We start from the raw sequence: 143,314 nt of genomic DNA, 5'->3' as shown, positions 1-143,314 counted from the left end.
ATACACTCACACTGTTTCAAGCAAGAAATATGAAATATTCATTTTATTGAACAGAACAGACTACTTTTTTTTTTTTCCAGACAAGATCTCATTCTCTCTCCTAGGCTCACTGAAATCTCAAACTCCTGGGTTCATGCAATCCTCCCGCCTCAGCTGCCCAAGTAGCTGCTGGGACTACAGGTGCATACTACTATGCCCTGCTAATTTAAAAAAAAAAAAAAAATTTTTTTTTTTTTTTAGAGATGAAGTCTCACTATATTGCCCAGGCTGGTCTGGAACTCCTGGACTCAAGTGGTCCTCCCACCTCAGCCTTCCAAAGTGCTTGGGGTTACAGGTGTGAGCCACCATGCCCAGCTGAGACTAAGATTTTTCAGCTCACATGTGAACCAGTTTCTCAAGGTCATTTAGGAACTCACTAGAAAATCCAACTGGAACTTGGATTTCTCCAATCCAAGGTTGCTTACACCCTATGAATGAGAACCGCTTCCTCCCTGAGGAGTACCACACATAACATCGCCTCAATCACCAGATAATGTGAATTTAAATGTCCGACAGTGCTAAGTGCCGAGCATATTGTCACCTGAACGATCTAGAGGCTTATCAGAACAGCCGGCATTCAGCAGAGAATTGCCAGCCCTGAAATCACTGCACCCAGCGGACCTTTAGAATTATGTATATTTTAGGTGATGAATGTTATCTTCAGCTCTATTTTTAGCTTTCCCAGCCTACAAAAGCATTTACAAGAACAGAGAAAATCTCTGTGACGAAATCTATTAAGTGTGAATTGCTCACCTGGTATCTCAGAGACAGAAACAGCACAAGTTCTCAGGTTGCACTTTGAAAAACATTTCTGGAAAGTAGCACAAATAGATTTTAAAATTTTTACCTCTTCATAGTAGAATACTTAACACCCTTTGTAACTGGAACATTCCTCAAGGTCTGCAAATTAAATCATTAGCACTGCGTCTTTTCAGGCAGGAAGCTGCTGAGAAGCTGAAAAAATAAGACTTGGTTTTCTTTGACATCCAGATTTTAAAACTACCACAGGAATTGTTTCCACAAAAAAGTATGGGGTTGGTACCTGGAATTTCTATAAGGAATGCAAAGCGTTCATATTTCCATGCAACGTGACAGCATCCATCTCACAGCCGGACACTTCACGTGGGAGTCTCCTTAAACGCAACATTACCTTCCACTCCAGCAACATTGACAGAGATAATCCATCCACAGAAGTCAACCACGAGAGGTCAGAATTCAGGGAAATAAACTGCAATTAGAAGGTTCCCTGAGGGTCAGGCATGGTGGCTCACACCTGTAATCCCAGCACTTTGGGAGGCCAAGGCGGGTGGATTACCTGAGGTCAGGAGTTTGAGACCAGCCTGGCCAACATGGTGAAACCCCATCTCTACTAAAAATACAAAAAATTAACTGGGACTGAGGGTGGGGGCCTGTAATCCCAGCTACTAGGAGGCTGAGGCAGGAGAATCACTTGAACCCAGGAGGCAGAGATTGCAGTGAGCCAAGAACGTGCCACTGCACTCCAGCCTGGGCAACAAGAAGGAGAAACTCCTAAGATGCAGGCTGGACACGGTGGCTCACACCTGAAATCCCAGCACTTTGGGAGGTAAGGTGGGCCAATCACTTCAGTCAGGAGTTTGAGACCAGCCTGGCCAACAAGGTGAAACCTCATCTCTACTAAAAATACAAAATTAGCCGGGCGTGGTGGCGCCTGTAATCCCAGCTACTCAGGAGGATGAGGCAGGAGAATCGCTTAAACCCGGGAGGCGGAGGTTGCAGTGAGCCGAGATCACACCACTGCACTCCAGCCTGGGTAACAAGAGTGAAACTCAGTCTCAAAAAAAAAAAAAAAAGAAGAAGAAGAAGAAGAAGATAACCTGAGAAGGAACTGGGGGGTCCTATAGGATGTTTGCCCCTGACTGCTATAGGGCCTGAGAAATGTGGCCCTTCCCCCATGGTGCACCTTCCAGAGGCCCGGGCTGCCGCCCCAGACCCTCAGGTGCCACGTGCGCTGCTGTGGGATAGGGGCTTCCCAGTGCGTCTTGAGGGTTTCTCTCCACGTAGCGTGTGAAGAGAGCCAGTCTCCGGAGCATCGGTGAGGACACGCTCCACGAGCTGTTCCAAGCTGCCAGATGTCGATTGTTACCGTCACGTCTGACCCTGGTCTCATGGGGCTAACTAGGGAAGCGAGGGCCCTGGTGAGGTCACAAGCCAGGCCCATCCAACCAGCCTCCACGGCAGGGCATGCCACGGGTCACAGCGGGCATCCGGCAGAGAAACTGGTTCCAGCGGTGGCTCGGGGGGCGTCCCCACGCCCACAGAAGCAGCCGCGGAGGACTCGTTTTCACACCCAGGCTCTGACACTTGCTAGGGGAATGTTTCTTCCCTTACTGAATCTCAGCGTCTTCATTTGTAAAACAAAGATTGTTACGATATCAACTTCAAGGGGTGAGAATTAAATGGGAGGTATGAAAGTACTTTGGGAAGTGCAGTGAGAAGTGAGGTATTATTATGAGTTCATGAGGAAACTGAGGCTCATCGTAATATACTAGCACCCAGCACATAGCCCTATATAAAGGGAGGACTTAATAAATATTGGGGGGAAGGGAGAATTATTATGATTATTTCTTCTTTTTTTTTTTTTTTTTTGAGATGGAGTTTAGCTCTTGATGCCCAGGCTGGAGTGCAGTGATGCCATCTCGGCTCACTGCAACCTCCCCCCCAATGAGTTCAAGTGATACTCCTGCCTCAGCCTCCCGAGTAGCTGGGACTACAGGTGCCCGCCACCATGCCCAGCTAATTTTTTTTTTTTTAAGTAGAGATGGGGTTTTGCCACGTTGGACAGGCTGGTCTCGAACTCCTGACCTCAGGTGATCCACCTGCCTCAGCCTCCCAGAGTGCCAGGATTACAGGGGTGAGCCACTACACCTGGCCATATTATGATTATTTCTAAGTGTGCTGATCCCCCGTCCCGCCACCCCCCAGCCGTCCCGCCACCCCCCAGCGGCAGACCACAATGTGCAGGGGAGGAAAGAGGGCGCTCCCTGCTGGGAGCTGGAAATTCCTGGGGGTGGTCTTTTGAGGTATGTAGGAGCCAGGAGACCATGGTCAGCCTTCTACAGGCATCAGATGCTTTCTTTCCTTTAAAAAAAAAAACAAAAAGGAACAACCTGATCGGGCTTTAGTTTCCAGGCAACCGTGTTCCATTGAGTCCCATGTTTTGGCAGGTCTTTGATGCATGAGTCATATTTATGGTGAACGGCAGCAACTTCATGCTGAGGAGCACAGCTTAGACCCACACTGATGAGACCTTAGCAGGTTTCTTAACCTGCTCTGTGCCACGGACCCCTTTGCCAGTCTGGTGAAGTTTATGAACCTCTTCTAAGAATAATGTTTCTAGATACATTAAAAGTAAAATGTATAGAATTATAAAGGAAACAAATCATATCAAATATTTTATTTTTATTATTTTGTTTTTATTTTTTGAGACAAGGTCTTGCTCTGTCACCCAGGCTGGCACAAGCCTAGCTTACCATAACCTCAAATTCTTGAGCTCAAAGAATCCTCCTGCATAGGCCAGGCGTGGTGGCTCACGCCTGTAATCCCAGCAGTTTGGGAGGCCAAGGCGGGCAGATCACGAGGTCAGGAGATCGAGACCATCTGGCTAACACTGTGAAACCCCGTCTCTACTAAAAACTACAAAAAATTAACTGGGCGTGGTGGCGGGCGCCTGTAGTCCTAGCTACTCGGGAGACCGAGGCAGGAGAATGGCATCAACCCAGGAGGCAGAGTTTGCAGTGAACCAAGATCGCACCACTGCACTCCAGCCTGGGCAACAGAGCAAGACTCTGTCTCAAAAAAAAAAAAAAAAAAAATCCTCCTGGCTCAGCCTCTTGAGTAGGTAACACTGCAAGTGTCCAACACCATGGCTAGCTAATTTTTTATTTTCATTTTTAATTAAAAATATTTTTTGTGTGGGCACATAGTATGTGTATATATTTATGGAATGCATGAGATATTTTGGGACAGGCATGCAATGCATAATAATCACATCGGGGTAAATGGGGTATCCCTTTGTGTTAAAAACAATCTAATTATACCCTCCCTCCCTTCCTTTCTTCCTCTCCCTCTTTTCTTTCTTTCTTTTTTTGAGACAGAGTCTCACTCTGTCACCTAGGCTGGAGTGCAGTGGCATGATCTCAGCTCACTGCAACCTCCACCTCCCGGGTTCAAGTAATTCTCATGCCTCAGCCTCCCAAATAGCTGGGATTACAGGCACGTGCCACCACAACTGGCTAATTTTTATATTTTTAGTAGAGATGGGGTTTCACCATGTTGGCCAGGCTGATCTCAAACTCTTGGCCTCAAGTGATCCAACTGCCTCAGCCTCCCAAAGTGCTGGGATTAGATACCCTTTTAGTTATTTTAAAATGCGAAATACCCTCTTAGTATTTTTAAATTATTGTTGACCACAGTCACCCTGTTGTGCTATCATATACTAGATCTTATTCCTTCTTTCTATTATTTTTGTACCCATTAACCATCCCCACCTTTCCACCAGCCCCCCAGTACCTTTCCCAGCCTCTGGTAACCATCCTTCTACTCTATCTCCATGAATTCAATGGTTTTAATTTTTCTCTCTCACAAATGACTGAGAATATGTGAACTTTGTCTTTCGGTCCCTGTCTTATTTCACTGAACATAATTACCTCCAGCTCCATCCATGTTGTTGAAATGACAGGATCTCATTCTTTTTCATGGCTGAATAATACCCCACTGAGTATATGTACCACATTTTCTTTATCCATTCATCTGTTGGTGGATGGTTGCTTCTGAATCTTGGTTTGCTTCTGAATCTTGGCAATTGTGAATAACTGCTGCAATAAACATGGGAGTGGATATTTCTTTGATACACTGAATTCCTTTCTTTTGTGTGTATACCTAGCATTGAGTTTGCTGAATTGTGTGGCAGCTCTATTTTGTTTTTTTGAGGAACCTCCACACAGTTCTCCATAGTGGTTGTACTACTTTACATTTCCACCAATAGTGTTTGAGGGTTCCCTTTCCTCCACATCCTTGCCAGCATGTGTTATTGTCTATCTTTTGGATAAAAGCTTCTTTAACTGGGATGAGATATCTCATTGTAGTGCTAATTTGGGTATCTCTGATGAACAATGATGTTGGGCACCTTTTCATATGCCTGTTTGCCATTTGTATGTCTTCTTTTGAGAAATGTCTATTCAGATCTTTTACCCATTTTCAAAATTGGATTACTGGATATTTTCCTATGAGGTTTTTTGTTTGTTTGTTTGTTTTGGGGGGGGTGTTTTATTTTGTTTGGTTTGGTTTCAAGGCAAGGTCTCTATCTGTCACCCAGACTGGAGTGCAGTGGTGCGATCTCTGCTCACTGCAACCTCTGCCTCCCAGGCTCAAGCAATCCTCCCACATCAGCCTCCTGAGTAGCTGGGACTACAGGCACATGCCACCATGCCTTGCTAATTTTTGTATTATTTTGTCGAGATGGGATTTTGTCATGTTGTCCAGACTGGTCTCAACCTCCTGGACTCAAGCCATCCACCCACCTCAGCCTCCCAAAGTGCTGAGATTACAGGTATGAGCCACCACACCTGGCCTTTCCTACAGGATTGTTTGAGCTCCTTATATATTCTGATTATTATTATTATTATTATTATTATTTAGATGGAGTCTTGCTCTGTTGCCCAGGCTGGAGTGCAGTGGTGTGATCTCGGCTCACTGCAACCTCTGCCTCCCAGGTTCAAGCGATTCTCCTGCCTCAGCCTCCTGAATAGCTGGGATTACAGTCATGCACTACCACACCTGGCTAATTTTTGTATTTTTAGTAGAGACAGGGTTTCACCATTTTGAGCAGGTTAGTCTTGAATCCTGACCTCAGGTAATCTGCCCACCTCAGCCTTTCAAAGTGCTGGGATTACAGGCATGAGTCACTGCACCCAGTCTTGCTAGTACTTTGATGAGGATTTTTGCATCAGTTTTCATAAGGGATACTGGCCTGTAGTTTCCTTTTTTCTTTTTCTTTTTCTTTTTTTTTTTAAATGTGTCTTTGTTTTTGGCAGCAAGATAATACTAGCCTCATAGAATGAGTTTGGAAGTATTCTCTACTTTTCAGAATAGTTTGAGTAGGATTGGTAATATTTTTCCTTAAATGTTTGGTAGAATTCAGCAGTGAAGCATTCAGGCCCAGGCTTTTGTTTGCTGGAAGACATTTTATTGTAGCTTTAGTCTCATCACTGGTTTTTGTTCTGTTCAGGTTTTGAATTTCTTCATGGTTCAATCTTGGTGTGTCTGGAATGTATCCATTGCTTCTAGATTTTCCAATTCATTGACATACATTTGCTCATAGTAGCCTCTAATGATCCTTTGAATTCCTGTGGTATCAGTTGTAATGTCTTCTTTTTAATTTCTAATTTCATTTATTTGTATCTTCTCTCTTTTTTCTTAGTCTGGCTAAAGGTTGGTTATTTTTGTTTATCTTGTCAAAAAAAAAAAAAGCTTTTCATTTCATGGATGTTTTGTATTGTTTTCTTCATTTCAATTTTATTTCTGTTTTCTGTTTTGTTTTGTTTTTGTTTTGTTTTGTTTTTTGATACAGTCTTACTTTGTTGCCCAAGATGGAGTGTATTGACACACTCATGGCTCACTGCAGCCTCAACCTCCCAGGCTCAAGCAATACTCCCACCTCAGCCCCTCAATTATCTGGGACTACAGACATGTGCCATCATGCTCGGCTTAGTGTTTTTGACTTTTGTGTGTGTGTGTGTGTGTGTGTAAACAGGGTCTCAGTACGTTGCCCTGACTGGTCTTGAGTTCCTGGGCTCAAGCCATCCTTCTGCCTCTGCCTCCCAAAGTGCAGGGATTATAGGCATGAGCCCCTGTACCTTGCCTACTGTGATCTTTATTACATTTTTTCTTGTAATTTTGAGTTTGGTTTGCTTTTGCTTTTTTAATTTTTTAAGATGCATCGTTAGGTTGTTCAAGTTTTTCCTCTATTTTATATAGGCACTTATAGCTATAAACTTCCCTGTTAGTACTGTTTTTGCTGTATCCATGGGTTTTGGTATGTTGTGTTTCCATTATCACTTGTTTCAATAAATTTTTTGATTCCTTTCTTAATTTCTTCCTTGGGCCACTGGTCATTCAGGATCATACTGTTTAATTTCCATATATTTGTATAGTTTCTAAAATTTATCTTGTCATTGACTTCTAGTTTTACTTCATTGTGGACAGAGAAAATACGTGATATTCTTTCAATTCTTTCATTTTTTTTTTTTTCTTTTTTTTGGCATGGATTCTCACTCTGTCACCAGGCTGGAGTGCAGTGGTGCGATCTCAGCTCACTGCCACCTCTGCCCCCCTGGTTCAAGTGATTCTCCTGCCTCAGCCTCCCGAGTAGCTGAGACTACGTGCACCACCATGCCCGGCTAATTTTTGTATTTTTTAGTAGAGACAGGGTTTCACCATGTTTTCCAGGATGGTCTCCATCTCTTGACCTCGTGATCTGCCCACCTCGGCTTCCCGAAGTACTGGGATTACAGGTGTGAGCCACTGCACCTGGCCTATTATTTCAATTCTTAAAAAATGTTTTTAAGACTTGTTTTGTGAGCTAACACATGGTCTACCCTTGAGAATAATCCATGTGCAGAGGAGAAGAATGTGTAGTCTTCAGTTGTTGGATAAAATGTTCTTTAAATAACAATTAGGTCTGTTCAGTCTACAGTGCAGATAAGGCCAATGTTTCTTTGTTGATTTTATGTCTGGATGATTGGTCCAAGGCTGAATGTGTGGTCTTGAAGTCTCCATCTATTATTAGGACGTATCTCTCTCCTTAGTTGTAATAATATTTGGTTTATATATATCTGGGTGCTCTAGTGTTAGATGCATATATATTTATAATTGTTATATTTTCTTGCTAAATTGATCCCTTTATCATTATATAATGATTCTTTGCCTCTTTCTATAGTTTTGTCTTGCAATCTACTTTGTGTCATATAAGTATAGCTACTCTTATTCTTTTTTAGTTTACGTTTGCATGGAATATCTTTTCTATACTTTTATTTTCAGTCTCCGATTATCTTTATTGGTGAAGTATGTTTCTTGTAGGCAACAGATCACTGGGTCTTATTTTTAATCCATTTAGACACTCTGTCTTTTCATTGCAGAATTGAGTCATTTACAATCAATGTATTGATAAGTAAGATTTTCTTCTGCCATTTTGTTATTTGTTTTCTGGTTGTTTTGTGCTTTTTATCTTCCTTCTTTCCTTCCTTTTAATGAAAGTGATTTTCTCTGGTAGTATGATTTAATTTTTGCTTTTGTTTTTTGTGTATCTATTTTTTTTTTGTTTTGAGTTTTTTGTTGTTGTTTGTTTTGCTTTGTTTTTGAGACTGGGTCTCATTCTGTCACTCCGGCTGGAGTACAGTGGTGCAACCAGAGCTCACAGCAACCTCATCCTCCTAGGCTCAAGTGGTCCACTCACCTCATTTTCCCAAGGAGCTGGGACTGCAGGTGCAGGCCACCATTCCCAGCTAATTTTTGTATTTTTTGTAGAGATGGGGTTTTGCCATGTTGCCCAAGCTGGCGTCAAACTCCTGGGCTCAAGAAATCTGCCCACATTGGTCTCTCAAAGTGCTGAGATTACAGGCTTGAACCACCATGCCCAGCTGGTTTTTGATTTGAGATTACCATGAGGCTTGCATATACTATCTTATAACCCATTATTTTAAACTGATAACAACATTGGTTGCATAAACAAACAAGCAAAAAGAAAACTAATAAAAAACATTACCTTTTAACTCTGTCTCCTTGCTTTTCAACTTTTTATTGTTTCTATTTATATCTTATTGTGCAGTCTACATCTTGAAAAGTAGTTATTTTTGTTCATCTTTTAGTATTTCTATTTAAGATATGAGTACTTTACACACCACAGTTTCAGTGTTGTACTATTCCATTTTTCAGTGAGTTTTGTACCTTCAGATTATTGCTTATTGCTCATTAACATCCTTTTCTTTCAGATTAAAGGACTCCCTTTAGCATTCCTTGTAGGATAGGTTTGATGTTCACAAAAATCACTCAGCCTTTGCTTGTCTGGGAATATCTTTATTTCTCCTTCATGTTTGAAGGATATTTTCATCAGATATACTATTCTAGGATAAAAGTCTTTTATCCTTCAGCACTTTATTTTTATTTTTATTTTTTGAGATGGAGTTTCACTCTTGTTGCCCAGGCTGGAGTGCAATGGCTTGATCTCGACTCACTGCAACCTCCGCCTCCCAGGTTCAAGCGATTCTCCTGCCTCAGCCTTCCAAGTAGCTGGGATTACAGGCATGTGTCACCACGCCCAGCTAGTTTTGTATTTTTAGTAGAGATGGGTTTTCTCCATGTTGGTCAGGCTGGTCTCTAACTCCTGACCTCAGGTGATCTGCCCGCCTCAGCCTCCCAAGTGCTGGGATTACAGGCGTGAGCCACTGCATCCAGCCTATTCAGCACTTTAAATATATCATGCCACTCTCTCCTGGCCTGTAAGGTTTCCACTAAAAAGTCTGCTGCCAGATGTACTGGAGCTCCATTGTACGTTGTTTCTTTTCTCTTACTGCCTTTAGGATCCTTTCTTTATTCTTGACCCTTTGGGAGTTTGATGATTAAATGCCTTGAGGTCAACTTCTTTGGTGTTCTATAACCTTCTTGTACTTGGATATCGATAGCTTTCTCTAGGTTTAGGAAGTTCTCTGTTTTTATCCTTTGAATTAACTTTCTACCCCATCCCTCTCTCTGCCTCCTCTTTAAGGCCAATAAATCTTAGACTTGCCCTTTCAAAGGTATTTTCTAGGTCCTTTTAAGTGTGCTTCATTGTTTTTTAGTCTTTTTTTATTTTGTTTCCTCTGCCTGTATATTTTCAAATAGCCTGTGTTCGAGCTCACTAATCCTTTCTTCTGTTTCATTAATTCTGCTATTAAAGGACTCTAATGCATTCTTTAGTATGCCAATTGCATTTTTCCGGTCCAGAATCTCTGCTTGATTCTTTTTAATTATTTCAATTATTTGTTAAATTTATCTGATAGAATCTGAATCCCTTCTCTGTGTTCTCTTGAATTTCTTTGAGTTTCCTCAAAATAGCCGTTTTGAATTCTGTGTCCAAAAAGTCAAATATCTCTGCTTCTTCAGGATCGGTCTCTGGTTCCTCATTTAGTTCATTTGTTGGGCGCATGTTTTCATGCAGGGTTGTGATACCTGTGGATGTTCATTGGTATCTGGGCATTGAAGAGTTAGTATTTATTATCATCTTCACAGTCTGGGCTTCTTTGTACCTGCCCTTCTTAGGAAGGCTTTGTGCATATTAGATGGGACTTGAGTGTTGTGATCTAAGCTTTTGGTCACTCCAGCCATATCTGCCTTAGGGTCTCCCTAAGCCCAGTAACACTGTGGTTATTCTTAGAGGTACTGCCTTGGTGGTACTGGATAAGATCTGGAAGAATTGGCCGGGCGCGGTGGCTCAAGCCTGTAATCCCAGCACTTTGGGAGGCCGAGACGGGCGGATCACGAGGTCAGGAGTTCGAGACCATCCTGGCTAACACGGTGAAACCCCGTCTCTACTAAAAAATACAAAAAACTAGCCGGGCGAGGTGGCGGGCGCCTGTAGTCCCGGCTACTCGGGAGGCTGAGGCAGGAGAATGGCGTAAAAACCCGGGAGGCAGAGCTTGCAGTGAGCTGAGATCCGGCCACTGCACTCCAGCCTGGGCGACAGAGCGAGACTCCGTCTCAAAAAAAAAAAAAAAAAAAAGAAAAGATCTGGAAGAATTATCTAGAGTACCATGCAGAGACTCTTGTTCTCATTCCTTACTTTTATGTTAAACAAACAGAGTCTCTCTCTCTCTCTCTCTGTGCTGAGCTGCCTGGAGCTGGGGAAGTGGTGACACAACACCCCTGTGGCCACCACCACTGTGACTGCACTGCATCTCACCCGTGGCCTGCTATAACCACTGCCTGGCTACTAACTGTGTTTGTTCAAGGCCCTAAGGCTCTACAATCAGTAGGCAGTGAAGCCAGGCTTATGTCCTTCCCTTCAGAGTGGCAAGTTCCCCCAGGCCCTAGGTGGGTCCAGAGATGCTATCTGGGAACCAGGACCTGCAGCCAGAAACCTTAGGAATCTTCCTGGTGTTCTATCCTATTGTAGCTGTGCTGGCACTCAAACTACAAGACAAAGTCCTTCCCACTCTTCTCTCCCCTCTCCACCAGGAGAGGATTGTCTCCCCTTGGCCACCACCACCGTGGACCCAGGGTGGTACAGCCAGGCTACCACCGATGTTCACTTACAGCCTAGGGCTCTTCAGAACGCTGCCAGGCCTAGGACTCATCCTTCATGGAAGTGGGCTCCCCTCTGGCCGAGGGTAGGTCCAGCAATGCCATCCAAGTGCCAAGGCCTAGAATTAGGGGCCCCAAGAGCCCACTAGGTGCTATACCCCACTGTGGCTGAGCTGGTACCTAGGCTGAGTTCTGCCTGGTTTTGACAAAGTCCCCTTTACCCTTCCTTCTCCTTTTCTCAAGCAAAGATAGTCCCTCTTTGTAGCCACCACAGCTAGAAATGTGCGGGGTCATGCCTGAAGCCAGCACATCTCAGAGTCTCACCCAAGGCCCATGACGTACTCCCTGGGTATTGCTGCTGATTATACAGGGCCTAAGGGCCCTGTCGTCAGCAGGTGATGCAGTCTGCCGGGACAGGGTCCTTCCCATCAAGGCAGCAGGTTCCCTTCTGGCCCAGGGTACGTCTAGAAACGTAGTCCAGGAGCTAGGGCCTGGAATGGAGGCCTCATGACTGCCTGGTGCCCTGTGCCACTGTGCCTGAGCTGGTTTCTAAGTTCCCTCTCCACAAGCAGGAGGAAGGCGTCTCTCAGAGCTGTGAACTGTGCTGCCTGAGGTTGGGGGATAAGTGGCACAAGCTCTCCCTTAGCTGCCCAGGCTTGTGTCTCAGGAGGCCATGTGCCCCCAAGTCCACTGGTTCCAAGCCCAGTGTGGCACTAGGACTTGCCTAGGAGTTGTAGTCCTTGTGGCCTAGACTGCCTTTCAAATTTGTTTAGGATCCCAGAGCACTTCAGCGCATGGTGGCGAGGTTTGCCGAAAGTCGGCTTGCCACCACTGGGATGGGCAGGTTCCCTCGGGTAGGGCTGATCCAAATGCTCCCTCCATTGCTGGCTGAGTTCTGCCTGGTTTTACTTTCTGCTCTGAGGGGGCAGCACTGAGTTCCAGTGCAAAGTCCCCCAGTCACTGCGCTCTCCCTCCCCCAAACACACCGGCTCTCTCTGTGCCACACGGCCACTGTTGGGAGACGGGAGAGGGGTGGAGTCAGCAGTTCAAGACTTCTTTCCTACCCTCTTCAGTATCTCCTTCAGCAACAGGAAGTTAAAACCAGGTACTGTGATTGCTCACCTGATTTTTCATTCTTATGAAGGGGTGTGTGTGTGCGGATACTTGATGTTCCTGCAGGGAGGACAATTGTTAGGCTTCTATTCAGCCATCTTGCTCTGCCTCCCTCCCATTTTCTTTCTTTCCTTCTCTTTCTTTATTTCTCTTTCTTTCTCTCTCTCTTTTCTTTCTTTTCTTCTTTCTTTTGTTTTCTTTCTTTTTTTGAGACAGGGTCTCACTCTGTTGTCCAGGCTGGAGTGCAGTGGTGCAATCATCGCTTCAGCAATCTTTCCACCTCAGCCTCCCAAGTAGCTAGGATTATAGGCATGTGCCATCACACCCAGCTAATCTTTTCAGTTCTTGCAGAAATGGGATCTCACTGTGTTGTTCAGTCTGGTCTCAAACTCCTGGCCTCAAGTGATCCTCCCACCTTGCCCTCCCAATGTGCTGGGATTACAGATGTGAGCCACCTCACTTGGCCAAAGTATTTTTAAAATTCCTGATCAATCATATATTTGTGAGAAATTAACACACTCAATAACAAGATAAAGCAGGAGGTCTAGTTTCACTATTAATACTGCAAAGTAGGCCGGGCGCGGTGGCTCAAGCCTGTAATCCCAGCACTTTGGGAGGCCGAGATGGGTGGATCACGAGGTCAGGAGATCGAGACCATGCTGGCGAACACAGTGACACTCCGTCTCTACTAAAAAAATACAAAAAACTAGCCGGGCGAGGTGGCGGGCGCCTGTAGTCCCAGCTACTCAGGAGGCTGAGGCAGGAGAATGGCGTAAACCCAGGAGGCGGAGCTTGCAGTGAGCTGAGATCCAGCCGTAGCACTCCAGCCTGGGCGACAGAGCGAGACTCCGTCTCAACAACAACAACAACAACAACAACAACAAAACTGCAAAGTTGTAAGTGCAGAAGATAGTTCATGCTCTCTGAAACAATTATAACAAGATATAAAAATGTCTGTGATTTCCATTGATGGTAACCAAGTCACTGGGACTGATAATGCTACATGATTTATTGCCTGGATTTATAATAATGCTAAATTTCAGTTCAAGGTTAGTGAATTTCCTATCTAACTCCATGGATCTCTTGCAATCTATCCATAGTCCTCAGGTTAAGAAGCCCTTCCTTAGAGTAAACAATTCAAGGTTCTAAATAACTTAGGAAAGATTCCCCTGCAGGCATGATGCAAGACAAATTCACTTACCATTTATTGCTGGGTCATTGGTAACCCTTCATCCCTTGCCTAAGCAGAGCCTCAGGAGGCTATACCAGTGGTGGCATGTATAGATGTGCTGGTAGGAATTAACGCAGAAGATGAGAGAATGACAATGGGAGAGGAAGGGAGGGATGCAGAGGGACACACAAGCATCCAGACTAAAAAGCACCTTTAGCCTTCACCTCTCACCATTGCCCTCTGATTCCGAGCAGGGCTTGGAATCCAGACAGGGGCTGCCTCCCTCAAGTCGTTCTCCCTTTCCTCCATTCCTGTGACCAATTAGAGATCAGTGATGCTTAAGTTTTTTGCAGATTCATCTTTTTTTTTTTTTTTTTTTTAATGAAGTTTCACTCTTGTTGCCCAGGCTGGAGGGCAATAAGTGCAATATTGGCTCACTGCAACCTCCACCTCCCAGATTCAAGTGATTCTCCTGCCTCAGCCTCCCAAGCAGCTGGGATTACAGGCATGCACCACCACGCTCGGCTAAATTTTGTATTTTTAGTAGAGACAGGGTTTCTCCATGTTGGTCAGGATGATCTTGAACTCCTGACCTCAGGTGATCCGCCCACCTCGGCCTCCCAAAGTGCTGGGATCATAGGCATGAACCACCATGCCCAGCCAGCAGATTCACCTTTCAATCTCCCGTCCCATTGCCCCTCCTAATCCCAACCATCCACACGTCGGCCTGAGGGCTTGGTTGTAGCAGATGGTCTCCGTGTCCCCCTCCAGTGCATCCTGTACGCGGCTGTCAGGCAAGGCCTCTTGGTGTGGTTTTCTGTGTGTCACTTTCTACTCAAGGAACCACTGGGGAATCTCCATTATCACTGGTCCCACAGTCCACGTCTCTGGCTTTCAGCACCCTAATTTCACTCCATTCTCCCAACCAGGTTTATTTATCGTCAGTACTCACACTCCCTCTTGCCACGCTCCTGACTTTGTTAATGCTGTGCCCTTACCCTGAACTGTGCTCCTCCCACCAGGCAGCCAAACCAAATTCAACCCACCCCACACACCCACCTGGAGATCGTTTTCCCCTGGCTCAGCTGAGCTGACCTGGCACTGTTCTTAACCCCCAGTGCATGGACATTACCACATAGCCTGGCACTGAAGTATTCTCCAACTATTTCATGCTTAGTAATTATCTCTCCATGGACTCTAAATGCGTTGAGGGTAGGAATCATCTTCTGTTCTCCTATATATCTCCCTGGGCCTAGACTAATGCTGAGCAATAGAAATCATGTTATCACTCAAGTTATAATGAGAAGAGGAAAGTTTTTATTTTATTAGATCTCTTTGGGAAAGTGCTGTATGTGCTTGGAAGAAACACACTGACAAGCTTACTGAGGATAAGGAGGAGGCCTCCCAGGGCATTCTCAAGCAACGAAAGATGTTTGCTGAATTATTTGCCAGAAGATCAGGAGAGTACTTTAAGGAGCTTCTGAGAAAAAGGAAAAGCAAAAAGAGAATGAGAAATGAGACAGGGATGCTGTATATTGTATTAAAATGAGATGCCCCTACCCCCAAACCCTCAGTTGTTTTTTTGTTGTTGTTGTTTTTGAGATGGAGTCTTGCTCTGTCGCCCAGGCTGGAGTGCAGTGGCGTGATCTCGGCTCACTGCAAGCTCCGCCTCCCAGGTTCACATCATTCTCCTGCCTCAGTCTCCCGAGTAGCTGGGACTACAGGCGCCCGCCATGACGCCCAGTTAATTTTTTTGTATTTTTAGTACAGACAGGGTTTCACCGTGCTAGCAGGATGGTCTCAATCTCCTGACCTCGTGATCTGCCCTCTTCGGCCTCTCAAAGTGCTGGGATTATAGGCGGGAGCCACCGCGCCTGGCAACCCTCAGTAAAATTCTATTAAAACTCAAAAACCAGCTGTCTAGGTAGATTTCTGTTGGGAACCAGTGAAGGGGCCAAGATTTCTATGGAGGGTAATGTGAGGTTTTGAGATAGATGCAAACAGGAGCCAGGTAGACAGAGGCCTTGACTAGCATTTGGATTATATTCCAATATATATTCCAATATATGATTGATCAATTGGCCAGTGTGGAGAATTATCATGGAAATGCTTGTGGTGACTCACTGACCCCAGATGTATATTTCTCCTGTCTCTCCCATCTCACTACTATCTATTTGAGGAAGTATTAAAGTGAAGGCCACATCGGACTCCATAGGATAACAGGTAGCCACAAAGTCTTTATTCATAAAATCCACTTCAGGCTTGGCATGGTGGCTCATGCCTGTAATCCCAGCACTCTGGGAGGCCGAAGCAGGCAGATCATGAGGTCAGGGGTTCGAGACCAGCTTGGCCAACATAGTAAAACCTTGTCTCTACTGAAAATACAAAAATTAGCCGGGCATGGTGGCATGCGCCTGTAGTCCCAGCTACTCAGGAGACTGAGGCAGGAGAATCACTTGAACTCAGGAGGCGCAGGTTGCAGTGAGCCAAGACCATGCCATTGAGCTCCAGCCTGGGTGACAGAGTGAGACTCCATCTTAAAAAAATAAATAAATAAAAATAAAATAATAAAATCCACTTCAAAAACATTTTTTTAAAACTGTCAGTGTGTTTGATTCTTAACTCACCTCAAGGTTAGGTAAGTTATCCATTCAGTGAGCATACATCTGGCTATTAGCTTGGGTTTAAGTGGTTGCTTCAGGTATACTCAGGGTATAGGTGCAATTTGGCACCTGCTGGTTGAGTCATTTATAATTGTCCAAATTTGAGGAGGTATGAATTATGCCATCTCAACTAGATTTAAAATGGAATGCATGGTCTTCTAGATGCTTTGATTCCACCAATATTATCATCCTGGAGAAAATAAACATTTCATTTTTAAGACATGACAGATGGCTTGGTAAGCACTCCAGATACTGTAGGTGCTCAGTTCAAGTCTGTTAATGAAGGCAGACTTTGTTGATTACATTAAGTAAAAATGCAAAAGCAAGCAGGGTATGTATGAGTGTTCTCCAGAGAAACAGAACTAATAGGGAAGGGATGTAGATATAGATGTCTTAGTCCATTTTTTGTTGTTTATAACAGAATACCTAAAACTGGGTAATTTTTTTTATTTGTATTTATTTATTTTTTAGATGAAGTTTTGCTCTTGTCGCCCAGACTGGGGTGCAGTGGTGCGATCTCGGCTCATAGCAACCTCCGCCTCCTAGGTTCAAGCAATTCTCCTGCCTCAGCCTCCCAAGTAGCTGGGACTACAGGTGCCCGCCACCACATCCAGCTAATCCATTCATGAAGGCAGAGTTCTCACGACCCAATCACCTCTTAAAGTCCCCACTTCTCAATACTGCCACACTGGGGGGTTAAATTTCAATGTAAGTTTCAGAAGGGACAAATATTCAAGCCATAGCAATAGATATATGAAGAGATGTATCATAAGGAATTGGCTCACACAGTCATGGAGGTCAAGGAGTCCCAAGATCTGCAGCTGGCAAGCTAGAGACTCAGGAGAGTTGATAGTGAAGTTTTTTGTTTTTGTTTTTTTGGGGGTTTTTTTTGATACGGAGCCTCACTCTGTTGCCCAGGCTGGAGTGCAATGGCATGATCTCAGCTCATTGCAACCTCCACCTCCTGGGTTCAAGCGATTCTCCTGCCTCAGCCTCCCAAGTAGCTGGCATTACAGGCACGTGCCACCACACCTGGCTAATTTTTGTATTTTTAGTAGAGACGGGGTTTCACCATGTTGGCCACACTGGTCTTTTTTTTTGTTTTTGTTTTTTGTTTTTTGTTTTTTGTTTTTTTTTTGTTTTTTGAGACAGAGTCTCGCTCTGTTGCCCAGGCTGGAGTGCAGTGGCGTGATCTCGGCTCACTGCAAGCTCTGCCTCCTGGGTTTACGCCATTCTCCTGCCTCAGCCTCCTGAGTAGCTGGGACTACAGGCGCCCGCCACCGCGCCCGGCTAATTTTTTTTTGTATTTTTAGTAGAGACGAGGTTTCACCGTGGTCTCGATCTCCTGACCTTGTGATCCGCCCGCCTCGGCCTCCCAAAGTGCTGGGATTACAGGCGTGAGCCACCACGCCCGGCCGGCCACACTGGTCTTGAACTCATGAACTCAAGTGATCCACCAGCCTCAGCCTCCCAAAGTGCTGGGATTACAGGCGTCAGCCACCACGCCCGGCCGATGATGAAGATTTAATCCAATGTTTGGTAGGCTCAAGACCCAGGAAGAGCCGAGGTTTTAGTCTGAGTCCAAAGGCAGGAAAAACAGTCAATCAGGCAGAAGGAATTTTTTGACTCTTGGGAGGAGCAGCCTTTTGTTATATTTAGGCCTTCAGTTGATGGGTGAGGCCCACAATCTGCTTCACTCAGTCCACCAGTTCAACTCTTAATCGCATCCACACACACTCTTACAGACACACAGAATACCGTTGAACCAAACGTCTAGGTACCCTGTGGCCCAGTCAAATTGGCAAATAAAATTAACCAGCACAAGGTACAACATTGAATTCTAATTATATAAAATATAAACTCAGGCAAAATTAATATATTCCGTAACAATGAAAATCAGGAGAGTGTCTGCTCTAGAGAGAAAGAGAAGGGGCTTGAAGGGGCTTCTGGTTATTGGTAATGTCTTATTTCCTGATTTGATGTTGGTTATACAGGTATGTTCACCTTGTAAAAATTTATTGAATTTATTGAACTATCCACTAGGGATTGATGCCCTTTTCTGAATGTATGCTAAGCTTCAATTCATCATTATTTGTTTATTGAGACAGAGTCTTGCTCTGTCACCCGGGCTGGAGTTCAGTGGTGCAATCTCGGCTCACTGCAAACTCCACCTCCTGAGTTCAAGTGATTCTGCTGCCTCAACCTCCCGAGTAGCTGGGATTACAGGTGTGTACTACAATGCCCAGCTAATTTTTATAATTTTAGTAGAGATGGGTGTTGGGAACAGGACCCCAAATCTGGCCATAAACTGGCCCCAAAACTGAGCATAAACAAAATCTCTGCAGCACTGTGACATGTTTGTGATGGCCATGACGCCCAGCTGAAGGGTGTGGATTTACCGGAATGAGGGCAAGGAACACCTGGCCCGCCCAGGGTGGAAAACCCCTTAAAGGCGTTCTTAAACCACAAACAATAGCATGAGTGATCTGTGCCTTAAGGACATGCTCCTGCTGCAGATAACTAGCCAGACCCATCCCTTTGTTTCAGCCCATCCCTTTGTTTCCCATAAGGAATACTTTTAGTAAATCTATAATCAATAGAAACAATGCTTATCACTGGCTTGCTGTCAATAAATATGTAGGTAAATCTCTGTTCAGGGATCTCAGCTCTGGAGGCTGTGAGACCCCTGATTTCCCACTCCACACCCTATATTTCTACGTGTGTTTAATTCCTCTAGTGCTGCTGCTAGGGTCTCCACAACTGAGCTGGTCTCAGCAGACGGGTTTCACCGTGTTGCCCAGGCTGGTCTCAAACTCCTGGCCTCAACCAATCCGCCCACCTTAGTCTCCCAAAGTGCTGGGATTACGTTTTACTGGGGATGATGGGAGTGGGCATGTGGAATGTTTTAGGAGATAACATTGCTTTAAATTCCTTCCAACAAGCTTATGTATTCTTGGCTAGAATTCTTCAGCCTCTCAGAATCTCTGGATAGGAAGCTGGATCATGGATCCTGTCCAGGTTCCATTACGTTAAAGCCCAGTTAGTTCGAGGGGCATCTCTTTCGCCTCAAGAGAAGTTCCTGACAGAAAGGACAACAGTGAGCTCTGGCTATGGGACCTGCACTGCCAAAAGTACAGGAGCCCATTCCAATCACAGCAGGTGCCACAGCTATCAATCTAGGAAAAGATGACCTAGGGGAAGTCACATCACACAAGAAACTTGCAGCCAATTAGTTCCTTCCATTTTTGTTGCTGTCGTGCTTTCTCAGTCTCCTTCTGAACATTGTTGCTTTGAAATTTCCGGGCAGCAAGAAACTGATGTAAGACCTGATTCCTATCTGTTTCGTGGGAAAATCACAGTCCCAAAGGGAGTTTTGGTTGATTTTTTTTAAAGACATATTGTCCAAAGGATTTTTTTTCCTCCTAATTTTTTCAAATGCATGTTCTTTGAGACCCAAATCCACTGGCACCCAGTGAAGCAGACATCCACTGGTTAGGTTAACCAAGGCAGAGAACTGATCTAAATGATTTGGGCTCCAAATTAAAATTTTGGTTTGAATCCAGTGCCTTGTTAAAATTCTTCAGATTCAGCTTAGCCTTGCATTTGGTAGAACATTTATTTAGGCATTGTGTCATATGATGGAAAAAGGTTGACATGGTTTAGGATTCTGGCTCACCCGCCTACTTGCTGAGTAACCATTGGTAGATGATTTAACCTCTTTAAGGCTGTTTTCTCAAACTCAGTATTGTGGGATGAATTAAAATGTGTATATGAGGCTGGGCATGGTGGTTCATGACTGTAATCTTGCACTTTGGAAGGCTAAGGCAAAAGGATTTCTTGAGCCCAAGATTTCAAAACCAGCCTAGGCAACATAGCAAGACACCATCTCTACAAAAAAGTATTAATAAAAAATTAGCCGGGGCCAGGCGTGGTGGCTCACACCTGTAATCCCAACACTGTGGGAGGCTGAGGTGGGTGGATCAAGAAGTCAGGAGTTCAAGACCAGCCTGGCCAATATGGTGAAACCCCATCTCTACTAAAAAATACAAAAATTAGCAGGCGTGGTGGCACACACCTGTAATCCCAGCTACTTGGGAGGCTGAGGCAGGAGAATCGCTGGAACCCAGGAAGTGAAGGTTGCAGTGAGCCAAGATTGTGCCACTGCACTCCAGCCTGAGCAACAGAGCGAGACTCCGTCTCAAAAAAAAAAAAAAAAAAAAAAAAATTAGCCAGGCATGGTGGTGCACGCCTGTAGTCTCAGCTAATTGGGAGCATGAGGTGGGAAGACTGCTTTAGCCCAGGAGGTTGAGGTGGCAGTCAGCCAGGTTTGCACCATGGCACTCTAGCCTGGGCAACAGAGCGAGACTCTGTCTCAAAAAATACATAAATAAATAACATACATGCAAAGTGCCTAAACCACTGTAGTTACTCAGGTAAATAATATACATTCATCATTATCATCATTTCAATAGCCTATGAAGTCAGTGTAGACCCGGCCTAATGCAGTCAAAGTGGTTGAACTCAAAAAGCACATAAACGCCTTTATTCTGTGGGAAGTGTGTAGCTTTACAGCCTGCAGGAAATACTTAAATAGAATCTAGACAACATTCAAATCATCAACAGGTTTTGAATCTCCCAGATTAGAATATTTGTGATTATGTGAGCTTGACATCAATGAAATGGAATAAATAAATGTTCATTTCTTTTTTTTTGAGACATGGTCTCACCTGTTGCCCAAGCTGGAGTGCAATGGCACAATTACTGCAGCCTCGACCTCCAGGCTCAAGTGATCCTCCCACCTCAGCCTCCTGAGTATCTGGGACCACAGGCACACACCGCTATGCCCAGCTAATTTTTGTGTATTTTGTAGAGATGGGATCTTGCTCTGTTGCCCAGGCTGGTCTCAAACTCCTGGACTCAAGTGATCCTCCCACCTCAGCCTCCCAAAGCACAGGCATAAGCCCCCACACCCAGCCATTCTAATAACTTCAGTGTGTCTGGCTTGATGTTTATACTATATTTGATTGATCTTTTTGATGACATGAGTGGGTGGTAGAAAAGACTATTTACTTGTGTTTTGATGAACTGGTGGATTTTTTTAATTTTGAAAAATATAATTCACAGTAACATAATTCAAAAATATCTAATGAATGTGTTTTAGAATGGCTATTGATAGTGAAGAAATCTTATGGGTTGGGGTGTTTCACACTGATTTATTTTTATGCTGACTTTAGAAAAATTTCTGGACCAGGAGTGGTGGCTCACGCCTGTAATCCCAGCACTTTGGGAGGCCCAGGCGGGTGGATCACTTGAGGCCAGGAGTTTGAGACCAGCCTGGCCAACATGGTGAAACCCCATCTCTACTAAAAATACAAAAATTAGCTGGGTATGGTGGCACATGCCTGTAATTTCAGCTACTCAGGAGGCTGAGGCAGGAGAATCGCTTGAACCTGGGAGGTAGAGGTTGCAGTGAGCCAAGATCGCACCATTGCACTCTAGCCTGGGCAACAGAGCAAAACTCCATCTCAAAAAAAAAAAATCATAATTTCTGGCAAGGTGCAGTGACTTAACCCTGTAATCCCAGCACTTTTAGAGGCTGAGGCAAGAGGATTGCTTGAAGGGAAGACCAGCCTAGGCAACAAAGCAACACCTCTGTCTCCACAAAAGTATAAATAAATAAATAAATCAGCCAGGTGGGGTGGTGTGTGCCTGTAGTCCTAGCTACTCAGGAGGCTGAGGCAGGAGGATTGCTTGAGCCTGGGAGTTTGAGGTTACAGTGAGCTATGATCACACCACCTCACTCCAGCCTGGGTGACAGAGTGAGACCCAGTTTCTTAAAAAAAAAAAAAATAACAGTTGGGCACGGTGGCTCATGCCTGTAATCCCAGCACTTTGGGAGGTCAAGGCAGGTGGGCCACGAGGTCAGGAGTTCAAGACCAGCCTGGCCTACATAGTGAAATCCCGTCTCTCCTAAAAACACAAAAAATTAGCCAGGCGTGGTGGCGGGAACCCGTAATCCCAGCTACTTGGGAGGCTGAGGCAGCAGAATCGCTTGAACCTGGGAGGTGGAGGTTGCAGTGAGCAGAGATTGCGCCACTGCACTCCAGCCTGGGTAACAAGAGTGAAACTCAGTCTCAAATAAAATAATAATAATAACGAAAGAAATTAATTTCCTTCACAGTAGTTTACCAAGTGTGACAGCAAAAGTACTGAGGTTAACAAGCATTTTGGAAATGTGATTTCTGAAAAAAAGTAATGAGAATTTTTTTTCCTTTGCAGGTGGAGAGAAACTTTTTTTGTGTGAAATTATCATGTCAGATAAACCCAAGGTATAAGCTGAAATAAAAATAATTACGTAATCTCTCTTCTTCATCTTATCTCCTTTTTAAGGAATATAAACTATTGGTAATACACTAGTGAGAACTCTAATAAGTGAGTCATAGCCTGTGAATCATGGCAACGCCTCAGAAGGCTCTGATTGGGAAAACGAATTATAGTTCTCTTCCTGCACTAAAATAATCACCTCTCCCACAGGGAGAAAAACATGGTTTTCCAGCAGTGAACTTTAACTTCTCCTCTTTATTTTTTCCTGGTTTGATTTTTATGGGAATCTGGTCTAGGATGGCTGGCTCCTCTAAGACTTACGTTATTTAGAGTCGTCTTCCATACAGGCTGTAATTCTTGCTGTCTCTCTCTCTCTCTTTCTTGTACTTGTTTGCTGTTATTTCTACAAAGATAAGACATAACAGGTAACCTATTTTTACAGCGTGCAGTTTACAAAGCACTTTCATAAATATCTCATTTGAGCATCTTAGCAGCTCTATGGAAAAACATAAATTACTACTCATTTCTACAGATCGAGAAACCTAGGCCCAAGAGAGGTAAGCGACTTCCCAAAGTACAATGCCTCTTGACATCAAGTCAAGTACATCAAATCCCTCTTCAGTTCAGTGGACACCACCCCACATGGTTATCACAGCAGAGAGATGGAGGGTGGGTGTAAAATGCTAACACAGTGAGAGCACTAGACTTTTTCACGGCAAAGAGCACAGTAACTTACAGAGATGTTTGTACCATGCCGGAGACAGCACGGCTGACTCCCAGGCAGAGTTAGGAGCTGCCCAGATCTGCAGGTCCCCAGGGAGGTACAGCTTTGGAGGACACCCATGCAAACTGAGGATTCCAGCAGACACAAGCAGCTCACCTCAGCTGCTGTAACCGGTGGTGACCGGTGGGGTTAAACCTATCTATCCTGCCCCCAAAACACACCCTTCTCAGCCACCTATCCCGGGACAGGACACACCACTCTTGGCTCCCCACCCACAAGTGTCTAGCATAACACAAACCCTGCGAAGCCCTGGGAATTCGAGGAAAGGGAAAGCTAGTTTTCTAGCACAGTGTCCTTCAGTGCGGCTGGGCTTCCAGCCTGGCTGTGCTTCGAGGCTGAACGCTCACACGAATTGTCTCCTTGAGTAGATGACTCGTTCACTCGAGAACCAGCCATCAATGGCCTGTGGTTACAGAGTGGAAGACACAGTGAAGCAGGGGGATTATAAATGGGGTGCTCAACGTAAACCAGATTGTTTTGCCCCTCTCCTTTCTCTCATCTGTCCTTCTTGTCCTTTATGCCCCAATGGCACCTATGAGGTCCCTTCCCCAAGCAAAGCTGCTGGCACCTGCACACAGAGAGCATGACGCTCACTAGAGGCTCTCCAGAGGACAGCAGTGCTCACAGGAGCACCCGTCAGTATAGCCTGAGCAACCCTGGCTGCCCAGGCCCAGAACCTCCTCCCCTCCCCTCTCAGCCACCCAGACTCATACCCTTAACCTCCTCATTATCCAGACCTACAGCCCCCACACCCGCTCTCCAGTCACTCCTGACCATGTCCTCTATCTGTCCAGCTCACTCCCTCAGCACCGCAATTCCAGCAACCCTATGAGTCCACCAAGACCTACAGTCCTGCCCTGTAGAGACCTCGCCACCTTCTCACTGTCCCCCAGCCCCCACGTCCTCCCCTCCCTCCTGATCCAGTCACTATGGTCATTCATCTGCTTAGACCCCCTGACTTCCTCACCTCTCTCTCGCTTTCAGGCTCTCTCCTGATGAAACCACAACTCTGGTTGAATGGAGCTCTCCAGCCACTCTGGGCCTGCACCGCCCCATGGCTGGAGAACAAACTCAGTCAGCCTCTGTTCACCCTTTACATTGCTGATAAAAATCCCGTGGGCCCTGAATGATGCTCCACAAACATATTATACTTCTCTTGTCTTTTCTGTCTCCCACTCTCCCAGGTGATGATTTCATACCTTCTCTTCTCTCCCTACACCTTCACCACCTCCTCCCCCTCCTCCCTTTCAGCAACTTTGCTTCCTACGTCACCAAGAACATCGCAGCCATCAGAAAAGAGCTCCTACGCGCTCTCACCAGCGTGTCCACCCACCCCGCGTGTCTGTGTCCGAGTACTCAACCTTCTCCCCGCGGCGTGGGTGAGCTGCCCTGCCCCCGCCGGCCCCTCCGTGGGATGGGACCCCAGCTCCTCCGGCCCACTCGCGGACATAGCTCCTGCAGCTGTCTTCTCTCTCCTGCACCTCCACGTTTTCCTTCTCGATTGAGTTAGTCCCATCCGCTCATAAACACACTGTATTTCTCCCGTCTGAAGAAGAAAAAAAGCAAAGCTCTCTTCACTTCACTTTCCCCTCCAGCTTCCACTCCGTTTCTCTACTTTCTTTTACGACAAAACTCCTTCAAAGAATGGAGGGTGCCCTTCCTCCACCGCCTCGGATTTCTCTCCCCCGGGCCTCGCTCAAATTCACCACAACTGGGCTTTTGCCCCGGCCATGCCACTAAACAGGTGTGCAGGTCACTGGTGAATTCCACGGTCACCTGTCAGCCCTCTTCTTGCTTGACCCGTTGGTGACGTGACATGCAACTGACGCATCTCCTCCTTGAACCGCTTTCTTCTCTCGGCTTCCAGGATGCTGCTCTCTCCCGGTTCTCCTCCTGCCTTTCTAGACGCCCTCTCTCAAGCACTTTATTGGTTTTGGTGGTGGTGGTGGTGGTTTTGAGACAAGGTCTTGCCTTGTCACCCAGGATGGAGTGCAGTGGCCCAGTCAAAGCTCACTGCAGCCTTGACCTCCTGGGCTCCAGTGATCCTCCCACTTCAGCCTCCCAAGTAGCTGGGACCACAGGTGCCCACAACCACACCTGGCTAATTTTTAAATATTTAATAGAGATGAGGTCTCGCTATGTTGCCCAAGCTGGCCTCAAGCTGTCCTCCCACCTCAGCCTCATAAAGTGCTGGGATTACAAGCACGAGCCGCCGCACCTGGCCTTGTTGGTGTTTTCCTATCCTCCTGTCCTTGATCTCTCATTGTCAGTGTGCTGCAGGGCTCAGTCCTCGGCCGTTCTCTTGCATAACTATACTCAACACTGAGGAAATCTCAGCTTGTCTTATGGCTTTAAATACTGTGTATCTGATAGGTGTAGACAGATATGATGGATATAATGATGATTCTCTAATTTTTTTTGGAGACAGAGTTTTGCTCTGTCGCCCAGGCTGGAGTGCAGTGGCGTGATCTTGGCTCATTGCAACCTCCGCCTCCTGGATTCAAGTGATTCTCCTGCCTCAGCCTCCCGAGTAGCCCAAGTAACTGGGATTACAGGCACCTGCCACCATGCCCGGCTAATTTTTGTATTTTTGTAGAGACGGGGTTTCACCATGTTGGCCAGGCTGGTCTCGAACTCCTGACCTCAAGTGATTCGCCTGCCTCGACCTCCCAAAGTGCTGGGATTACAGGCGTGACCCACTGCTCCTGACCTGATTCTCTAATTTTTATCTTCAGGGAGACCCTTTCCCCTGAGCTCCACACCCACCTACCCACTGCCATTAGACACTGGGTGTCTCCAGCCTCATGGAGCTCCCAGCTCTCCACTCAGCCGGCCTTTTGGCAGTCTCCCCATTTCAGTTCAAGGCAACTTTATTCTTCTAGTTGCTCAGACCAAAGACATTCCTCAACTTGCCTTCTCTCACCCCACGCAGCCAGCTCATTAGGAAGTCTTGTTAGCAATACCTTCAAAATACATCCAAACCTAATTCCTTTCCATCTTCCCCACTGCCACCGTCATTCCTCACCTGGGTTACTTCAGTAGTGTCCTAACAGGCCCCACGGCTCTGTCCTCGCCCCGTGCAACCTACTCTCAGCAGTTTTCAGAACCATCTGATTCAATTCTGTCACTCCCCTCCTTAAAAGCCTTCTCTAAAGGCATTTTCAGTTAGAGAAAAGCCGTAGACCTTAGCGTGGGCCTGCAGCCCCTACCTGACTCCGCCTCTTATCTCTCCGCGCTCTTCCCTGCTGGCCCCCACCCCCTCTGCTGCAGCCACGCTGACCCCCCCTTGAGCACGGACCAGGCTTTAGGGCTGGTGCTTTCCACTCCCTCTGCCCGGGCTGCTCTGCCCCAGACAGGCCACTCTAAAAAGGCTCACCCTTCTCCAGCATTTATTGTTCACCCCGCCTGCTGTTTTTTCTCCTTAGCACTACTGCCATCAAACATACTATATGCAACTGGGCACAGTGGCTCACGCCTGTAATCCCAGCACTTTGGGAGGCCGAGACACGCAGATCACTTCAGGTCAGGAGTTCAAGACCAGCCTGGCCAACATGGTGAAATCCCGTCTCTACTAAAAATACAACAATTAGCCAGGCGTGGTGGCAGGTGCCTGTAATCCCAACTATTTGGGTGGCTGAGGCAGGAGAATCGCTTGAACCTGGGAGGTGGAGGTTGCAGTGAGCCAAGATCGTGCCATTGCACTCCAGCCTGGGCGACAGAGCAAGATTTTGCCTCAAATAAATAAATAAATAAATACCATATGCTGTACTTGCTAACCTTGTTAATTGTCTGTCTCCCCTCTAAAATGCCATTGGGAGTGGGGTTTTTTCTCTGTTTGGGTCACTGCCAGGTCCCGACGTCCACGGGCGTTCACGGCAGCCATATGGGGAGTGATTGCGAATGTGTACAGTTTCATGGACAGGAAGGTCTAGGCTGAAGCAAGTGGAATGATACCATAGCCTGACTATCTTAGTAGTCACCCATGACGATGGTTTTCAGAGCCTCACCCTCATGTACCGCAGAGAAACGACTGCAGTCCGGCCCCTCTCCGACTTCCCTTCCTTCAAGCCACCGCAGAAACAGCAAGGCAGTGAAGAGTGTGCGGAGGGAGCCAGCAGGGCCCGGGCTGACCTCAGCCTCTGGCACTTCAGATTTTCATACTGGGAAAAACATTTCCTCTTGCTAAATCTCAGTTTCTTTTTTCTTTTCTTTTTTCTTTTTTTTTTTTTTTTTTTGAGACCCAGTCTCACTCTTGTCCAGGCTGGAGTGCAGTGGCGTGATCTCGGCTCACTGCAACCTCCACCTCTCAGGTTCAAGCTATTCTCCTGCCTCAGCCTTCCAAGTAGCTGGGATTACAGGCATGTGCCACCACACCCAGCTAATTTTTGTATTTTTAGTACAGATGGGATTTCACCTTGTTGGCGGGGCTGGTCTCAAACTCCTGACCTCAAGTGATCCACCCGCCTCAGCCTCCCAAAGGGCTGGGATTACAGGTGTGAGCCACCGTGCCTGGCCTAAACCTCAGTTTCTTAACCAGTAAAATGAGAATAATGCTACCTCCTTCACAGGACTACTGAAGGCTTAAATGAAACACCCTTAAATGAGGCTAAACCTCAGTTTCTTAACCAGTAAAATGAGAACAATGCTACCTACTTCACAGGACTACTGAAGGCTTAAATGAAACAGTCTTAAATGAGACTAAACCTCAGTGTCTTTTTTTTTTTGAAACGGAGTCTCGCTCTGTCGCCCAGGCTGGAGTGCAGTGGCCAGATCTCAGCTCACTGCAAGCTCCGCCTCCCGGGTTCACACCATTCTCCTGCCTCGGCCTCCCAAATAGCTGGGGCTATAGGCGCCCACCACCTCGCCCGGCTAGTTTTTTGTATTTTTTAGTAGAGACGGGGTTTCACCATGTTAGCCAGGATGGTCTCGATCTCCTGACCTAGTGATCCATCCGCCTCAGCTTTCCAAAGTGCTGGGATGACAGGTTTGAGCCACCGCGCACGGCCGTAAACCTCAGTTTCTTAACCAGTAAAATGAGAATAATGCTACCTACTTCATATGACTACTGAAGGCTTAAATGAAACAGTGCGTTAAAGTACTTAGTAGAGTGCATGACACAGAGCAGGCACTTGGAGAATGGAGATTCTTTTTCTTAGTAAGAAAAATTATAGGAAGATGGGTGTGGTGGCTCACACCTGTAATTCCAGTCGCTCCTAAAGCCGAGGTTGGAGGATCCCTTCAGCCCTGGAGTTTGAGACCAGCCTGGACCACATAACTATTCCCCCATCTCTAAAAACAGATTAAAAATTAGCTGGATGTGGTGACACATGCCTGCAGTCCCAGCTACTGGGGAAGCTGAGGCAGGAAAATGGCTTGAGTTCAGGAGTTTGAGGCTGCAGTGAGCTATAATCACCCCATATGACCATCCTGCACTCCAGGCTGGACAACAGAGCAAGACCTCATCTCTTTAAAAAAGAAAAAAAAAAAAAGTTACAGCAGCTGTAGGTTCTCGGCTCCTGACTTGGGAAGAATTTCACAGACGATTTAAAAACAGCTTGTTGATGATTGCAAGGACCCAAACTGGTTGCTCGCTATCTCCATAGAAGCCCACAGGGGAAGAACTGTGCTTGAGCTACAACAAGGGGCCAAGTCAACCTATGGCAGTCTTGTGTGATGAGGCGGCGGAGCCACAGGAGCAGGCTTCTCCAAAGAAGCTGTGACCGCTCCTCAGGACAGATCCTTAAAGACTGGCATAGCCCAGGCTGGGCATGGCGGCTCACAGATCCCAGCACTTCGGAAGGCCGAGGCGGGCGGATCACCTGAGGTCAGAGTTCGAAACTAGCCAGGCCAACATGGCGAAACCCCATCTCTACTAAAAATACAAAAATTAGCCGGGCATGGTGGCACATGCCTGTCATCCCAGCTACTTGGGAGGCTGAGGCAGGAGAATCGCTGGAACCTGGGAGGTGGAGGTTGCAGTGAACCAAGATCATGCTACTGCACTCCAGCCTGGGTGACAGAGCGAGACTGTCTCAAAAAAAAAAAAAAAAAAAAAAAGTGGCATATCCTGGTGTGTCCAGTCACAGAGTCCCTGCAGCTTTCTGGTGAGAAGTCTGTGATGGAAACAGCCACGAAAACGGCGCTTTCATATGGATGCCTCAAACTCCACGGGGAAATGGGGCAGCTGGCCAGACGGCTGGGAACTGACAGGTCTACACTGCAGTGGCAAAATATTGCAAGCCCCACACTGCTCTTGTTAATACACCTCTCTGCCCTTTAAAAAAATGTAGCTATATTTAAAGTCTTCTGCTTCTCAGCTTGCTTCCATCCTCCTCCTCAGTGCTTGTTGATGGGATTCAAGCACTCAGCCCTGAAAACTGCAGGCTGTGCTCTAACGCCTGGTGAAAGAATCTTCAAGATGAGAAGGAGGGACGTACGCTCTTTTCCTGAAGCTAGAAAAAGTAGATGCTCTTCTGCATCATAAACCAACTGTCGTAGTTTGCTTTCTCTTGCGGTGACAGAATGCCACAGACTGGGTAATTTACAAAAGAAAAACAGAGGCCGGGTGCGGTGGTTCATGCCCGTAATCCCAGCACTTTGGGAGGGCAAGGTGGGAGGATCGCTTGAGCTCAAGAGTTTGAGACCAACCTGGGCAACATGACGAAACCCCCTCTCCACAAAAAAATTCAAAAATTTGCCAGGTGTGGAGGCTCTCAGCCCTGGCTGGATATTAGAATCACTTGGTGGTGAGGCGTTGGATCAGTAATTAGTGAGTGAAGTCATTAGAAAGTTTGGTCTGGGCTGAGCATGGATAGAATTCAATGAGAATTTCTGAGGATGGGGCCCAGGCACCAGTGTTTTAGTAAAGATGCACAGATGATTCCAATGTACCACTAAGGCCAAGAACCACTGGTATAGCCCAGATGATTCCAATGTACCACTAAGACTAAAAAAAAAAAAAAAAAAAAAAAAAAAAAAACCACTGGTCTAGCCCAGATGATTCCAATGTACCACTAAGGCCGAGAACCGCTGGTATAGCCCAGCTAACATATATCCAAGTTATTGCCGCAGAGCTTTACCACTTCATTTCTCAGGAAAATGCAGACAGATGAAAGAAGGCTTTATATAGAAAGAAAGACAGTATTCAGATCAATCCAAATTCTATGTCATTTGTAACTATAATCCCTGTTCATATATTATTTCCACAATCCCCAAAACCTTTTTATTTTTGTTGTTAAATTTCTACTTATTAGGATACAATTCTTAGAAAAACAAAACTCATTATTTTTAAAACACTCCAAATTTTTCTTTGCAAAAAGACCTTTGCCTGGTGGTTAAATTTTTTAAGGGAATTGATACTCTTTCACCTCATTAGCAAAAAGAAAAAAAAAACACTTAAATGTATTTAGATCTCTCAAACTTTTTAAGATGATACCTTTTTTAATGCAACACGGTCCCAAGAGTAGACGTGTCTTTGACTTGCGAGGCCTCTGGTGTCTGTATGTTTTCTATACAGAGCTGTGCTGTCCGATACCAGAGCCACTGGCCATATGTGATTCTGGAGTCTCACTCTGTCACCCAGGATGAAGTAGAGTGGTGCAATCTCGGCTCACTGCAACCCCCACCTACCAGGCTCGAGCGATTCTTCCACCTCAGCCTCCCAAGTAGCTGGGACCACAGACTCAAGCCACCACAACGGGCTGTTTTTGTATTTTTGGCAGAGACGGGGTTTCACCACATTGCCCAGGCTTGTCTTGAACTCCTGAACTCAAGTGATCCTCCTGCCTTGACCTTCCAAAGTTCTGGGATTACAGGCATGAGCCACCGTGCCCAGCCAATATGTGACTCCTTAAATTTAAATGTCTAGAGGCCAGGCGTGGTGGCCCACACCTGTAATCCCAACACTTTGGGGGCCCGAGGCAGAAGGATCACTTGAGTTTAGGAGTTAAAGACAAGCCTGGGCAACGTGGTGAAGCCCCACCTTTGGTAAAAAATACAAAAATTAGCTGGGCATGGTGGTGCACACCTGTAGTCCCAGCTACTTGGGAGGCTGAGGCAGGAGAATACTTGATCCCAGGAGACAGAGGTTACAGTGAGCTGAGATCGATTGTGCCACTGCACTCCAGCCTGGGCAACACAGCAAGACTCCGTCAGAAAAAAAAAGAAACAAATTAAATGGCTGGGATGGTGGCTCACACCTGTAATCCCAGCACTTTGGGAGGCCTAGGCAGGAGGATCGCTTGAGCTCAGGAGTTCAAGACCAGCCTGGGCAACATAGTGAGACCCCCATCTCCACAAAAAAAAATTGTTTTAATTAGGTGAGTGTGGTGGTGCACACCTGTGGTCCCAGCTACTCCGGGAGCTGAGGTGAAAGGATCACTTGAGCCTGGGAGATTGAGGCTGCAGTGAGTTGTGATCATGCCACTGCACTCTAGCCTAGGCGACTCAGCAGGCCCTGTCTCTAAATAAATGAAGTTCAAATGAAATAAAATTAAAGGCTGGGTGTGGTGGCTCACACCTATAATCCCAGTACTTTGGGAGGCCGAGGTGGGCGAATTGCCTGAGGTCGGGAGTTTGAGACCAACCTGGCTAGCATGGTAAAACCCCGTCTCTACTAAAAATACTAAAATTAGCCGGGCATGGTGGCGGGCACCTATAATCCCAGCTACTCGGGAAGCTGAGGCAGGAGAATCACTTGAACCTGGGAGGCGGAGCTTGCAGTGAGCCGAGATTGCACCACTGTACTCCAGCCTGGGCAACAGAGCGAGGCTCCATCTCAAACCACACCCCCCACCACCAAAAAAAAAAAAAAAAAAAGGAAATAAAATTAAAAATTCAGTTCTTCAGAATGACGGGCAGCATTTCAAGTGCTCAGTATCCGCGTATGGCTGGTGACCACCATGTTAGACGATGCAGCTACGGAATAGTTCCATCATTGCAGGAAGTTTTATTAGCACTGAATTCAAGAGTGACTTTTAATTGATGCAACCATATATGGTTTTACTCCTGGACTTCAACGGAAAATGGAGGCCCGCCATCATCTGCAGCAGATGCTATGCCAAGGGCAGGAAGTGCCATTCCACTTACGGTGGAAGGAGGTGGTTTGGGGGGTGGGGTGACTCCTTTGGCTACTCCCTGTGGGAAGAATCAGCCTCTCAGGCCTGAGGGGTAAACAGCTGAGGAGGGAAGTGAAGTCCTTTCTTTCTGAACTGTTAAGCTCCCCCACCTAGTGCTCGTAATATTATCATTTTATGCACAGATTGGATGCAAAGCTTACCACCCTGTCAGACTACAGATTGCAGTGTGATCAGTTTAACTGCAAAGATTGGCCAGGAAAATAAACTCTCACCGTGGACAGCGAGGAAGCAAATGCTCAGCAGACTCTCCCCTCATTCTCCCCGTCACTGAGGAAGAGCCCAGAGCGGCGTGGGCGACTGATGTGGGACGGAGCTGCTCTGCGCTGGGCATTGGCGCTTCAGAGACATGGGCTGAATTCTATTCGGCAGGAGAGCTGAATACAGAGCAGCCCACGGCTCACCCCAAACAATCGTCAGTGCCGGAAAAATCACCACTGTTGGTGTATTCCCGGCCACCCTGCTGGACGGATGGCAAGATTCCCAAGCAGTGAAGGGGAAGGCGGCCATCCTGCCCTGCTCTGCTTCCTAGGTGGGCAGCGCACCTGTGGGCCTGCCCGCTCTGCTTGCAAGTGGCTCAGAAATGCTGGCTCCCAGGTCGCCGGGCTGTTCCCTGGGATGAGGCCTGCTGCCTACACATGTCACAGCAGTGGGTTCTGTGCAAAAAGTGACATGAGAGAAGATAAAATCTCTGCTCCCTCCCATGACAGTCGTGGAGAGTTTCTGCCCTCTGTCAGGAAATCCGACTCGTGTGTGTGCGTGTGTGTGTGTGTGTGTGTGTGTTCACGTGCACGATTGACACTTCGTTGCATCAGCATCTCACGGATCCTACATCTTTCCTGTGAGTTCAGCATGAGAATACACCCACATTTCTCTACTGTCAAAAGTTTTCAAACTGTTCCAGTGTGTTGTTAAGTATTCAGAGAAAAGGAGCTCGGTCCTGGGAGAGCGGTTGAGTGGCAGAGATTAGCAGAGAGTACTGAAAAAGAAGACTAAGGTGGCTGAAGGCAATGGCCGCGGCAGAGAGGCCCTCATGCGTGAGCTGCAGGGTGTGTGTGCCTTTGGGGATTCAAAGGCGTGAGACCTGCTTTGACTGTGGAGGAAAATGACCACAGATCACTCCTCAACTGAAACATTAATTAGCAGAGCTTGGGGGAAAAGGTGATATCCTCAGTCTGGAACGGGCTGTCAGCTTGTCAAAAGGAAAGCTCTGCTTAGCCCAGAAGCCCAAACATCTGCCCATGGCTCTAAATGTGTAACATTTGGAATGTCAAGGACTCAGCCAATCCAGATGATAACAACAGCCCTAAATATCTGATGGGAGAGCAATTAGGCAAGAAAATGATGAAAGGTATCTGGCTGGCAAGGAACAAGCAATACTATCTCTATTTGAAATGACATAATCTCACATACAGAAAATCCTAAGGAATCCACTAAATTATTACTGGAATTAATAAATAGGTTCAGTGGCAGGGCACAATGTTAATATACAAAAATCAATTGTATTTCTATATACTAGCAATGGACGGTGCAAATGTAAACTTAAGAAAACAGTTCTATTTATAATTGCATTGAAAAGAATAAAATACTCAGGAATGAATGTAACAAAATAAATACAAAATGTGCGCTCTGAAAATTACAACACATTGTTGGAAGGAATCAAAGATGAACTAAATAAATAGACATCCCACATTATGGATGGAAAGAATCAATATTGTTAACATGGCGATACTCCCCACATTAATCGACAGATTCAATACAATTCCTATCAAAATCTCAGCTGAGATTGTAAAGAAAAAAAAAATCCCAGCTGACTTTTTTGACAAGCTGATCTTAGAATTCATACGGAAATGCAAGGGACCCAGAATAGCCAAAACAATCTTGAAAAAGAACAGAGTTGGAGGACTCGCACTTCGCAAGTTCAAAACAGTACAGAGTTCAGAAATCAAGACAGTGTGCAATGGACATAAGGACAGACATATGGATGAATGGAATTGAATGGAGTTGAGTGGAGTGTTCAGAAATAAATCCTCACGTTTATGGTCCATTGGTTTTTGACAAGAGTGCCAAGACCATCCAATGGGGAGTCATCCTTTCAGCAAGTCGTACGAGGACAACTGGACGTCCTCTTCCTCACACCATACACAAAAACTCCAAATGGATCATAGGCCTAAATAGAAAAGCAAAACCCACAAAACTTACAGGAGAAAACACAGCAGGAAAGCTTCATGCCTTTAGGTTAGGCAAAGCCTTCTTAGCTATGACACCAAAAGCACAAGAGACAAAGAAAACAGTAGATAAATTGGACTTCATCAAAGTTAGACATTTTTCTGCTCCAAAAGATGCCATGAAGGAAGTGAAAAGGGCTGGGCACAGTGTCTTATTACAAGGCTCGTTACACAGAGTGATCCCAGCTCTTCTGGAGGCCGAGGCGGGAGGATTGCTTGATACCAGAAGGTTGAGGCTGCAGTGGGCCATAATGGTGCCACTGCACTCCAGCCTGGGCAACAGAGCAAGACCCCAACTCAAAAAAAAATTAAAAATAAAAGACTGGGTGGGGTGGCTCATGCCTGTAATGCCAACAATTTGGGAGGCCAAAGTGGGTGGATTGCTGGAGCCCAGGAGTTCAAGACCAGCCTGGGCCACATGGTGAAACCCTATCTCTTCCAAAAAAAAAAATACAAAAAGCAGCAGAGCATGACGTCATGCACCTACGGTCCCAGCTACTCTGGAGGCTGAGGCAGGGGAGGATGACCTGAGCCCTGGAGGTCAAAGCTGCAGTGAGCTATGATCATGCCATTGCACTCCAGTCTGGGCAACAGAGAGAGACCCTGTCTCAAAAAAATAAAAAATATATTAAAATAAAAAAGAAAGTGAAAAAGCCAATCCACAGACTGGGAGAAAATATTGGCACATCATATAGCTGATAAAGGACTTGTATCCAAAACATAAAGAATTATTACAACTCAAAAAGAAAAATAACACTACTTCCTGTTCACCAGACTTGAAAAAAAAAAAAAAAAAAGAAAGAAAAAGAAAGACAAATAGCAGAATCTTAAAATAGTCAAAAATCTGAAGAGACATTTCTCCAAAGAAATATACAAGCAGCCAATAAGCACATGAAAAGATGTTCAGTGGCCACAGTGGTGCACCTGCAATCCCAGCTACTCAGGAAGCTGAGGTGGCAGGATCACTTGAGCCTGGGAATTTGAGATCAGCCTGGGCAACATAATGAGATTCCATCTTAAAAAGAAAAAAAAAAATACTGAAAAATGCCCCATTAGGAAAATGCAAATTAAAACCACAATGAGCTATCAGTTCACATTCACTCAAAAAGTATAATCAAAAACACAAATAGGCCAGGCGCAGTGGTTCACACCTGTAATCCCAGCACTTTGGGAGACCAAGGTGGGCAGATCACCTGAGGTCAGGAGTTCGAGACCAGCCTGGCCAGCATGGTGAAACCCCTTCTCTACTAAAATACAAAAATTAGCCGGGCGTGGTGGCGGCACCTGTAATCCCAGTTACTCAGGAGGCTGACACAGGAGAATCGCTTGAGCCCTGGAGGGGGAGGTTGCAGTGAACCAAGATGGTGCCACTGCACTTCAGCCTGGTCGAAAGAATGAGACACCATCTTGATAAAGTAAAATAAAAAAATTGTGATAACCTGAAAGGATTTGGCACTCAGATTGTTTAGCATCTGTCTAAATTCTTATTCCACTTATGTAACCAAGACTGGATACCGCTTATGATGAATTATCAGTGTGTTTACACAAGAAAGTACACAGAATTCCACTCAACTGATCCATACTCAAAGAGAAGACTTTGGCCTTGCATTCAGAGATCAGCAAAAACAATATTCACCTTATGTTTTAGGTTAGAATATTTGATACAGATCTTTTTTTTTTTTTTAAATTCTCACTTTGACTTCATTCACTCACCAATCATTGATGCTGGTCACGTTGGAGAAAAGGGCTTCTCCTGTAGTCATATTTACTTTAAAAGAGTTCCTGGCTGGGTGCCGTGGCTCACGCCTGTAATCCCAACACTTTGGGAAGCCAAGGCAGGCGAATAACCTGAGGTCAGGAGTTCAAGACCAACCCGGCCAACATAGTGAAACCCCATCTCTACTAAAAATACAAAAATTAGCCAGGTGTGGTGGTGCACACCTGTAATCTCAGCACTTTGGGAGGCCAAGGCAGGCGGATCACGAGGTCAGGAGATCGAGACCATCTTGGCTAACACAGTGAAACCCCGTTAACTGGGCGTGGTGGCAGGTGCCTATAATCCCAGCTACTAGGGAGGCTGAGGCAGGAGAATCTCTTGAACCCAGGGGGCGGAGGCTGCAGTGAGCCGAGATCACGCCATTGCACTTCAGCCTGGACAACAGACAGAGATTGTCTCAAAAAAAAAAAAAGCTTTTTTTTTTTTGAGATGGAGTCTCACTCTCACCCAGGCTGGGGTGCAATGGCACGATCTCAGCTCACTGCAACCTCTGTCCCCTGGGTTCACGCCATTCTCCTGCCTCAGCCTCCCGAGTAGCTGGGACTACAGGCGCCCGCTGCCACGCCCAGCTATTTTTTTGTATTTTTAGTAGAGACGGGGTTTCACCGTGTTAGCCAGGATGGCCTCGATCTCCTGACCTCGTGATCCGCCCGTCTCAGCCTCCCAAAGTGCTGGGATGACAGGCGTGAGCCACCGCACCCAGCCCAGAAAAAAAAAAAAAGTTTTCTTGTTTTTCTGAAACAGAACAGCCTCAGGATTGGTTCTCAGGGGCACTTCATTGCTGTTTAGAAACATCCCCACTCACTATAGGCGAGTGCTGAGGGGAAAATCAGCCTTCGGCTGGTGGGCTTTAGAGCTTTCAAAGTTAATTCTGTGTGCTGTGAGTGAAAAAGAAACTACACCCACGTTCACAGCAGCCTCACTCACCATAGCTGAAAGGTAGAAGCAATCTGAGTGCCCATCGATGGACGAAAAGACATATAGAATGTGGAAATACCGATAGTGGAATATTACTCAACCATAAAAAGGAAGGAAATTCCAACACATGGCACAGCACGGATGAAAGTGGAGGACATTATGCTGAGTGAAATATGCCAGTTACAAAAGGACGAATATTGTGTGATCCCACTTATATGAGGTATCTAAAATGGTCAAACTCATAAATACGGCAAGTAGAATGGTGGTTGCCAGGGGCTGGAAGAGGGAAAATGGGAAGTGATTGTTTAATACGAAGGTTTCAGTTTTGCAAGATGAAAATGTCCTGGAGACTTTGCTTCTCCAGCAGTGTGAATATATACTCAATACTATTGAACTCAACACTTGAAAATGGTTAAGACGGTAATTTCTTTCTTTTTTTTTTTTTTTTTTTTTTTTTTTTTTTGAGATAGTCTTACTCTGTCGCCCAGGCTGGAGTGCAGTGGCACAATCTCAGCTCACTGCAACCTCCACCTACCAGGTTCAAGTGATTCTTGTACCTCAGCCTCTGGAGTAGCTGGGATTGCAGGCATGCGCCACCACGCCCAGCTCATTTTTGTACTTTTAGTAGAGACGGGGTTTTGCCATGCTGGCCAGGATGGTCTTCAGCTCCCAGCCTCAAATGATCCACCCACCTTGAGCTTCCAAAGTGCTGAGATTACAAGTGTAAGCCACCCACCATGCCCAGCCAAGATGGTAACTTTTGTTATGTGTGTTATGTGTATTTACCAAAATCAAACATAAAAATAAGTAAGTAAATAAAAGAAAGGAAACTCACTTGAAAAATGCTCTGTCAATCTGAGGCCACCAGAGTGACTATTAAAATGCTGCCAAAGGCTACTGAACCAGCTCAGGATCCCTTTAAGCTTGTCTTAGTAGTCGCTAAGGCCTGGGATTATTTTTTTGTTTGTTTGTTTTTTGAGACAGAGTCTCGGTCTGTCACCCCGGCTGGAGTGCAGTGACATGATCTCGGCTCACTGGAACCTCTGCCTCCTGGGTTCAAGTGATTCTCCTGCCTCAGCCTCCCAAGTAGCTTGAACTACAGGGATGCACCACCACACCTGGCTAATTTTTGTATTTTTAGTAGAGACAGGGTTTCACTATGTCGGCCAGGCTGGTCTCAAACTCCTGACCTCAGGTAATTCACCCACCTCAGCCTCCCAAAGTGCTGGGATTACAGGCATGAGCCACCACACCTGACCAGGCCTGGGGTTGAAACAGTGCTAAAGTTATGTTGGTGGTATCATAATTCTCCAGAAATGAACATGAACACAAGATGGCTAACAATAGAACAGGCCAAACATGATTCTACAATAGGTCTCACAAGGAGGTGACAGGATCCATACAAACCGTAGCAACAGAATGATTTAACATGCAGTTTAGGTGATAGGAGATGTAGAACCAGGCAATATTTTAAAATCAATTTTATTTTTATTTATTTATTTGAGACGGGTCTCACCCTGTTGCCCAGGCTGGAGTGCAGAGGCACAATCTCAGCTCACTGCAGCCTGACCTCCCGCCAGGCTCAAATGATCCTCCCACTTCAGCCTCCCCAGTAGCTGGGACTACAGGTGCACGCCACCACGCCTGGCTAATTTTTTGTATTTTTTGTAGAGACGGGGTTTTGCCATGTTGCTCAGGCTAGTCTTGAACTCCTGAGCTCAAGTGATCCACCCACCTTGGCCCCACACAGTGCTAGGATTACAGGTATGAGCCACCGCATCCAGCCAAACCAGGCAATATTTATAATTGAAAATGACTCAAACATTTCATGGACAGATGTAAAATCAGAGGGCTGTATGGGAAAGATTTAAAAAGTTTCCAAGGTTTTAAAAAATCCCGAGTAAATGAAGAGGGATACCATGCTCATGAGCTAGAAAATTTCATATCATAAAGATGTCATTTCTCCTCAATTTATTGATGCTCTTTTTTTTTTTTAATGATTATTTTTTATAGAGACAGGGTCTCACCATGTTGCCCAGGCTGGTCTTGAACTCCTGGGCTCCAGTGATCTCCTACCTCAGTTTCCCAAAGTGCTGGGATTATAAACATGAGCCACCACGCCTGGCCAGGGAAGGATTTCTCAAAGTGTAAATAATACAACTATTAAAAAAAAGATTAATAGATATGACAATATTAAAATTAATAGTATCTAGTCACCAAAGATATATTAAAGAAGGTGAAAAGACATGTTACTAATTGGGAGAAGGTATTTGCAACAAATAGTAATATGGATTAGTATTAAGAATATGTGGGCTGGGCACAGTGGCTCACACCTGTAATCCCAGCACTTTGGGAGGCCGAGGTGGGTGGATCACCTGAGGTCAGAAGTTCAAGACCAGCCTGACCAACATGGTGAAACCCCATCTCTACTAAATACAAAAAGTTAGCCGGGTGTGGTGGCGTGTGCCTGTAATCCCAGCTACTTGGGAGCTGAGGCAGGGGAATGACTTGAACCCGGGAGGCAGAGGTTGCTGTGAGCCGAGATTGCATCATTGTACTCCAGCCTGAGTAGCAAAAGCAAAAACTCCATCTCACAAACAAACAAACAAACAAACAAACAAAAAAACTCCAAAAAATAAAAAACAGCAACAAAACAACAATAAGAAGGACAAATAACTCAGTTTTTAAAAAAATAGGCAAAAGACATGAGTAGGCATTTCAGAGAAGAGAAAACACATGCGACTGATAAACATACAGAGAAATATTCAATCTCATTAGCAGTCAGGGAAATGCAAATCAAGACCACAATGTGATCACATGGTAACTGCATCCAAAGGACAAAAATCATGCCTGACAGCGCTAAGTGCTAGAGAGGATGTGGATCGGCAGGCTCAGTAATACACCGCTAGAGGGACCGCGCAGAGCCATTCCGGGAAGCACTTTCAGATTATCTTGTAAAGCTAAGCAGGTTGTTTTTTGTTTTTTGCTCTGTTTTTTGTTTGTTGTTTGTTGTCTTGCTCTGTTGTCCAGGCTGGAGGGCAGTGGCACAATCTTGGCCCACTGCAAGCTCCGCCTCCCGGGTTCAAGCGATTCTCCTGCCTCAGCCTCCCCAGTAGTTGGGATTTCAGGCGACCGCCACCGCACCTGGCTAATTTTTGTATTTTTAGTGGAGACGGAGTTTCGCCATGTTGGACAGGCTGGTCCCAATCTCCTGACCTCAGGTGATCAGCCCGCCTCAGCCTCCTAAAGTGCTGGGATTACAGGCGTGAGCCTCTGTGCCCGACCAGCTAAGCAATATCCTGCAATCCAGCACTGCACTTTTAGGTATATACCCAAGGGAGCTCTTGCATTTGTACACCCAAGATATGTACCAAAACATATTCATAATAAAATATTATTTTAATTATATTAATTAATACAATGTTTTAATATAAAACATATTTATAATAGCAACATCATGGAAACAACCCCCCAAAAAAGCTCATTGACAGCAGAATGGATAAATATCTTCTGCTGGCCCGGCGCGGTGGCTCAAGCCTGTAATCCCAGCACTTTGGGAGGCCGAGACGGGCGGATCACGAGGTCAGGAGATCGAGACCATCCTGGCTAACACGGTGAAACCCCGTCTCTACTAAAAATACAAAAAATGAGCTGGGCGTGGTAGTGGCGCCTGTAGTCCCAGCTACTCGGGAGGCTGAGGCAGGAGAATGGCGGGAACCCGGGAGGCGGAGCTTGCAGTGAGCTGAGATCCGGCCACTGCACTCCAGCCTGGGCCACAGAGCCAGACTCCGTCTCAAAAAAAAAACCTTCTGCTGTAGTCACAGAATGGAACAGTATATACCAACGTCATGAGGTCATATTTTCCAGTTATTTATTGCTGTGTAACAAACCACCCCAACATTTAACTAGATTAAAATGTAATTGCTTAAAACAGTCATTTTCTTATATTTTCTAATCTGTGGGTCAGGAATTCAGGCAGGGCTCAGCTGGGCCATTAGTGACCATCTTAAATCTTCTGCAAATATAGATAAATCTCTAATTTTGAGTAAAAAAAAATAGGCACTAAAAGATTATCCACACAGGGCCAGTCACGGCGGCTGATGCCTGTAATCTCAGCACTTTGGGAGGCTGAGGCAGGCGGATCACTTGAAGTCAGGAGTTCAAGACCAGCCGGGCCAACATGGCAAACCTCCGTCTCTACTAAAAATACAAAAATTATCTGGGCATGGTGGCACCCACATGTAGTCTCAGCTAGCTGGGAGGCTGAGGCATGAGAATTGCTTGAATTCAGGAGGCAAAGGTTGCAGTGAGCTGAGATCACACCACTGCACTCCAACCTGGGTGACAGAGCGAGACTCAGTCTCAAAATAATAATGTTAATAATAATAATAAAGACTGTTCACACAGGCTGTCCTTTCTATAAAATTAGAAACAACCAGAACAACAACAACAAATTACCTTCTAGGAATACATGTATATGTGACAAAACTCTATGGAAAGGAAAGTAAGGGAATGATGGGTGTGCTTTCTCCTAAGGTGGTAGGAAGCGGGGAGCCGGGAGAGGGAAGAGGGGAAGGATTGCTAGGCAGTAGTAAGCAAACAGGGACCTGGTTTTGTGTTGAGTGATGTATCCATAGATGTTAAAGCATAAATGAAGTAATGAATGAATGAAAAGGAGTTTTGCGTGGGTCAGTGACTAAAGTATTACGTCATGAACAAGGATTATGCTGAAGCCATTTCTGTGCAGCACTTGAAGCGCATCTTTTTTTTTTTTTTTGAAATGGAGTCTCGCTCTGTCACCCAGGCTGGTGTGTGCAGTGGCGCAATCTCGGCTCACTGCAACCTTTGCCTCCGGGATTCAAGCAATTCTCCTGCCTCAGCCTCCTGACTAGCCGGGATTACAGGCACCCGCCACCATGCCTGACTAATTTTTTATTTATTCATTCATTTATTTTTTTACTGGAGACGGTGTTTCACCATGTTGGGCAGGCTGGTCTTGAACTCCCAACCTCAGGTGATCCACCCGCCTCAGCCTCCCAAAGTGCTGGGATTGCAGGCGTGAGCCACCATGCCTGACTTGAAGTGCATCTTTTTTAGAAGGAAGAAGTAGAAAAGCCCAGGGAAGTGAAGTGACTCATCTCCCGTCACACAGCTAATTGGAGGCAGAGCTGAGACTAAAAGCCAGGTGTCCTGTTTCTCACTGTCCAGTGCCACTTCCTCTGAGCCATAAGACCTAGCAGAAAACCCGGCTGACAGCAGGATCATGCCAGGTTCTGCGATCTGGCTTTCTGTAGTTGTCATTTTTGTACTGTGTGCTCTTCACAGAGCCACCGCCGAGGGAGGGACACTGGGGATTTGCCTCAGGTGCAGAAATGTGGCCAGTGCAAACATTTTAAATCTTAAAAGATTGAGCAACATTCAAAATGTCCTCCCCACTCAGCGAAGCCCTCCCCAACCTCTCACACCCGGCTGGCCCTTGCTCAGACTACTGGAGAGAGGCTGAACCCTACACACAAGGTCAAGGGCGTACTCTCCCTTCCTCTCCTCTCTCCCAGGCTCACAGCCGTGGCTGGAGACAAGGTTCTGTGTTCCAGTGTACTTCATTCATGGATAGAATCCCAATGCCAAGTGCATAAGGAGTTTCACTTCCAGCTATGCCAAGAATGTTACCTATGTGGACTAAGTATCTCATAAAGGGACAGGTAAATAATAGTGTATCCACCGATGGAATATTACATAATATTTGCAACTATGTTTTAAAAATATTCAATGACATGGGAATGCTTCTGATAGACTGTGAAGTAAAAAAACAAGGTACAAACTAAAACAAATACATTATGATTCTAACTTAAATGTATGGATATGAACACATATATAAAAGTGGAATATTTTTGATGATTTTCATTTTATTCTTTTTTTTTTTTTTTTGAGACAGGGTTTCACTGTATCACCCAGGCTGGAGTGCAGCAGTGCAAACATGGCTCACTGCAGCCTCAACTCCCGGGCTCAGGCCATCCTCCCACCTCAGCCTCCCAAGTAGCTGGGACGACAGGTGCACACCATGCCCGGCTCATGTTTTAAATTTTTATTTTATTTTTTATTTTTTTGAGATGGAGTCTCACTCTGTTGCCCAGGCTGGAGTGCAATGGTGCAATCTTGGCTCGCCGCAACCTCCGCCTCCCGGGTTCAAGCACTTCTCCTGCCTCAGCTTCCCAAGTAGCTAAGATTACAGGTGCATACCACCATGCCGGGCTAATTTTGTATTTTTAGTACAGACGGGGTTTCACCTTATTGGTCAGGCTGGTCTCAAACTCCTGACCTCAGGTGATCCACCCACCTCCGTCTCCCAAAGTGCTGGGATTACAGGCATGAGCCACTGCACCCAGCCCATTTTAAAATTTTTTTGTAGAGACAGGGTCTCACTTTGTTGCCCACGCTCAACTCCCAGCCTCAAACGGTCCTCCTGCCTCAGCCTCCCAAAATGCTGGGATTACAGGCATTACAAAATGCCTGTAATCCCACCATGTCTGGCCTCATTTTATTCTTCATACTTTTCTGTCTGGTAATAATTTTAAATATAATTTAGATAGACAGATATAAATGGTTTTTGTTTGGTTGGTTGCTTTTGAGATGGGGTCTCACTCTGTCATCCAGGCTGCAGTGCAGTGGTGCGATCTCAGCTCACTGCAACCTCTGCCTCCCAGGTTCAAGGGATTATCCTGCCTCAGCCTCCCGGGTAGCTGGGATTACAGGTGCCTGCCACCACGCCCAGCTAATTTTTGTTGTTTTTTTTTTTTTAAGTAGAGATGGGGTTTCACCATGTTGGCCAGGCTGGTCTCAAACTCCTGATCTCAGGTGATCCCCCACCTCCACCTCAGCCTCCCCAAGTGCCGGGATTACAGGCATGAGCCACTGCGCCCAGCCTATGTTATCTTTACAACGAATTTTAAAACAAACAAGTTTCTTTTCAAAACAGCAATAAATGTTTACAGTTCATTTTCACCTTCTCCAACGTGTACATTTATCTTTGAACCCCAAGAGGGGTATATATGACTATGTACAACCTAAAATAACACAGCAGAAACCATGGCTACTTCTGAGATCAGTACGAGCTCCAAGACATGACCGATTCAATACAATCAACTCAAGTGGGGAAGACGCAGCAAATCATGGCAGCATTTACTCCTGGTGTTCAGCAGCAAGAGAAGGGACCTGGCGAAGCGAGGGAGAAGCCAGGGAGCCACCTGGAGGTCTGGTTTCTGGTGACCAGCCCGTTACAAAGTCAGATTTCATCGAGGGGTAGCAACAGCCGGAGCCATCGAGCACATGATGGCCCTGGAGACAAACTGTGTGACAATTTCCCCTTCTTCCCTCCTTCCCAGCTCAGTTCACCCCCCGCCCTCCACATGAATGAGCAAGACAGGAGGGAGCCAGAATGAGAATATGACTGTTGCTCTTCTGTAGCGTCCTCTCACACACCCTGGCCTCGCCTGCCTCCCATCCCTCCACACCCAACCCCTTCCCCTGTGGTGTCCCTTCTTTTCCCCGGCCCTCTGGGCCCACCACCCTTGGTTGCTGTCACTCCAACCCACCCACATAGCTTCCTCCCCGCGAAGATGACAACTTCTTGTATCCAATGGGCGACACTGCGATGCCCCCACCCAACCACCCTTCAAAGGAGGATTTATCATCCCAGCTGCTTGAGAACCATGGAATTCTGGGTTCTGCCAGCCCGAGGTGAAAATTCCCCGAGGGAAGGACGGATGTTGGACACTGTCACATACGTCCACCAGTTAGAACCAATTCCTAGAGGTGGGATTTCCGGTCAAATGGTTAGATATGCATGGAAATCGGACTTTGGCTTCAGCATTTGGCCCCAGTCTGCTAACTGGGTTTGGTTTAGTCTTGACCTTTGGAAGGCTAAAGAGCCTACTTCCATGTCATTTATGTTTATGGCCTCCATGAACTGTGGCTGATCAGTGGTTCTGTGATCGCTCTTCTCTCTTACTAGCATAAAAATGTTGGCTGGGCACGGTGGCTCACGCCTGTAATCCCAGCACTTTGGGAGGCCGAGGCAGGTGGATCACCTGAGGTCAGGAGTTAAAGACCAGCCTGACCAACTTGGTGAAACCCCATCTCTACTAAAAACACAAATGTTAGCTGGGTGTGATGGCACAACCCTGTAATCCCAGCTTCTCAGGAGGCTGAGACAGGAGAATTGCTTGAACCTGGGAGGCAGAGGTTGCAGTGAGCCGAGATCGCACCACTGCACTCCGTCTCAAAAAAAATAAAAAACAAAAATAAAAGTCAGTAATACTCAAAGCATGCCATTTTGATTTAGTATTAATATTTCAATATTCACTTCCTTTTTTTTCTTTTTTTGAGACAGGGTCTCACTCTGTTGCCCAGACTGGAGTGCAATGAAGCCATCATAGCTCACTGCAACCTCAGCTTCCTTAGCTTAAGGGATTCCTCTGCCTCAGCCTCCGAAGTAGCTGGGACTACAGGCACCTGCCGTCACACCTGGCTAATTTGTAAATTTTTTTGTAAAGACAGTGTCTTGCTATGTTCCCCAGGCTGGTCTCGAACTCCCGGCCTCAAGCGATCCTCTCACCTTGGCCTCTCAAAGCGCTGGGATTACAGACGTGTGCTACGTGATCCCCATGAGCCACTGCACCCGGCCCTCAATATTCACTTTCAAATATTCACACCTCGCCTAGGGTGGCCTACAGCCACTGCCCATAAATGCAGGAGTATAAAGGTCTAGCCATCCCAGCCCAACTCAAGAAGACTCTGAAGGGCCATATTTGTGGCAGAGCTCCTCGGTGGTTGGCCGAGGCTGTCATTGGCCAACATCACAGCTTAGCTTCTCCCTCTGCCCTCTCCTGTTTCTGCCTTCTCTCTTCTATAGGTGCTGATCACAAGGGCACTCCTTAATAAACATCCTGCCCATCAAACTCCATCTCAGAGCCTGCAGCACAGCCCTTACTGTCTGAAAAGTCATTTGGCCTTGATGCTAAGATGCCTTCCACAGGCGTCCAGCCTTTTGGCTTCCCTGGGCCACATTGGAAGAAGAAGAATTGTCTTGGGCCACACATAAAATACACTAACACTGCTGGGCACAGTGGCTCATGCATAATCCCAGCATTTTGGGAGGCCCAGGCAGGTGGATCACCTGAGGTCAGGAGTTTGAGAACAGCCTGGCCAACATGGTGAAACCCCATCTTTACTAAAAAATAAATAAGAAAATTAGCTGGGCATGGTGGTGCACGCCTGTAGTCCCAGCTACTCAGGAGGCTGAGGTGGGAAGATTGCTGGAACCCGGGAGGTGGAGACTACAGTGAACCGAGATCACACCACTCCACTCCAGACTGGGCGACACAGTGAGACTCTGTCTCCAAAAAAACGGAAAGGTCCATGCATAATTATAACTCTCCTGATATCCACCACCATAGAGAAGCAAAAAAGTCATCACATTTAAAGGGTTAGACACTGCTTGTTTTGTTTTGTTTTGAGACAGAGTCTTGCTCTGTCACCAGGCTGGAGTGCAGTGGCACCATCTCAGCTCACTGCAACCTCCCCCTCCAGTGTTCAAGTGATTCTCCTTCCTCAGCCTCCCAAGTAGCTGGGACTACAGGTGTGTGCCACCACGCTCAGCTGATTTTTGTATTTTTAGTAGAGACGGGGTTTCACCATGTTGTCCAGCATAGTCTCGATCTCTTAACCTCGTGATCTGCCCGCCTCGGCCTCCCAAAGTTCTGGGATTACAGGCGTGAGCCTGTACTTTCCTAGACACTGCTCGTAGACTGTAGACATGAGGTTTCACCATGTTGGACAAGCTGCTCTTGAACTCCTGGCCTCATGTGACCCACCTGCCTTGGCCTCCCAAAGTGCGGGGATTATAGGCATGAATCACTGCACCTGGTCCTCTTCACCTTTTGATCATTCTTTTCTTTGGACTGTTTCCAGCTGCAGGACACACTTACTTAAAACCAGCTGGTTGGCCACAGTGGTGCACACCTGTAGACCCAGCTACCAGGATGGCCGAGGCAGGAGGATCACTTGAGCCCAGGAGTTCAAGGCTGTAGTGCACTGTGGTCACACCTGTGAATACTCACTGCACGCCAGCATGGGCGTGTCTCCAAAAATAAATAAATTAGCTGATCACTCCTTGGAGCATTTAGTAAATTAGGAATTCACCAATGGAAGAAACACGTGTGAGTATACGATGGCGACACCTGGTGGTAGGATATGCAATAACATCGTGAATCTCCCTTAATGGTGGATTCCTGGTTTACTGTTGGAATAAAATGTAATTACATGGAAATTGTAAGAGCCATTCTAAAAAGTTAACAACAAGAAAAAGGTTGTCTGCATGAACATGCATGTGTGTGTGTCTATACTTGCGCATTAAGGACAATGACCCAAGACACAGTTAATGAAGATGAGAGCCTGATCAAGAACCTGGCGTTCACTCTGCTGCTTACTGTTATTCTGACCTCGTGCGAGACACTTAACTGCTTTGGGCTTTGGCTTTCTCATTTTTAGAATGGGAAGATTTAAGAATCCTCACTTAGTTCAATAAATAGTGTAAGTGAAAAGTGTTTTGAGAATTGTGCGAATATGGTATACTATGTTAATTATTACACCATTAGCTATTATTATAATAAAGATCATTGTTGGCAGGACACAGTGGCTCATGCCTATAATACCAGCACTTTGGGAGGCCAAGGCAGCTGGATCAGTTGAGGTCAAGAGTTTGAGACCAGTCTGGCCAACATGATGAAACCCTGTCTCTACTAAAAATACAAAAATCAGCCAGGCGTGGTGGTGTGAGCCTGTAATCCCAGCTACTCGGAGGCTGAGGCAGGAGAATTATTCGAACCCGGGAGGCGGAGGTTGCAGTGAGCTGAGATCATGCCACTGCACTCCAGCCTGGATGACAGAGCAAGACTCCGTCTCAAAAAAAAAAAAAAAAAAAAGATAATTGTTAGTTCTCTGCTACAAATTTCCTATCAAGGAATGTTAATATTGCTTGCAGATGAGACAGCATTAGTCTGGATTTTGAACCTTGTAATAGTCCCTTTTACTCAAGGATAACTGCTTAAAACTGCAATGTGTCCAATCTATGAGGGTCAAAACAGCAACCGGGGGCAGGGTTCACAACCAGGGGCAATTTTGTCTCCAGGGGACATTTAGAAATGTCTGGAGACATTTTTGGTTGTCACGACTAGGGGGAAGAGTGCTACTGGTATCTAGTGGGCAGAGTCCAGGGACGTGCTACACATCCTACAAGGCACAGACAGCACCCCCAGCACAACGAATTATCCGGTCCCACATGCCAAAAGCGCTGAGGTTGAGAAACTGGTCTAGCGTAACAGAACGGGGAAAGTAGACCTTTTTCCCTACTGTCCTGACCACCAGTAACAGCAATCACAAAGAAGGGACGGTGGGTCGTAAATGTGAAATTCTCCAACATACATGTGCAAAAGAGCTCAGGAAATGTATTAAGTAGGCGTTGTAAAATGCCATCGTTATCTACTATGTGTAAACCGTCTCAACATGGGCACAACTGGCCTTGTTTTTCCCTCCTCTTTTTACAAGAAAATGAACCTGACCCAAATAGAACTTTTGCTCTATTCAGACATCAAAATAGAAACTAGTGGTAACTATTAAGTGTGTAGTTACTTGTGGAATTAAGACTAGGAGTTAAAAGGGAGTGAGTGTACTTTGTAATGACCACATGCTCTGATAGTGTATAGTAGTGCCATTTTTTCACTTTTTATTTAATTTTTTTGAGACAAGGTCTCACTTTGTCACCAAGGCTGGAGTGCAGTGGTGCAATCACAGTTCACTGTAGCCTCAACCTTCCAGGCTCAAACAATCCTCCCACCTCAGCCTCCCGAGTAGCTGGGACTACAAGTGCATGCCACCATGCCTGGCTATTTTTTTTTTTTTTTTTTTTTTTTTGAGATGAGATCCCATTATGTTATCCAGCTGGTCTCGAGTTCCTGCACTCAAGCAGTCCACCCACCTCGGCCTCCCAAAGTCCTGGGATTACAGGTGTGAGCCACTGCACCCAGCTGAGTACTGCCATTTTAAAAAATGGGACAAGAACATTTACAAATACATTTAAAGGCTGGGTGTGGTGGCTCACGCCTGTAATCCCAGCACTCTGGGAGGCCGAGGCGGGTGGATCACCTTGAAGTCAGGAGTTGGAGATCAGCCTGACCAACATAGTGAAACCACGTATCTACCAAAAATACAAAAATTAACCGGTGTGGTGGTGTGTGCCTGTAATCCCAGCTACTCGGGAGGCTGAGGTGGGAGGATCACTTGAACCCAGGAGACAGAGGTTGCACTGAGCTGAGATGGTACCACTGCACTCAAGCCTGGGTGACACAGCGAGACTCTGTCTCAAACGAAAACAAAAAAACAAGCACACACATTTAAAAATGTTGTGTGGGCAAAGCACACAGAAAAAAAAAGCTTTTAAAGAAACATTTTTAGTTATTATATTAGTGATGGTAATATTAGTACTGCAGCTCCGACACTGTTATGAGTAATGTAGACAAATCAAATGAGCAAGGATGAGGTATTCTGATTCCATTCTAGATTCTGGTTTTGAGAATCATATTTTCAACGTGGAAGAACGTGTATACAGGATTCTCAAGATAGTAGAGGTTAAGTAAAATTCCCTATTGTTCTGAATCTGAATGTAAAGTATCAGTGCGAATGCATGAGGTATTTTCTATTCTCTTCATGTGTGTATATATGCAAAATCTTCACTGAAAAGGCCCAGAAACAAAGCAACGACCAGCACAGTAGCAATCAGCATCCTTATGCCCAGATTATTTTCTTCAAATACCATTTCCCACTAAAAGAAACAAATGCTTCATGAAGAAATGACTGATTCCCGGTTTGGGGCAGAAAATATACATTTTGACCTTTGTCATATCATCTAGTCCTGTCAGATAGGAACAAAACTACGAAGACCACTAGGGCCATGTAAAACGGATTCAGGAGCCAATGGGAAAAGGCATCCACCCACTAAAGATGAGACAATTTACACTTCAGTAATTCCAAGGGACTGAAAATGATCAAACATATTTAAATCCATAAGTTCTTAATTATATTAAAAATTCTTCAAAATTTTTTAATCATCACATTTGGAGGATGTTAGGGAACCAATTCTTTTTTGGGGAGAGGAGGGTGGGGGACTCATTCCTTATCTTAGAAAACTTTTGAGAGAAAAGAATCCAGTACTTTTCCCAACTTTCCTACATGGATTGTACCACTGGGTAACCTAATGGCAGATGAGAGGAGCCATCTCTTTATGAAAGTAATGCAACTAATAGACAGGCGAGCGCGGTGGCTCACACCTGTAATCCCAGCACTTTGGGAGGCCGAGGTGGGTGGATCACGAGGTCAGGAGATCAAGACCATCCTACCCAACATGGTGAAACCCCGTTTCTACTAAAAATACAAAAATTAGCCAGGTTTGGTGGCATGCACCTGTAGTCCCAGCTACCCGGGAGGCTGAGGCGGGAGAATTGATTGAACCTGGGAGTCGGAGGTTGCAGTGAGCCGAGATTATGCCACTGCACTCCAGCCTAGCAACAGAGCAAGACTCCATCTCAAAAAAAAAAAAAAAAAAAAAAAAAGTATTGCAACTAACAAATGAAAAAAAAAGTGGTAGAATTAGAGTATTACAATTCTGTAATTGCCAGTGGATTAATGGCTTTAGGCATTGGGCATCAGTGACTATTAACATAGCAAGAGAGTTTACCAATGTTTTGTGCTTTCTGATTTAAGATCCAATCGTGACTTAGTCTTGCCATAGAGTCTGAACCTAAGTTTCATCATACCTTGGGATCCAGCTGCTACATCGTAGGAAGTCCAGAACACGTTGAACTCCACCGAGAATACTTAATCAGTAACATCCAGATTGTGGGAAATTTCACAGGTCAAAGGATTCAGGTTTTTCAACAGATAAATTGTCAGGATAAGAAAGAGAGGGGAAACTTATAGCTTCAGAGACTTAAAATCATAACTAATTTTCAAAAAATAGCGATGGGGTCTTGTTATGGTGCCCAGGCTGGTCTCCAACCACTGCCTCAGCCTCCCAAAGTGTTGAGATTACAGGCATGAGCCACCACACCCAGCCACGATTTTTTTAAGTGGACACCCATAGAGTCCCAGGTGTTCACTATAAATAAATACAACCAAGTAATTGTCTTCGTGGTTTCTTGGCGGTGGTGGTGGTTGGGACATGACAGGGGTGGGGCCCATGGATGGTCCTCTCAGTGGCTTGCAAAATTCTATTCCTTGACCTGGATGGTAGTTACAAGGGTGTTTGCCTTCATTACGCTATACAATCATTTTTGTATGATTTTCTGTATTTATGTTTTATTTTCCCAAGAAAAAAGCCTTAAAAGAGTAAAAAGAAAGTAGATGGCAGAAATTTGTGGAATCTTCCCCCAGCAACATAAAAACGTGGGGGGTTTTTGTAACTTGGTGTTTACACTTTACAATTAATACTGTAATGAGAAATACTCGTGTGGGCCACTAGGGTGCACAATTTGTTGCCCGCAGCGTCTGCGGCGCTGGCACTGATGTAGGGGGGATGCTAAATGCTCCAGTAATGCCACCCGAGTCTCGGGATTAAGCAAGATTACGCATTGCCCTTTGAGCATGAGCTACATACCTCAGTGCCAATGCTGGTGAGTCGTGTTTGGAAAGTCAGGTCCAACATGTAACATGCACATACAGGGTACACACTGAAAATACTGTAGCTTTATCCTCTTTTAAGATAAGGTTCAATTTACTTGAGTTATTAGAACAAAACCTCATAAACCATGGTAAAAAAGGAACCTCTAAACTTTTTTTTTTAGAGGAAGTCTCCCTCTGTCGCCCAGGCTGGTATGCAATGGCACAATCTTGGCTCACTGCAGCCTCTGCCTCCCGGGTTCAAGCGATTCTCCTGGCTCAGCCTCCAGAGTAGCTGGGATTACAGGCGCCCGCCACCACGCATGTCTAATTTTTGTATTTTTAGTAGAGACGGGGGTTTCACCATGTTGGTCAGGCTGGTCCCGAACCCCTGACTTCAAGTGATCCACCTGCCTTGGCCTCCTAAAGTGCCAGGATTACAGGCGTGAGCCACCGCGCTCGGCCCAAAACCCTGAAGACTTAGTGTGTGGAGAATGGAAGGTGAAAAGTTTTCGTGGTGGTCGTCTTCTTTTTTTTTGTTTGTTTGTTTTGAGATGGAGTCTCGCTCTGTGGCCCAGGCTGGAGTGAGTGGCGCGATCTCAGCTCACTGCAAGCTCCGCCTCCCGGGTTCACGCCATTCTCCTGCCTCAGCCTCCCGAGTAGCTGGGACCACAGGCGCCGCCACTGCGCCCGGCTGGTTTTTTGCATTTTTAGTAGAGACGGGGTTTCACCGTGTTAGCCAGGATGGTCTCGATCTCCTGACCTCGTGATCCGCCCGCCTCGGCCTCCCAGAGTGCTGGGATGACAGGCGTGAGCCGCCGCGCCCGGCCCGTGGTGGTCTTCTAATGAGACCACAGCCCACTGGTGGAGGAAAAGAAACGCGTGAGAGCTATTTGGAGCCTCCCTGAAAAGTGTCACTTTGCTGTGGATGGACCGAGAACCACACCGCGACGGGCCAGGCTTCGAGGGCCAACACGGAGTGAGAGATGGCCCTGCAGGGCCCCGGCTTGCGAGCGGCGGCGAGGCCAGTCACCACTAGTCATCTAAGAGCCGGCTTTCCTCCCTGCGGTGTGGAAAGGGCTGCCGGTCGCAGAATCTTAGTGGTACGAGCCCTGCCCCTCCGCTGAGAAAGCAGCTGTCCTGTCATCTTTCTCACAGGGGAAGAACAGGTGATACAGCTTCTTCCTGTTCGTAAATCACAGACCTCAGAGGCTTTGTATTGCTGAGGAAACAAAAAGCTTATGAATTGTTCACAGGCTGAGAAATAAGAAGCTTTGAGGTTTTGTTTTTTCCACAAGGCTGCAATAAAAAATACAGCAGTAAATCCTAACCTTTAGCTCTGATTGCTCTTATTTCACTTTGATGCCTTTCCAGCCGGCCCAAAAGTGTGGTGCTGTGATACACACAGTATGTGTGTATATGTGCATGTGTATATATGTATGTGTGTGTGTATATGTGTGTATGTATGTGTGTATATGTGTATGTGTATATATGTGTGTGTGTGTATGTGTGTGTATGTGTGTATATATGTGTGTATATATGTGCATATGTGTGTATGTATGTGTGTATGTGTGTATGTGTGTGTATGTGTGTATATATGTGTGTATGTATGTGTGTATGTGTGTATGTGTGTGTATGTGTGTATATATGTGTGTATGTGTGTATATATGTGTGTATGTGTGTGTGTGTATGTATTTATGTGTGTATATATGTGTGTGTATATGTGTGTATGTGTGTGTCTGTATGTGTATGTATGTGTGTGTATATGTGTGTGTGTATGTGTGTATGTATATGTTTGTGTATATATATGACTATTTTGTGAGATTTCACGTGTGAGTTCATTAGCGGTGCCCTGGAATCACAGATCCTTCCTGCTGCGGTGATGGCGTCTTGGTGGCCCCGAGGTGGACTGCTGCTTGACTGTGAAGAAAGAAAAGAGGACAGGAGGGACCGCCAGGACCACATTGGAGAGCTGCAGTGAAAGAATCCTCACTCGATGGACACCATGGCTTTTTGCTAAGCCCTGGTTCTCTCTACGGACCCCATGCCTCATCTCCAGAGCCAAAACCCAGCCTTTCTCATTCAGGGACACCCACCAGAGCTTTGGGAACACATTTCGTTCTGGGTCTGTTAAGTACCCCCATAGGGTCCTGAAACGCCAGGCTGCTTCTTGCCCCTGCCAGCCTCAGGTCCCAGAGGCCCACTCCTGCATCTAGGACGCCTTCGCCACCACGTCCTCTCCCAGCGCTTATGCAGCAGGTAAGTAAAGGGGCCCTGGCCTCTACAGAACCGAGGCAGCCTCCTAGTTCAGCCACTCTCATGTGACTGTGGCCAAACTATTTAACCTCCCTAAGCTTCTGTTCTCTCTTCCATTAAATATGGATGATAAGGATAATAATATTGACCTCATAAGGTGGTTGTGAGAGTTAAATGAGAAAAGATATTTAAAACTTAGGCGGGGTATGGTGGTTCATGCCCATAATCCCAGTACTTTGGGAGGCTGAGGCAGGCAGATCACCGGAGGTCGGGAGTTCGAGACCAGCCCAACCATGGTGAAATCCCTAAAATAAAATAAAAATACAAAATTAGCCGGGCATGGTGGTGCATGCCTGTAATCCCATTGCACTATTGCACTGCAGCCTGGGCAACAAGAGCGAAACTCCGTCTCAAAAAAAAAAAAAAAAAAAAAAAAAAAAAAAAAAAAAAATATATATATATATATATATATATATATATATAAACTTAGTGTCATTCCTGGCTTATAAATGGTAAGTACAATGTAGCTCTCACCTTTACGCCAGGCTTTAGAAACGCAGTTCCTTTCAACATGCTAAGGGGCGCTGTAGGAGAGACTGCTGTGTAGCTGTGAAGAAAGTCTCAGAGATGTAGTAGATTCTTCATAAACGCTAATAGATGAACGGATGGATGAGAGAATGTAGTGATCACTTCCCAATGATGAAGATTATGGCAAACATTGATTCTAAGCTCCTAGAAGATAGAAACCATGATTTAATTCTTTTTATTTTTTTCTTTAAGACAGAGTCTCACTCATTGCCCAGGTTGGAGTGCAGTGGTGTGGTCACGGCTCACTGCACCCTCAATCTCCCTGGGCTCCGGTGATCTTCCCACATCGGCCTCCCGAGCAGCTGAGACTACAGGTGCATGCCACCACGCTCAGCTAATTTTTCTATTGTTTTTAAAAGATGGGGTTCTGCCATGTTGCCCAGGCTGGCCTCCAACTCTTGCGCTCAAGCAATCCTCCTGCCTTGGCCTCCCGAAGTGCACAGTCATGTGTCACTTACGAATGGAGACACATTCTGAAAAAATGCATCATGCTGCGATTTCGTAATTGTGTGAACATCACAGAGTGTACCTACACACGCCGAGATGATACAGCCTCCTACCACACACCTAGACTATATGGTACAGCCAATTGCTCCTAGGTTACAAACCTATACAGCATGTTACTATACCGAATACTGCAGGCAGTCATAACACAATGGGAAGTATCTGTGTATCTAAATATATCTGAACATAGAGAAGGTACAGTAAAAATACAGTATTATAATCTTATGGGATTCTAAGATTATAATCTTACCATAATATAATCTTGTATATTTGGTCCATCCTTGACAGAAACATTGTTATGTGGCATGTAACTGGCCAACATGGTGAAACCCCAACTCTACTAAAAACACAAAAATTAGCCAGGCATGGTGGTGGACGCCTGTAATCTCAGCTACTCGGGAGGCTGAGGCAGGAGAATCGCTTGAACCTGGAAGGCAGAGGTTGCAGTGAGCCAAGATTGCGCCATTGCGCTCCAGCCTGGGCGACAGAATGAGACTCTGTCTCAAGAAAAAAATATATATATACATGTGGCATGTATAACTCTTTGAATCAAAGAAAAGTGAAAAGATGACCCCAAAAAAAATAGATTATGAGGCCGGACATGGTGGCTCATGCCTGTAATCCCAGCACTTCGGGAGGCCAAGGTGGGCAGATCACTTGAGGTCAGGAGTTCAAGACCAATCTGGTCAACACAGCGAAACCCTGTCTCTACTAAAAATATAAAAATTAGCTGGGCGTGGTTGGCGCATGCCTGTAATCCCAGTTACTCGGGAGGCTGAGGCAGGAGAATTGCTTGAACCCGGGAGGCGGAGGTTGCAGTGAGACAAGATCATGCCACTACACTCCAGCCTGGGTGACAGGGCGAGACTCCATCTCCAAAACAAAACAAAACAAAATTATGAAGAGACTATGCTTAGACTAGGGACTGGGATGCAACACAGGTTCAATCTTCCTAGAGTAAATCTTTAATAAAGTATACACACAGAAAAGTGCCCAAATCATAAGTGACCAGCTAAACGACCTTTTACAGTGTGAGTACGCATCTGTGATCAACACCCACAAGAACATTGCCAGCGCCCAGCACTGCTGCCCTCCCACTCACTGACCCGCCTTCCAACTTCTAGGGCATAGATTTTTGTTTTTGAACTACGGATTTTTTGGTTTTGTTTTTTGAGGGTTTTTGTTTGTTTGTTTGTTGTTTTTTGTTTTTTCTTGAGACAGAGTCTCATTCTGTCGCCCAGGCTGGAGCGCAATGGCACAATCTTGGCTCACTGCAACCTCTGCCTCCCAGGTTCAAGCGATTCTCCTGCCTCAGCCTCCCGAGTAGCTGAGATTACAGGCATCCACCACCATGCCTGGCTAATTTTTGTGTTTTTAGTAGAGTTGGGGTTTCACCATGTTGGCCAGTCTGGTCTCCAACTCCTGACCTCAAGGGATCTGCCTGCGGCAACCTCCCAAAGTGCTGGGACTACAGGTGTGAGCCACCTCGCCCGGCCTGTTTTTTAACTTTGGATAAATGGTAACCTACAGTGTACACATTTTTCTGTCTGCCTTCTTTTCGTTCAACCTTCTATTTCTGAGATTCACCAAGGTTGTCCCATTAAGTTCTAGACTTAAATAGTATACATGTTGTAGGGTTATTACTGACAAATAACATGGCAGAATGGAAAAGAACATGAAAGCAAAACCCCTGCAACCCATTAATATGTGTTTCATTTAATGACAGTAACTCTACTGACAAAGGACAAGAAGCAATGACACCTGGCCGAACGCAGTGGCTCACACCTGTAATCCCAGCACTTTGGGAGGCTGTGGCGGGCAGATCACTTGAGGTCAAGAGTTCAAGACCAGCCTGGCCAACATGGTGAAACTCCATCTCTACCAAAAACTACAAAAATTAGTTGGGAGTGGTGGAGGGCACCTGTAATCCCAGCTACTCGGGAGGCTGAGGCAGGAGAATCGCTTGAACCTGGGAGGCCAGGTGGTTGCAGTGAGCCAAGGTTGTGCTGCAGCACTCCAGCCTGGATGACAGAGTGAGACTCCATCTCAAGAAAAAAAAAAAAGCAATGACACCGACTAGCAATGACTATTCTTAGTGCCTAGATTGTAAATGTCCTAATTTGAATATTAATATGAATTCATGAGTTTTGAAACTTTTTTTCTACCTCTGCCCACTGGAAGAGCCTAGACGAAATGGTTCTCAGTAGCAGTGAGCTCTCCTGGGGCCCGGTTCTTGGGTTCCAAATACTATATCCACCAGGAGAGGCTGGGTGCACTGGCTCACGCTTGTAATCCCAGCACTTTGGGAGGCTGGGGTGGGCAGATCATGAAGTCAGGAGTTCGAGACCAACCTGGCCGACATGGTGAAACCCCGTCTCTTCTAAAGATACAAAAACTTAGTGAGGCGTGGTGGCGCGTGCCTGTAATCCCAGCTACTTGGGAGACTGAGGCAGGAGAATCGCTTGAACCCGGGAGGCGGAGGTTGCAGTGAGCCAAGATGACACTCCAGTCTGGGTGACAGGGCGAGACTCCATCTCAAAAAAAAAAAAAAAAAAAGAAAGAAAAGAAAATGTACAAGATGTTCCAGGGATATCCTTTGTGTCAGAAAGTAAGACAACTTGGGTCCACAAGGAGCCACTGACTGGGAAACAAGTCTTTGAAATTTAAATAAATAGAAAGAAAAAAAAAGGAAGGAAGGAAACTATCAAAGACCTTTTGAATCTTATCAGAGATACAGGAACCAATTAGATGAAGTAAAAAATGGAACAATTTCAGCATCAGAAAGAATAATCACTATAATGGATTGAAAACAACAAAATTATAAAATTTATATAAAATATACATAAAAATTTATATTAAATTTATATAAAATGTAATGATACATCATTATATCAAGTCCTCTCCACCCCCACAAAAAATCCCTCATTGTTGTCTTTGGAGGTTGCAGAGGGACAAACACATTGTGCTGAAAATTGGCAAATGAAAGGAATGAGTCAAGCATTTATCCTGTGTCTTCCCATACAGTCTCTACAGTCTGTAGCTTGCTTTCTTTTCTTTCTCTTCTTTCTTTCTTTCTCTCTCTTTCTTTCTTTTCTCTTTCTTTCTTTTTCTTTCTCTCCCTTGCCTGCCTGCCTGCCTGCCTTCCATCCTTCCTTCCTTCCTCCCTCCCTCCCTCCCTCCCTCCTTTCCTTCCTTCCTTCTCTCTTTTTCTTTGTTTCTTTCCTCTTTTTAGAGAGATGGGGTCTCACTATGTTGCCCAGGCTGGTCTCAAGTTCCTGGTTTCAAGTGATTCTCGCACCTCAGCCTCCCAAAGCACTGGGATTACAGGCATGAGCCACACGCCCAGGAGTCTGTATTTCAAAGTAACCAAAGAGTTCATAAAGGAAAGTTCTTTTTTTTTTTTTTTTTTGAGACAGTCTCACTCTGTTGCCCAGGCTGGAGAAAAGACATCCACTTACTGAAACTGAAAAAGAACTTTCCTGGCCGGGCACGGTGGCTCACGCCCATAATCCCAGCACTGTGGGAGGCCAAGGTGGGTGAATCACCTGAGGTCAGGAGTTCGAGACCAGCCTGGCCAACATGGTGAAACCCCGTTTCTACCAAAAATACAAAAATTAGCCGGGCATGGTGGACACCTGTAATTCCAGCTACTCAGGAGGCTGAGGCAGGAGAATCACTTGAACCTGGGAGGTGGAGGTTGCAGTGAGCCCAGATCACACCACTGCACTCCAGCCTGGATGACAGAGCAAGACTTTGTCTCAAAAAATTAAATAAATAAATGACATTGGGGAATGGCAGGTAAGGGGAGTGATTAAAATAGGCTTAAAAGGCTGGGTGCAGTGGCTCGCACCTGTAATCCCAGCATTTTGGGAGGCTGAGGCTGGTGGATCACCTGAGGTCAGGAGTTGGAGACCAGCCTGGCCAACATGGTGAAACCCCATCTCTACTAAAAATACAAAAATTAGACAGGCGTGGTGGCAGGTACCTGTAGTCCCAGCTACTCAGGAGGCTGAGGAAGGAGGATCACTTGAACCCAGGAGGTGGAGGTTGCAGTGAGCGGAGATCGTGCCCCTGCACTCCAGCCTGGGCAACAGAGACTCCATCTCAAATTAAAATAAAATAAAATAAAGTAGGCTTAAAAGAGGCTGCAACCAAAGACAATTTGTGGCACTTATCTGGGTTCTGATTTGAATGAAACAATTATAAATGTTCCACATACAGGGAAATGTGAACATGAAGTGGGTTTTAGCTGATACTATTGGTAATTTTATTATATAATAATAATACCATTGAAGTTATTTCTCTCTCTCCCTCTTTTTTTTTTTTTTTTTTTTTTTTTTTGAGAGTGCCTTGCTCTTGTTGCCCAGGCTGGAGTGCAATGGCACGATCTCCGCTCACTGCAACCTCTGCCTCCCGGGTTCAAGCGATTCTCCACGCCTGGCTAATTTTTGTATTTTTAGTAGAGATTGGGTTTCACCATGTTGGTCAGGTTGGTCTCAAACTCCTGACCTCATGATCTACCCACCTCGGCCTCCCAAAGTGCTAGGATTACAGGTGTGAGCCACCACACCTGGCCTCTCTCTCTCTTTTTAAAATATACTTTTGTAGAGACAGGCTCTCTCTATGTTGTCCGGGCCAGTCTCAAACTCAGGACATCCTCCCTCCTCAGCCTCGCAAAGTGCAGATTTGGGATTATAGGCAGGAGCAATGGTGCCAGCCTTAAGTTGTTGTTTTTAATGCCCGTATGTCTCAGAGATAGCTACTAAAGCATTTATGGCAAAGTCATACGATGAATATTATTTGCTTTAAAATATTCTAGTAAAAAGAGCGGAGGGAAACAGAAGAAATAAGGTGAGCCAAACGTTGGGTGTTGAGGCTGGCTCAAGAATGTTTGAGTACTCACTATGTTATTTCCTTTATTGGGGGCATTTTTGAAATTTTCCAAAATAAAAAAAAATTAAATTTTATCCCACATTTAAACGTATGTGATTGGTGTAAACTACATTAAAATCTCATGAATTTTGACGAATGGAAATGAAGGCCAGAGCAGGAGGAACACAGCAGAGAGGGAGGCTGGGTGGAAGAGACAGCAGATGAGCTGAGTCTGAAAGATGTCAAGTTGAAGTGCCTGTGAGAGATGCAGGGACAGTCGCCGGGCAGGGAGCTGGGCAGCAGTGTCTGGCGTTCAGAAAAGGGGATGAGGCCACAGGCTGACACCGGAAGCCACGCGCCTGTGGATGGTGGCTGCAGTTCTGGGAAGGGTGGGCAGTGTAAGAAGGAAGGTCCGGGCCCTGGCAAAGCCCCAAGGAGGAAAAGCTGACAAAGAAAAGCTCAACTAAGGGCTGGGCATGGTGGCTCACGCCTGTAATCCCAGCCCTTTGGGAGGCCAAGGCTGGTGGATCACCTGAGGTCAGGAGTTTGAGACCAGCCTGCCCAAAATGGTGAAACCCCATCTCTACTAAAAATACAAAAATTAGCCAGGCGTGATGGTGGACATCTGTAATCCCAGCTACTTGGGAGACTGAGGCAGGAGAATCACTTGAACCCAGGAGGCAGAGGTTGCAGTAAGCTGAGATCACGCCACTCCACTTCAGCCTGGACGACGGAGCGAGACTCCGTCTCAAAAAAATTAAAAAAAAAAAAGTCAACTAGAGGCTGGAGATCAACCAAGATGAGCACCAAAAATAGTGTCATCGAAGTTTAGGGACATGAGTGTTTCAAGAAAGAAATAAACCACAGTGTCAGAGAGGGTTGGTCAAAATAAAGACTTGAAAATGGGCCTTGGAGAATTCTTATGTTTTTGCAACACGTACTGAAATATTTAGGGATAAATGATACGCTGTCTGGTGTTTTCATTAAACTTATCCAGGGTGAGGTGAGAGGGAGCAGGTGGGGATGGTGGCAACAAGATTGGCCGTGAGTTGTGACTACTGACGCCGCGCATGAAGCACGTGGGAGTTCACTGCACTGTTCCTTCCACCTATATGGATGTTTGAAATTTCCCATAATGAAGGCTTTTTTATGTTTCCATAACAGTTATTAGCCTGTGGATTTCTCATTACAGAGACCACCAGTAACCTCTGCGTGGGTAGTTTGGGTGGCCTATGAAGACAGAGGCCAGGCTGAACGGATGAAGGAGTAAGTAAAGGTCAAGTTCTCAAGACAGTGGGGAAGGCAACAGACAGCTTGTTCAAGAAATTTAACTCTGAAGGGGAGAAGGGGCAAGGGAGTAGATAGGGGAGGCTGTGAGGTCGAAGACGGTATTTTATTCTTCAGACTGGAGGGACTAGAACTTGGTTATAGCCTGATAGGGCTGAGCCAGCAGACTGGAAAGTTTTTGAAAAAGGAGGGAGCCCGAGAAAGTAGGAAGGGATGGGCGGGAGGTTCCAGATGAAGAAACTGGCCTTAAATTTGATAACAGCTCTTCCTCTGGTACAGAAGAAAGGGAGAAGAAAGTGGGCAAGGAGGCCGAGGTGGGAGGATAGGTTGAGAACAGGAGTTTGAGACCGGCCTGCACCATAGCAAGACACTGTCTCTACACAAGCAAAATAAAAATTGGTTGTGTGTCGTGTAGTTCCAGGTACTTGGGAGGCTGAGGTGGGAGGATTCCTTGACCCCCAAGAGTTTGAGGCTGCAGTGAGCTATGATTGCACCACTGCACTCCAGCCTGGGTGAAAGAGGGAGACCCTGTGTCAAAAAGAAAGAAAAGAAAAGAAAAGGAAAGAAAAGCAAGGAAAGGGAAGGAAAGGAAAGGAAAGGGAAGGAAAAGGAAGGAAAGGGAAGGAAAGGAAAGAAAGGAAGGTGAGTGAGGGCACAGGTGGTCAAAGGTGAGTGATGGGGCATACTCCTGGCAGGTAACTTTTCTCTTCCCTCTTGACTGGATGGTGAGGACATTCACTAAGAGTGGGAGTGAGGCCGGGTGCGGTGGCTCATGCCTGTAATCTCAGCACTTTGGGAGGCTGAGGCAGACGAATCACTTGAGGTCAAGAGTTCAAGATCAGCCTGGCCAGCATGGTGAAACCCCATCTCTACTGAAAATACAAAAATTAGCTGGGTGTGGTGGCGCACGCTTGTAATCCCAGCTACTTGGGAGGCTGAGGCACGAGAATCACTGGGACCCATGAGGTGGAGGTTGCAGTGAGCCGAGATCACACCACTGCACTCCAGCCTGGATGACGGAGCGAGACTCTATCACAAAAAAAAGGGGGGCGGGTGGGGAGTGGAGGCGAAGAAGCTTGAGGCCAGAAATAGTGGAGCAAGGCGTGGTGGCACAGGTCTGTAATCCCGGCGACTCAGGAGGCCAACATGAGAGGATCACTTGAGCCCAGGAGTTTGCGACCAGCCTGAGCAACATGATGAGACTGTCTCTACAAATTTTTTTTATTTTTTATTTTTTAGATGGAGTCTTGTTCTGTCGCCCAGGCGCACTGCAACCTCTGCCTCCCGGGTTCAAGAGATTCTCCTGCCTCAGCAGATTACAGGCACCTGCCACCATGCCCAGTCAATTTTTGTATTTTTAGTAGAGATGGAGTTTCACCATATTGGCCAGGCTGGTCTTGAACTCCTGACCTCATGATCCGCCCACCTCGGCCTCCCAAAGTGCCGGGATTACAGGCGTGAGCCACCGTGCCCGGCCAAGAAATTTTTTTAAACTACCCAGGTATGGTGGTGCACACCTCTGGTCCTAACCAGTCAGGAGGCTGAGGTGAGAGGATGGCTTGAGCCCAGGAATTCAAGGTTTCAGTGAGCTCTGATCAGGTTAGTGCATACTCCAGCCTAGGCAACAGAGCAAGACCTTGTCAAAACAAAATGAAACAAAACAACAAACAAAAAACAAAAAAAACACACCAACAAACACAAAACAAAACAAAACAGCCTAGGCATGGTGACTCATGCCTGTAATCCCAGCACTTTGGGAGGCTGAGACGGGAGGCTCACTTGAGGTCAGGAGTTCAAGACCAGGCTGGCCCACATGGTGACAACCTCTCTCTGCTAAAAATACAAAAATTAGCCAGGTGTGGTGGCACACACCTATAATTCCAGCTACTCGGAAGGCTGAGGCAGGAGAATCGCTTGAACCCAGGAGGTGGAGGCTGCAGTGAACCAAGATTGCACTATTGCGTTACAGTCTGGGTGACAGAGCAAGACTCTGACTCAAAAAGAAAAAATCTAAAAATTAAAAAAAAAAAAAGCATGAAGAATATTTGAAAATGAGAGAGTTCACTAGAAAACACTGTGAAGCAGTGTCAAGGATCCAAATGACATGAGTGGACATGAAAACGACACGCCCTGTTTTGTGAAATTCCAGCAATACTCAGCAGCCTGATTCTGAGCTCACAAGGAGGTCCAGGCTCATCCCACTGCTGGAGGGATGTGGATAGGATAATTGAACAAGAGAGTCGAGACCTGTAGTTCTTCAATGTTGCCGAACAAATTACATCCAAACTTAGCAACTTAAAACAGCAAGATTTCTCATTGCACACAGGCTCTGAGGGTCAGGAATCCTGGAGCAGCTAAGCTGGACAGCTCCTGCCCAAGGTCTCTCACGGGGCTGGGGTCCTCTTCAGGCTTGCCAGGGCGGAGGACCTGCTCCCGAGCTCACTGGCACGGTTGTTGGCAGGCTTGGGTTTACCGCTGATTACTGGCAGGAGGCCTCGCCACTTGGGCTCCCCACAGGGCTGCTTACAACATGGTGCCGAGTTTCTCCCAGAGTGAAACTCTGACGAGAAAAACAGAGAGCCCCAGCCTAAGACGGTGGCATTTCACAGCACAACGCATCATCTCAACATTTTTACTTGCCTTTGCCCATCGCCCATCAGCTTCCTGAAAGCGGGGACTGAGTGTGTCTGTCTTGTCCACTGCTGTACCCTTAGAGGAATGCTAGGCACATAGCAGATGATCGATTTTTTTTTTTTTTTTTTTTTTTTTTTTTTTTTTGAGATGGAGTCTTGCTCTGTCGCTAGGCTGGAGTGCAGTGGTGTCATCTCGGCTCACTGCAACCTCCGCCTCCCGGGTTCAAGTGATTCTCCTGCCTCAACCTCCCAAGTAGCTGGGAATACAGGTGCTCTAATTTTTGTATTTTTAGTAGAGATGGGGTTTCACCATGTTGGCCAGGCTGGTCTCGAACTCCTGACCTTCTGATCCACCCGCCTCGGCCTCCCAAAGTGTTGGGATTACAGGTGTGAGCCACTGGGCCTGGCTTTTTTTTTTTTTTTTTTGAGATGGTCTCACTCTGTTGCCCAGGCTGGAGTGCAGAGGCATGATTATAGCTCACTGCAGCCTCAAACTCCTGGGCTCAAGCATTCCTCCCACCTCAGCCTCCTGAGTAGCTGGGATTACAGGTGTGAACCCTGAAAATCCGAGACAGGTTCCAGTTAACTTAGAAAGTTTATTTTACCGGCCGGGCGCGGTGGCTCACGCCTGTAATCCCAGCACTTTGGGAGGCCGAGACGGGCGGATCACGAGGTCAGGAGATCGAGACCATCCTGGCTAACACGGTGAAACCCCGTCTCTACTAAAAAATACAAAAAACTAGCCGGGCGAGGTGGCGGGCGCCTGTAGTCCCAGCTACTCGGGAGGCTGAGGCAGGAGAATGGCGTGAACCCGGGAGGCGGAGCTTGCAGTGAGCTGAGATCCGGCCACTGCACTCCAGCCTGGGCGACAGAGCGAGACTCCGTCTCAAAAAAAAAAAAAAAAAAGAAAGAAAGTTTATTTTACCAAGGCTGAGGACACACACTTGTGACACAGCCTCTTAAACTGAACCTTGGGAGGTCCTGACAACACGTGCGCAAGATGGTAGGGGCAGTTTGGTTTTATACAGTTTAGGAGACGTGAGACCTCAATCAGTATGTGTAAGATGTACATGGGTTCAGTCTGGAAAGACTGGACAAAGCGGGACAACTCCACTCCAGGAGGACGCTTCCGAGTCATAGGTAGGTAAGAGACAAAGAGTTGCATTCTTTTGAGTTTCTGATGAGCCTCTCCAAAGAAGGCAAACAGATATGCATCTATCTCAGTGAGCAGAGGGGTGACTTTGAATAGAAAAGGGGGCAGGTTTGCCCTGAGCAATTCCCTGCTTGCTCATTTTGGGGCCCCGAAACTTATTTTCCCTTCACGCAGGCATGAGCCACTGTGCCCAGCTCTAAAATATATCTTGAAGTAAATGAATGAAAGAGTTAATGAGTGAGTGAAACCCACCGGAGAAAACTGTAGTTACACTCAGTGAAAAACCTGCTTTTTGAGGTGGGGGAAGAGCTACCATGGGCTGGATTATACATTTTTATAGGTGGCCTAGTGCAGTGGCTCACATCTGTAATCCTGGCACTTTGTGAGGCCGAGACAGGCATTTCACTTGAGGCCAGGAGTTCGAGACCAGCCTGGACAACATGGGGAAATCCTGTCTCTACTAAAAATACAAAAATTAGCCAGGCGTGGTGGCACGCCTGTGATTCCAGCTACCCCGGGAGGCGGAGGTGGTGTCAGAGTTGTTTGAACCAGAGCAACTCCATCTTGAATAGTTTTACCCATAAAACGAGGCTGAGATCTACTGGGCTGCATCCCCAGCCTGTCAGGCATTCTAAGTCACAGGATGAGGTAGGAGTTGGCAAAAGATACAAGTCATATGTTAGCCAGGCGCAGTGGCTCACCCTGTAATCCCAGCACTTTGGGAGGCCAAGGCAGGCAGATCACCTGAGGTTGGGAGTTCAAGACCAGCCTGACCAACATGGTGAAACCCCATCTCTTTTAAAACACAAAAAATTAGCCAGGCATGGTGTTGCACACCTGTAGTCCCAGCTACTCGGGAGGCTGAGGCAGGAGAATGGCGTGAATCCGGGAGGCAGAGCTTGCAGTGAGCCAGCATCCTGCCACTGCACTCCAGCCTGGCGACAGAGCAAGACTCCATCTCAAAAAAAAAAAAAAAAAAAAGATACAGGTCATAAAGACCTTGCTGATACAACGCATTGCAGTAAAGAAGCGGGCCAAAACCCACCCAAACCAAGATGGCCATGAGCGTGACCTCTGGTCGTCCTCACTGCTACACTCCCATTAGCTCCAAGACAGCCTACGAATGCCACAGCGACATCAGGAAGTAACCCTCTATGGTCTAAAAAGAGGAGGCATGAATAATCCACCCCTCGTTTAGCATATCATCAAGGAATAACCATAAAAATGGGCAACCAGCAGCCCTCGGGGCTGCACTGTCTATGGAGTAGCCTTTCTTTTATTCCTTTACTTTCCTAATAAACTTGCTTTCACTTTATGGACTTGCCCTGAATTATTTCTTGTGCGAGATCCAAGAACCCTCTACTGGGGTCTGGGTCAGTACCCCTTTTTGGTAACATCTTTCTGGTGATCACAGAAGAGACTATAGTGTGGAAACCCTGACCCAAAGGCTAACTTTGAGCTGGGTGTGGTGGCACGCACCTGTAATCCCAGCTAGTCAGGAGGCTGAGGCAGCAGAATCACTTGAATCCCAGTGACAGAGGTTGCAGTGAGCTGAGATCGCACCACTGCACTCCAGCCTGAGCGACAGAGCAAGACTGTCTCAAACAAACAAACAAACAACAACAACAACAACAACAAAACACAAAGGCGAACTTTGGGTAAGTGATGGGGTTCAGTAACATCTTTCTGGCAAACCATGGAAGGGACGATACTGAAGAAACCCCCTGACCCGAAGGAAATAGATTGAAGCACTGACTGGCCGACTCTGGGTAAGTGGTGGGGCACTCTGGTAAAGGATGGGGTTGAATTAGAGGCCCGACTTAGGGGCATTAGAGTCTCTCCTAAGACAGAGTGGGATAGAGGCCCCCCTTAATAAAAGGCAAGGATGTGGTGAAACCCTGTCTCTACTAAAAATACAAAACATTAGCCAGCCATGGTGGCAGGTGCCTGTAATCCCAGCTACTTGGGAGGCCGAGGCAGGAGAATCGCCTGAACCTAGGACGCGGAAGTTGCAGTGAGCCGAGATCATGCCACTGCGCTCCAGCCTGAGCAACAAGAGCAAAACACGGTCTCAAAAAATAAAGGCAAGGATGCTTGACCGACCTTGGGTTAGAAGCCCAACTTGGGAGGGTTAGAGTCCTTTCTTAGATTTAGGGGGTCACAGGCCCTTCTCAGTAAAGCCCCTTTCAGCTAAGAACGGGTTTGGCACTATGGGATGTTAACTGCTGTTGTCTTTACATTAATCTGCCTTGCACTCTTTGCTGATAACTGTGGGTGACAGGATTAAGCGTGTACAGGATCATGGGACATGGGGAGCTTTTTTCTCCCTAAAAGGGGAAACTTGAGAGCTGATGGGACTTCTGGAACAGATCCCTTCACTACAGACAAGCAGCCGCCTGAACTTTTCAGGGTCACTGCAATGGGTGGGTCTTTCTCTGGCTCTCTGAGCACCTCACCTTCCCCACCCTGCCTCAGGCAATGCTTTCCTCTCTCTGTACAAACAGATTAAATGGTAAAAATCTCCTCTATGAAGTTGTGATAAATGGAAGAAAGGATTTGCAAGGCTAATCTTAAACTGTAGTGAATCTGGTGTGCTTTGCGTGTCTTTCTGTGTTCTGTGATGGAGAGAAGTATCTTAGGACAGAATGAGGGCCTAGGACACCTGTAAGCCCGCTGTTCAGGGACGGGTCAGTTAAAAACTTTGGCCGGGCATGGTGGCTCACGCCTATAATCCCAGCACTTTGAGAGGCTGGGGCGGGCAAATCACAAGGTCAGGAGTCCGAGACCAGCCTGACCAACACGGTGAAACCCTGTCTCTACTAAAAATACAAAAATTAGCTGGGTGTGGTGGCAAGTGCCTGTAATCCCAGCTACTCAGGAGGCTGAGGCAGGAGAATCGCTTGAACCGGGGAGGTGGAGGTTGCAGTGAGCCGAGATTGCACCACGGTACTCCAGCCTGGGCCACAGAGTGAGGCTCTGTCTCAAAAAAAAAAAAAAAACCTTTGCTGCAGGTAGCTGTAAAAAACTGGATGAGGTTTCCTTCTTGTCTTGTATGTCCTTGGGAGCTTGGCCTTGTAACCATGTGGCTGTGCTCTCTCTTTTCACAATGGCAGCCTGGGTTCGGGGCCTGTTCCTGGCTTAGGGAATGAGGCTTTTATCTTCTGTCTGTCTGCTTATGTATATGTGTCGTGTGTGTGATGTTTACATATAAAAGAGCTTGGGTTGATCGGCTTAAAAACAAGTGCTTAAATCAAATATTTTGACAGAAAAGTATAAAGTCTAATGCCTTTTAGTTCATGTGACTTAAGTAATCTTTGGGAAATAAAGATCGTTTTAAAGATTATTGGTAAAATAAAAATATCTTCAAAAAGGTAAATATTTGGTCTAAATTACGCAGGTCAGATATTGTTTGCTAAATGCTTTAAGGTTATAAACTGCTTCTCTGACTTTTGGAAATTGTTCAATTTACCTACCTTGCTGTGTATGAACATATCGGCTAAAGTTAAAGGGGTATTATTCAGTTTCTCCATAAATTAAACATTGGAAAAAAAGCACAACAGGTTTTTCCTAAAGCAAAAAATTTGCTTATGATCTGCTGTTTAACAAAATTTGTAAAGGGTTATAAAAAGTTTATGAGAATCTTACAAACATTAAAATTCGGTAAATATGTCTAGAAGGTTTTATTAAGAATTGGGTTTGGCTGGGTGCAGTGAATCATGCCTGTAATCCCAACACTTTGAGAAGCCAAGGCAGGCGGATCACTTGAGGTCAGGAGTTCAAGACCAGCCTGGCCAATATGGTGAAACCCCATCTCTACTAAAAACACAAAAAATTAGCTGGGCAAGGTGGCCTGTGCCTATAATCCCAGTTACTCGGGATGCTGAGGCAGGAAAATTGCTTGAGCCTGGGAGGCAGAGGTTGCAGTGAGCTAAGATCATGCCACTGCACTTCAGCCTGGACAACAGAGTAAGACTCTGTCTGAAAAAAAAAAAAATTAGCCAGGCGTGATGGCACACACCTGTAATCCCAGCTACTCGAGAGGCTGAGGCAAGAGAAATGCTTGAATGTGGGAGGTGGAGGTTGCAGTGAGCCAAGATTGCACCACTGCACTCCAGCCTGGGCAAGAGAGCCAGACTCTGCCTCAAAAAGAAAAAAAAAAAGAATTGGGTTTAACATTAATAGTACACTAATGTAAAGGTGAAATTTGGCTTATATTGTATAAAACTCATACAGGAAACACTGTCAAATATGGAACAGTTTTTGCTTTTCTTTGGACTGTATTTTTATAAATGTGTTATTGCCATATGTTCCAAAATAACAGGAAATTCCTATAATTCTGATATGACTTAGTATATGTTATTAATCATTATAATTGTTACATAATATCATTGTATGCCACAGAGGTAACCAAAAAACCAAAGTCTTATCTAAGATTTCATTTATGGGACAGAGTTCCATCAAAGCCAATTTAAAAACAGCTTATGTGGGCTGCGCGTGGTAGCTCACACCTGTAATCCCAGCAATTTGGGAGGCTGAGGTGGGCAGATCACAAGGTCAGGAGATTGAGACCATTCTGGCTAACACAGTGAAACCCTGTCTCTACTAAAAATACAAAAAAATTAGTCAGACGTGGTGGCGGGCGCCTGTAGTCCCAGCCACTTGGGAGGCTGAGGTGGAAGAATGGTGTCAACCCTGGAGGCAGAGTTTGCAGTGAGCTGAGATCACACCACTGCACTCCAGCCTGGGCGACAGAGCGAGACTCCATCTCAAAGAAAAAAAAAAAAAAGGTTATGTGAAAAATAGTTATTCTTGCTGCATTTTATACAAATAATCAGGCCAAAGAAAAACATCATTTGTCAATCATGTTTTTGACTGTGGCTGTCCTAAGACATTTTGCCATCCACAGACAATTGTTGTCTTAATACTCTTCAAAAGGTAGTTTATAATCAACTATAGAACTCTAACAGGTATTCTTAAATGCAGGTTTCTGATAACTTTGGAAATTGTGATATTAAAATAGAGGAAAAAACTTTCAGAACTCTCACGGAGAACTGGAATGTTCATGAGTATCAAATAGAACAGGAGTTAACTGCATAAACTAAACTAAAGAATTCTGAAGTAATCTTTTTGACTTTGCTTAAAACATTATCGATTCTTTGTTTTGCTTTTCAGAGTCAAGGAAACTTTTGAGCTATTTGCATTTTTTAACAATTGAGTAAAATATACTCCTATGAACAAACTTTGGAGCACGTTTGTTTCTCTGTACCTGATTTCTCCAAAATTTGCTAACTATTTGTGAGTATTCTTAACTTAACTGGCAATATATTTATTTGCCTAATTGCAATAAGAATTTTTTTTATAACAGGACACAATTGGAAAAGCTGGTTATTTTACCAAGGCTTTAACTGGAATGGTGTGTTTTCCTTTAAGGAATTAAACTTGACTTGTAGAGCCAATAAAAGTCCCTTGGTAGAACTGGCCTCATACCTTGCCTGCACAGTCCCTGTACAGGGTTTCTGACCTGTGGTAAGTAAAGAATGTCACTTTCCAACAGGCCCAGGAGCCCCAAGTTATCTTGCGACCCCAAGAGGAGAGGAATGTACTCCTCTCATAGGTATCTGAGGATACAAACCTGTGGCAGAGCTTGGCTCTGAAAAAGTCTTATCTAAGGCCGGGCGCGGTGGCTCACGCCTGTAATCCCAGCACTTTGGGAGGCCGAGACGGGCGGATCACGAGGTCAGGAGATCGAGACCATCCTGACTAACACGGTGAAACCCCGTCTCTACTAAAAATACAAAAATTAGCCGGGCGCGGTGGCGGGCGCCTGTAGTCCCAGCTACTCGGGAGGCTGAGGCAGGAGAATGGCGGGAACCCGGGAAGGCGGAGCTTGCAGTGAGTGGAGATCGTGCCACTGCACTCCAGTCTGGGCGACAGAGTGAGACTCCGTCTCAAAAAAAAAATAATAATAATAATAAAAGTCTTATCTAAGATTCCTTCTGTGGAACAAAGTTCCATAAAAGCCAGTTTAAAAACACCTTTTGTGAAAAATAATTATTCTTGCTGTATTTTATACAAATAATCAGACCAAGTATAAGAAAGCAAATCGGTCTTACCATGATTTGTATTTAGTAAAAATGGGAAACTGGAGACAGGAAAATTATATTTCAAGAACTATAATACACCTGTTATTAGATTCTAGTTTCATCCATTGTTTTTAAGTTTGTTTCCGCAATTTAGGCTAACCCTGCTTATTCCTGTGAACCAACCAGTGATCTCTGGCTGCAGCTCAAAAAAAGGAAAAACAGGGATGGGTAATGTAAAAATCTGGATCAGTATTCTAATTCTGGGCATGCATTGGAATTGCTAACAATCCCATATCAGCTTAGTTCCAACAGTTGCCCAGTTGATGGGAAGCCTTCTAATTTAGTTTACTTGTAATAATTTTACTTATTTTGCTTTACTCTTGTGGAATACATTGTTATTGTACTCTTTGTGTAAAAATGAGGATAAGTTTACTCAATGTTTTCTTAAATTTAACACTTACGATATCACCTTTTGTCGGAATTCAAGAGTTATGAATGGCCCTCACCACACGGGTGCTTTCTGACTGAGCTCCCCTCTACCCTGAATACAAAAGACCCAGTAGTTGGGCATCATCACCCCTATTTAGCCTGAAGAAGTTGCAGAAGATGGATCTTTGTCCCTCTGCAACTCTTAGGATTAAGGATTCTCTTATAAAAGGGAGGTGAAAAATGTCAGAGGCATTTGAATCAGGGCAATTCCATCTTGAGTAGGGGCTGGGTAAAGTAAGACTGAAATGTACTGGGCTACATTCCCAGGTAGTTAGGCATCCTAAGTCACAGGATGAGACAGGAGGTTGGCACAAGATACAGGTCATAAAGACCTTGCTGATAAAACAGTTTGCAGTAATGAAGCCGGCCAAAGTCCACCAAAACCAAGATGGCAACGAGAATGACCTCTGGTCGTACTCACTGCTACTAGCACCATGACAGCCTACGAATGCCATGGCAACATCAGGAAGTTACCCTATATAGTCTAAAAAGGGGAGGCATGAATAATCCACCCCTTGTTTAGCATATCATCATGAAATAACCATAAAAATGGGCAACCAGCAGCCCTCAGGCGGCTCTGTCTATGGAGTAGCCATTCTTTTGTTCCTTTACTTTCCTAATAAACTTGCTTTCACTTTACTCTATGGACTTGCCCTGAATTATTTCTTGCCCAAGATCCAAGAACCCTTTCTTGGGGTCTGGATTGGGACCCCTTTTCCAGTAACAGTGGGTGAATCTCTTGAACCCAGGAGGCGGAGGTTGCAGTGAGCCGAGATCACACCACTGCACTCCAACCTGGGCAACAGAGCAAGACTCTGTCTCAAAAAATAAAAATAAATAAAATTAATTAAGGGGCCAAGCATAGTGGCTCATGCCTGTAATCCCAGCACTTTGGGAGGCCAAGGCAGGTGGATCATTTGAGGTCAGGAGTTCTAGACCACCCTGGCCAACATGGTGAAATCCTGTCTCTACTAAAAATATAAAAATTAGCCAGGCATGGTGGTGGGCGCCTGTAATACCAGTAACCCGGGAGGCTGAGACAAAAGAATTGCCTGAACCTGGGAGATGGAGGTTGCAGTGAGCTGAGATCATGCCACTGCACTCTAGCCTGGGCGACAGAGCGAGACTCCGTCTCAAAAAACAAACAAACAGGCCAGGTGTGGTGGCTAACGTCTGTAATCCCAACACTTTGGGAGGTCGAGGCAGGTGGATCACGAGGTCAAGAGATCGAGACCATCCTGGCCAACATGGTGAAACCCCGTCTCTACTAATAATACAGAAATTAGCTGGGTGTGGTGGTGGGCGCCTGTAGTCCCAGCTACTCGGGAGGCTGAGGCAGGAGAATAGCTTGAACTCATGAGGCAGAGGTTGCAGTGAGCCAAGATCATGCCACTGAACTCCAGCCTGGCAACAGAGTGAGACTCCATCTCAAAACAAACAAACAAACAAAAAATACAAATAAATTTGCACAGAAGTTCAATGACTCCCTAACTATATGCTGTTATTTCTTAATTTTTTTCTCCTTTTGTCTTTCCTTTTTTCAAATTTAATTAGTTGATATTGCTTCCCATGAAACAGTTCTCAGTGTTAGGACTTAACACCTTGTGCCTTTGAAAATTCGCCTTCAAATACAAACACAATTTTCCCATTCTATAATCCACAAAGAATTGCTGTAAAGAAAATGTCCACTTAGGGCAGGGCGCGGTGGCTCACACCGGTAATCCCAGCACTTTGGGAGGCGGAGGTGGGCAAATCACCTGAGGTCAGAAATTCAAGACAAGCCTGGTCAACATGGTGAAACCCCGTCTCTACTAAATATACAAAAATTAGCGAGGCGTGGCGGTGGGCACCTGTAATCCCAGCTACTTGGGAAGCTGAGGCAGGAGAATCGCTTGAACCCAGGAAACGAAAGTTGCAGTGAACCAAGATGGCGCCATTGCACTCCAGCCTGGGCGACAGCAGCGAAACTTCCTCTCAAAAAAAGAAAAAGAAAAAGAAAAAAATCCACTTAAAATCCTCTTTTTCAATTCACTTTCAATTTAAAATTAGACATGAGTTTTGGCCAAAAAAAAAAAGTCCCTAAATGAATAAAAGCATTCTTGATAATTTCAACAAACTTTTTGAAAACCACATATTTTAAAGGAAAACTCCATTTTGAAATAATAACATTAAAAATGTTAACCCAGCCAGGCACGGTGGTTCACATCTGTAATCCTAGCACTTTGGGAGGCCACGGCAAGTGGATTACGAGGTCAGGAGTTCAAGACCAGCCTGACCAACATGGAGAAACCTCGTCTCTACTAAAAATACAAAAATTAGCTGGGCATGGTGGCGGGCACCTGTAATCCCAGCTACTTGGGAGGCTGAGGCAGAATTGCTTGAGGTTACAGTGAGCCAGGATTATGCCATTGCACTCCAGCCTGGGCGACAGAGCAAGACTCTGTCTCATAAAAAAGAAATAGGACCTTACATTGTATTAGCACTGGGGTTTATACCACTGTTTGAGACGGCAGGTAGTGAGGGCCATGGAGGCGCTGGGAGCTGGGTGACCTCTTGCCAGCACCTTGAACCCACAGTTGCACCTCACCTTTCTCCAGCTCTGTCACCTTGAGCCTCACTGGGCCTCAGTTTCCTCCTCTGTAAAAGGAGGTATTAGTGTCTCTCCCTCACAGTGTGACGTTGAGTCAGAGATGTTAAGAGATTTGCTTCCAGGTTATGCAATCATGCAATTAGTATGGATATCAGACTGTGTTTTGTCTGTTTGTTTGTTTTCATTTGAGAAAGAGTCTGGCTTTATCACCCAGGCTGGAGTGCAGTGGTGCTGTCTCGGCTCATTGCAACCTCCACTTCCCAGGCTCAAGTGATTCTCCCACCTCAGGCTTCTGAATAGCTGGGATTACAGGCATGCATCAGCACACCCAGACAAAATGTGCATGTTTTTATATGCACATATAAACCAAATGTAAATGTATATATTGGTTTAGGTAGTAAAAAATAATTTTAAAATTTGCAATAGGAGTTATGTCAAAGTCCTTAAATATTAATATATTAAAAAGTTAGTAAGTATTCTGGGCTGCGTGAGGTGTCTCTGCCTGTAATCCCAGCACGTTGGAGGCCAAGGCGGGCAGATCACCTGAGGTCAGGAGTTTGAGACCAGCCTGGCCAACATAGTGAAACTCCATCTCTACTAAAAATACAAAAATTAGCTGGGTGTGGTGGTGCACACCTGTAGTCCCAGCTACTCGGGAGGCTGAGGTGGGAGGATTGCTTGAGCCCAGGAGGTGGAGGTTGCAGTGAGCTGAGATCACATCACTGCACTCCAGCATGGGCAACAGAGCCAGACTCTGTCTCAAAGAAAAAAAAAAAAAGGTGGCCGGGCGCGGTGGCTCAAGCCTGTAATCCCAGCACTTTGGGAGGCCGAGACGGAGACGGGTGGATCACGAGGTCAGGAGATCGAGACCATCCTGGCTAACATGGTGAAACCCCGTCTCTACTAAAAAAATACAAAAAACTAGCCGGGCGAGGTGGCGGGCGCCTGTAGTCCCAGCTACACGGGAGGCTGAAGCAGGAGAATGGCCTAAACCCGGGAGGCGGAGCTTGCAGTGAGCTGAGATCTGGCCACTGCACTCCAGCCTGGGCAACAGAGTCAGACTCTGTCTCAAAAAAAAAAAAAAAGAAAAGAAAAAAAAAGGTAATGAGTATCATTTTATCAGTGTTTAATAAATGTATTAGGAGTATGAGTAATTTCTATGCACTTAGAGATAACAATCTCAAATTCATATGGATATATTTCAGAAAAGATTGACTCTAACGACCCTCATACAGCCATGGAACGTACCACTTTTTTTTTTTTGACAACAGAAATTTAAAAAAATAGTAATCACGCCACTGCACTCCAGCCTGGGTGACAGAGCGAGACTCCGTCTCAAAAAAAAAAAAAAAAAAAAGAAATTTTAAAAAATAGTAATAATGAGGAGCTGGGAACTGGGGAGATGATGATGATGATGACAATGATAATGATGAGGGAGCAGAGGCTTGCCCAGCTTGGGTCTCCAGAGACACAGCAACACGAATGAGCCCAGAACTCTGCATATTCTACTTCTTATCTTCATTTTCAGAGATGGATTATAACGTCAGTTCTGCAGATATGAAACCTAAGGCCAGCCCAGATATAGCTTTAATATGCATTAAAGAAAATAATGGCTCAAAAATAAGGTGTGATGCTTTGATTCTATGATCAGCAATGTAGATGGAACTGACATGTATATACAAAGCATTAGTGACTATCTTTAATAACACTGTATCAATGTTTTTTTCATTTGTTTTGTTTGTTTTTGAGATGGAGTCTTGCTCTGTTGCCCAGGCTGGAATGCAGTGGCATGATCTTGGCTTATCACAGCCTCCACCTCTCAAGTTAAAGCAATTCTGCCTCAGGCTCCCAAGTAGCTGGGATTACAGGTGCCCGTCACCACGCCTGGCTAAATTTTGTATTTTTAGTGGAAACAGGGTTTTACCATGTTGGCCAGGCTGGTCTTGAACTCCTGACCTCAAGTGATCCACCTGCCTCAGTCTTCCAAAGTGCTGGGATTACAGGCGTGAGCCACCGTGCCCGGCCTCCATGTTTTTCTCATACTTAAAAAAAAAAATTCATCTCCAGTGGTTCTAAGAAGCAACCTAATCCCCACTGAAAGAAACAAGAGTTCCTTGAAGAAATGGCGAGGGAACGTTCAAGGAAAGGCTTTGGGTATCAAAAAGAATAACCATAATTAATGGAAACCCATTAAATAAATATTTCTTTTATTTTTATTTTTTGTTGAGACGGAGTCTCGCTCTGTCTCCCAGGCTGGAGTGCAGTGGCCGGATCTCGGCTCACTGCAAGCTCCGCCTCCCGGGTTCATGCCATTCTCCTGCCTCAGCCTCCTGAGTAGCTGGGACTACAGGCGCCTGTCACCATGCCCGGCTAGTTTTTTGTATTTTTAGCAGAGACGGGGTTTCACCGTGTTAGCCAGGATGGTCTCGATCTCCTGACCTCGTGATCCACCCGCCTTGGCCTCCCAAAGTGCTGGGATTACAGGCGTGAGCCACCACGCCCGGCCAAATAAATATTTCATATAAAGATATATGTACATGAAAAGGGAGGTGGGAGTGCTTCATAGACGAAGGCTAGCTAATACATGGATTGACAGAATAAGGTTGCCATTTGCTAACTCCAGTGTAATCGCTGATCCCGGCAAGGATCTTCAAAAAATGCTAAAACCATTAGGTGAACAGAGTTTTGAGAACAGGATATTTTCATGGATTTTTAATGGCAAGGGAGAAGTGTATCTTTACAATGGTGAGGTCTGGCAGTCTCTATCTTAACCCAGTGATCAAAGCTAGCGCCGCTCACGGTAGCACAGTCTGACACATGTGCCTTCCAGTGTGATGCAGTTTGAAATCCACATCATCTAGAAGTATTTTTGCCCAAAATGTTTAACCCAAATTGAATCAGGCTTCTAGACCAGCACATGTCAATACAAATATACGTGAGCCACTTATGTCATTCAAAATGTTCTGGTAACTGCATTTGGAACGTAAAAACAAAACAAAAAAGCCTGGGGTGAAATTAATTTAAAAACATACTTTAGCTAAGCCAGTATATCCAAAATATTAGTATTTCAACATGTAATCCATATTTTTAAATTAATATTTTATATTCTTTTTGGTACTGAGTCATGTATTTTCAGCATGTATTTTTACACTTTAAGCACATTTCGATTCAGATGCTAAATCTTCATTGGAAATACTTTATCTGTATTTATATTTCATAAAATTTGCAATTGAAAAAGTAGCTCCAAATTATTCCACACATACTTACATTTTTCCTATCACTGAAAAGAGTATCAGCTTTTCAGTTTAAATTCAGACTAACTAAGATGAAATGAAATTTAAATTCAGTTCCTCAGCTTTATTCACCACATTGCAAGGGCTCCAGAGCCACATGAGGCTTGTGGCTATGATATTGGATTAGGCAGCCCTAGACTGAACTTCTAGGTTAGAGGAAAGAAAGGGAGAGTAGATGGACAAGTTAAATGACACCAAGAGACAATCCAGAATGTGGGACATTATACAAAACAATTGTGTTAGACTTTCTAAAAATTCAATGTCATAAAAAAAAAAAAAGATGGGAGATTGTCCTGGACTAAGGAAACCATATAGCAACCACAGGCAGCAGTAGATCCATGTTTGAAAACAACAAAAGCTTGGACAATTGGGGAAATTTCTTTGACCAGCTGGGGAACTCTGAATATGTACTACATTCTAGATGGTATTCCGGAATTATTGCTAGTTTTCTTAGCTGTGATAACAGTATTATGGTTATGTAGGAGATTGCTTTATATCTAGGAGGGATAATCATTCTGGTGGAGAATGATTGTAGAAATGCAATTTTAACCAGGTATTGAAGTTGCAAGGAGCAAAAATATTTTGGGGCATACAAAATCTTAAAATATTTACTTTCTCTGCAGGAAATTACTGAAGGATACTCTTCTCCAAAATGAAGGAGTAAGCCAAGAAAGAGAAAGATGTGGAATGAAGGAGCAGGTGGTTCAGCTTGTGGTTACAAGAACCTCCAGGACAACAAGTGGGAATCAGTCTTAGAAAGCAGCCGTCATTGACTGGAGCAGGAAAACAAAAACTCCAGGGGAGGCCGGGCGCGGTGGCTCACGCCTGTAATCCCAGCACTTTGGGAGGCCGGGGAGGGTGGATCACCTAAGGTCAGGAGTTCAAGAGCAGTCTGGGCAACATAGTGAGACCCTGTCTCTACTAAAAATACAAAAATTAGCCAAGCATGGTGGCACACACCTGCAATCCCAGCTACTCGGAAGGCTGAGGCAGGAGAATCTCTTGAGCCCGGGAGGTGGAGGTTGCAGTGGCCTGAGATCGTGCCATTGCACTCCAGCCTGGGTGACACAGCGAGGCTCTGTCTCAGGAAAAAAAAAAAAAAAAAAAAAAAAAAAAAAAAAAAAAAAAAAACTCCAGGGGAGATGTTTCCAAGCAAAAAATACTGATAAGTGGATCACGTGATACATTTGGCCATGTTGTGGAGAGTTTTATAACTCTGTAGGAGAATTTCCAGGGAAAGATGGATAGGTACGTTCAGTGGTGTATTGGTAAACCACCTCTCTGAAAAATAACAACAAAAGGCCCAAAAAACAAGAGGCCCTGATTTGCAGCATTGTTTGACTTCCATGGCATAAATAGTTCCACCGTAGCTGATTTCAAACTACCAACGTTTGCACACAGAGTTGGCAAGGGATGCCCACAATCGGCTCTCAAGGGCCAGTAAGAGCTGGCTTCAACAAAATTCAGCAAATAAACAAAACAGTTATTAACTCCAGGAATAATAAAAAGTTTTACAAGAAATGAAATCATAGTACTGTGCATGGCTCAGCTATGAGCAACATTTACACCATCATGACAATGCACACACTGAATGCTGGTTTAACTTACTTTTAATTTATTTTATTTTATTTTATTTATTTATTTATTTAGAGAGGGAGTCTTGCCCTTGTCGCCCAGGCTGGAGTGCAGTGGCACGATCTTGGCTCACTGCAACCTCTGCCTCCCGGGTTCAAGCGATTCTCCTGCCTCAACCTCCTGAGTAGCTGGAACTACAGGTGCCCGCCACCATGCCCGGCTAATTTTTGTATTTTTAGTATAGACGGGGTTTCGTCATGTTGGCCAGGCCAGTCTCAAACTCCTGACCTCGTGATCTGCCCGCCTTGGCCTCCCAAAGTGCTGGGATTACAGGTGTCAGCCACCGTGACTGGCTGTATTAACTTTTTTTTTTTTTTTTTTTTTTTTTTTGAGATGGAGTCTCGCTCTGTTGCCCAGGCTGGAGTGCAGTGGCTGGATCTCAGCTCACTGCAAGCTTCGCCTCCCGGGTTTACGCCATTCTCCTGCCTCAGCCTCCCGAGTAGCTGGGACTACAGGCGCCCGCCACCTCGCCCGGCTAGTTTTTTGTATTTTTTAGTAGAGACGGGGTTTCACCGTGCTAGCCAGGATGGTCTCGATCTCCTGACCTCGATCCGCCCGTCTCGGCCTCCCAAAGTGCTGGGATTACAGGCTTGAGCCACCGCGCCCGGCCTGTATTAACTTTTTAAAAACGTGATGTAACCACACTGAGAGGATGAGGGCAGAGAAGGGGGCAGAAAATGGAGCCAAATATTCATTATCAATAGATAATGCCTCAAATGAAAAACATCAAGAAATAGCAGAATGAACACTTTATTTAGAAATATGAAGGTAAACTGGCAGAAGGAAGAGCCAAAAGAGACCAAAGTTGTTACCTGCAGGGTGCAGGACTCCAGCCTAGAGAGAAGCACGCAGACAGAAAACAGCTGGCTTTTTTTTTTTTTTTTGAGACGGAGTCTCGTTCTGTCACCCAGGCTGAAGTGAGTGCAGTGGTGCAATCTCGGCTCACTGCAACCTCCACCTCCCAGGTTCAAGTGATTCTCCTGCCTCAGCCTCCTGAGTAGCTGGTACTACAGGTGCCTGCCACCACTTCTGGCTAATTTTCATATTTTTAGTAAAAACAGGGTTTCACCATGTTGGCAAAGCTGGTCTTGCACTCCTGGCCTCAAGTGATCCACCCTCCTTGGCCTCCCAAAGTGCTGGGGTTACAGGCGTGAGCCACTGCGCCCGGCCAGCTGGTTTTCTTTATAAGCCCTGCAGTACTATTAGACTTACACACATGCACACGCTCTTGCGAGTACTCACATACACAAATACTACTTAGGGCCGGGCGCGGTGGCTCAAGCCTGTAATCCCAGCACTTTGGGAGGCCGAGGCGGGTGGATCACGAAGTCAGGAGATCGAGACCATCCTGGCTAACATGGTGAAACCCCGTCTCTACTAAAAATACAAAAAACTAGCCGGGCGTGGTGGCGGCGCCTGTAGTCCCAGCTACTCGGAGGCTGAGGCAGGAGAATGGCGTGAACCCGGGAGGCGGAGCTTGCAGTGAGCCGAGATCGGGCCACTGCACTCCAGCCTGGGTGACACAGCGAGACTCCGTCTCAAAAAAAAAAAAAAAAAAAAAAAAAAAAAACAGGCCGGGCGCGGTGGCTCAAGCCTGTAATCCCAGCACTTTGGGAGGCCGAGGCGGGTGGATCACGAGGTCAGGAGATCGAGACTATCCTGGCTAACATGGTGAAACCCCGTCTCTACTAAAAATACAAAACACTAGCCGGGCGTGGTGGCGGCGCCTGTGGTCTCAGCTACTTGGGAGGCTGAGGCGGGAGAATGGCGTGAACCCGGGAGGCGGAGCTTGCAGTGAGCCGAGATCACGCCACTGCACTCCAGCCTGGGAGACACAGCGAGACTCCGTCTCGGGAAAAAAAAAAAAAAAAAACAAAAAACAAAAACAAAAACAAAAAAAAACAAATACTACTTAGGCAGACTTCTGGTTACAGAAGACTGAACACAAACTTTTATCACAATTTCCTCCAAAACCTATTGAAATGACAAAATGAATATAAAAGGGCCTGGCACGGTGGCTGACACTTGTAACCCCAGCACTTTGGGAGGGCGAGGCATGTGGATCACTTGAGCTCAGCAGTTCGAGACTAGCCTGGGCAACATGGCAAAATCCTTCTCTAGGCTAGGCATGGTGGCACGTGCCTGTAGTCCCAGCTACTCAGGAGGCTGAGGTGGGAGGATCACCTGATCCCGGGAGGCAAAGGTTGCAGCGAGCCGAGATTGCACCACTGCACTCCATCCTGGGCAACAGAGCAAGATCTGTCCCAAAAAGAAAAAGGATATATATATAAAAATGTATATATGTATTATATGTAAATGTATATATGTATATAATTATTTATTATGTATATAAATTTATATATGTAAATAAGCTGATAACTGCTAGGAAGCCAGGGGAATGCAGCAGCAGCAAACCAAGACAGTTAAAATTTTCTGAGTACAAGACACTTGGAATCACATTGATTTCTAATCCCAACATATTAAAAACAACTCCCCACAAGCCAAAGAGAGAACCTCAAAAAGTTAAGTTTTGCCAGCAGAGCCCCCATTCCAAACCCCTAAAGCGACATCCCTATTTCCCTTCAGCCCATCCTGTAGCCTGCAGATAATCACACCTCTGGGATGCGATTCCTGACACGGCACTTCCTCCCACAGGAGGAAATGAGAGTGGAAATTCCAGGTGGTGTCCCAGGGGACTTACAGCCACCGAAGGGAAGGCACCCCTTTAAGAAAAGAGCTTTTACTGGGCGCGGTGGCTCATGCCTGTAATCCCAGCACTTTGGGAGGCTGGGGCGGGTGGATCACCTGAGGTCAGGAGTTCCACACCAGCCTAACATGGTGAAACCCCGCGTCTACTAAAAATACAAAAATTAGCCAGGCGTGGTGGCACATGCCTGTAATCCCAGCTACTTGGGAGGCTGAGGCAGGAGAATCCCTTGAACCTGGGAGGCAGAGGTTGCAGTGAGCCAAGATCATGAGCCGAGATTGCGCCACTGCACTCCAACCTAGGCAACAAGGGCAAAACTCCATCTTAAAATAAGTAAGAGAAGAGTTTTTCTGGTTCTGCTCCCCCACTAAGCTAAAAGATCACCTCACTACAGGCTTCTAGAATCATAACTTTTTTTTTTTTTAAACGGAGTCTCGCTCTGTCGCCCAGGCTGGAGTGCAGTGGCATGATCTCTGCTCACTGCAACCTCCACCTCCCAGGTTCAAGCGATTCTCCTGCCTCAGCCTCCCGAGCAGCTGGGATTACAAGTGCACCACCATGCCTGGCTACTTTTTGTATTTTTAGTAGAGACAGGGTTTTGCCATGTTGGCCAGGCTGGTCTTGAACTCCTGACCTCAGGTGATCCGCCCACCTTGGCCTCCCAAAGTGCTGGGATTACTGGCGTGAGCCACCGCGCCTGGCCTGGAATCATAACTTGTATTGACCGCCAGACACACAGGGAGTCAGTCTCACAAGAGAACATGATAAAAACACAAAGCACAATAGCAGGCGTGTTTTTAGCAGACTGGAGAGGCCACTGCCGCGATTTCTAGCAGGGAACCCTGAAGAGCCACTCATTTTGTTCATGCCAGACCTATCCTGAATACCGTCCCTTTCCAGACCTGGTTCTTCAGCTTTCCCTTCAATGTGGTAAGTTTCTCCACATCTTCGCAATAGACGGAAGACCTTTTTTTCTTGTTTGTAGAGTCAGAGTCTGTTGCTTGCAATGAAAAGCCTTACAATACAAAGATGGCTGAATGATAATAAGCTTGATTGGATGCTATTGTATTTTACATAATTATATATAACGATAACATATAACATATTACGATTAATAAGCTTGGTTTAAAGCTATTATAGAGAAAGCTCATTCTTTCCAAATCCCCATGTAACATGAACAAAATGATATCTCTTTTTGTTGTTGTTGATACAGAGTCTCACTCTGTTGCCCAGGCTGGAGTGCAGTGGTGTGATCTTGGCTCACTGCAACCTCCACCTCACCGGTTCAAGCAATTCTCCTGCCTCAGACTCCCAAGTAGCTGGGACTACAGACACGCACCACCACGCCTGGCTAATTTTTTTGTATTTTTAGTAGAGACGGGGTTTCACCAAGTTGGCCAGGCTGGTTTCGAACTCATGACCTCAAGTGATCCACCTGCCTTGGCCTCCCAAAGTGCTGGAATTACAGACATGAGCCACATACCAGGCCAGAAGTGATATCTCTCAGGTAAGACCACACCCCCCCCCCACCATGCAATCAATAAACCCCCAAAAGGAGAAACAAACAGGCCACAGTATAAGACAAAATAAAACAAAAACTAGAAATGAACAACAAAAGCATATCCAACCATACTCACATGTGAAATAAAAGCTGAAATTACACAAAATTTAGGAAAGATTAATGGGAACATTACCTCTATGATAATCTGATATAACGAATGATAAAATGATTCTCAGAGGGAATTTTATAGTCATAACGACATTCATTAGAAACCAAAAAAGACGGAGAATAAGTGAATGAAGAAGTCAATTCAAAAAGCTAAAAAAAGACAATAGAATATATCAGGTAAATTTTTAAAATGTAAAATAGAAAGCGAAATTAAAAAACAGACAGTAAAACCAAAAGTTGGTCTTTTTAGAAGAAAAAAATATTCAAAATTATGAATGAGAAAGGGAGTATAGGATGATTATTTTCAAAATCATGAAAGTATGTTTTCATTATGAGTCAAGAATGCCTACTTAAGCAAGACACAAGATTCAGCACCATAAAAGGAAACATGGACAGATTTGATCCTGCAAGAAAAAAAGAGTTAAAATGTTTGAGAAATAAAAGACCCATAAACAAAAACAACAAAGAAGTGACCATGCAGAAAAGATTCGTTACATATATCAGGACTAAAAACTATACTTGTAAAGAGCTGCTTTAACAGGGAAATCACATACACAACCAATTTTCTTTCTTTCTTTCTTTTGAGACAGAGTCTCATTCTGTCACCCAAGCTGGAGTGTAATGGCACCATCTCAGCTCACCGCAACCTCCACCTCCCGGGTTCAAGCAATTCTCCTGTCTCACCCTCCCGAGTAGCTGGGGCTGCAGGCGCACACTACCACACCTGGTTGATTTTTGTATTTTTAGTAGAGACAGGGTTTCGCCATGTTGGCCAGGCTGGTCTCAAACTCCTAACCTCATGTGATCTTCCCACCTTGGCCTCCCAAAGTGCTGTCCCCAAATTTTTAAACACACAAAAGCTATAGAAAGTTAATTCTCAGAGAAAGAATGGTCGATAAACATTTGGAAGAATGCTCAACCACAGTAACAACCAGGAAAAGTTTAAAGCAATAAGATACCATTTTCCCCCATCAGATTCAGCTGAGAGGCAGGGTCGTGCTCTGTCGCCCAAGCTGGAGTGCAGTGGCACAGTCATAGCTCATTGCGTCCTCAAGCTCCTGGACTCAAGCAATGCTTCCTCCTGCCTCAGCTACCCCCAAAACCCCCCAAAAGCTGGGATTACAGGCACATGCCACTGAGCCCAGCTAATTTTTTGTTTTTGTTTTTTTTTTTTTGACAGAGATTGGTGTTGGGAGGAGTCTCGCTTTGTTGCCTAGGCTGGTCTCGAACTCCTGACCTGAAGAGATCCTCTTGCCTTGGCCTCTCAAATTGCAAGGGGATTATAGGCCTGAGCCATCACGCCCACCCTCCCCCAAATTAAAAAATGTGAACATATGCAGTGTTGAAAAGGTGAGGAAACAGGTAACTCTCCCATACAGTTGATGGGGAACGTAGATTGATAGTATTTTTGGAGGACAAATTAGCAGTATGTATTACATTTTAAATCGTGTGTACTCCTTTAAATCAGTTATTGCATTTCCAGATATTTGCCCTACAGAAATACTTGAACATGTGCACATATATGCATGCATATGGATGCTGACTGAAGCATTTTTGGGGGATTAGTAAAAAATGGAAACTTTCAGAAATGTCAATCAGAAAGAAAATAAAGGATTACTAAGCAGTCATTAAAATGAATGGGTAAGTCTGTAGTACGTACATAAAACAAATTCCCAGATACATAGCAAAAAGTAAGTCACTGAACGCAAATGATGTGGTACCGTGTCATTTCAGCATGTATCACATACAGATATATGTATACATAGGCATGGAGGCAAGTGTGACATAAAGCCTTTCATTATTTACCCAATATATTCCAGTGTTGTTTTAATGAAGACAAAACAGGTATTCATGTGATAATTTTTTTTTCTTTTTTGTTTTGAGACGAAGTTTCGCTCTTGTTGCCTAGGCTGGAGTGCAGTAGTGCGATCTTGGCTCACCACAACCTCTGACTCCCGGGTTCAAGCGATTCTCCTGCCGCAGCCTCCCAAGTAGCTGGGATTACAGGCGTGTGCCACCACTTCCGGCTAATTTTTGTATTTTTAGTAGAGACAAGGTTTCGCCATGTTGGCCAGGCTGCTCTAGAACTCCTGACCTCAGCTGATCACCCGCCTCGGCCTCCCAAAATGCTAGGATTACAGGCACGAGCCACCGCACCTGGCCTCATGTGATAATATTTAATTATGAAAAAACCGGGTGCCGGCCGGGCGCGGTGGCTCAGGCCTGTAATCCCAGCACTTTGGGAGGCCGAGACGGGCGGATCACGAGGTCAGGAGATCGAGACCATTCTGGCTAACACGGTGAAACCCCGTCTCTACTAAAAAAATACAAAAAACTAGCCGGGCGCGGTGGCGGCGCCTGTAGTCCCAGCTACTCGGGAGGCTGAGGCAGGAGAATGGCGTGAACCCGGGAGGCGGAGCTTGCAGTGAGCCTAGATCGCGCCACTCACTCCAGCCTGGGCGACAGAGCAAGACTCCGCCTCAAAAAAAAAAAAAAAAAAAAAGGAAAAAGAAAAAGAAAAAGCCGGGTGCCAAAGCTCATGTCTGTAATCCCAGCACTTTGGGAGGGTGAGGCAGGAGGATCACTTCAGTCCAGAAGTTTGAGACCAGCCTGGGCAACATAGTGAGACACCACCCCCCACCTCCCATCTCTACAAATAATTTTTTTAAGAAGGAAAAAGAAGAGTTTAGAAAGAGAGACATCAAACTGTTATATTTACCTTAAAAAGGAGAGAAAGAACTGAGAGAGATTTTTACTTTCCATTCTATAACTGTTAATTAAAAATGGAAGTATTATGCAATTTTGTGAAAATAGAAATTTTAAAATAGCCCAGGCACAGTGGCTCATGCCTGTAATCCCAGCACTTTGGAAGCCCGAAGCAGGCGTATCACCTGAAGTCAGGAGTTTGAGGCCAGCCTGGCCAACATAGTGAAACCCTTTCTCTACCAAAAATACAAAAATTAGCCGGGTGTGGTGGCGGGCGCCTGTAATCTCAGCTACTTAGGAGACTGAGGCAGGAGAATCACTTGAACCCGGGAGGCAGAGGTTGCAGTGAGCTGAGATTGCACCACTGCACTCCAGCCTGGGCGACAAAGTGAGACTCTGTCTCAAAATAAATAAATAAATAAATAATAAAAAATTAAAAAAAATTAAATCGTCCATGTGAAAATACTTTTCAAAGGCAAATAAAACGGACCCCAACAATGTCTACTCTAGCAAATTTTCAAAGTCACAATAAAAATAAAATAGGATGACTCAGTGGTGTTTTACTTGGTACTTCTGCAGTTTTCCTTTTACAACATAATCAACAACCACTTCGAAAGAATTCCCCGCTCCTTCACGGAATATTACTACCTTCAACACTGTTTTTCAGATCTGGAGTTCAAAGCATAGTTAGCATTCGAATTTCAGCGGAGAACCCAGAATTGGCAGGATATCACCAGCAGGGTGACTCTCTTCTTTTTCCCTAGCAAACAGTAGAACAGGACGTAGTTTCTCCCCGCGCCCAGACGGACCTTCGATCTTTCTCCCAGGCTGGACTGCAGTGGCGCGATCTCGGCTCACTGCAACCTCCGCCTTCCGTTTTCAAGCCATTCTACTGCCTCAAGCTCCCGAGTTGCTGGGGTTACTGGCGCCCCCCACCACGCCAGGCTAATTTTTGTATTTTTAGCAGAGACGAGGTTTCACCATGTTGATCAGGCTGATCCCGAACTCCTGACCTCGTGATCCTCCCGCCTCGGCCTTCCAAAGTGCTGGGATTACAGGCGTGAGCCTCCGCGTTCCGGCACAGCATGTAGTTTCTAACTACAATTTCAGAAACAAAAACAAAAAACAACCCCACCCCCCCCCCACACACACACAAAAACCTCACTTTAAAAAAATTAACTGTGACACATACACCTCCTACACCGTGTATTTTACTGGGATCTAGAAAGGTATTAAATGGGCATGCAAGTAAGGTCGTTACGGAATAAGAATACGCCCAATGAACAGTGCTTATGAATTCGACATCGTTAACAGTGAGCGCTTGCTGTCTGCCAGCGAGCAGCAGAGTTCGAAGCAGCATGACTTTGCACAATGACATACTCTACAAGTCCAGTCTCCCAAGAGTGCCCTTTGAAATACATATAACCTGAACGTGAAATGTAAAAGTACATAAAGGAGGCATAAAGTTAAAGGGGAAAAATTATAAATACTAGAAAAAATTGCTTTGTATTATTTGGATGGCTGAAAAATGGGCTCGACCCTGCACGCACGCGTTCTCGATTTGAGCTCGCCAATATGCAGTATTTTGTTTCACGTTATGGCGCAGTCGTAGGGAAGAGTGAAACGTGGAACACGACTTCACATCAAAAATGCACGTTGCAGAGGCATTTTTCCTCGGGGACGCAGGAAGACTTCGCCCCACGCGCGCCCTCCCCGCGGACACCAACGTCCTGACGCAAGTTCATTAGCGAGCCGCTCCCTCCATTTTGTCCCCAGTCTCCTTTAGGCGAACTGCGCCGTGCTATTTTAAAGCCACTTAGTAATGAAACTATAAAAGGGAGGAAGTGGGGTGGGCGTGGGAGCCCCGTTTGCGCGAGGCAGGCGCTGGGGACTAAATGGCTGCTGGTGCGGAGTGGGGCTGCCCCGGCACCAAAGGCTCGTCCCGTGGCCGGAAGGACAAAGGACACTTAGGGGACGAGGGCCGCCGAGCCAGCGCGGAGCGCCTTCCGGGTCGGTGGGCTGGGGCGGGCTGTGGGCTGCGCCGACCCCCGCAGCGGGGCCCACCCCGCGGGACAAAGCAGCGGCGCCGCGCCCGCTCCCTCCAACGCGGCCCCGCCCCTCGGCGCGCGCCCGGGGCTCGTGCACGTGAGCACGCGCGCCAGAGAAGACGGTTAGAAATGGCGGTTGGGGCGGAGGAGGGGGCTGGGGCGGGAAGCGGAGCTCTCTGGCTCGGTTCCGCCCCCGCCCCGCCAGGAATCCGGGAGCCGGTTTGTTTTCCGAACCCTTCTTCTTCCGTGCTCCCGACCCTGCAGGCTGTGTGCCGGGCTGGGAAGAAAATGTGGCCCGTTCGATGGAACAAAGGACATGACAGCCCAGGCACCAGCTCGTCCCGGTGCGGCCACTGCGGAGTATTAGGAACGTTCCCTAAAATGGCGGCCGGCGCATGGGGACGGGGCGGGAGGCGGCGGCGCAAGGGGGCGGGACGGGGAGGGGCGCGGCTGGCCAGGCTTCTGCTCCGGCGACCCCGGCGGTGAGGGCGGGTGGAGTCGCGGAGTCGTCTTCATGGCCGCCGCGCCGGAGCCCGGTGAGCCCAAGGAGAGGAAGGTAACCCGGGGGTCGGCGGGGCGCGCGCCGCGGGTGGGCGGTAAGGACGGTCTCCGCGGAGCTCCAAGGCCCGGAGCACGTGCCACTGGCTTCTCTGCCACCCATGGGCTTGAAACTTAACTGTTCCTAGTCCTTATCCCCAGCCCCCAACATTTTAATCTAAGTTGCCGGGACAAAATTGACCAAAACTAGGGGGAGGAGGGGACCAGTAGTACTAATGACTTACTACAGGTCATTATGAAATAAACTAACAATACTGAATCTTTTGGCGAGAAAATTTTGCTGCTAAGGGCACTGCACTGTAATTTGCTAGTAAAGGCTAATAGTAGAGATTAAAGCTCCCTTGAGGACAGGTGCCTTGTCTTTAACACGTTGTATGCATCACTTTTAACACAGGAGTAAGTAATTGATGAGGGATGACTTGATTGTACTACGATGAGATGAAGGGTTTTCTTTTCCATCACCAGTAGCCTCCCTAGCTGGTGTCCCTGTACTGTCTCCTGAATCCACCTTCCACTGTTATCCGCTGGCCCTTCCAGTCTGTAAACTGGACAGTTTTCAGCCCTCTGCCTAACATCAGGTCGTAGCAGCCCATCCCAACTCTTTAAGGATAAAACCCAAATTCTTGGTATAGTAAAGCTAAACCAAGCGCTCTCCCTGGAAGGGCTCCTGTGTTTCACCAAAGCCGACTTGGGTACTTTCCCCGTCTTCCCAGGCATCCTGTACGTCGTTACACTTATCATATTGGAGGGCAATAAATGATCTTGCGTGGGCTCCTTATTAAGAGCAGGGAACCCAATTTCTATTCTCAGGGCAGAACAGGTATTCAGAAAAGGATAATGGAAGAGGAAAAAAGTTTTAATATAAACTATGGAGATCGTAACATTGGCTAATCATGAGCAAGTATTTATAGAAGACCCACTGTGTGCTAAACGACTCCTAATATATACTTTTAAGATATTCTCTCAGCTTGGAAATTGTGCTCACTTCTTGCTCTTGCTTGCTTCTCTGGTGGGCTTCCATCTAAATTTGGCCAAGACATCAGATCATACGGTTAATATTAACACATATTGTATAAATTGTTTTCATACTTAATAGCCAACAGGTTTTGTCAGTTTACGTACTACTGGTGCCTTATCTATTTTTACTCTCCCATACACTGCCCATTTGGAATAAGCTTAGTGGTTTGTTTTTTTTTTTTTAAAAAGATCCTTGCATACACACAGTAAATCCTAGATTCAGTTTTGTGATAAACACTGGAATCCTGAATGGGACTTTTGGTAGGAGACAACTGCTTTTTATAAAGGTCATAAAGGTGGTTTAATCCATGGAAATTAAAAAAAAAAGGATCAACATTGACCTATTTAATTGGCCTATCAGTAAGTAGCAAAACAATATTGTAGTTGTTGAAATGAAGATAGTTATAAGCCTCAAACTGAGCATGGTCAGAGGTGGGAGGCCAAAAAACAAAAAATCGCTCATGAAACAGTAGTACCTATCAGAGCCCATCAAAAAGCTAATTAATAGAAGCTATGACGAATTAACAGCCCAAGGTACTGTCAGAAAAGAAGCCTGTGGTATTTTTTTAAAAAGAATTTGTCAGTGATCATTACAGCACAACCCAGGGAGAAGGATTATTTTAAGAATTAGCAAACCTAAAGTAAAAATGGGAGTTACCAAGCTGGCATACCTTGACAGAACTAGCCCCTAAAATCTGTCCTCTGCCACATTCTTGTCCTTCAGGAAACTTTAAAATGTGAAATTTGGTACATGTAAATTCACATTCAGGTAAATTCTTAATTCACCCATTCAAAATATATTTACAGAGTGCCTACTGAGTATTAGGCACTACACTAGGTACTAGACTGATGGAGACAGGAAAAATCCCTTTAAGGAGCTGACATTCTACTCGGGGAATCAATAAGCAAGACTTCTGGCGAGCCAGTGATGCAGAGATCAGGAGAAAGGCGGCATGTGTTCGGTAACAACCGTCTCAGCTTGTTAGAGGAATGGCAAGGCCACGGTGCCTGGACTAGTGGCCAAGAGTGGGATATGAAAGAGCACGGGATCATGCAGGGCCTTTGGAGCAATGGTAAGGATTCTGAGCATAATCGAAGGCTACAGAGGATTTATTATAGTCATCTGGTACACATTTTTGTGAGTAGAATCAAGATCTGAAAAGGTACTGTTGATAGATGGTAATTTGATAGGACAGGTTGAGCTTCCCACTTCAAAAAAAAACCCAAACATTTTCTTTTAGTGTCTTATCAGTTTCAGATTTAGGATGCTCAACCTGTATTAGCAATGAAGTTGGTGGGCAGTGGTTTGGCTCAGGATGTATTTAGAATGTAGATCCTTCCAGACTTGTTAATACATTGAATGTGGATTTGATGAAGGAATCAAGGATGACTCTTAGGTTTTGGGTCTGAAAATTGGTTGAGTAGTGAGTGTGCCATTAAGAGGCCGGTTTGGAGGTGAAAATGTATTTTGCAAATACTAGGTTCAAGGTGCTTTTTATACATAAAAGTGTCATTCAGCAGATGAATGAGGCTGAAGCTTGGGAGAAATTAGGGTTTGATTGAGAAATCTGGAGTCATGATATAATGGCATTTAATTGAAAGCCTTGAGAGACCTAGGAAGAGACTGGATTTCAAAGGAGGTAAGAGTGGCACTTCAACATCAGGAGGGAACAGCAGCAACAAAGATGTCAATGAAATGGAAAACCAGGAGACGTATTTGAAGCCAAGTAAAAGTAAAAAAGTTTCAAAAACAAATGATAATTTGTGCCACATATGCTGAGATGCAGACTTAGATAGACTGCAGTGGATGTCTTTTGGAGGTCTTGACTGGTGTCAAGTTCAGTGGATAGATGCCTCACTCAAGTGAGTTAAAGGGAGAATGGGAGGTTTTAAGTAGAAAAGCACACTTAAACTCAGAAAGTTTTGCCCCAAAAGGATGGTAATTTAGGAGGCTGATGAGGGGAGAGGGGTGTACAGAGGATTTTTGGTTTTTTTTGAGATGAAGTCTTGCTGTGTTGCCCAGGCTGGAGTGCAGTGGTGCCATCTTGGCTCACTGCAACCTCCGTCCCCCGGGCTCACGCGATTCTGCCTCAGCCTCCCGAATAGCTGGGATTACAGGCATGTGCCACCATGCCTGGCTAATTTTTTGTACTTTAGTAGAGACAGGGTTTTGCCATGTTGGCCAGGCTGGTCTCAAACTTCCGGCCTCAGGTGATCTACCCACTTTGGTCTCCCAAAGTGCTGGGATTACAAGCGTGAGTCACTGTGCCTGGTCAAGAGGGTTGATAGTAAATTATTGCAAGTAAAAAAACTAACAAATGAAAGGGGTAGCTACAGAGGCCAAGCCCGAGTACGCGAGAGGGAAATCAAGTGCCCAAGTGGGAAGACTAGTGTTAGACAGTCTTCCTTTGCAATTCATCCTTTGCAACCAGAGGAAAGACAAATACGGGCACTGAAGCAGATTTAGTGGTGGAACATCAACTGGCTCTAATTTGATCAGATCTGTTTCTATACTTTATTGACATTCTGGCTTGGAAATCTCTTGAGCTTTCCTTAGATCCATCAGGGTGAGCTGGTAAAGCTGCTTTTCTAAATTTAAGCTTTAAAAATGTCTAACATTTCCTTAATTTATTTTTAAGGGTTCTTATTTGTTAGTGGCAAAGAGTTAAATCTTAAGTTTGCAGGCTACTTAAGGAATGGAAATGTTTAAGGCATGTATATTATGAACAGAATATTTCCATATATAAATACAATACTTCAAAGGGAGTTATGCCCGGGATCCTTTATTCATCTGCACTTCTGAGCATTTTACAGTTCAGTGTACTTGACTGTAAAGGTATACAGGCTCAAGTCGTTGCATATTCTTCCCATTTTGATAGAAATTGTAGGCATTTATGTACTGAATCGTATTACTTCTTAGACATGTGACAACTGGAAAGGTGCCCACGGAACCCTTCAGCCTTGGTTATTTCTTAATGATGTGGTTTGGCACAATGGAAATGTCATAGGCTTTGGGGTGAAACTGACTTCTACCTCCACTCCTGCCAACTCTTATTATTAGCCTCTTAAGTCCCCGAGACTGTTTCAGAGGTAATCTCACAGAGAGGCTGGAGAATTACAAAACATGTAGAGAGCCTGGCACTATTACCCACCCACCCCCACAACCAGCAGCTCTTAATTATGAGATCAGCCACTATTATTTTAGATCAGAGAGTTTTGTTGGGGATTGGGTTTGTTTCAGAAGGCACTATTTTAAATAGGATGTGTAGCTTCTATTTAGATATTTGCCTTTAAAGCCAGCTGAGCTATTTTCCTATTGTTTGCAAATTTACTTTTGTTAAAAATTAAAATGTTTCCCCAGTCTGATAGTCAATCAGAAAAAACCACCTGGAGTTTTCTAAATAGATTCCAATGAATCTAAATCAGAATCTGAGAGTGGGACTAGAAAATACTTATTGCTGCCCTGTGGTAGAAGCTGGTCTCGCACTCGCATCTTTGCACCTAAGACTAGAGATAAAACTGGTACTAACCCTCTGGCCCCAGCATCCCATCCTTGGGGAAATAGGCTAGTTAAGGGGTAGTCCTGGACTGGAGTGGTAAGTCCAGCATTCCCCATTTGCATAACACTACCCGCATGATCATATATCACCTGAGCTTTCATGCTGATAGGAGAAAAGTCTTTTTGCTAAATGAAATCCCCCAACCTCTTGGTAATGTGAAGAACTGTACTGCAAAGCTTTGAAACAATCCTGTGTTAGGCATGCAGTTGGGAGCAGGGGGCCAGACAGGGAGAGGGAAAAAATGGAATAGAATGATTCAAGAGTAAATAATTTTTGCTTTATTATGAACCAAATCACATTTTGTCTCTTTCAACAGATGCTTGAGCCAAAGAAGCAAACATAGGTAGAAATACAATTGAGAATATATATCTTCATGTTTCAACCTTTAATCTGACTTGCCTTTTACTGTCCTTTCCCCATTTCTTCTAACGTCTTTTGCCTTACAATATATTACCTTCTAGGTATCACCTCATCCTATAGAATCCTCTTCTAGTTTTAATGTCCTGCCCCAAATACTAACCCATTGAAGATAACTATGAAACCTTTAAATGGACAGTGGTTCCTTTTAAAAGCAGCCTTACTGAAAATCTGATACATACTGAATCAAGTTTTAGAAAACAATTACAATGACTTTTCTAAACTTTTGTGTTGACAGAAATGCCAGTTCAGCAATGTGACTGTTCTTTCAAATGTCTGTCTTGCCGCCCTAGAGTGACAGACATCCCAGTTAAACATATTGGGAAAAAGAAATACATAAATCCAATGAAGACTGTAGAAAAAGAAGTCATTTTAGCACTTGAAGAAACTTCAGTCATCTAACCCAATCCGTTCATGTTATAGATTGAGACCATGGAGATAAAAGTAGCCTATAGAATACAAAAGTTAGCGGCAGATCTGAGAGAAAAATCCCGCTCTTTGGATCCGCGGGTTTTTCACCACACCTAGCTATCGTTACCATGTATTATGAACAAAGAATCAAATATAATCAAGTGCAGCCTCACTTCACAGGCAAGAAAAGAGACTAGAGTTTAATATATTGTCCATGTTTATCTTAACATGAAACATTTACTCTTACAACCACAGTTGATGTTAACCTAGTTAATAAAATATGAAAGGTTTTTAAATGGCACTACATAAGCAAACATGACTCAAATTACTTCTTCCGTTTCTGCTTCCCAAATTATTGGAGTTATTGAAGCAAACTATGCTGCTTTCAATTTCAGTGATAGGCATTAAAAGTTACCCTATTGCTTAAGGGTGTTCTGGTCCAATTTTTAAGGCTTTCAGATTTAAAGATTCAGACTGCACACCAAAGCTGGACAAAGACAATACAAGCTGATTTAGGTTTTCACATGGCACATATTCTAGTTTAAACCCTTAACTACAACAAAATAAATGGTGTTGTCATTTTTGCCAAACCACCCCAAAATGAAATACTTTCTTACTCAATCTAGGTTTTTTTTTTTCATTCTAGGCCTTTAAGCTCCTAGGATTTTTAGATGTTGAAAATATTCCCTGTGCCCGGGATTCAATATTGTATGGTTCATTAGGATCTGTTGTGGCTGGCTTTGGACATTTTTTGTTCACTAGTGAGTATCTGTGTTTATTTTATTTCTCTATGTACTAAAAAATGCATTTCTCTATGTGATGATTTTTTTTCTAGATGGAGTAATGTATATAACAGGCAATTATAACAGGCATTTATATTCTAATTGACTGTTATGCTTATTTTTGACAGGTAGAATTAAAAGATCATGTGATGTTGGAGTAGGAGGGTTTATCTTGGTGACTTTGGGATGCTGGTATGTTTGCTAAGTATTCATGATAGGTTATCTAATTCAAAAAGCACGTTTTCAGAGCAATCTCCCATTGTGAGATACCCTCAATGAAGAATCTTGACTTTTAAGGACATTCTCATGGAAATCTGTCTTAAAATGCTTGAACGCATAAATGCGTATTAGATATTCCATTAAAAAGAAAGCTGTGGTTTTTACACTTCACTTAGGAAAGCCTCAACCATTTCCCTTACCCTAATACTTATTTCATCCCTGCTTATTCATATCTGAAAATGCTACTTTAAGAATGTGTTTATAACCACTGATCAGTGAAAATATGGATGAGCCTCAAATATTTGCCAGACCTAAGAGTACGATATGTACATACTATATGGTTCCATTTATACATGAATTTCTGCAGTGAACTATTTAAGGTGACAGAAATAATTATATGTAGACATAGCATTATTATCCTGTTAATGAGAGCAAATACTAGTTTCTTATAATAATGCTATCAGAAGACTGAAAACTAATGGATTTTATCATTTACAAACTTATGTAGACATCCTTTTCTTTCCTAATAAAAAAGAATGTGTTGATAGTATTCTGACACCAATACTGCCCAAAAATAGCACTATAAATTAGAACATTCATATTTTTCAGTCTCAGGGTAGTCATCTGTAAGTATTTAAGTTCTGTGTGATTTATAGAGAATTTCATAAATTAATTTCTCTAGGACTTAATATTAACAATTTATTCATATTCTTTTCTTCCAAGGTTTCATTGTAGGTATAATTATGCAAAGCAAAGAATCCGGGAAAGAATTGCCAGAGAAGAAATTAAAAATAAGATATTATATGAAGGTACCCACCTCGATCCTGAAAGAAAACACAACAGCAACAGCAGCAATTGAACAATCTTGAGCACAGAAAAGTCAATGTGAACGAAGTTAATTAAGATCAACCACACAAAACATTTCATGTGCAATAAGCTCTCAATCAAATAAATAAAGTTTAAGTTGTAGTCATTTTTTTCCCCCCACTTGTATGGAATGAAAACTTGCCAGTTTATTCTGGCCCCATGTCTACTGCCAGGATAGCATTCTTACATGTTACATATAGTGGACTTGTCATACTTAAAATGTGAAAGAATTATAAAACCTAGTGTTTAATGTACTTGGAAAGAGTTTCCTTGTAGTAGTAAGTATAGAGTTTAATGATAAGTAAACTTCCCTTAACAAAAACCTCAACCTTATTAGTATCCCATTAAAAAGCAGCAACTACTTACTGACTTCTTAAAAGATTTAAAATGAAGGGATTTTATCACTTTGCAAATTATTTTTTAAATGCATTCATCATTTGACAGTATTCTCTCATTTCTTAAAATGTGAGTCATCTTCCAAAAGAGTTGTTTTTAACTGCCCTAAACATTTTTGGGAAAGTATGCAGGGTTTAAATTTTTAAGTATAATTAGTTTTGAATTTAAATATGCACATGGAACTTGTTTGGCAGACTGATGCAATAGAAAAATAATTGCAGTATTACTATTAATGTAAACAATCCATTTGAAAGTCAATCAGCTGCTCCCATTAAAATATTATTTAAAATAGAAGAATACCCACAGCATCTAACTAAATCCTCAGGATTTACTCTCTGGAGAAATTCTCCCTTTCTAGGAAAATGAAGTTATTCCTGGTTTTAATCTGTACAATTACTTTAAGAAAATCTATTAAATATAACAAAACACAAGCTAGATGCTTAAGAAATGCTTAAAGAAATACTGGGGGGAAGACACCAGCAGTCAACAAGATTGTGGCCATTTCTGGTCCTATTATTTTGATGTACCATGGAAGGCACAGAAATAGCAAAGAAAATATTATTTTGATCTACATCTTTTTCTAAAGAAAAATGGAGCTTGCTCCAGTTCAATTCACAAGAACATTTTCCCTCCCATGCCCACCTTTTCTTGTGGCTGTCGCTAGGAAGGTTATGATGCAGAGGCTGTGTGGTTTACCAAATGCCTTAACTTAGCAGTGAATGACACTGTCAAACACATGTTGAGGGAAAATTTTTACTGATTCACAAAAAGGAAGACAGTTTGCCCACTCTTAGTGGCACAAATCAAAGCTGCATGCAGTTTACATTATCCAAATTAGTTATAACCAAATAATTGTTAAAAAATTCTGCCGGGCGCGGTGGCTCACACCTGTAATCCCAGCACTTCGGGAGGCCAAGGCAGGCAGATCACCTGAGGTCAGGAGTTCAAGACCAGCCTGGCCAACATGGTGAAACCCTGTCTCGTCTAAAAATACAAAAATTAGCCAGGCATGGTGGTGCATGCCTGTGGTCCCAGGTACTCAGGAGGCTGAGGCAGGAGAATCACTTGAACCCGAGGTGGGGCGGGCGGAGGTTGCTGTGAGCCGAGATTGCGCCACTGCACTCTAGCCTAGGTGATAGAGACTCTCTCGAATTTAAAAAAAAAAAAAAAATCCATAGGATATTCAACCATGTTTTCAGAGGCAGCACTGCATGAATGTGGGAAAATATCGATGATCACTAATCAATAATCTGATAACTGTGGACAGGCCACTTAGTTATCCCTTGGTATCCACAGGCCCAAGTCCCTTGAAATAAAATGCCCTCATATTTGCATATAATCTACATACATTTTCCCATATACTTTAAGTCATCTCTAATTACTTACAATGCCTAATATAAAATAAATGCCCTGTAAATATAGTTATTATTTTCCTTTTTTGTTGTTGTTGTTTCATTGTTATTTTTTGTCTTTACCTCCAGTATTTTCAACCCACGGTTGGTTGAATCCAAGGATGCAGAACTGGAGGACATGGAGGGCTGACATGTAACATATGTAACATGTAAAACAGGTCCCTTCCAGCACTAGCACACTGCAATTACATCTTACCCTGAGTAAGAGAGAAGCTCTCTCTTGGCTGGTAAAATTTCCAATGTCTTCACCAATAACAAGGTTAGCTCATTTTCACAGAAGTTTGCATAAACTGGAAACCTGGATAAAAACAAATTTGTAACATATTTGGTTGGATTTTTTTTTAAATGCTTCATGTATTTACATGATAACTTTTATTCTTGTGCTATTAAGATTTTACAAGTGTATTAATAAATTACTAAAGTCTGTAACACCCACCCTTAATAAGGAGAAACCAGTAGACACTTCCAGTCTCTCCTACCAATGTCTACCCTACCATCCAACTTCACGTCCAAACTGTAGTTTTTTGCTAAACCTTCAATGCACTGTGACCCTTTTTTTTCTCTTGAGATGGAGTTTCATTCCCGTTGCCCAGGCTGGAGTGCAGTGGCATGATCTTGGCTCACTGCAACCTCCACCTCCCGGGTTCAAGCAATTCTCCTGCCTCAGCCTCCCATGTAGCTGGGATTACAGGTGCATGCCACCACATCTGGCTAATTTTTGCATTTTTAGTAGAGACAGGGTTTCACCATGTTGGCCAGGCTGGTCTTGAACTGACCTCAGGTGATCCGCCTGCCTCAGCCTCCCAAAGTGCTGGGATTACAGGAGTGAGCCACCGCCCCTGGCACATTATGGCCTTTATACCCTATCCACACTGCCACTTTTTCGTTTCACTTGGAATGGCTTTTTTACTTCCTCTCTGTAACTTTCCATTCTTTTGCTCACTAGCTTCTGGGAACTACAATCACCTTTTAAGTTCTCACTATTTTGTGTCATAATCATTGGTGCTTTCCTTGGTCACCAGCAGTGTCAGGTACCATCACGTACAGCCTAAGTTTCTCACTGGCAAAAACCTTGGCCATTTTTATCTTTACATTCTCATCCAAGTATCTGGCACAAAATAGTCAATAAATACTAGACAAAATAGTCCAGGTTCCTGGCCGGGCGCGGTGGTTCACACCTGTAATCCCAGCACTTTGGGAGGCCAAGGCGGGCAGATCACATGGTTAGAAGTTCGAGACCAGCCTGGCCAACCATGGTGAAACCCCGTCTGTACTAAAAAACGAAATATAAAAATTAGCCTGGCATGGTGGTGTGCAACTGTAATCCCAGCTACTCGGGAGGCTGAAGCAGGAGAATTGCTTGCACCTGAGGGGCGGAGGTTGCAGTGAGCTGAGATCGTGTCACTGCACTCCAGCCTTAGGTGACAGAGCCAGACTCGGTCTCAAAAAAAATAAAAATAGCCCAGGTTCCCCTTCTCTCATCCAGACTTTCACACGTCACAATTTCAAACTGTAAGAGTAACCTACCTTCCATGAGCACCTGGAACCTCCAGCGTACAGCTTCTTTCATTGTTCCATTAATTCCGAAATGTCACACTAGGTGATATAGCAGTAGGTACCAGCTAAATAGCTGATTAAAATAGAATTATGGTTATTAGTAGTCTTACAAACTTCTTGTGGCTTATCTATCATACCTACTTTTAAAAAATCTTTTAAGTGCTTTATGCACTTTCCCCTTCCCTCGCCCCTCCCTCTGGTTTTCCTTGACTGCTTGTGCTTTTCCATCTCAGTAAAAGGACCTCGGGGAATTTAAAATTAACTAGCTCTTCTCTGGACTTGTGATTTATATTGACTGAGTTTGGCAACAAGAAAATGTGACTATCCCTAGGTACCATCATTTGATTTGCAAGCATCTCTTTAGTCTACGTACCTCTACTCCATCGCTGGTTTCCCTTTGCTTCGATTATATAATGCGAGGAGGTCTATATAATAAATTCAGGATTCCTGTTTATGCACTTTTCAGCAAAGAGCTAGGGATCAAATAGGGTTTCAATCCTTCTATTCCTAGACAAAAATCTGTGATGGGGATCAAGACACCCCTTTAAAAGTCATGTTAAGATATACACTATTCTTTGGGTAAGCAGAAGATCTTAACAAGGAAAGTAGAAAAATTAAAATGATTGCTGTAATTCTGATTTTTAGTGGTCCTCTAGAATAAAATAATTTTTGGAAGTAGTTATCTTAAAATACTCCAGTCGTCATCAACCCAGGTCAATATACCAATATCCTCTACCACCCAAAATACTGGTATTTTACACAACTTATTTTGCACATTAAGTTCCATTTTAAAATGTTTTAAAATGTTTTCTTAAAAAGGAAGCTGTTAGAACAAAAAAATTATGAAGGTAGTTTTTTCAAAGTATTAAAGTTCATAATGTGAGCACTACAAATGTTTTACAAATATTTTTCAGTGCTTTCAACCATTGCATTTGCCCTATGCTTCCATGTTCTAGAATAAGGACATTTAAGTATTTTTATGTTGATAATAAGCAAATACTAATTCTGAGAGAGGTTTCTATTGTTCACTTTAAAAGGTAGGTCAATGTAATGGGTGGTATCTGTTCTTAATTCTTCTAAGAATTAAATCCTGTATGTTATCAGTCACCTATTATATGGCACACCCTCAGGGGATATCAAAGTAATCATTCTTTGCATATACTGGCTTCTTAAGGTTTAAGTTTCCATAAAAATGTTTCTTCACCGATACCCTGAAGTCATGTGAAATAAAACATATGCCTTACCATCTAAATTCAAAGCTTATTTTTGAAATGAATGTTTCCCTTTTCTGTAGTTTTATGATTTTTCTCAAATGAACAGAAATGGCTATGAAACTGTAAGTTGCCTACTCTTCAGAAACCATTAAATTGCTTTATTTGTGAGTAGACCCATATTTCATTAAGCAAACTCTGATAGCTACATCTGGAATCAGAATAGAGCCCAAGCCCTCTTAGGTCACCTAAAGACATTCTGGAGTGTATAGTGGGGAAAATAAATTCCTCTAAAGTCTTTTTCAGGGAAATGGAAAATTACATGTCCTGGACTGATACAACCAAAGCTCACACAAGCCCTCCCATTCCTTCAGTCTTGAATTTACTTCCTAGTTGATTTTATGTACTTCAATATATGAACTAACCACTTCATTATCCAAAAGGATGTCAAGCTATTTTCCAAATTTTCATAAGCTAGTAAAAATAAGTATTTGTGAATTTAATAGAAATGAGAAAGATTTTGGGCAACCAAGGACAGAAAGGTCTCCTATGCACTGTTTGACATTAAAACGTTGTAAGGAAGTACTTACACTCTACCAAGTAGGGTGGAGATCAAAACAAATGTATTGCCAAAAGTTTAATAGATGACATCAGAAAAATGATCTAACTTTGAAAGTACTCAGGTCTATTTGCACATACACCTGTAAACCTAAGCAAGAGGACTGCCAATTGCTAAGAACACACAGAATACACACTTCACCTCAGATATGCAGGAGAAAACACTCTTTTTTTCTGTTGTAGAGACTCTGTCCATCTGGTTACCAATTACTCTCTTCCCCCATCTTTTAAAAATAGAGCCCTATTTAAAGTGATTCTGGAAGCCTAACGTAACTATGAAATGTACAAGCAGCAATTAATTTGGAATACCTATTGGAATCACTGGAACATTTAGTTGGACCCTTTAACTCTTCCACACAGCACATTCACATGGACAGACTAAGGAAAAGGAGATGAAATGTAAATCAGCACATTTGTTTGCTTTACTTTTCAAGAAAAAAAAAGTTACGTTGGAATCTTTTATTCTTGTACTTGACCATGATTCTCCCAATCTTTAACTACATACAACTGAGATACAGGATACAAGTTGCCTCAAAAAATTCCTTTTGTTAGTTGACATTTAAATAAGCCAATAACTCTTTAGGTACTAATGTTATCTCACCTCCATATATGCTTTAACTGTTGCAGCATTAATGTCACACTTACAAACTGGTGTCCATACCAGCCCCATCTATTCTTGGTGTTTTAAATTTTTTTAAATGTCTCGGCAGACACCAATTTGTGGCAATGCTTTAAGTGTCTGCAATATGTATTTTACTAGACATCACTCATTTGACTTCCTGTAAGGTTCAGAATGGAATTGTGAACTAGTAGGAAGAACATCCACAATGGTGCAGCACTTCTGTCAGATGCTAACTCTCCAGCCTGTAATATCTGCATTATTTTTCAATAAAATAGACAGACTGAACATGCTCATGAGTAACTATGTCATTGGCACAGTATGGTGACCATAACGGTGCAAAAAAACCCTGAATCTCTATAGAAGACATTTCTCTAGAGACTAACCTACACTGACATTTACTTCACACTTCCAACTACAGTATATAGCTTTTTATGCCCAGGATTCAGCTGTAAAAGCAAAGCACCTGCTCAAGACACAAGTATACGCTGAATCCTGGCATGAAAAAGAAAGTATTCCTTATCAATAATTAGGTAACTACAAACTGACAACATGGTTATGATCCCTGTCCTAATAACTTGCTTAACCAAGTAGTGATTACTGATGTCCTGGCCCATCTTCAACATGTTTGCCTAACACTAGGCTTACAATCAACACATTCTACTACATAGGTGTTATATTTTCTGAGTAATTCTAGGTTAACATTATGAATATAACCCATCTGCCTATTTCCAATCTACTATCCCTTAAAACTATTATTAAAGATTCCTGCGGCAACTAACGAAAATTATTTCAATCATTTATATTTTTAGTCAATTGGTTAGGATGCGAAAGCATAGTCCTACTCAATAATGTAAGTGTATCATCAATTTCCCACCTAACCTCCTCCCTGAGACTGTGCTATTTCTGCATGACTTGAGATTGACATAAGTGTGACGCCAAATAAACTAGCACACATATTAAGCTAAACATAATGAAAACTAAGTATTAAGATGAATTGTTTCTGTTCAATTTCAAAAACATAGACTCCAGGTGACCCCTGGTTTTTCACCTACTCCAAAGGGATACATACTACATTAGTAGTATAGCTCACTTCCAAATTCTCAAGGGCTTATTCTAATTAAGTTTCATAACAAAGGTTAATAAGACAAAGGTCACTCCAACATGAGTTAGCTGGACAAAGTACTTTTAATGCTTATTTTACAAATATGTACCTGTAGTGCTAATCCTAGGCAAAGAAAACAGGATGATTCAAGAGCAGCCTATGTAACTACCAACTCAAGCACTAATACTAGCTAGACCACCTTCATGCTTTAAAATTTAAAGTTACGGAGTAGCTGTGGCCCTCCCCAACCAAAAAAAAAGCTTTAAATAATAAAGGCACTGCAGCGTTAACTAAATTTTAGGGTAAATTTAGGCAATTAACAATTCGAAGAGACTTGTGGTTTATATAATTAGTAATTCAAATGACTGTTTTAGACATCTCAGGTAGTTGACCAATTCTTGCTCAAAGCACGGTTTATGCTGGGTATGAGTCCCAATGCATAGGAATTGCAACGTATTGTCAGGCGTTTAACGTATGTATGTTGGCTTTTATTAACTATTACTAAAATGTTAAAACTTAAACCCAATTATTCACCAAACTGAACCCCTCAACCTCAGAGCTCCAGAATTAGGAATGAATGACAAAGTTTAGACTCCAATCATTTTAAGAATGTTAGGTGGGAAGAAATGGCTTCAGATGCAGCATTCTGTTCATCTTTCCAAGGGAACATCTCAAATGAGTATTCTCAAGCAGGATGAGAAGTAGATAAAATTCTCTGCTACAAGTTCCATCCACTTTTTTTTTTTTTTTTTTTTTTTTAAGAGACCAGGTCTCACTATGTTGCCCAAGATGGTCTCAAACTCCTGAGTTCAAGTGATCCTCCCGCCTTGGCCTCCCAAAGTGCTAGGACTGCAGGCGTGAGCCACCACACCCAGCCAAGTTCCATCCACTTTTGAAAACAAGACATTTTATATTTATGTATAGGAAGAGAATTATGGAAACACTTTGTAAAACATCCATTTATTATATCCAATGCTAGACACTACCACTTGGGCTCTAAAAGATATGTTTATGCCTCTCTCACTGTTTATGCTAGTTTAAAAACCAAATATACAAGGTCTACAATTATTTATATCCAAGATGTCTACACCACTGCCTAAAAAGCTATTAAAATATTTTTATTTGTGCAATGGAACCCATTATTTACATGGTCCTAGAATAAAAAGTCAATTTATATTGTGAATAAATTTATCAAAAAACATGTCATTCAATTCCCACAAATGAGACATTTTAAATACAGAATACACTCTATTCATGAATATAAAATCCCCAGGTGAAAGTCCCTTAAAATACTATTATGGTTGTTTCCTAGAATAATTTCATAACTTTTTCAAAGAAAATTCCTTTAAACTTTAATACCTTGTTGCTAGTGCTCAGAACATCTAGGTTCAATCTTTATTTTTATAGACAGGATCTGTCCTAGGCAAATGAGGGCTTGTTTTTATAAATTTAAGAGTTTCCTCTTGTCATTTCAGTGTCAAATTGATTTGACTCAATTTCATGATTTCATCTTGCTCAAGGCCATAAACTGGTCAAAGCCAGAGCCCTTCAAAGGATGTGTGAGTATATGAGGGAAAACTTTCCATATAATTTTATTTACATCATTTCTATCTCACAGCAGTCTAAGTTTTAGTTTTCTTTTCTCAAATTCTCTGCTGTTTTTGTATTACTGCAGCTGACCAATCCAAAGCCAGTTTTCACTCAGCATGTTATTCTATTTTCAAATATAACCTCTTAGTGAAAGCACCCCTCAAATCAACAGCAATCTCACAGTGAGTTTCCTTTGGGTAGTTAGGATTTGTCCAGAACTACATCCTTTTCAGTTGTTCAGATTTTTGCTTGCCATTAGGGAGGCATGGGAAGGATGAGCAATAAATCGGGTTTCTCATTCATATCTTATTTCTTAACTTACCTAATTTTCTCCCTGTTGCTTGCTATTTGGTACACTCCCTTCTCTGAATCCCTTAAACACTTTAAGGTTACTTCTTCCATACAAGTGTAGACAATTCTATTAATTCCAGTCTTGACTAAAAATTTTAACATTTTTCTGGGTACCATTTTTAACTACACTCTCCCCAAATTCTCTGGGCTAAACAGGAATGATAGTCTACCTAGTGTTACTTGACCATTACTTTCCCATTGCAATTATAAAATGAATTCCTTAATAAGCAATTTTAAACTACAGGGTATAGCCAAGACTTTTTAAAGGCACAAAGGACAACTTTAGGACACAACGCTGATTAGAATCAAAACCTGAAACTGTTCCTCTAGGTAAGCCTATGCAATCGTAATAAGGTATACTGAAGAGTAGCTCAGGCCAGTGGTTCTTAGCATTACTTGCTAGAAAAGGTAAAAATCCATGACACTATCTTCAACTGTTAAATATCCTATGTTAACTAAGGATTAGCCTTTGTTCCAAAAATGTCTCAACTGAACCTACACCATCACTTAAAACTCCAGCTTACAGCAAGAAAATTCCTTAGAAGTATGAATTCATATTTAAGATCTGATTTTAAAGGGCTAAAACAAAATTCTAAGCAATCAGAAATATAGCAAACCTAAACTTACCAAAAGCAACCTAAAAACACCAAGGAAACACTAGACTGAAGTCAAATTTTAGTTCTACAGTTTGACTCCTGATTCCTCACTTCACATGGGTGAGGGGAAGATTAAAAGTGTTCTGTGCAAACCCAATATAATTACAATTAGGGGATCTAATGTTATTACAGAGCTACAGTCAAGTTAGCAGTGTTGTGTAGTAGTGACATCAATGACTGGCTTGCATGATGGCTTCTAAAAGCATCTGTTCCCAGAGTTTCATGTATCATATATATGTATATAAAATAATCAGTTGAGGACAGCATTAGCATTCTGTAAAGATGATAAACTCAGTGTTAACTTCTCCCAGCCAGTACCTTTTCCCCTCATTAAATATGTTAAAAGTTGTCTGGTGGGGAGGGGAAGGGAAGAATTCAACTTTACTTCATAATTATATATCAATTGTCAGTATACATTTAAGTTTTTAAAACCTAAATGTTCTATGCAGAGTAAATAAGCTGTCCAGAAAGCACACACTTAAAATTTCTCCTCTTGGGAGTTAAAGGGATTTTGAACCTTGATGGCGAGAATCCCAAAACAAGAGTAAAATGAATTCTTTTTATTGCAAACAAACGTCTAAATTAATTTCTCCACCCACTTTCTTTAGAAAGAAAAAGAAATCAGCAGGCTAAGGAGATACCCATTCAAGAACTGACATGATTAAAAATTAAGATATAAATGGGTGACTCACAATTTCATTAGCTTACAAAGATGGTGGAGTTTACTACTACAAGCACACTAGTTATACAGTATTTTGTGGGAGAAGGGCATACAGACATGGCTAACTTCATATAGATCCCATTAGACAACTGGATTTACAACAAGTTTTTTTAATAAGAAATGGGCAAAGCCAGCTTTCTTTTCAGAATCAAAATGCAGAACAAATGGAAAAATTATGGTATTTAACCTTCACAAGTTTGAGCCTCCACAAATAATGCAACCAAGGTTTACATTTTTAACAGCCCTTCTACATACACTCCATCTTCTCTATCTTAGTTCCAAGTTTTGGTTTTCAATCCCAATTATACCAATTCCATCGTTATTTAAGAAAAATCCTTCCCAGTTATTGTCAGAAACTACAATTTAGCTTACCCCCTCCACTACCCAGCAAACTACAGAGAGGATGGAGTGTAATATGAGCAGTACAGAGTCTTAATGCAATTCATGAGGACCACTTAGTCCTTACATGAATCTGGTTGCTAACATTTCTATTATATTGTGACAATGACTCCCGACTGTTATTCTCTGTGAGAAATGGGGGGAGTAAATTCTTAATAAAAGACACCAGGTACAAAGCAACATTTTACTTCTGTTGTGATAAAAAAAAAAAGTCACATTTTACAGATAAAATGTAGAACCCTGAAATACTGACACATTCTCTTATCGTGCACAATGCTGAGGTTCTCTTACGATTCACTTTTAAACTGCAATTAAAAATGTACAAAAAAGAAAAGAAAAAAAATCAACCCACAAAGCTTCTAAAAAAGGAACCCGCAGGCACTTCCTCTTGTGGAATGTTTAAAAAGTTAGCCTACTAAAGAAAACAGTCGACTTCTTGTGAAGGTTTTGGAGAAATATGTATCAGTTCGTTTTATTTGGGTATTCAATAATATCCTTGGTGATAATGCTGACTCCATGGCTTCTGACCCCAGAATTGCTGTAAGAGAAAATTTTGTTTTTAAAGAAAAAACATCAATAAGCCACTCAAACTGTTTTTAGGAAATGACAATGAATCTAATTCAGAGTAATTTGCTGGAAACAAATTTATACTTGTCATACCTCTGATTTCTACCAGATTTAGTTTTAATATCCCATAATTATCAATACACATTACAAAATGAAACACATCATGAATTTGTTAGTTTACACAATTAAAGCTAACAGTAAAAAGAACTGTATATATTAAATAATATTACTTCATTAAAAAAATTTAACTTATAGCAATTTTCAACCTATTTTGCCTTCAAAAGGTAGATTATGGCTACTACTGCAACACGATTCACACTTTACCCTATTAACACTTATAAACACTTCAATCCCTGAACAGGATCTTTTTCAAGACTGATAAATCTTAGGAACTCAAAATACAATTAATGTACATAAACCACGTAAGAAATTACTTACACCCTGCTGCCACTGGTTGTAGCCCTGAGATTGATTTTTGTAGCCACGATTGTTTCCTCGTCCTCTGAAGTTCTACAAAAAGGAAATAGATCTAAGAGCTCTGGGCCCAATCGCTTGTTAGGTTTGCGGGGGTGGGAGAGAGGAGCAGAAATGGACAGGTTGCTAGCCCCTAATCTTAGGGGGCAATATACAAATTCTGGATACCCTCTGCTGGTTTCTTAGTTTTTATTTTTTATTCATTATGAGAAACGCATCTGACTTGTTAATTAGTACACCTGAAAAAACTCAAAAGTAAGTAGACTCATTTCACCATTACTAGTTCAATTTTCCTTATGTCAATGCCTATCATGTTCCTTATGGACTACTAAGACACCCCAACATAAAGCTCACAACTTTCCAGATTAAGCTATACAGATATCATCATGCTTCCAGGGATCTTTAATCATTACCTGGTTGTAGTTCCCTCTGTTGGGCATTCCACCTCTGTTGTAGTTCCCTCTGTTTGAATAACTACCACGGCCAGGAAAAACAGGGGCACGAGGGTATGGATAGCCGATTCCACCACTTCCACCGCCACCACCACCTCTCTGTGGCATGTTGCCCCTCCTATTATATCCGCCACGATTCCCAGGGGCTAAAAAACAAGGGATGTTTTAGTTTCATTGCATTGTACCCTACTTATACAGAAGACTCAGGATTCCTCTAGATTGTTCCTTTTTCTCCAAAAATAATTGTTTAAAGACAAAAGTAATGTTTAATTCTAACCATTAATAACATAACCTAGGTGTATTTACTGTCAAATTACATGAATACTACTGTGACAGCATACCATTAATGAGGAAGAAACCAGCTATATCCAAACTATAAAATTATCATTTGTTTCGATCCTGAACTAAATACAGAACACTCAAAATTAACTTGCCTCCTCCTCTGAAATTTCCACCACGCATATTGAATCCTCCACGTCCTCTATGGCCACCACCTCTGTTAAACTGGTTCTTGCCACTCTTATTTTTATTGCTTTTCTTTGAGCCAGTGTTCTGTTTCTTTTCTGGTGGAAGAGCCTTTTTGCTTTCTTCCTTATATTGCTCCAAAAGTTTTTGGGCTTCTTCCTTCTGAAGTTCAACATAGGTTATTTCATCAAAGCACTCAGCTACCTCTGGGAGGGTAAAGTTTCCTGCAGGAAACAAAGTCGTATTATTAACTTAGAAACCCACCACAAATCCCCACAATCCTAAAGCTAACAAATTATTAAGGTTTAGTAACGTATTTTCCTAAAAATAAACAGAAATAGACCAAACATATATGCATATTTAACAAGTGCAATTGTAATTCCTGAAGCAGTATTGCTGGAAAAAATGTTAACTTTTCAGAGGAGTAAGTCCTAATAGATATAACAAAGTTACACAAGCAGAATATGCATGAAAAAAAAAAAAAAAAAGATTTAACACACTTAACAGAATTAAATTAAAATTCCATGCCTTTCATTTTGAGGACCGCATGTTCTGGTAGGTCTTTCCCCTCTACTTCTGCTTTCTTCTGTGTTCTTTGCTTATAGTCTTCATCTTTTGGGCACACTACAACAGCTTTTCGCTGGAAGCCTGCGAACAGGCACATTTTTCTCCTCTGGGCAGCAGCAGACACATTTGTCTTTAAAAAAAGAAATTTATGTTTACAACCCTAAATGTTAATTCTACACCAATCTATCTAAATTATCAGTTAATATTTTTCATCTTCAAAGCTACAGCATACCTGATCCAGAATAAAATTTCGCTTCTTTCGGGCAGCAATCTCAATAAATTTCCCAAGACACTGTGGGGCTCTCTGCAACAGTGTGTTCAGTTTTCCAGTATCTGCCATTTGCTTCTTAAAACCTGCCACCTATATTCAAAAGTTAAAATTTCCCCTTGAACTTGTGAATTTTAATAAGTTATGCTTTTTAAAATTCAACTCTCATCTATATGTAAAGCAGGCAACATTTTACATTACCTTTGTCCATTATTGTTACAAAAACAGGGTCACTTAAACTATGTAACAAGACCCTACACCCTACACTTAATTCTTTTTAGCTTCTAGAAACACTAGCAGCTCCTGTGCTCAAAAACACAGAAGCCTAGCCACCGGAAGGCAGTTTACCCTCACAGAGCTTACTTAAAGAACCAACTTAATCTTGCCTTTCCTCCCACCTTAAGATATTAACAAAATGGACAGAGACAAAGGCAAAAGGTTTACCTAGAATACCTCCTAGTCTATCATTTTTCTTTTTTTTTTTTTCTGAGACAGAGTCTTGCTCTGTCGCCCAGATTGGAGTACAATGGCACGATCTCGACTCACTGCAACCTCTGCCTCCCAGGTTCAAGTAATTCTCCCTGCCTCAGTCTCCCGAGCAGCTGGGATTACAGGTGCACACTACCACGCCTGGCTAATTTTTGTATTTTCAGTAGAAATGGGCCTTTGCCATGTTGGCCAGGTGGGTCTCAAACTCCTGACCTCAGGTGATCCATCCACCTCAGCCTCCCAAAATGCTGAGATTACAGGCGTGAACCACCATGCCCAGCCTTCTCCTCGTCTATTTTAAACACTGAGATCAGGCCCTGAACATTTTACTTACCATCATTTTATCCATAATAGTATTTGTGCCAAGAATGTTGTATTTCCCTGGATTTTCCGCTGCATGCTTAGTAACCCAGGTAGTTTTTCCAGCTCCTGGCAAGCCAATCATCATCACAACCTAGTGAAAATAATGAAATGTCATTAGACACCACCTAATAATTCTTTAAATATTGTTCTATTAAGGCCAATTTAAATATCTAAGTCTTCATAGCCCTTATACTAAGGGACAAAAATTTGTGTTTATGGAAAGAGTAACAGTCAACATAAGGGGAAAACAATAGTTACTTAAGAGAAATATGTACAGCACAAAGTAAACAGACTAATCATCTACCTCTTCTAAATGTCATTTTGTGCCAGTCAAACAATATTCAAATGCCAGTTAAAAAAAAAAAAAAAAATCACTTACTTCACAATCTTTCTTCTCTTCAGGCCCCTTTGGTCCTCTAACTCGATCCTCTAAGGGGACATTCTGGATAAAAGTATACTCTTCAGGTATTGGAAAATATGGCTTTTCCTTCTGACCAAAATTAAATTCAACTGCACAGTTGTGGCAGAGAACATGCGGGAAGAGTGGCCGTCCAGCAAGAACTTCCTTACTGATTTTGAAAGCAATGCCAAGATCTTGTCCATTCTTAGCATAGGAGAGTTCTACTTCATCACTTTCAAAGTTCTGTTAAACAGCAAAAAATTCAAGTTATCTGCTTCCTATAAACTTTCTAAAAAACTAATAATTAAAATTAGGAGCAAAGCTTATCCTGTGGGAGCTACAGGTTAAACAACTATTAAGTGGCCTCTAAGGGCTACACAGTTAAGAAATCTGTTGGTTACAAACAATGAAGCACGTATCTCCAGAACCAGAAACAATAGTGACCTAGAAGTTAGACTAAATTTTCTAGGTCAATTTCATCTTCATTGTTTTCAGTCAAAATGAAATTAGTGAGTTCCTCAAAAATGTCCTGTATTTTCCCAATTCAACTGCTGAATGAGTATTTATACTAACCCAGGGACTGGTGTATTTATGTTGCTCCTATTGAAGATTGACCTTAATAAAGCTTCTTAAAAGTTCCTAGATATAGCTACTAATTTGCCACTTATACATAGAAAGTTAGCTTTAACTTACAGCAAAACATGTAATCACATCATTTTCATCAAACTTTTCTCCATAATCTTCAGTCTCACAGTTGCATGTTTTTATTCCTTTTAGAGAATACCCGTAAGAAAATTCTTCTTCACCTAAGAAAGTAATTAACCTTCGTGAAGTAGATTTTTAAAATAGTCCAAAGACTCATCTATTTCACTACTTAAAATGTAGGCTACAAGAGAAATGAGCATATAACCTAATCACCTGTCACTGACACTATTACTTTTCTACCTCTGTACTAGAATTGATGAAAGTTAGGAGGAATATATATATATGCAGAGACCAAATTAGTTGACAATTTGCATATCATGGGTAAGATTTTATTTCAACCATAAACTTCTAATAAAGGAACAAAAACTAAAATGTAGCCTGTGCCTACTATGTGCTAATATTACTTGTCTGAAGTATTAACAGAATAGATAAAAACAGACAAAAGGCTTAGAATGCCTTCTAGTCTGGTTAAAAAATAAGGATATCAGACCCTCCTAAACATTCATGAGCCCACATCAGTCAAAAAGAATCTTTACCAAGTAACATTCCACTTGTAGTTAGTGACCAGCCAATACGAACTTCATGTATGTCAATATCTTTTGTATATAAATGCCTTACTGGGATCTTCTCTGTAACCTGAAAGTCGAATCATTAAATAATTAAAATCATAAACCAAGGAGGTAACCCCTTAACTCTGGCTTATTTCATAGGGTCATGAGCTAATCTTCCTCGAGCTATAAATACAAAGAGATGGCACACTCTAGCCCATCCCTAATATTTTTAAGAACTTTAAACTGATGTGCTTATAACTTGAAATGTTAAATACTTATTTGACCCATATTTAAAAGAATAGTTAATATTTTTACAGTTCATGTTGTCAGTCTTCAACTTAAAGCCAATTAAAGGATACATTTAATGTTTTTCTCGCCAACAAAACCTGTAATCTAACCAAATTTTATTTTTCACTCTTTGGTGGCCCTTTCAAATGCCTGATAAAAATGAAGTACCCTAAATAAAAAGTTGCCTAGCTCTGCATGTCAAGTTCTAACATAACAAACTTAACTGTCACAACAAAATGAAGGTTCCAAGTTCCTCTTTTAATTTACAGGAAGCTTCAAAAAATAAGTACCTCTGATAACTTAGCAGTATGAAGCACCTGTAATTTCAGTATTCTGGGAGGCCCAGGCAGGCAGATCACTTGAGCTTAGGAGTTCAAGACCAGCCTGGGCAACATGGTGAGACCCTGTCACTATTTTAAAAAGAAAAAAAGAAAAGAAAAAAAAGGCTGGGCGCGGTGGCTCAAGCCTGTAATCCCAGCACTTTGGGAGGCCGAGGTGGGTGGATCACCTGAGGTCAGGAGCCCCGTTCTCTATTAAAAATACAAAAATTAGCCAGGTGTGGTGGCACGTGCCTATAGTCCCAGCTACTTGTGAGGCTGAGGCAAGAAGAATCACTTGAACCCAGGACGAGGAGGTTGCAGTTGAGCCTGGGTCATACCACACCAATCCAGCCTAGGGGACAGAGTGAGACTCTGTCTCCAAAAACAAACAAAAACATCATAAAATTGCATTTACCTTCATCTCAAAACACACTTTGCCTTTTGACACACCATAAGATGCTCTTCCTCCAGCCCAAAGAAAAGCAAAACTTTCCATTGTAAGGGAAGAAGCACTGAGACGATCTCTTGATATTTTAAAATGTAGATCACAATTATCTGTAATTATATCAAATACTGTGTTACTTTTGACATCCAATGTAAACACATCTGCTATGTAGAGAAAACTTGGTTATTTAATTTTTGCATGTACTTCTTAACGCTGCACAACTTTTCTCCACATCATGCTGTTGTTCCAATTTTCAGTTTAAAGCCCCACTCCCACCAAGTCACTCCTTTTAAATTATGTACTGAAAAGTAAACTGCCTCTGAAACTAATACCAAGGTTTAACATGTATATTTTAAGTATTTAAAATAATCAAGACAATGTGACATTAATACATACCTGCTCTGCTCTTTACCTTGATTTAGAGACAAGCAGTAGAGGATAGCAGGAAATCAAAGTGAAGCATGCCAGAACCAGGTAGATTTACCAGTGCCACATTAAAACTGAAGGGAGGCCACGACCAAATTATTTTGAAACAGGAGTATGAGCTGCTGTTGATCCTGCACCAGGGCTCTAGCTCCTAAATTCTTCTTCTAAAACTTGTGAAGAAGACAGCCTAAATCTATGAAGTACAAACCTGGCCGTCTAATGCTGTTAATAGTGCAGCATTTTAGGTCCTCTTTACCCAGGACTGCCTGTTCAACAATTAGGGATTAACTGCTTCCCGGATTATCCAAATCCAAAGTGTCTTTAACCTAGCTACCTATGGGTCACTGGCTCATTAACATGCACCTTCTAAGACTTCTCACTTCAACAGCTAAAGTCAAGCTGGAATTCGATTTTTTTTTTACTGATCAGAGAAAAATAAATCTACAGTTTGGAATTTTTCTTAAATTAGAATTACTGTAATCAGCAGAATTTAATTCAACAGATTGTTTGAATTCAACATTGTGTTTATATTGACATATGCCTATCTGATTTGCTAAAAAAATCTAACAATTACATTACCTGCATGAGTCACCACTTCACTACCTTGCCAATTCCTAGCAACTTTTTATTTACACAACCCAGAATTTCACATAAAATTTTCAAATCAACTAACTCCTTTTTCACCTGCAGTTTTTTACTTTAAAAAGGCTCAGATGACTATCTCAACCTTCTGTAAAGGACATTCCAGTAAGAAAGAGTTTTACATTTACACTCTTACAAATCTGAATAAAACCAAATTGTACAAGAAAACATGAGAAGCTAAGCTTCAATGCCCTCCATCTAACAGAGCAGGCTGACACCACAGCTGATACTTTCAAACAAGTATTTCTATTCTTTGGTCTATTTATCACACCCAGAGTTGTGAATTCTGGTCACTAAACCAACTACTTTTTTTTTATAACAACAACAAAAAAAATGCAAGTCTGACAGTCAAAGCCCACTTAGAGGTTTGCAATACTTTCTCATACTCAATTGCAACCCAACTGGGTGAAGTAGCAGTATTTACAGTGCTGCACTGCCATTGATACCATTCGCTGCTGAAGAAAGCTAGTGGCCCAGTGATAGCCCACTGCTGCTGCCTCAGGTCTTTGGAAGAAATCAACTTATGTTTAAAGCAGCAGCTACTGAACTGGAATTGAGAACAAAAGAGCAGTTATTGAAAAAGTAATATTACAATCTTTTAGAATAGGGAATATACTTGTGTGCTAATGGGAGAAGTCATTAGTAAATATTTAACTAGCCCAAATAGCTCACTTAATATAATTCCACAAAAAAATGAATTACTTTATTGTAGAAGCCTGTAAGGCTAAATTATAGGTAGTGTTACAAGTTTCCGTTAGCTAGTCAGAAACTGGCATTAATTTTACATTTCCTAAGAACGAGAACTTTCAAGTCATAAAAATATGAAACTCCTAGAGCCTGTAAAATAATCCATTTGATACAACTGATGCCGTGCTAAATATTAAACTACTAGGTTCTGAATATAAACCATTATCTCTTCCTGCTTTTAAAAAAAACTAACCCAACTTTTGCTGCACTTAAGCATTAAGTTTTCTAACATTTTGGAAGCAAAAAAAAAAAAAAAAAAAAAACCATCACCGCATTTCATAACTGGGGAGAAACAGCTTCACTTACAAGTATCAAGACAAACCACTGTGTCATCGAAGTGTTCATCTTCTTCTTCAACAGGTGGCTGAGGAGATTTGGCTCTGAAAGACAGAATTGTCTCCTGATACAGCTTTCCGATCAACGAACGAATAAGGGATGACAAGTAAAACTAGGTGAGCATCCTATACCTGCTATACTTGTTCTCTTCAATGTACTCAAAATATCCACGGCCATGATCTTCTCGTGGTCTTTTAACACCCCTCTTTTTATCTCCGCCTTTCTGTTCTGTTTTGCCGTCCCCTAAAACACACAAGACCCCCATAAGAGGCCAAGCCGCTAAACAACAAAAAAGCGCTTTTCCGTTTCGAGAAGCAAAGCAGCTCGACTTTATCCTGCTTTTTAACTGAGGTTTTAACCGAGGACTCAAATGTGAATTCGAAGAACAATCAGCTACGAATTGGATTAGCGCTAGTGACGCAGTCTAAAGACGTTACGAATTTTGCCAGTCTCCTCGATGATTCGAGAAACCCAAAGAAAAACTGCGCGGCCCAGGCCCGAAGCCCACGTGTATCGCGACCAGAGCGCAGGAGGGGGAGGGGCCGAGCCCGGCGCGGCGGCGCTCCCCTCCCCCGCGGGCCCGCGCTCCCCGCGGCCGCATTGTACTGATCTTCCGCCCCCCGCCCCGCCCGGCTCCTCCCGCAGGAAGTGACGTCACGCCGAGCCCCTGCGCTCCTTGCACAATACAGCGGCGAGGAGCCGCCAAAGCGCGCCCGCCCCGGGACCTGGGGCCTCTCCCCTCCCCCCGAGACATGTGCCCGCACCGCGCGCACGCAGCGCGACGGCGCCACCGCGGGCCGACCGGGCTCCCTCCCGCCGCCCGCCCGCGGCTCCTCCCCCTCCAGCGGCAGCTGCAGCTCCCCCCGGCTCTCGAGCCACATAATGGAGGCGCTGCCACCGCCGTCACACACACACACACACACACACGAACACACGCACACACGCCCCGAGCCCGAGGCCTCTCGGCTAATCTGGGATTCCCCGCGCCCCCTCCCCCACCCGCCACCCTCCCCGCGGCCCCCGCCCGCCCGGGGCTCCCTCCCCCTGCGGGGCTCCGGCAGGCCTGGGGCACGGTCCCCACCCCGCGCGGGCCTCCCGCCGCGCGCAACGTACAACGCAGCACTCACCCGCCGCCGGAGCCCCGGGGCGACCGCCGCCTCCGCCGCCTTCCGCCTTCTTCTTACCTCCCGCCTGCTGCTGGCCCTGCCTCGCCCCGGGCGGCGCCACCGTCACCGCGAACAGCGAGGTGGGGCCGCTGCTCTTCCCCGCGGCCTCCTTGGCGGCCCCGCGCTGCTGTTGGGTCTGTTGCTGCTGCGTCGCCGGCGGTTGAGGCTGCTGCTCCCCGTGCCCGTTCTCGTCGCCCGCGCCTTCCTCTTCGTCCCCGAGCTCATCTTCCCCTTCCTGGAAACCCTGATCGTCGCCGTTCTCGTCTTCCGAGGCGGCCTCCTCCTCCTCCATCGGGCCCGAGTCGGCCGCCCCCGCGGCCCCGTTCTCCTCTCCTAGCTCCATCTGGTCGCCGTCCAGAGCGGAGATTCCTTCCTCCTCCTCTTCCTCTTCCTCCTCCTCTTCATCGCCGCCGACCGCGGCCTCCTGCTCGAGGCCTGCTCCCGAGCGCCCGGCGGAATCCCCGCCCAGGTCTAGGCTGCCGTTCCCGGGCTCCATGGCGGGGCGGCCCCCGGCCTCCTCGTCGTCCAGCGCGGCCTGGAGTCGCTCCATGAGCTCGGCCTTGAGACCCTTGTCAGAAAGGCGTCGCTTCTTGAGCTCCTCTTTCAGCTCCGACACCTTCAGCTTTTTTACATTAACAGGCGAGGAACTCATGGTGAGGGCCCCGATTCACCGCTAGGCGCTGCCTCAAACTCGGCTCCGCTCACTCGGCCACTGGTGGCGGCTGCTGCGGCTGCTCCTCGGCCCGGGCGGCGGCTGCGGCTGCGGCTGGAGATGGGGTCGTGCTGCAGAGCGGATCCGCCTGGTGTCGAACGGCGCCAATTCCTTTCACCGAGTTCGCGAGGGAGACGCGGAGACTCGCCTGGCGCGAGCGAGCACGCAACGTCCTCTCGCAGGGGCGGCGCCGCGCACGTAATATAGGCGCCCCGCCCCCTGCGCTGACGGGAGCGCTGCGCAGGAGGAAAGCCGGAGCGCGCCCGCGCTCGGCCCCGCCCATTACCGTACTTACCTCCCCGCCCCCACGCCTAACCCGGGCGGAGAGCGCGGCGCAGGCCGCGCAGTGCGCTTCCAATTGGGACTGAGCAAATGGAGGAAAAGGAAACCGCCTTTCAGTTAAACCGACTCACTGCACAATCTATTGGCCTTTCTGGGTCTTTGGTGGCTATACTCGTTTGGCTTTTCGCCTTCCCAGCCTGGAGGCTGCTTTGTCCAAATGCTTTCTTCAGTCCTCAACTTGGCATTTCAACCCGAATCCGCCTTTTCTTCCATCTTAGATCTGCCTTCTTGTATGTTTCTCCAGCTTTTCGTTTAAAACTCCTTCAAATCGTTTTGACTGGTATAACACACATTGGCAACTGTTACACGCAGGGGCTCTTTTCAGCATAATGCTGTATTTGATTTAATATGTGTAAGTCCTGCTTTGCGAATTGGATTTTAAGTTCGAGAAGGGCAAGGGCAGAGCCGTTCTTTTGTCTGTTCCACACCCCGGGTGCAGGGCCTGGGAAGTAGAGGCTTTGCTTACTACTCCATACTGCAAACCCTAGTTTACCAGCCTTTGCAGGGCTATTCTCATGCTCTTAATAACCCTAAATAAACCACAGAATTGCATTTCCAAGTTTTCTGTACCTACCACAAAGACGGACCTCCAGTAAGGCTTGTTCTGTCCACTTTAGGACCTGGTCATCGGCTATGAAGTCTCAGTAGTTAACCATGAGGGTGAGACCCAGCTAGGTCTTTGATTATAGGCCCACTTGATTCTCTTCCTATTCCTGTAGAAATACTCTTGACCAAATCATTCTGAAACTTAAAGTTCATGAAAAATCAAGGGCAGTGATTTTGTAAAAAAAAAAAAAAAAAAAAAAAAAAAAAAAAAAAAAAAAGGACTATCGCTCTTGAAAAGAAATCCGTTATTTTGTATGTTAGAAGTTTACTTTTTCGCTTTAAATAAAAGATGTGATGTTCCCGAAGTTTTAGACAGGGAAGTCAGAATTTAGATTCGTGATAGAAGTTAACGTCTTAAACCCCAGATAATCTGCAGTGTCCAGCCAGTGTTCCATCTGACTAAGGAGATGGTTTATACCCACTGTTTGGTACTCTAGGTGGCACAATAATATTGCCCCATTATTAATTTGAAATTTGGAGGTATACATATTGAAATTTCTCCCATAGGCTAATGGGATTTAACTGATTGATGCATTTTACTTTTGAAATTTATTTTCAATGGCTTTTATGAAGCATTCTGTCATACCTTGCAGCCATGTATACGTGAAATATTAACATTTGTGAAATGATTTGACTTGAAATTAATGGACTATGTACGGTACTACTGATAATCCCCAGTTCAAGTTAAGTGGTGAGGCGAGCCCCCAAAATAGAAACCTCCAAACAGTGCCAGAATCTCATTTTAGCCTTTGGTTATAATGTCTTTGAAGGTTATAAATATGCCACCAACTTGAATTTGAAACTTCTTTATTTTTGTTCAAAAATGGGAAGAGAGCTACAGGGGGCTTACACGTTCACAAACTAGGTAATTAATCCCTTAATGAATCAGAGTTAAATACAATTATGATGGTTCTTTAAATTTATGTGTCCTAGATATTATTTACACTTTTAAATATTAGTGATATGAAAACAAATTTCGTTTATTGGAAAACACTAAACTACGAAAACAAAGTTTGCATATCTACGTATACTAGATCTCTAACAGTCACTCTTGGAACATTAAGTCAGTTGCAATAAAACATGAAATACAACTTTTGATGCTCACGAGAAAGTTCCGTGGCTTTGTCTCCAAAAGTTTTGGAGACCTTTAGAGCTGGATGGGGCCTGGAGATCGATCATCAGGCCTGTTCATTTTACTGCCCAGGAAGCTGGGACGCTCACTCCCACACCAATGGGCTTTCCATTACATTGTGCTGCCTTAGACATTTGAAAGAAAAACAGTTTCTGCTCAAAGACACATCGTCGTACTATCCTCTTCACAAACAGGGGAAACACGCCATTCCATAGTCTATGTTACCACTTCAAAGTACAAATGGTGATATCTTATTGATCATTTTTGCTGCTTATATTTTTAAAAAATGTTGTCATGATAGTCCTGCTCTACAGAGACCGGTTAAAGTGCAGGTCTCTTCCTGTGAATCTCTGAAGGACCTACAGGACACTTTAAATTCCCGCTTTGTGAAATCCTAGAGGCTACCAAGAATACCGCGGGGGAGAGAAGATAAGTTAATTCTCAATAACAAAAAATGATTCGAGAATGACCTGGGAATAATTGATCTGTGAGAGGTAATTACAAAGTTATGGTGCTCTGCATATCTAACTTACGTTTTTGAGGTTTAAGCAAAGGAAATGCTATAGTTTGTCACACAATTTATTCAGCAAATGTTTTTTCAGTACCTTCTCAAAAACATTTTTTTTTTTTTTTTTGAGACGGAGTCTGGCTCTGTCGCCCAGGCTGGAGTGCAGTGGCGCGATGGCTCACTGCAAGCTCCGCCTCCCGGGTTCACGCCATTCTCCTGCCTCCGCCTCCTGACTAGCTGGGACTACAGGCGCCCGCCGCCACGCCCGGCTAAGTTTTTTGCATTTTTAGCAAAGACGGCGTTTCACCGTGTTAGCTAGGATGGTCTGGATCTCCTGACCTCATGATCCGCTCGCCTCGGCCTCCCAAAGTGCTGGGATTACAGGCGTGAGCCAAAAACGTTTTGTAGTAATAAAGATGAGGAAGTCCCAGAGATCTACAGTTAACAAAGCATCCTGCATTTTAAAATTTGCTGGCCAGGCGCAGTGGCTCATGTCTGTAATCCCAGCACTTCGAGAGGCCGAGATGGGAAGATGACTTGAGGCCAGGAGTTCAAAACCAGCCTGAGCAAGACAGTGAGACTCCATCTCTACAAAAAATTAAAAATAGGTGGCTGTGGTGGTACGCCTGTAGTCCGAGCTACTCAAGGGGCTGAGGTAGTGGGATCACTTGACCCCAGGCAGTCAAGGCTGAAGTGAGCCGTGATTGTACCACTGCACACTAACCTGGACAACAGAGGGAGACCCTGTCTCAAAAAAAAAAAAGAAAAGAAAAAGAAAAACTTGTTAAGATCTTATGTTAAATGTTCTTATCCACCTCCGACCAAAAAAAAAAAAAAAAAGAAAAGAAAAGGCCGGAGTGGTGGCTCACACTGTAATCCCAGCACTTTGGGAGGCTGAGGTCAGGAGTTCAAGACCAGCCTGGCCAACATACATGTTGAAACCCCATCTCTACTACAAACACAAAAATTAGCCAGGCGTGGTGGTGGTCGCCTGTAATCCCAGCTACTCAGGAGCCTGAGGTAGGAGAATCACTTGAACCTGACAGGCGGAGGTTGCAGTGAGCTGAGATAGAGCCACTGAACACTGAACTCCAGCCTGGGGGACAAAGCAAAACTTCGTCTCAAAAAAAAAAAAAAGAAAAAAAAAAAAAAAAACCGGGCGCTGTGGCTCACGCCTGTAATCCCAGCACTTTGGGAGGCCAAGGCGGGCGGATCACGAGGGCAGGAGATCAAGACCATCCTGGCTAACACGGTGAAACCCCGTCTCTACTAAAAATGCAAAAAACTAGCCGGGCGAGGTGGCTGTCCCTGTAGTCCCAACTACTCGGGAGGCTGAGGCGGGAGAATGGCGTGAACCCGGGAGGCGGAGCTTGCAGTGAGCCGAGATCTCGCCACTGCACTCCAGCCTGGGAGAGAGAGGGAGACTCCGTCTCAACAAAAAGAAACAAAGAAAGAAAAGAAAAAGGGCCGGGTGCAGTGGCTCACGCCTGTAATCCCAGCACTCTGGGAGGCCAAGGCGGGCGGATCACCTGAGGTCGGGAGTTTGAGGCCAGCCTGACCAATATGGTCTCTACTAAAAAAACAAAATTAGCCGGGTTCAGTGGCGAGCACCTGTAATCCCAGCTACTAGAGGGGCTCAGGCAGGAGAATCGCTTGAATATTGGAGGCAGAGGTTGCGGTGAGCCGAGATTGCGCCATTGTACTCCAGCCTGGGCAACAAAAGAAAACTCCATCTCAAAAAAAAAAAAACAGGACAAATGTACACAAGGAAACTGTTGGAGGTAATGGATATGTTCACTTTCCTGAGTGTGGTGATGGTAACATGAGTGTGTGTATCTGTCCAAACATTCACCAAATATGTATATATTTATTAGTCATATGCAGGGAGTTTTTTGTGGGTTTTTTTGTTTTTTGTTTTTTGTTTTTGAGACAGAGTTTCACTTTGTTGCCCAGGCTGGAGTGCAGTGGAACGGGCTCGGCTCACTGCAGCCCCCGCCTCCCGGGTTCAAGCAATTCTTGTGCCTCAGCCTCCCTCGTAGCTGGAATTACAGGCGTTCACCATTACCCCTGGCTGATTTTTTTTTTTGTATTTTTGTAGAGACGGGGCTTCACAATGTTGCCCTGGCTAGTGGCGAACTACTGAGCTCAGGCAATCCACCCATCTCGGCCTCCCAAAGTGCTAGGATTACAGGCGTGAGCCACCGTGCCCGGACTATATGCAGTTTTTGTACACCAATTATACCTCCATAAAGCTGGGGAGGTCAGGGGAGGACGACAAAGGAATTCAGGTAACGTTGGAGCAAATACCTGGAAGAGGTGGAGGAAAGAGACCCCTGCCTGCGGGGAATGATGGGAAGACACCCCTGCCTGCGGGGAATGATGGGAAGAGACCCCTGCCTGCGGGGAATTATGGGAAGTGGCTAGGAGAGGGGAGAGGAAACGCAGATCACCAGCAGCCTCCTGGGTGGTTTTGTAGAGGACTTTGGCTTCTGCTTTCTGCTATGGACTGAATGTTTGTGTCCCCACAAAATTCCTGTGTTGAAACCTAATCCCCCAAGATATTAGGAGGTGAGGCCTTTGGAGGCAACTAGGTCCGCATCAAAGGGATTAGAAAAGTTATACGGGGCTGAAGAGACCAGAGTGCGCGTCTTCTGCCCCTGCGAGGACACAGCAAGAAGGCACCCTGGGTGAGGAGGGGGGCCCTCGCCAGTCACTGAGGCCGCTGGGCCCTTGACCCTGGGCTTCTTAGCTTCCAGAACTGTGACCAGTAAGTATCTGCTGTTTATAAGCTACTCGGCTTACGATGTTTGTTAGAACAGCCCAAATGGACTAAAACACCTCCAGGAGGAGGGAAGACATGGGATGTTGTTAGCAGAGTGACATGAAGGGACAAGAATGCTAAATTAAAAGGACTCAAGAGGCTGTTCTATTTAACTTTGTTTTTGTTTGTTTTGAGACAAGAGTCTTGCTCTGTTGCATAGGCTGGAGTGCAGTGGTGTAATTTCAGTTCGCTGCAACCTCTGCCTTCTGGGTTCAAGTGATTCTCCTGCCTCAGCCTCTCTAGTAGGTGGAATTACAGGCGTTGGCCACCATGCCCAGCTAATTATTTGTATTTTTAGTAGAGACAGGGTTTCACCATGTTGGTCAGGCTGGTCTCAAACTCCTGACCTCAAGTGATCCACCCACCTTGGCCTCTCAAAGTGCTGGGATTACAGGCGTGTGCCACCACCCCCAGCTACTTTTTGCATTTTTAGTAGAGACAGGGTTTTGCCATGTTGGCCAGGCTAGTCTCAAATTCCTAACCTCAAGTGATTCACCCGCCTTGGCCTCCCAAAGTGCTGGGATTACAAGTGTGAGCCACCACGCCCGGCCTTAACTCTGTTTTTGTTTTTGTGTTTTTTTGTATAGCACAATCAAGCCCAATTTAAGTTAATCAAAGATGCATAAAATATACTGAGATACATTTTCCAATGTATTTTACAAAAGATGTAAGAGTCAGAAACACCTCCAAAGTATTCTGTACTTAAAGTGGACATTTTCACATAGACAAACAGGAAAGCCCAGCTGCCAGGGAGGAGGTACCAAGTTCTGGTTAGAAGTGCAAACTCTCAACTCAGAAAGTCGAGGCTGTACCACATGGTCGCTGTGTGATTTTACACAAGCTATTTTTCTGTCCATGCCTGAGTTTACTCATGTATAAAAATGATACTTGCCACCTGAAGTTGTTGGGGAAATTCAACAAATAACTGAACACAGTGCTTGGCACAAAGTAAAAGCTCAAAAAATAGTAGTCTTCATTAGACACACTGAGCAATTTTAGTCAGTTAAAAATCTATGACTGGCTGGCATGGTGGCTCACACCTGTAATCCCAACACTTGGGGAGGCCAAGGCGAGTGGATCACCTGAGGTCAGGAGATTGAGAACAGCCTAGCCAACATGGTGAAACCCCATCTCTACTGAAAATACAAAAATTAGCCGGCGCCTATAGTCCCAGCTACTCGGGAGGCTGAGATGGGGGAATTGCTTGAACCTGAAAGGCAGAGGTTGCAGTAAGCTGAGATTGTACCACTGCACTCCAGCCTGGGCAACAGAGCAAGACTCCATCTAAATAAATTGATTAATTTTTAAAAAATCTATGAGTGGTTAATACTAAATCTTATCAAGGAAATTATAACTATACATATTTTGTAAGTTATCAGTGAATTGTTCATGGTAAGATGTCAATCTGGGAATAAGTGAAGCAAAGTCTAAACGTAAGTGTGTAGGTTGGGTGCAGTGACCTACACCTGTGATCTCACTATTCTGAGAGGCTGGAGGTGGGAGGATCTCTTGGGGCCAGGAGGTCAAGACCAGCCTGGGCAACATAGCAAGACCCTGTCTCTTAAAAAAAAAAAAAATTATTTTTTTATTAGCCAGGCATGGTGGTGAGTGCCTGTAGTCCTAGCTACTTGGGAGGCCAAGGTGGGAGGATGACTTGAGCCTAGGAGTTGAAGGTTACAGTGAGCAGGCTGGGCATGGTGGCTCACACCTATAATCCTGGCACTTTGGGAGGTCAAAGTGGGCGGATCAGCTGAGGTCAGGAGTTTGAGACCAGCCTGGCCAACATGGTAAAACCCCCTCTCTACTAAAAACACAAAAAAAATTAGCTGGGTTCAGTGGCAGGCGCCTGTAATCCCAGCTACTAGGGGGTCTCAGGCAGGAGAATTGACTAGCTTGAACCCTGGAGGTGGAGATTGCAGTGAGCCAAGATTGAGCCACCACACTCCAGCCTGGGCCACAGAGTGACACTCCGTCTCAAAAAAAAGGTTACAGTGAGCAATGATCATGCCACTGCACTCCAGCCTGGGCAGCAGAGCAAGACCCTGTCTCCAAAAATAAATGTAAAAAATAAATTAAAATGTTAGGATCAGACTTGACTTCTAGGCCCAGTGCTGTTATGATAACCAACTGTGTGACCTTGGGCAAATTGCATGACATCTCTGGATATTAGTTTTCTTGTCTACAAATGAAGCAGATCAGGCCGGGTATGGTGGCTCATACCTGTAATCCCAGCACTTCGGGAGGTCTAGGTGGGAGAATGGCTTGAGCTCAGGAGTTCGAGATCAGCCTGGGCAATATAGCAAGACCTTGCCTCTACTGGGAAAAAAAAAAAAAATCAGCCAGGTGTGGTGGCGCATGCCTGTAGTCCTGGCTACCCGGGAGCAGGGAGGTGGGAAGATCCCTGGAGCCCAGGAGATTAAGGCTGCAGTGAGCTGTGATCACACCAGTGCACTCCAGCCCTGGTGACAGAGCAAGACCCTATTTCAGGGAAAAAAAAAAAGTGGCGTTAACTAGATTTGTAGAGGCCCCTCAAGCAGAACCTTCCATGAGTTTCATTTTTGCTGACTTGAAGAAGACTGTAAATGGGCAAGCTTCGTTAAACTTTGAAATAATAGTTTATTCATATTTAGCTTTTACTTGTTATATCTAAAACTTTGCTCTAGAGTCTCACAGTATTTTACAATTAATTAGCAGACATGAAATTTGAACAACTGTACTATAAGCTTTGAATTTTAAATGGTGCAAAATATTCCTATTTACATGAGATTTGTGTACCACAATATGCTAAAAGTTTTAGGTTTTTTTAGAGACAGCATCTTGCAATTTTGTCCAGGCTGGACTTGAATTCCTGGGCTCAAGTGATCCTCCCACCTCAGCTTCCCGAGTAGCTGAGACTTAAGGTGCACACTGCACCCAGCTTAACAGGCTAAAAGTTTTAAAGTAAATGGCATTTATTTGAGTCATCTTATCTTTGATGTTGAATCTCTGTCCTCATGTAAATTATGTAACTTCTGTAAAATAAGATGTGCCCATTAGAAAAGAAAGTGGTAGGAAAACTAGAATCACGTGATTAATAGTAAGATGTCAGTGCTTTCCTGATAACTAAAATATTTACCAGGTGAAGACTGCTAATGTTCACCAAAACTCAGCTTCCACAAAGGAAATAACCGTTCTATCTATGGATGATCAAATTCACAGGCGTCCAATGCATTCACCATTATGCATTCATACATGACAAACTGTTGACCTACTTGTGACAGACGCTTCCATGGAAAACTAAACACTCTTGTGACACTGCTCCCTTTGCACCTACTGCACCGTTTTCAGACTGTTTATGTTACTCTCTCCTCCGTTAGATGATAAACTCCTGGCTCCCAGCACCAACTCATAACTACTTAGTTGTTTTATTTGTTTTTATTTTATTTTATTTTTATTTTGTTTATTTTATTATTATTATTTTTTTTTTTTTTGAGATGGAGTCTCGCTCTGTCGCCCAGGCTGGAGTGCAGTGGCTCGATCTCGGCTCACTGCAACCTCCGCCTCCCAGGTTCAAGTGATTCTCCTACCTCAGCCTCCCGAGTAGCTGGGATTACAGGCGCCGCCACCACGTCCGGCTAATTTTTTGTATTTTTAGTAGAGACGGGGTTTCACTGTGTTAGCCGGAATGGTCTCGATCTCCTGACCTCGTGATCCGCCCACCTCAACCTCCCAGTGCTGGGATTACAGGCATGAGCCACCACGCCTGGCCTTATTTTTTTTGAGACAGAGTCACACTCTGTCACCCAGGCTGGAGTGCAGTGGCACCATCTCGGCTCACTGCAACCTCTGCCTCCCAGGTTCATGCCTTTCTCCTGCCTCAGCCTCCCAAGTAGCTGGGATTACAGATGCCCGCCACCACACTCAGCTAATTTTTGTATTTTTAGTAGAGACGGGGTTTCACCATGTTGGCCAGGCTGGTCTCGAACTCCTGACCTCAGGTGATCCGCCTGCTTTGGCCTCTCAAAGTGCTGGGATTACAGGCGTGAGCCACCGTGCCCAGCCACTATTCAGTTTATATTTCTTTTCTTTTTTTTTTTTTTTTTGAGACAGGGTCTTGCTCTTGCTCTGTCCCCCAGACTGGAGTGCAGTGGCGTGCTCAGTGCTCACTGCAGCCTCAACCTCCCAGGCTCGGGTGATCCTCCCACCTCAGCCTCCCAAGTAGCTGGGTCCATAGGCATGCATGCCGCCACACCCTGATAATATTTTTATTACTTTGGTAGATATGGGTTTTCGCCATATTGCTCAGGCTGGTCTGGAACTCCTGGGCTCAAGTGATCCTCCCACTTTGGCCGCCCAAAATGTTGGGATCACAGGGATGAGCCACCGCACCTGGCTAATTAATATTTCTTAAGCCCAGGCCGGGCGCGGTGGCTCAAGCCTGTAATCCCAGCACTTTGGGAGGCTGAGACGGGCGGATCACGAGGTCAGGAGATCGAGACCATCCTGGCTGACACGGTGAAACCCTGTCTCTACTAAAAAATACAAAAAACTAGCCGGGCAAGGTGGCGGGCGCCTGTAGTCCCAGCTACTCGGGAGGCTGAGGCAGGAGAATGGCGTGAACCCGGGAGGCGGAGCTTGCAGTGAGCTGAGATCCGGCCACTGCACTCCAGCCTGGGTGGCAGAGCTAGACTCCGTCTCAAAAAAAAAAAAAAAAAAAAAAAAAAAATATTTCTTAAGCCCAAATGAACCACTTTTCTTTGTTCTGACTTTGATCCTATCTGACATAATGCTTACCCCAATGTGAACAAGCAAGAAAGTTCCATAAAGCACCAGTTGTTGAGGAAAAAGTGCTACCTGTTCATAAGAAACTTCGGTGCAGACTACTATGAGGAAGAATTTAAATTCCTGAATGAACCAGCACCTTTGCAACTTAATAAGCTGGGCTTCGCTGAACTAAAAAGCTTCACAAACACATAAAGGATTTTTTCCTCAAAACAATTTTACTGTGTTAAGAATAGTGCATGTAGGCTGGGTGTGGTGGCTCACGCCTATAATCCCAACACTTTGGGAGGCCAAGGTGGGCGGATCACTTGAGGTCAGGAGTTCGACACCAGCCTGGCCAACATGGCAAAAACCCAACTCTACTAAAAATACAAAAATTAGCAGGGGGTAGTGGCGGGCGCCTGTAGTCCCAGCGACTTGGGAGGCTGAGGCAGGAGAATCGCTTGAACCCAGGAGGTGGAGCTTGCAGTGAGCCGAGATTGTGCCGCTGCACTCCAGCCTGGGTGACGGAGCAAGACTCCATCCCAAAAAAAAAAAAAAGTCTTCCAAGTCCAGATATAAGCACCATCAAAAAGTGCTATCTGTGATCTAGCAGATGACTGTTATCTGGACATGCACATAGAAATATCAGAGATTCTAGACTGGCGCTGACCAATACAGTAGTCACATATAGCTATTTGAATTTAAATGAATTAAAATGAAATAAAATCCAAAATTCAATTCCTCATTTAGACTAGCAGCATATCAAGGGCCTCCATGGTCATCGGTCTCATATTGGATAATGTATATTTTCAGCATCACAGAAAGTTCTTGGGGATAGCACTGTTACAGACTGTTTCAAAAGTCTGATTTCTACCAAGGATGGAACTATATAGTCTACATGTGACTCAGTAGCCAGACTAAATGGAAAGTTGGCCCCAGGAATGAGAGAATGGGAGTAAAAGTGTGTGAGATCATGTGTGTGTGTGTGTATATGCATATATAAAAAACATAACATATATAATACACATGGAACAACATAAATGTCTATAAATATCATATATTCATAGATACGTACATAGTCAACTCCCAATTCACCCATTTATCTATATAACAAATATTCATTGAACATCTGCTATGTACCAAGTATTATACTACGTGCAAGGAAAGCAGATGTGAATGACCAGTCCCGAGCCTCCAGGAGCTTGCAGTTTGCAGAGAACGACAAGCCTTAACTAGATACTATGGAACACTAGCCCGGCTGCAAGGGGAGCTAGCCGTCCTGACCACCTGCTGAGCTGTTGTCTGCAGGACTCCTATGGTGTAGGTTTGTACACACACCTCCCCCCACACAAACGTTCACATGTGCAAAAACAAAACAAGACAAAAATTCACACACACACTCAAGAAGCCAGTTGTATGACATTTGCAAGTAAACAGTAATTAGCTAAGATTATCTTATGTCATATTCATTATTCTCTACACAGAGCTGCCTATCATTTGCAGACTTCTGCCAGCTGATAATTAAGCAGGTCTTCCATCAAAAGCTATCAGGTTGGAGAAAAAAAATCAAACTAAAAGTGTCTCCTGCATCGTCCTAGTTGCCAAGACACTGTGCATCCTCATAACTTTGCCGCCTTTTTCCTGCTTTCATTTTGCTCCATCTAAGCACACATTAAACAGGCTATTTTTTAAGTCCGGTGTGTTTCTTCCTGATCCATTTATTTGTGCTGTTAACTGCCAGTTATTAAGTGCCTGTGCCACGGTACCAGGCATTTATACAAAATCCCTCTAATCCTCATAGCAATTATGTGAGGTAGGAATTATTATTCTCCATTTATAGATATGGAAACAGAATCAGAGGGGTTAAGAAACTTGGTCAAGATGGATAAATGGTAAACTGAGATATTAAATCAGGGCTGCCTGACTTTCATGCCCAAGCTCTTTCTCCTGCATCCAAAAGTTGAAATCATTAGAAATTCGAAGTTGTAAGTGGCATAGTCTGTTCCAGTAAAATTCTATACTGTAGAGTCCTGGAGAAAGAGACAGGCGAATCAGTGATTGCATTACATGACAAGAGTCATACGTGATAGAGGCGTGTATTCGGTACAGGAGATGGAGCAAGGAGCTTCTTGGGGGCAAAGGGACTTAAGTTGAGTCTTCAAAGAGTGAGCAGGGCTGAGAGGGAAGGGCATTCCAGGCGGGAGGAACCGCCTTTACAAAGGCATCGAGGCTCATTCCTGTGGCTGTAATTCAGGATGAATGGACATGCTTGCAGGAACAGGGCTAGGAAATGATTACAGTGGACAAAGACATCGACGAAGAAGCAGCCAGCCAAGCGAAGAAGTTGGAGCTTCATCCACTAATAAAGAGGCGAGTAGTGAGGGGATTAAAGAATGTTAAGCTGAGAAGTAGCACGATCAAGTCTGAATTTTAGGAAGATCATGTAGGCATCAGAGTGTTGAGAACGCACATGTGCACACATGTCGTAAGTAGGAAACATAAATAAATAGCAACAGGTGTAATCACTGCCATCTAATAATACATGACAAGGTCATGTATGGGCTCCAGGTCAGTGGTGCCATAGGGAGTGATGGAGAGTGTGAGCTGGAGTGAGGGCCTCTATGGAAAGGGAGCAATCACCTAGGACCATCTGGGAATGGGACCCAGGATTGTCGTTTTTTTGTTTAAGGGAAGTGGGAAAATCTTTATTTTTATATGATATCTACTGAATTTTAGAGATGGCCAACCTTATGTAGGCCAAAACCAAAAAACCACCTTTGGTCATATGTTTGTAAGCCTTGGGTTAAAGAATTTTGAAGGGGGCACGGGCCGGAAGACCCGTTAGAAGGTTATTTAAACAGGTGAGGGTCAGGCCCGGTGGCTCACACCTATAATCCCAGCATTTTTGGAAGGCCAAGGCAGGCGGATCACCTGAGGTCAGGAGTTTGAGACCAGCCTGGCCAACATGGTTAAACCCCGTCTCTACTAAAAATACAAAACTTAGCCAGGCATGGTGGCACATGCCTGTAATCCCAGCTACTTGGGAGGCTGAGACAGGAGAATCTCTTGAACCCAGGAGGCAGAGGTTGTAGTGAGCTGAGATCGTGCTATTGCACTCCAGTCTGGGCGACAGAGTGAGACTCTGTCTCAAAAAACAAAAATACAAAACAGGTGAGAAGTACTAAAGGCCACCCTGACCCAGGTCAAATGGATCAACAAATCTTGAGAAGGGTAAAGAGGACTGTGAAGAAAGATGACTTAAGATTGCTGGGGTTTTCTTAAACTCCGGTGGTGTTTTGGACCCTGACATGACCACCCAATCTTGGCAACTATAATCACTTGGGTTAATTCTCTAAACAGTGCTGCCATTAGAAAGGAAAGGGAGACCGGGCAGAGTGGCTCATGCCTGTAATGCCAGCACTTTGGGAGGCTGAGGCGAGCGGATCATCTGAGGTCAGGAGTTCACGACCAGCCTGACCAACATGGAGAAACCCCATCTCTACTAAAAATACAAAATTAGCCAGGTGTGGTGGCGCATGCCTGTAATCCCAGCTACTCGGGAGGCTGAGGCAAGAGAATCACTTGAACCCGGGAGGTGGAGGTTGCAGTGAGCCAAGATCGCACCATTGCACTCTGGCCTGGGCAACGAGAGTGAAACTCCGTCTCAAAAAAAAGAAAAGAAAGAAAGGAAAGGGAATGTTTTGTGGTTGTGGGCACTGTGCGTACTAAGAGGAAAAAGGCTGTACAATGTGTAGATTTTTCAGCTTTTTGGACGAGTGTATATGAAGGTATTGAACCATGAAGCAGTTCCTTTCATCCCCCTCGACCAAAAAGTGGCCGATTCAGATTAAAAGGCACATGAATTTAGTCACAGAACCAGAGCAAACCTTAGCAACACATGAGGCTTAGGAAATTGTTTCTTCTCCCCTGCACCTTTATACCATTAAAATAAGATGGAACGGAACGCCGAGGAGGGTTCTGAAAGAGTGTGGTCACAAAGGGAAACGCAGTCCCAGAGGAGATGGTGTGTGGAAGGAAGGCACAGTGTCATTAGGTGGACCTGGAGAGAGAAAGAAAGAGAATTTTACAACTGTTTTTGGTTGTAAGCAAGAAGTAATGATGTCATATTCTCCACTCACCATCTCCCTGAGTCAGTGCCCAGCTGTATCATTATTAATGTCATATATATAATTTATTATTATTATTATTATTTTGAGACACGGTCTTGCTCTGTCACCCAGGCTGGAGTGCAATGGCACGGTCTTGGCTCCCTGCAACCTCCACCTCCTGGGTTCAAGTTATTCTCCTGCCTCAGCCTCCCAAGTAGCTAGGATTACAGGCCTCTGCCACCACGCCCAGCTAATTTTGTCTTTTTAGTAGAGATGGGGTTTCAGTAGGCTAGCCAGGCTGGTCTCAAACTCCTGACCTCAGGTGATCCACCCACCTTGGCCTCCCAAAGTGCTGGGATTATAGGCGTGAGCCACCATGCCTGGCCAAAATCTCCGAAGTTATTCTCGCCCTATGGTTTCATCATTTTCTGTCTCTGTTTCTATTTCGCCTACTGACTGACCTTCTAATGGGGGCTTGAGCTAGATGTCTAGTTTGTTTTGTATCCTTATCGTCTCCTGGAGGGTAAGCACTCAGGACACGAAACATATGGAATGAATGAGCCTGTGTAGATCCGACGTCGCTTAGTAAATAACTACACCCCTTACCAGCCAGGCAAAATTGCTCGCCTCTCTCAATCTCAGTCTTTTAACCTATAAAATGATAATTACCACTGTCCTGTCTACCCTGGGGGTGTAAGAATCACATATGTAAAAATTCTAACCTGTAAAATGCTATGTAATTACTACCTACTTATAAACATAGACTTTTGGAGAAAAGGGAGGCAGAGGTTTTTTGGTTTTTGTTTGTTCGTCTGTTTGTTGTTTGTTTGTTTGTTTGAGTCAGGATCTCACCCCCATCACCTAGGCTGGAACGCAGTGGCACAATCTTGGCTCACTGCAGCCTCAGCTTCCTGGGCTCAGGTGATTTTCCCACCTTGGCTTCCCAAGTAGCTGAGACTATAGGCTCACACTACCATGTCTGTCTAATTTTTTGTATTTTTAAAGTAGAGATGGGGTTTTCCCTTGTTGCTGGTCTCAGACTCCTGGGTTCACGAGACCCACCCGCTTTGGCCTCCCAAAGTGCTGGGATTACAGGTGTGAACCACCAGGTCTGGTTTAGAAAGTTTTTTTGTTTTTTGTTTTTGAGACAGTTTCGCTCTTGTTGCCCAGGCTGGAATGCAATGGCATGATCTTGGCTCACTGCAACCTCCACCTCCCAGGTTCAAGCGATTCTCCTGCCTCAGCCTCCCAAGTAGCTGGGATTACAGGCACCAGCCACCACATCCGGCTAATTTTGTATTTTTAGTAGAGACAAGGTTTCTCCAAGTTGGTCAGGCTGGTCTCAAACTCCCGACCTCAGGTGATCTGCCCGCCTCAGTCTCCCAAAGTGCTAGGATTACAGCCATGAGCCACTGCACCCGACCTAGAAAGTTCTTTTAAAGCCAAGCGTGGTGGCTCACACCTGTAATCCCAGCACTTTGGGAGGTCAAGGTGGATGGATCACCTGAGGTCAGGAGTTCGAGACCAGCCTGGCCAACATGGTGAAACCCCCGTCTCTACTAAAAATACAAAAATTAGCCGGGCGTGATGGTGGGCACCTATAATCCCAGCTACTTCAGAGCCTGATGCAGGAGAATCGCTTGAATCCAGGAGGTGGAGGTTGCAGTGAGCCGAGATGGACCACTGCACTCCAGCCTGGGTGACAGAGCAAGGCTCCATCTCAAACAAACAAACAAACAAACAAACAAAAGAAGAAGAAAAGAGTGTAGTGCTTTAAAATATGAAGAAAAGTCACTGACTGCCCATCCAGTGGGACAGGTTTTCTTCTGGTCATGGGGATACACTTGTACGTCCCACTCTCACCTGGGACTCCTCAGTGATCCACAGTTTGACATGAAGACACTATTGGCTAAAAAGCAGGGCAGTCTCAGGGTGCAGAATGGAGTTTCACTTTGGAAGTGCTTAAGGGATCTATGTTTTGAACTCCAGAAACGGAACTTCCAAACTTGGACTTTATCACATATACTCAGGCAGCCCCACACTCCTATAACAAACGAGCTTGAAGCAAATTCTCTTGCAAGTTATGATTGATAATATTGCCTAGGCAATCTAATTAAGCGCTTGGTAAACAGAATCTTAATTTACGCTTAGTCCAGAAGGAACTGCAGGAATTTATCTCCCTTCCCCCAGGGAAGACTTAATCAACAAGTTGAGGGAGGGAGGCCAGCTTTATTTTAGGCTTATACTTCGTATCTATCAGAGAAGTGCTGTGATTTCTTCCCAACACAGGGGAGGTTTGGTGGACTGCAAAATGGGACTAATTTCCAGTTTTCTCGATGTGTCAGAGCTTCAGAATCTGGTTATACTGTTGTGGTGGTGGTGGTCTCAAACTCCTGGGCTCAAGCGATCCTCCCACCTCTACCTCCCAAAGTGCTAGGATTACAGCTGTAGATGTGAGCCACTGCACCCAGCCTGGTTATATCATTTACTTAAGAGAAATGTGAATTCCCAGAACAGGAACTTTAGACATAAAACCAAAGATTTTACAGCGTAACTACTAGTGATTTTTCTATCACAGGTGGTTCAAAGTTAGTGTACATGCCGTCAGCACGATAATGAAGAATGGCAGAGAAATGAATCACTTGTTAACTAGGCGCAGAGTGATTGAACTTTTAAAGGCTCTGCTTCAAGCTCTTCAGCGGCTTCCCACGGCCCTGGAGGGAGAGCAGGAACCCTCCCCTGGGCCCTGCTGGAGGGAGGTGGCTCCTGCTACCTCTCCAGCCTTCTCCCAGGCTTCCCCGAGCTTCATCAGGGAAGGGACGAAGGGACCCATCTGTTCCCAGAGCCTCCCGTAGTGTCCTTCCTGCCATGGAAATACTCTTGGCCTCGTAACTTGGACTCAGCCTTTAGCTCTCAGCATAACCCTGACTGCCCAGACCAACTAATGTCCTCTAGACCCAATCATAGCACACAGCTCCCTTTCTGTCGTGCTTGTTATACTGGGAACTGTTGGGACTGTACACCTACCTCAAAGGAGTGCATCAGTACAAAGGGCCTGCTCATGGGAGCATTCTGCAAACATTAGCTCTTCACCGTTTTTTTGTTTGTTTTTTTGTTTGTCTGAGACAGGATCTCATTCTGTCACCTAGGCTAGAGTGCAGTGGATTGCATGGTACAATCACAGCCACAGCCTCAACCTCCCAGACTCAGGTGATCCTCCCACCTCAGCCTTCCAAGTAGCTAGGACACAGGCATGGACCAGCCGGCTAATATTTATTATTTTTGTAGAGCGGGGATCTCACTGTGTTTCCCAGGCTGGTCTTGAACTCCTGGGCTCAAGCGTTCCATCCGCCTTGGCCTCTCAAAGTGCTGGGATTACAGGCATGAGCCACCGCACCCAGCCAGCTCTTTACCTATTGTTACTGGTTATGTTTGTCTTTCTTCCTCGATTATACCCTCTTGTTTATCCTGTAACCCAGACCTCCCACAGTGAGAACTGGGCTGAATTGCAGGTGCCCGATAAATACGTGTTGAATGAAGGACTATATAAAAAAATTAGTTGAGCTGGGCACAGTGGCTCATGCCTGTAATCCCAGCACCTTGGAAGGCCGAGGCGGGCAGATCACCTGAGGTCAGGAGTTCAAGACCAACCTGGCTAAAATGGTAAAACCCCGTCTCTACTAAAAATACAAAAATTAGCCAGGCCTGGTGGCGCACACCTGTAGCTACTTGGGAAGTTGAGGCAGGAGAATCGCTTGAATCCAGGAGGTGGAGGTTGCAGTGAGCTGAGATCGTGCCACTGCACTCCAGACTGGGCTTCAAGAGTGAAACTGTCTCAAAAAAAAAGAAAAAAAAATTGGTTGAGTGGGGAGAATGGGGAGTTATTATGTAATGGTACAGAGTTTCGGTCTGGGAAGACAAAAAAAGTTCTGGAGATGGATGGTGGTGATAGTTGCAGAAGAGTGTGAATGTCTTTAATGCCATGGAACTGTACACCTAAAACGGGTTAAAGTATCTGTTGGATAAGAGGTTGATGTAAAAAAGAAAGAATTAAAAAAATTTTAAATGGTTAAAATGGCAAATTTCATATTATGTGTATTTTGTCATAATAAAAAAGTGGCTCATGCTTGTAATCCCAACACTTTGGGAGGCTGAGGTGGGCAGATCACGAAGTCAAGAGATCGAGACCATCCTGGATAACAAAGTGAAACCCCGTCTCTACTAAAAATAGAAAAATTAGCCGGGCATGGTGGTGCATGCCTGTAGTCCCAGCTACTCGGGAGGCTGAGGCAGGAGAATTGCTTGAACCTGGGAGGTGGAGGTTGCAGTGAGCAGAGATAGCACCACTGCACTCCAGCCAGGTGAAAGAGCGAGACTACATCTCAAAAAAAAAAAAAGTGCTAAATAAATGTATACATAATTTTGAACCAGCTCCTATCCGACTCTAATATTTCAATTCAATAAACATTCAAGCCTGGGCGCATTGGCTCACACCTGTAATCCCAGCACTTTGGGAGGCCAAGGCAGGCGGATGATGGGGTCAGGAGTTCAAGACCAGCCTGACCAACATGGTGAAACCCCATCTCTACTAAAAATACAAAAATTAGCCAGGTGTGGTGGCAGGCACCTGTAGTCCCAGCTACTCGGGAGGCTGAGGCAGGAGAATCGCTTGAACCCAGGAGGCAGAGGTTGCAGTGAGCCGAGATCGCTCCACTGCACTCCAGCCTGAGTGACAGAGCGAGACTCTGTCTCAAATAAATAAATAAATAAATAAATAAATAAATAAATAAATAAAACAATCATAGGGTGCCTACTCTTGGTAAGACATAAAGTACACTCTTGGACTTATTTAATAGTATATAAAATAGACTAAAAATTGCAATCCGATTGCCCTTTGTGTGTAAAACATGTTTTAACTAGATAGCCAGGTCTTATTTATCTTTATACCCCAAGCAGCCAGCACTTAATATGGGCTCAGTATTTGCTAAATTGAAAATAGTGCACTGACAAAAATTCAGTATTTGTTTAGGCCTTTCCCCATTACAAAATGCTCCCACAAACAATCCATTTCCTGTTACCATTGAGCTTCTTTGACTTTCACCCTTTCTTCTCTTTCCCCTTACCTTCATTTTTTTGTTTGTTTGTTTGTTTTGTTTTGTTTTTTTTGAGATGGAGTCTCGCTCTGTCACCCAGGCTGGAGTGCCGTGGTGCAATCTTGGCTCACTGCAACCACCACCTCCCGAGTTCAAGCAATTCTTGTGCCTCAGGCTCCCGACTAGCTGGGATTACAGGCATGTGCTACCACGCCTAGCTACTTTTCGTAGTTTTTAAAGTGGAGACAGGGTGTCTCCACGTTGGTCAGGCTAGTCTCAAACTCCTGACCTCAGGTGATCCACCCGTCTCGGCCTCCCAAAGTTCTGGTATTACAAGTGTGAGCCAGCACCTGGCCTTCATGTTATCAACCATCTCTTCCTGACTTTCTGGATCAACACAACTTCTTCAATTTCTTTATCCTTGTGTTACTATTTTCAACTGCTCATTTCTGGCTCTCATTGCCTCACATCTCAGCAAACGTTTCTATTTTATACCAAAACAGTTACATTTGACTCTGAGGTGGAAGACACGTTACTAGCATAAAGGTCAGTTGGTCAGAAGCCAACCCGGTCACATGCCCGAGAGTCCTGGGAACCACCCCCCCACCTGTCTCAAAACCTTCTGGGCATCCTTGACAGCAAGTATTACTCATCCGGTTTCAAAAAGGAATTGCACACCACTTGTCTACTACCTGTAGTTTAAATGGTGGTCATGTTTTCTGGTTTCTTCCTTTATAATCAACTTCAGTGTTTTTATAAAGAAAGGAAGTATACTTTAGATAAGCAGCATACTATATAACAAAAAATTAGGAGGCATTATAAAAAGAAGGGAACACTAAAAGCATGAGGTTAATCAGAGTGACAAATAATATTTCTGGGCAGGTGTGGTGGCTCACACTTGCAATCCCAGCACTTTGGGAGGCTGAGGCGGGTGGATCACTTGAGGTCAGGAGTTCAAGACCAGCCTGGCCAACATAGTGAAACCTCGTCTCTATTAAAAATACAATAATTATCTGGGCATGGTGGCACGGGCCTCTATTTCCAGCTACTGGGGAGGCTGAGGCAGGAGAATCGCTTGAACCTGGGAGGTGGAAGTTGCAGTGAGCTGAGATGACACCACTGCACTCCAGCCTGGGCAATAGAGCAAGAGTCTGTCAAAAAAAAAAAAAAAAAAAAAGAAGGAAGGAAGGAGAAAGAAAAAGAAAGAAAGAGAGAGAGAGAAAGAAAGAAAGAAAGAAAAAGAGAAAGAGAGAGAGAGAAAGAAGGAAAGAAAGAAAGAAAGAAAGGGAAAATAAAATTCCTATTTTCAAGGTCTGATGTCATATGGTAGCTACCATCAGGAGGAGGGACCCCTTCAAACCCAGCGTTTCAATGCTAGACAAGGCTATAGTTTGAATATGGCCCCCAAAGTTTGTGTGTTGCAAGCAGAATCCCCGAAGCAACAGTGTTGAGTGGTGGAAACTTTAAAAGGTGATTAGAGGCCGGGCGCGGTGGCTCAAGCCTGTAATCCCAGCACTTTGGGAGGCCGAGACGGGTGGATCACGACGTCAGGAGATCGAGACCATCCTGGCTAACACGGTGAAACCCCGTCTCTACTAAAAAATACAAAAAACTAGCCGGGCGAGGTGGCGGGCGCCTGTAGTCCCAGCTACTCGGGAGGCTGAGGCAGGAGAATGGCGTGAACCCGGGAGGCGGAGCTTGCAGTGAGCTGAGATCCGGCCACTGCACTGCAGCCTGGGTGACAGTGCGAGACTCCTTCTCAAAAAAAAAAAAAAAAAAAAGGTGATTAGGTCATCTGCCTTCATGAATGGATTAATGCTGTGATCTCAGGACTGGGTTCCGCTAAAAGGATGAGTTCAGCCCCTCTCTTCTCTTTCTCCCTCTCTCTTTCTCACACTCACACTCTGTCCCTTCTCTTCTCTCTTCTCTTTCTCTTATTCTGTCTTGCCCTTCTGTGATATGTGACAAGAAGTACCTCACCAGATGCAGACCTCACCAGATGCCCTTCAACCTTGGATTTCCCGGCCTCCAGAAACTACCCAGTTTCGATATCTATTACAGAACACAAAATGGATATAGACAAAATAGAAAGAAGTAGAGAGGTGACAATAGTTTCATAAGAAACTGGGGGTCTCATTTGGCTTCCATATGCCTGATGCCTTTGACATCTAAGCAGAGGTCTCATTCTAATATCCCTGGTAGATTCTACACAGCACAGCACAGACTCGGCCGGGTGCGGTGGCTCACACTTGTAATCCCAGCACTTTGCGAGGCCGAGGCGGGCAGATCACCTGAGGTCAGGAGCTCGAGACCAGCCTGGCCAACATGGTGAAAGCCCGTTTCTACTAAAAATACAAAAAACAAAAATAGCTGGGCGTGGTGGCGGGTGCCTGTAATCCCAGTTAGTACCAGACTCTGGCTCTGGGCTGCCAGAGGAAGAAACCTTTTTCTTTTACTTACTAGCTCTGTGAACTCAGGCAAGTTTCCTAAACCTGCCTCAGTTTTCTCCTCATTCAAAAAATGAAAACAACAAGATATACCATAGAGTTTTATGAGCATTAAATAAATTAATATTTGCAAAGCACTTAAAACAATGCCAGGTTCCTGGCATTGTATCAATGTTTGATAAGTAAATGACATTACAAATATAGTTATCACATCTTAGCACCCTACAGTTTACAAATTAATTTTGGTATACTAGTCTCATCAAATTATCACCATTCCAAGGAAGGTATTATCACCTTGATGTGTGGATCAAGAAATAAAGTTTCCTAAGTGTTTTGTGAAGTTAATGATTTGGGGACAAAGTTGACGAGAAGGAAAAATAATTTCATCTATTTTATTTCTATGCTTAGTTCAAGGGAAAAGGGTCAGTACCTTTTCTCCTATTTTCATACCAGAGAGCACGGTGGTTAATCACTTAATTTTTCTTTGGTTACCGATATGGTTTGGCTGTGTCCCCACTCAAATCTCACCTTCAGGTGTGGTTCCCGTAATCCCCACATGTCATGGGAGGGAGGTAATTGACTAAAGGGAGGTAATTGACTCATGGGGGCGGGACTTTCCCGTGCTATTCTCATGATAGTGAGTAAGTCTTACGAGATCTCATGTTTTATAAAGGGTAGTTCCCCGGCAGATGCTCTCTTGCCTGCGCCATGTAAAATGTGACTTTGCTTCTTCTTTGCCCTCTGCCATGATTGTGAAGCCTCCCCAGCCATGTGGAACTGTGAGTCCATTAAAAAACCTCTTTTTCTTTATCAATGACCCAGTCTCAGGTATTTCTTCATAGCAGTATGAAAATAGATTAATATAGTTACTATGATAATACGTAGAATACCTTCCATTGAAACATAGTTTGTATATATGTATCTGTGATATCTGACATATTGCGTGTCTCTCTTCCAAGAAAGTTTTCTTATTATTAGGTCCTTTATTACTAAGGACCTTTGGGGAACAATGGTAATTTCATACATATTAGTTTTAATGGTGAATGTTACACTTATGCTCAACTTCTAGGCTGAAGTTCAGTCTGTTAGCCTGTAGACGGAAGCTCACTGTAGACTCTGGATTGAGTCTTCCTCTTCTCCAACACACACCTACACCTAGAATTATGTAAGAAATTTGTTTTCTGCTCTGCAGTGTTGGTACTTCCTTTTTCCTTTTTTTTCTTTTCTTTTTTTTATTTTTTATTTTATTTTTATTTTATTTTTATCTGGAGACAGAGTCTAACTCTTCGCCTAGGCTGGGCTGCCGTGGTGTGATGTTGGCTCCCTGCAACCTCCACCTCCTGAGTTCAAGTGATTCTCCTGCCTTAGCCTCCTGACTAGCTGGGATTACAGGCACGCGCCACAACGCCCAGCTAATTTTTGTATTTTTAGTAGAGACGGGGTTTCACCATGCTGGTTAGGCTCATCTTGAACTCCTGACCTCAAGTAATTCACCTGCCTCTGCCTCCCAAAGAGCTGGGATTACAGGCATGAACCACCACGCCCAGCCCTTTTTCTTTTCTTTTCTTTTCTTTTTCCTTCCTCCCTCCCTCCATCATTCCCTTCCTCCTTCCTTCCTTTCTTTCTTCCTTCCTTCCTTTCTTTTCTTTTCTTTCTTTTTTTTTTTTCAATAGAGACAGAGTCTTGTTATGTTGCTTGGGCTGGTCACCAACTCCTGGCCTCAAGCGATCCTCTCTCACCTCAGCCTCCCAAAGTGCTGTAATTACAGGCATGAGCCACTGCACCCAGCCAGTATTTCCTATTTTAAATAGGATACTATACATGGACAAAGGTTCTCAGGGTAGCTGGACAAACCGGAGAGGCAGGATTGCCTTCCTCCTCAGGTCTTGGGTGCTCCTAGACACTGCAGGGTGCTGTCAAGCACACAGGTTTGGGAATGCGGAGCTGAACTGTCTGGGATTGAATTTCAGCCATACCATTTTCTAGCTGTGTGACTTTCAGCAAGACAATCATTCTCTCTCCATTTCCTCATTTACAATGTGGAGATATTGACAGTATCTACCTTACGGGGTTATTGGGAAGATTGCGTGGTTAATGCCAGTGAAGCCCTTAGAACACTAGGCCCACCTGGCTCGTACAAACATTCTGTAAATGTTATCTATTAGTGTTATGTCCTATTTTGCTTAACACAGTAATCATCCTGTCGTCTAAGTCAATAGCTTTCAAACATTTTTGCCTGTGACTTCCAGTAAGAAATATATTTTGGCCAGGCGCAGTGGCTCATGCCTGTAATCCCAGCACTTTGGGAGGCTGAGGCGGGTGCAGCACAAGGTCAGGAGATTGAGACCATCCTGGCTAACAGGGTGATACCCCGTCTCTACTAAAAATACAAAAAAATTAGCTGGGCGTGGTGGTGGCGCCTGTAGTCCCAGCTACTTGGGAGGCTGAGGCAGGAGAATGGCGTGAACCCGGGAGGCGGAGCTTGCAGTGAGCTGAGATCGCGCCACAGCACTCCAGCCTGGCAACAGAGCGAGACTCTGTCTCAAAAAAAAGAAAAAAAAGAAAAAAAAGAAATATATTTACATCATAATCCGCTACATACACACATAAAAAAACTAGATCGAAGTTTCACAAAACATGAATCCTCTTACTAACACATTGGGCTGTCTTAATTTCTATTCCCCTTTTTACGATGGTGGTGCCTTATTAAGTTGATTTCACAACCCGATAATGGGTCAGTTAGAAACACTGGGCCCTTTGATAGGCTATTCAATAGGCTGAATAATGACCCCCTAAGATGTCCACGTCCTAATTCCTACAAAAGGGATTTTGCTGATGTGATTAATGTTACAAATCTTAAGGTGTGTTGATTCTCCCAGATTATCTAGGTGGGCCTAGTCCAGTCAACACAAGTCCTTCAAAGTGGAGAAGCTTTCCTGGCTGTGATCAGATAGAGAGGTGACTGTGAAAGAAGGCTCAGAGATACAGAAGAAAAAGGACAGTCTGCCATTGCTGGCTTTGAACATGGAGAAAGGGGGCCATGAGCCAAGGAATGTGAATAGCTGCTCCAAGATGGAAAAAGCAAGAAGACAGATTCCTTCTGAGAGCCTCTAGAAAGAAACACAGCCCTGCAACACCATGATTTTAGCCCAGTGAGACCCCTCTCAGACTTCTGACCACCACAATTGTTAGATAATAAATGTATATTGTTTAAGAAACTAGATTTGTGATAATTTGTCCCAGTAGCAATAGAAAACTAATATATTATGTAAGCCAGAAGCCTTGACGTTACTGTCTCTCTAGACTTTTCTTTTTTCTTTTATTTATTTTATTTTATTTTTTTGAGACAGAGTCTCGCTCTGTTGCCTAGGCTGGAGTGCAATGGCACAATATCAGCTCACTGAAACCTCCACCTCCCAGGTTCAAGCGATTTTCCCACATCAGCCTCCAGCAGAGCTGGGATTGTAGGCCTACACCACCACGCCCAGCTAATTTTTGTATTTTTAGTAGAGACGGGGTTTCACCGTGTTGGTCAGGCTGGTCTTGAACTTTTGACCTCAAATGACCCGCCTCAGCCTCCCAAAGTGCTGGGATTAAAGGCATGAGCCACTGCGGTGGCCTAGACCTTTAATTTAATGGTCTTTAATGTCATTAAATTTAATGCCACCTAGTCCTCTTGCTTCTATCTTTGAATATCTCTGAAAAAAATCCATATATTTCCCCAATTTTCATGGCTCTTGCCCTCATTCAGTTCCTATTTATCTCAATCTTGATTTATTCCTACTTCTGGGCCCCTACCTGTCCTACATCCTCTTCCCTCTGGCTTTCAGAGTTAAGTTAATAAACTACCAGTATGATTACCTCTTGGCACTTTTTTGGGGGGTGAGGGTGGGGGATAGAGTCTCGCTCTATCGCCCACACTGGACTACAGTGGCGCGATATTGGCTCACTGCAACCTCCACCTCCTGGGCTCAA

At 44.4% G+C, this 143,314-nt stretch overlaps 2 protein-coding genes and 3 long non-coding RNA genes across 12 annotated transcripts; 3 read left to right on the top strand and 2 right to left on the bottom strand.

Annotated features, from left to right (window-relative positions):
- The first annotated feature begins 2,257 nt into the window (after positions 1–2,257).
- On the top strand, positions 2,258–22,661 carry LOC139356406 (uncharacterized). The gene is made up of 3 exons (XR_011608243.1): positions 2,258–2,466; positions 16,774–17,010; positions 22,582–22,661. It is a non-coding gene; the product is annotated as an uncharacterized lncRNA (long non-coding RNA).
- A 2,129-nt stretch (positions 22,662–24,790) lies between these two features.
- On the bottom strand, positions 24,791–87,770 carry LOC139357217 (uncharacterized). 3 transcript variants are annotated; one of them, XR_011610057.1, is made up of 3 exons: positions 87,290–87,768; positions 54,967–55,164; positions 24,791–24,956 (listed from the first exon to the last, which is right to left on the bottom strand). It is a non-coding gene; the product is annotated as an uncharacterized lncRNA (long non-coding RNA). The 3 variants fall into 3 exon arrangements; XR_011610058.1 differs by lacking the exon at positions 87,290–87,768 and adding an exon at positions 55,775–55,797; XR_011610062.1 differs by lacking the exon at positions 24,791–24,956 and adding an exon at positions 34,207–34,714 and having other exon boundaries at positions 87,290–87,770.
- Positions 87,771–88,817: 1,047 nt separating this feature from the next.
- Positions 88,818–96,626, top strand: LOC105474693 (cytochrome c oxidase assembly factor COX20). 3 transcript variants are annotated; one of them, XM_024790626.2, is made up of 4 exons: positions 88,818–88,908; positions 95,299–95,413; positions 95,563–95,626; positions 96,377–96,626. In XM_024790626.2, the coding sequence occupies exons 1-4, from the start codon at positions 88,819–88,821 to the stop codon at positions 96,510–96,512; spliced, it is 405 nt and encodes a 134-aa protein (XP_024646394.1). In that variant the 5' UTR covers position 88,818; the 3' UTR covers positions 96,513–96,626. The 3 variants fall into 3 exon arrangements, with proteins under 3 accessions (XP_024646394.1, XP_011727812.1, XP_070929478.1); XM_011729510.2 differs by lacking the exon at positions 88,818–88,908 and adding an exon at positions 88,931–89,245; XM_071073377.1 differs by lacking the exon at positions 88,818–88,908 and adding an exon at positions 89,066–89,225.
- A 1,753-nt stretch (positions 96,627–98,379) lies between these two features.
- Positions 98,380–117,715, bottom strand: LOC105474694 (heterogeneous nuclear ribonucleoprotein U). Of its 4 annotated transcripts, XM_071073365.1 has the most exons (16): positions 116,788–117,704; positions 115,792–115,903; positions 115,631–115,704; positions 113,480–113,619; positions 112,442–112,541; positions 111,894–112,006; positions 111,180–111,443; positions 110,772–110,891; positions 109,913–110,041; positions 109,642–109,810; positions 109,083–109,337; positions 108,610–108,794; positions 108,161–108,232; positions 102,024–102,092; positions 99,856–99,958; positions 98,380–98,626 (listed from the first exon to the last, which is right to left on the bottom strand). In XM_071073365.1, the coding sequence occupies exons 1-14, from the start codon at positions 117,476–117,478 to the stop codon at positions 102,045–102,047; spliced, it is 2,472 nt and encodes an 823-aa protein (XP_070929466.1). In that variant the 5' UTR covers positions 117,479–117,704; the 3' UTR covers positions 98,380–98,626; positions 99,856–99,958; positions 102,024–102,044. The 4 variants fall into 4 exon arrangements, with proteins under 4 accessions (XP_070929466.1, XP_070929462.1, XP_011727814.1 ...); XM_071073361.1 differs by having other exon boundaries at positions 99,856–102,092; XM_011729512.3 differs by lacking the exons at positions 98,380–98,626; positions 99,856–99,958; positions 102,024–102,092 and adding an exon at positions 106,851–107,693 and having other exon boundaries at positions 116,788–117,715.
- Positions 117,716–122,545: 4,830 nt separating this feature from the next.
- Positions 122,546–142,560, top strand: LOC105474695 (uncharacterized). The gene is made up of 3 exons (XR_982919.2): positions 122,546–122,893; positions 140,013–140,118; positions 142,219–142,560. It is a non-coding gene; the product is annotated as an uncharacterized lncRNA (long non-coding RNA).
- The last annotated feature ends 754 nt before the right edge of the window (positions 142,561–143,314 follow it).

This window comes from Macaca nemestrina, chromosome 1 (genome assembly GCF_043159975.1).
Source record: "Macaca nemestrina isolate mMacNem1 chromosome 1, mMacNem.hap1, whole genome shotgun sequence".
NCBI classification, from domain to species: domain Eukaryota; kingdom Metazoa; phylum Chordata; class Mammalia; order Primates; family Cercopithecidae; genus Macaca; species Macaca nemestrina.
Note: the sequence above shows the minus strand (reverse complement) of the source record. Positions and strands in the feature narration are given on the sequence as shown.

Excerpts from the sequence above, each read along its gene's own strand:
- LOC105474693 (XM_071073377.1), top strand. The coding sequence starts at position 89,085 with ATGGGGACGGGGCGGGAGGCGGCGGCGCAAGGGGGCGGGACGGGGAGG. Across the intron at positions 89,226-95,298 it reads GGCCGCCGCGCCGGAGCCCG|GCCTTTAAGCTCCTAGGATT; the intron begins GTGAGCCCAAGG and ends TTTTCATTCTAG. Across the intron at positions 95,627-96,376 it reads TTGGTGACTTTGGGATGCTG|GTTTCATTGTAGGTATAATT; the intron begins GTATGTTTGCTA and ends TTTTCTTCCAAG.
- LOC105474694 (XM_011729512.3), bottom strand. The coding sequence starts at position 117,478 with ATGAGTTCCTCGCCTGTTAATGTAAAAAAGCTGAAGGTGTCGGAGCTG. Across the intron at positions 109,338-109,641 it reads TGCGGTCCTCAAAATGAAAG|GAAACTTTACCCTCCCAGAG; the intron begins GCATGGAATTTT and ends TGTTTCCTGCAG. Across the intron at positions 108,233-108,609 it reads ACAGAGGGAACTACAACCAG|AACTTCAGAGGACGAGGAAA; the intron begins GTAATGATTAAA and ends TCCTTTTTGTAG.